We start from the raw sequence: 138,229 nt of genomic DNA on the forward strand, positions 1-138,229 counted from the left end.
TTCAGATTAAGTAAACGATTGCTATTCGACTCGTGTACTCCAGTTTTTATTACCCGGTATTCTCTCTCTACATTCAAGTATGTAACCACGATCGCTTCAGATCCCAGAATTTGACACCCATTAAAACTGCTAAATATTAGCAGTTTTAAAAGTCTTTTCTGCAATCGTTACCCCGAATTTGCACCCAACAAATTGTTGTAAAACAAATAACAAAACTAAACCACCCCTTATTTCGAAATTCAAAATATAAGTTTAATCAAGTAAAATATATAATTGTAAACATTGATCTGTAAAAATAAAAATAACAGCTAGCTTTTTTTAGTACAAGCCCCAAACGACGAAATTCTTTTTGATTGCGATTTTAGGATCATGAATACAGCCTTAACAAAAACGTTCTAAATAACGCAATAATTCGAGAGACCAAGGTATCACGTTTAACGTAGAGGGACAACTCCATGTCGATCTGTGGTTATTTTCTTTTAATCACATTTCAATATACTTTGAATTCAATGCATAAATGATTTTTTCTTGTGTAAATATCACGATTTATATTTTAGAAATGCATGTTATCGTGTTACTGCTCTCTCAGAGGTTAGTCTATGAGATTCTATTGTGTATAGTTATGACCTATTTTTAGAACGACTCTGTTTATTTAAAGGGAAATAGTACTTTAAAAGTAAATTTATTACAAAATTTATAGTTTTATAATTTCGGTAAGGTTTGTATTATTTTATAACATATGTTTCCTGACGCCATGAATGCATGACTAAGACTATGCGTAGCTATGAGATGAATTTATTTTAAATGTATAATCAGTGACATCTGGGTCCCGTAGCACATTATTTGAAAGAACAACTCTGATTGGTTCCGATTCAGTCAAGTGAGCAAAATACGCATGCAACGACGATCTTGATAAGCTATTTCATTTAGCGAATAATCGCTAACCTTTAAATGGTCCTCATGTTTTGAAATGAATTTCTGGGGCCTGTTACACGATGAATATCTCTACGATTGATTGAATTGACTACAATGTACAATTAATAATAAATACCAAGCCTGCGATCAATCGCTAACCTTTGTGTTACGGGACCCTTGTAGACTTACAAACTGTATAAATGGGAATGGTATCGATTATTACCAACTATACATGATGAAAATATATTATCTCTTAAAATGGTGACTGACTGATATCTTTAGAATAAATATCGCCAATACAGTATATGAAACCGCAGATTCAACTTTTGTTCGATTTTTTTGCATGTAATATATACCTATTGTACAGTAATATAGAAGTAGTAGTAGGAGGAGTAGTAGTAGTAGTAGTAGTAGTAGAAGTAGTAGTAGTAGTAGTGGTAGTAGTAGTAGTAGTAGTAGTAGTAGTAGTAGTAGTAGTAGTAGAAGTAGTAGTAATAGTAGTAGTAGTAGTGGTAGTAGTAGTAGTAGTAGTAGTAGTAGTAGTAGTGGTAGTAGTAGTAGTAGTAGTAGTAGTAGTAGTAGTAGTAGTAGTAGTAGTAGTAGTAGAAGTAGTAGTAATAGTAGTAGTAGTAGTAGTAGTAGTAGTAGTAGTAGTAGTAGTAGTAATAGTAGTAGTAGTAGTAGTAGTAGTAGTAGAAGTAGTAGTAGTAGTAGTAGTAGTAGTAGTAGTAGTAGTAGTAGTAGTAGTAGTAGTAGTAGTAATAGTAGTAGTAGTAGTAGTAGTAGTAGTAGTAGTAGTAGTAGTAGTAGTAGTAGTAGTAGTAATAGTAGTAGTAGTAGTAGTAGTAGTAGCATCAGCAGCAGCAGCAGCAGCAGCAGCATAAGCACTAACTGTAAGCCTATAGTATGAAACTATAGAAATAGGATATCTTTTACCATGTTTATGGTGACGGATTTCTATGTACAGTTAATTAAAATGCAATATCGTCAACAAAGAAGACAAAGCCCTATATCATTTTATAACACTATCCATACATTTTAATGTTCGATTGTTCCATTTACTATGTAGTACAATAGATCAAAAAATAAAAAAAATGAAAACAAATGGATTAACTATTATTTGATGAGATAAAAGTAAGCCTAGTAAACGAGGGGAAATTACATAGAGCAGACGACAAAAAGTTTGCTGTCTAAAAGCTGAATAAACAAAGCATCGAAGTAGATTGAGGACACAACGGATTTGTTTTTATTATTATTTGTTTTTAATTGAATCTATGTGTTTCATTAAATTCTGAATGTCATAAATTTGAATCAAGTCTGTTCAAACTTTGATTTCGAACTAGAAAGTATGTAAAAAGATGAGAGGGAGAGGGGGGGGGGTGGGTATAAACAGAGGTGAGAAGGAGATGGAAAGTAAGTATATACACATCTGTATGTAAGTATTTATGAATAATTTTCGTTGTGTATCTGGCATATCTATGGAATCATTAAACACAATAATGCTAAAAATAGATCCAACTACAAGTAGTACGCCTCTGGCAGTGTCTCGCCTACATTATGCCATTCAATATAGCACAGTGGTGACTTTGAAAACGACTATCGAATAATTATTCACAAAAACACATTTCATATGACAATAAAATGCTATGTTCAGTTGTACTTATTTACCCTTACCCTTAATTAACTTGGTTTGTTTACCTTTTAATATATGATGACATTTCAAAATTTAACCTTAGGTTAACATTTTAAATATTGATAATCCCGCTCTGCTATGCAGGCGAGGCACCCCCCTAAACAATATAAAAATGTTTGTCCCTTAGTTGACTAACCACTCATTTATTTTACGAGAGACATAATTGGACCTTTTTTTATCTATACCTAAATAGAGCTAAATCGTTCAGCTGTCCTGGTCAGAATATGACAATAAATTCAACAAGAATTTCGTGCAAACTTATATATCTAAAATAATGATAATAATAATAACAACAACAACAATAATAATAACAATATTATTAATATTAATAGTTATAATAATAATAATAATAATAATAATAAATAATAATAATAATAAATGTTTTACGTCCTAAATCTCCTTAACTTAAACCATGCCTCTAAGCAATTAAGAACTGAAGTAACTATGAATAGGAAAAGAGTTGAGAACTAGTGAATTTTACGGCTTCAATTTTTCAGAATTGAGCGCATGTCAATCTCTGTGGTTTAATAAATCAATTCGATCTAAGTCCAAACCTTTTTTTCTTTTATGATGTATGGTACACAGCAAAAACTGTGGTGTTAATTGGTGTACATAGAGGACCACACCAGTTATTTTACACCGGTGTTAAATTGGTGGTGTTAGTTTTACACCTATAGGTGATATTACAACACCTATGGTTGTTACATTTACACTCTTTGGTGTTATGTTCAATCTCTAGGGTGTTATTTTAAAACCTCAGGGTGTGGTCCTCTATTAACACCAATTGGTGTCAGTTTTAACACCAGAGTTTTTACAGTGTATGATAAAGGTATTTGTACCATTGCCGATTTGTTTAATCCACCCCTCCCTGGTCACAAACTTTTTGAAGAATTTGTATTAGATTTTGACATCCCCTCTTCAGATAGAAGGAAATTTAATTTTTTAATGAAAAATATTCCAGAAGAATGGATGGTGAATTCTGATGTTGATATTGTTGGCGTTCACGACACCATTGTTGTAAACCTATTAAATTACAAAAAAATCCTAAGAATGTGTACAATGTACTTCTTGGCTCTTATACTCCAGCCAAGAGATATGCTTTTTGGAGCAACAATTTATTGCTCCCTGTTAACATCAACTGGCAAAAGGTTCATTTGAATAATTTATTCTGTTCTCTTGATACTAAATTAAGATCCTTTTACTTTAAAATTGTTCACAAAGCCATTTCCTTAAATAAATTTCTTTTCCAGATCAAACGAAAGGACTCTCCTAATTTCTCCATGTGTGGAAAAGAAGAGGAAACACTAATTAATTTGTTCTACGGATGTGAAAAAGTAACATCTCTTTGGCACGCTCTTGAGATTGTAATCACACAGAAAACAGGTTCCCGTATTTCTATAACTAATTATGACAAAATGTTTGGTATATGTAGTGATAAATTTGTTTCATATTTGTTTTTACTATTGAAGTATCATATTTAGTCTTGCAAATTTAGAAACGAGCTCCCAAACTTTGTCATGTATAAATCTTTTGTTAAGAAACAAAAAGAGTTAGAATATTTGGCAGCAAAAAAAAACAATAAGTTACCTAGTCACTTTAAGGAATAGCGTTTTGATATCTAGGTGTTTTATAATTCAGAGCATTGAGTGCCATTTTATATGTGTAACTCTGAAACTCTTTTTTATTTTATGTATACATGTTATTTGCACTCCATGTTTGTACTTTTCTTGCCAATTTTTTTTGGTTAATTTCTGTCCTCTTGATACTTGTGCTGTATTATGGCTGACCTCTGTAACCTAATACAACCATTTTAACTGACACTTTGTTTACTATTCTACCGCCACTGTTAACATGTGCGATGTGCCCGGAATGAAAATCGGTCCAATTCTTCTTGGCTTTTCTCACGCTCAGCTTTTATTTTGACCACGTGCAATTCTCCGGCTGGAATTGGGGGGGGGGGGACGACGATGGTCTTTGAGTGTGGAGTTTCTTACAGTACGTGATGGAAGGGGGGGGGGGGGTGCGAGTGTCAGTGTGAGGATGTTGTCTTAGATTCTAGGCGAGGCGAGCCGAGGGGGAACGTGTGAGAGAGTTAGAGGGCGGCTGGTCGTCTCCTCCCTTACTTCTGCCCTTTCTAGCCCGAGTAGGTTTCTATTTTAATGCTTTGCATCATGGACTTTCTTAATGATTTTTTTAAATAACTTTGCCAAAGTTTGTTTCTGATTGGTTTCCATTCTAGCACTGGCGTAAATCCCGGGGGATGGGGGGATATACCCCCCCCCCACTTGTCGAGGAGGGGGGATGGCCTGTACAAACATCCCCCCACTTTTTACGAAAGAAATGAAAAAAAAATCACAAGAGATAATAATAATAATAATGAACAGCGCTTATTACATTAGTTTCTAAGCGCTTAACATTTATATCATTAACGTAATACATGTATAAGGATTATGAAGAGCATGATAAATTATATTACATTACAATTGCATAATATTACATTAAATTACATTATATTAGATTACATTGCATTATCAGTAATTAAAGAGATAATTGTTTTATTGGTGAAAATTCTTCCTAAAATACCGCTTAACAAATATAACAATATTATTGAATCATAAAATGGAAATAAAGAGCCAGTTCACCATTTCCAAACGAAATACTTATGTCCTTATTATAACATTGAAGAGAAACCCCTGTTTCTTCCAATTCATCAATGTTGGGGTCTTTGGGAAGGGATTAAGATGGAATGTTAAAAATCTTTGAATGTAATCTCTAGTAAAACCATTAAACCATCATGGGGTAAAAAAGATAATAATATTGGAGGGGTATTTGCCATATGGACATACAGTGGCGTAACTACGGGGGGCATGGGGGGCACATCCCCCCCCCCCCCCATCGGCTGACCAAAAAAAAACGGGGAAAGGGAAAAAGGAGAAAAGAGGGAGAAAGGAAGAGAAACGTAGTGGGGAAGAAGAAAATATTATTCATTATAATGTTATATTATATTATAATTATGTTATGTTACATTACATAAGAAACATATTTATCATAACTTTATGAAACATAATTTGCCCAGGGCCTACGTCTTCATTGTTCCTGGTGCTCGCATTGTCTGTTTAACGTGATATATAATCCTGTTGTACTAAAACATCCCGTTTTCAAGTCAATATAAACCAAATATATTTCCTAGCACTTGAGTTATCATTGTTTTATGTAGTGACATATGCTTCTTTTTCACGACTCAAAAAGTGATTGCCCCATGTTAAGGTCTTCGTATATATGAAACATTTCCTGTCCGTGATTACGTTCGCATTAGTGGATTGGTGAGATATGTCTGCTTTCATAAATTCCTAAAATCAGTCCTTAAAATGTCCCTTCTGATCTGAATGTCAAAAATTTTCAGCTCGAGCTTCGCGCTCGCATCATTTGGTTAATGAAATACGTATGGTCTTACTTAATTCTTACAAAAAAACCTTAGAATGCCCCACTTCAGGTCTGAATTATCTAAATTTTCAGCTCGCGCTTCGCGCTCACATTGTTTAGCGAGACAGGTACCTATCATGATTACACAAATTTGATTATAATGTCCCTTTTTAGGTGTGAATATAAAAAATTTCAGCTCGCGCTTCGCGCTCGCATTATTTGATCAGTGTGATACATATCAGTTTAATGACATTATCCTTAAAATGTCTCTATTAGGTCAGTATAACTGGCAACTGAGCGCGCTCACTAGCGCACTCACTCAGTGATTCAAAATTTTTGCTGGTGCCCCCCCCCCCCAGTGCCGTGACCCACGGTACGCCACTGTGGACATATCAATGGCAATTCCTTGCATATCTAAAAACATGATTGCAAAAAAAATGCCAAAATATTTCAGTCATCCCCCCACCCATCAACACGGATTTACGCCAGTGCATTCTAGGGGTTCTTGCTCATGTAAAAATATGATATTGTTTTAATGAAATGATATACATGTACTCCGCTTTCTCCTTGTTGTTTTGTTTTCCCCGATCACTCCAATCTTTTGTATATATTGTGATTTATCTTTGATTTTTTTAATGTAACTTTTATAGTGGAATTTGATGTAAATGATTTGTATGTTGATGATTTATCAATAAAAACATAAATAAAAAAAAGAAAAAGAAAAGAAAAAAAAGAGTTGAGAACTAGATTGCCCTCTTTAAATGGGGGTGCTATAGGGAACTGGAATTTAACAATTAACTGACGCATGAAATGAGGATGTAAGGAACGAGGAGGAGGGGGGGGGTGACTGGTTGGTGAATGAAAAAGAGTGAAAATGATATAAACATTTCAAAAGATCTTCTTTTCCAGGTATTATCGCGTGACAAATTTTCCAAATCATACCCTTCATTGAAATATTGTTTGATTTTAACTAAATATTAAAGCGCCCAGAGTCCATATTTATGATCCAACCATGTCCTTCACAGTCAGTAAAAAAAATAAGTTTTTTTAATACAACGCTGTTTACTATAAGAACCCTTAAGTACTTGCTAAACGTTTTAAGGAAACATGCTTGATTTAGCAATATCGTTTAAGACTTTAATCACCGTCCAAACAACTACTGTATATACAAGTTGATATAGCAAAACAGCGTGGTATATATAAAGGTTTTTAACAGCTTTTTGACTGTGTTGCTTCAGTCAAACAATTCCAAGGCCAGCACAGATCGATAAATCTCGAATATTTGGATAACCAATTGAAAATAGGAATATCTACATTCTGACTAATCAAACTTTGTAATTGATAAAACTGACAGGAGTTTGTAGTGGAAGAACTGCCATCAGGTAGTCACATGGAACCAGCATTACACAGACTATCAGTATAATTATTATACCCTGTTCTATTTATAGGAAGTTTCTACTGCACAATGGTGTGTTTTTACCATTGTTTGTAACCAAAAAGTGATACGAGGCTTTTAGATCATTGTTGTATATAAGCCGAATGAAAACATCTCCCTCTTTCGATGGAATTATGCATACATAACGCTGTCAAGTTCAAAGGTAGGTGGGAATACCAAGTTCTATTAATAGAAAGTTCCTACTTCAATTCACAATAATGTGCTTTTACCATTGTAGCACTACGAGTAATTTGTATCGAAATGCACAGTTGGCTTCGATGTAATGTGATAGTTCTTGTGGTTGGATTTCAATTAGATCTCTTTATTTAGCGATGGCTGAGAAGTGTGGATCAGAGAAAGCATCAAGCTCTTCACCGAACCTGATATGTCCATTATGTCTTGATATATTTGTCGAGGCGACAATCTTAACTTCATGTGGACACACATTTTGTAGGCGATGCCTCAAGAAATACGATCTAACCCACCAGGACCTTGATCACATGGTCTGTCCTCTCTGCAGGGAGATCACCAAGTTGTCCGCCAACCGTGTCGATGATCTCCGCCTCAATGTCTCCATCAACGGATGCGTAGACGATTACCAGGCCAAGTGTGGAGGGATGAATGCTGTCCTTGAGATGTGCCAGAAATGCACCGCTTGCAAGTCTCTGAAAGACGCTGTATCATTCTGCAGAACATGTAATTGTTTAATGTGTGATGAGTGCTTACATTGCCATCAACATCTTACCACGTTGTTTGACGGTCATGAGATCGTATCAATGGATGATGTCGTCGAAGGGAAGGTCAGCATTGGTCATTTATTCGAGAAGTGTTCCATCCACAAACAAGAAAACAAAGATATGTTTTTGTGAGGATTGTAAGGTCCATGTCTGTCAAAAGTGCGCACTCGTTGATCATCAAAATCACAAAATCAAGAACCAGGTTGACTTTGAGCAGGAGTTGCGACGGAAGGTAAATTTATTCATAATCATCACAGCAAAAACTGTTTAAAATCCGTATCGCTGTTTACTATTTGATTTTGAACCTTACAGTAGTTGTTTAGAAGTTTAAACAACCTTGCTTATTTTTTTTTTTGAGAATCAAATATAAATAAATCCATAATTTATTGTTCGAAATAGACATGAAATGAAGTACTCCGAAAATTTGCTTTGCCCAATTGATCGTGGGCCCGGCGGCCGCTGTGCAGCGCCAGATCGACGAGGCTCTATCCCTTTATTTGTTGAACGCTAAACAGGGTAGCAGCAAATCCCATCTTTTTACGTCTTTTGGTCTGACGCGGCCGGGGTTTGAACCCCCGACCTCCCGGTTGTGAGACGGACGCTCTACCAACTGAGCCAACACATCAAATTCAAATATCAAATTTAAACTTTGCTTATTAATATTTTTTAAACACTTGCGTATTCTATTTAAACAACTACTTGTAGGGTTGAACACCATTGTATAGAACAATAAACAGCATTTTATACACACATTTTATACAGGGCTATTTTCTATTGAAAGTTAGATTGAGAATTAAATGTTCAAACTCAAACTTTGCGGTTTTAGAGATTAAATTATTTAAATTAGTACTGTAAGGTTCAACAGCGTTGCATATAAATTTCAAACAGCATTTTTACTGCGTATAAAAGGTAGATTTAGTATGGTTATACACTGATATCAAATATTGAGGGTGATCTTTGATATCGAAAATAATAAAGAGCAATTATAGTTTTTGATAATGATTATGATTGTGAGGACGATGATAATGAAAATAATTGGACTATTACTACTACTACTACTACTACTACTACTACTACTACTACTACTACTACTACTACTACAACTACTACTACTACTACTCCTAGTACTACTACTAGTAGTAGTACTACTACTACTACTACAACTACTACTACTACTTCTACTACTACTACTACTACTTCTACTACTACTACTACTACTACTACTACTACTACTGCTACTGCTACTACTACTACTACTACTACTACTACTACTACTACTACTACTACCAGTACTACTACTACTACTAGTAGTAGTAGTACTACTACTACTACTACTACCACTACTACTACTACTACTACTACTACTACTACTATTACTACTACTACTACTACTACTACTACTACTACTACTACTACTACTACTTCTACTACTACTACTACTACTACTACTACTACTACTACTACTACTACTACTTCTACTACTACTACTACTACTACTACTACTACTACTACTACTACTACTATTATTACTACTACTACTACTACTTCTACTACTACTACTACTACTACTACTACTACTACTTTTACTACTACTACTACTACTACTATTGCTGCTGCTACTACTACTACTACTACTACTACTTCTACTTCTACCACTACTACTACTACTACTACTACTACTTCTACTACTACTACCACCAGGGGCGGATCCAGCCTCTGCCAATAGGGGGGGGGGGCCCGAATTTTTTTTCACCCATATTTTCCCCGATAGGTCGCTCAAAGTTGATTGTTTCTTTGAAGGGGTTGTCCTAGTGGCGTAATGAGCCAAAAAATTGAGGGGGCTTGAAATGGCGTATCTCGTAAAATTGATATAAGAAGTTACGAGCGAGCAAAATTTTTTGGCATTTTCATTACAAAAATTCAAGTTCTTGATAGATTTGAACATAATATTTGGAAAATAATGATGTTTCATGTATTTTGTCCTGAAAATTCAGTTGAACATTCTGAGCAGTGTTTGTAAACTTGAAGAAGATGCGTATGTAACTAGATAAATATTGCGAGCCATTTTTAGCCATATCCATATTTCAATGATTACATTATGCGAGCGCGAGCTGAAATTTGTTGACGTTCCGGCATAAAAAATTAAGGTTCTATGTATTTTTTGTAATCATGAATGGTATAAGTATTATAACCAAACAATCGATGCGAGCGCGAAGAACGAGAGGAAAGAAAAATTAGATTTTAAACTTAAAAACGTGACACTCTCTTCATGTTTTGTAAATCATGAAAAAATGGGTATAACATGATATCTTCCTACATTAATAATGCGAGTGCAAAGGGTGAGCAGAAAATTTTTGATATTCTGATCTGACACTGGATATATAGGCTCATAATGATTGAAATAGAGAACAAGCTGCGTATCTGAATACACATGCTTGCGCGTGTTTCAGATTTCGACCGAGAATCTGGGCATTCTAAATACCCTTTTTCATCATGAAAATCAATAAAGCGAGTGCGAACCTCGAGCTTAAAGTATTTGATATTCCAATCTGAAAAAAGGTCAATTTAAGCTCTGTATTTCAAGCACTTTGTAGGAAAAATATGAGGTGGATATGAATCACAGTTAAAAAAAGCTCTGATATGTTTCATTATTATTACTTTGAGTTTTGACATAGGACAGGGACATTCTAAGAACATTATGTCATCATATTTTTGATAAACTGTCATGGGGATTTTTAGTAATTTGTTATAGAATTAATATTGAGATATACAAATCAAATCACCAATCAAAATGCGAGCGTGCAGCGCTAGCTATTACGTTTTGACAATTTGACCTGAATAGGGATTTTTGAAAACTTTATGGAATGCAGGAAAATAATAGGTACCTGACAAATCAAATTTTGCGAGCGCGCAGCGCGAGCAGAAAATGTTAATATTCAGAAGATAAAACAAATTCTTACAGAGCACTTTAAAAAAAATCAATTTGTAAATGTTACAAAATAATGAAAGTTTGAATATCCGAGCTGAAATATGTTTTGTATATTGACTACAAAATTTGATATTTAAGCTCCATATTGAGCAAGATAAATAAATCACCTAAAAGGCAATGCGAGCGCGAAGCACGAGCGAAAAATTTATACTGTACAGTGGCATGAAATATTTTTTCCCCTCATCTTATTTTATTCACTCGCCTTCCTCCTTTTATGTTCTACCTTCTTTTTTCTTTATTCTTTTCCCTTCTTTTTCCTTTTTTTCTTTCTTTCCCCCTTATTTCTTTTTTTTTGCTCCGCCAATGGGGGGGGGGGGCGGCCCCTCGCCCCCCCTGGATCCGCCTATGACTACCACTACTACTACTACCACCACTAATTACTACTAATAATAAAATTTTTATTAAAAACTATAATAATTATAATCATTATTATGATAATAATGGATGCTGATGACTAAACAATGACAATGATTATAATTTGTAATACCATCATCAATATTATAACTGTTGCATCTAATCCAGTTGTTCTTTATTCTTTATGTGAATTACAGTGATGCTTACTATCGTTATTGTTTCAATGTGACATGCAATTTATGGATATATGTGGTCTCCTTTCAAGCTTATTCAGAATTGTTATTCTGTGTGATTTACCTATCGTTTCGTATATAATTTGTTGTTTTATCCTTTAAGGATCCAAATCTAACTCGATGTGTTTACTTATCACACTTTCAATTCATATAGGTGACAGGCCTTGCCCAACGCTGTGCTGACAAGAAAACAGAGCTAGAGAAGAACATTCAGAACATAGAAATACAACGTCATGAGGTACACACTGCAGTGCAGACACTACTAGATGATGTCAGGCAAGCCTACAACATCAAGGCCAAGGAGCTGGAAGAAAATCTTCGAAATCTCACCGAGCAAATACATGCCTTACAGCATAGCTTTGATGACGACCTCAATGTCTTGAAGTCAAAAGATCGACAGAGGATCAAGAGTATTTGTAGTTCAATTACTTTGGTAGATAATGACAGACTGGGTCACCTTGAGACATACACTCTATCTGCTCATATCTTGCTCTGTGAGGAGCTGGATACCATGCTGAAGGAGGTTACTGATCACACTTCTGCGGAAGCTATTACGAAGAAAGCACAGGAGAAGAGGTTCAAACCAGCAGATGATAGTCAACTTGATCTCGGGAGCATCTCAGGATCAGATCCCAAGATAGAAGTCATTCAGTGTGTTGATCTACGGGGAGGGGTGAAAGGTATGGCAAGGTACTCCCATAGCACTGTCGCTATCGGGTATGGGAGTAGTGCACAAGGTATTGATATCATTGATTCAAATGGTGGAAAGCAGAAGTATAGAAACACACCCTTTAGTGACATGAAATGTTATGATCTGGTCTTGCAACGGGACGGGGTGTTATGCGTGTCGACTGGTACTACGGAAGCCTACATCTACTCTCCTCTTGGCTCCAGGAAAGCAACAATCCACGTGAGAGATAATAGATGTTTTCTCAGAGTTAACAAAAGTCCATCTGATGAAATCATCATTGCTAACTATGAAAAACAAGTCTATATCTATGATCCGACAGGATCCACTCTTAAGCACACTGTTCAAACAAAGCGCTGGACGAGGCAGGCATCTACCACCAGGACGGGTTTGATCGTCACGAGTTCATGTTGGCACAATCCAAGCGTGGTGACGGTCTATGACAGGGATGGGAATGCTGGTGAGTCTCTACAAGCTCCAGAGGATGTCCACCTGTTTGCTGCCGTGGATGAGCAGGACAGGGTGTGTGTAGCGAGTGTTGATGTGAAGAATAGTACCGTCGTGATCAGACTCTATGATCTTGATGGTCTGAACCTGAAGAAAAGAGTTGAGTTCAAAGCACTTGATAAGACATTGGATAGGAGTTGGTGTTACTTGGTTTCCCTCTCCCCAGACATACTCGCCTTTGCTTGTCACAAGAAGTTATATTTCATCAAGGTATCACTGTAATCCACGTTATATCACACCATGTAGTATGGAAACTGACGTGCTTTCACCCTGCTACAAATCTACTTTAACAGGTTTCGATATTCAATACTACATGTATATTACTTACGATATGAAACCTTTTCCTAATGACAAAGTCAGTTAATGTGATACAGATACAATAAAATTTAATTCGTAGAAAAAAAGAGTATGTTTCGCAGCCAGAAGCTGGATAAAATATGAAAATTTTAGTATTTAATACGACAATATTCAAGTGATACAAGTGATAAATAAAATGAAGCAATTAATGAAGTGTAAAAATTATACGTTACTTTGCACCAATTTTACGAGTTTTGAATATACCATTTAGTCTGCAACAAACAGGCCTACCGTGCTTATTATTGTAATTATCATTTACTAACTTAAAGATAAAAATATAACTAAGTGTTTATTGTAAATATAATAAAGCATTTAGCAAATGTAATTTCAAATAAATCAAGATAATTACTATCATACTTACTAATGGAAATATTTACAGCGCATTAGGGGAATAAACGGAAAATAAGCAGAAAGACTGCACTCTACACAGTATTAGACCATTTTGCTTTCACATCATGCGAAAGTTTCGTACCACCATACTCATGCCTATTCACTATTTGTATATTATTCAGTTGAATTAACTTTGGTGATGGAATGATGACTTCTTTTGGACCTTCTAGACTGTAAAAACTGTGGTGTTAAAACTGACATCAATTGGTGATAATATATAAAATAACATCCTAGAGATTGAACATAACACCAAAGAGTGTAAATGTAACAACCATAGGTGTTTTAATAACACATATAGGTGTAAAACTAACACCACCAATTTAACACCGGTGTAAAATAACTGGTGTGGTCCTCTATGTACACCGGTTAACACCACAGTTTTTGCTGTGTACCACCATACTCATGCGTATTCGCTATTTGTATATTATTCAGTTGAATCAACGTTGGTGATGGAATGATAAGATGACTTCTTTTGGACCTTCTAGACTGTAAAAACTGTGGTGTTAAAACTGACATCAATTGGTGATAATAGAGGACCACATCTTGAGGTGTTAAAATAACACCCTAGAGATTGAACATAACACCAAAGAGTGTAAATGTAACAACCATAGGTGTTTTAATAACACCTATAGGTGTAAAACTAACACCACCAATTTAACACCGGTGTAAAATAACTGGTGTGGTCCTCTATGTACACCGGTTAACACCACAGTTTTTGCTGTGTACCACCATACTCATGCGTATTCGCTATTTGTATATTATTCAGTTGAATCAACGTTGGTGATGGAATGATAAGATGACTTCTTTTGGACCTTCTAGACTGTAAAAACTGTGGTGTTAAAACTGACATCAATTGGTGTTAATAGAGGACCACACCCTAAGGTGTTAAAATAACACCCTAGAGATTGAACATAACACCAAAGAGTGTAAATGTAACAACCATAGGTGTTTTAATAACACCTATAGGTGTAAAACTAACACCACCAATTTAACACCGGTGTAAAATAACTGGTGTGGTCCTCTATGTACACTGGTTAACACCACAGTTTTTGCTGTGTACCACCATACTCATGCGTATTCGCTATTTGTATATTATTCAGTTGAATCAACGTTGGTGATGGAATGATAAGATGACTTCTTTTGGACCTTCTAGACTGTAAAAACTGTGGTGTTAAAACTGACATCAATTGGTGTTAATAGAGGACCACACCCTAAGGTGTTAAAATAACACCCTAGAGATTGAACATAACACCAAAGAGTGTAAATGTAACAACCATAGGTGTTGTAATAACACCTATAGGTGTAAAACTAACACCACCAATTTAACACCCATGTAAAATAACTGGTGTGGTCCTCTATGTATACTGGTTAACACCACAGTTTTTGCTGTCTAGACGTTTCTTGCATTTTGTTTTTGATAATTATGTGATCTTCTCCAAGAGGGAAAGATATACCAACCGCTGATAACCAGTTATTAAAAAAAACCAAATATTTTTCTCTTTTTGTTTAAGAGTAGTCTTGAAAAAAGACGGTTTTGATTTTCTTTGTTTTAGAATGTTTACGAGACATGTGAAGAATATTTCTTATTCTTCTTTTGTCATAAATCCCTTTGAAAGGGAATGGAAGCATTGTAATGGTAATTCGTATAAATTAGTGAAAAGGTGGAGATGTGAATATATAATTTATATTCATTTTTCAATATATGCGTGTATAAATATAAACTTGATCTCAATTATTATTTACACAATAGTGCATATAGAAATGTATTTTCTACGGTGTTTAGTATAATTACAAATCTTGAATTATTGATTGATTGATTGATCATTTATTCCATTCTCATAAAAACATATTTACACAATTATTACAAACAATGCATATGTATATACAAATATTAAAATCGAAACAATAATGCATAAAAAATGTTCATCATTTACAAAGATTAATAATGGAAAAGGAGAACCTTTGGAAAAGCCTGATATGGCTTTGCAAATTAAAAGTTCTCACAAAAATAGGTATAATTTACATTAATATCTTAGAACATAGATTATACATCAGAAAGTTAAGAGAAAAAAATACAACAAATTATCGTTATATTAAGGTGTAGAGGCTTTCTAAGAATTATTTAGAGAAAATTCATACAGATAGATTTCACTATCTTTGATTTCAGATTAAGTAAACGATTGCTATACTCAGTTTTTATTGCCCGGTGTTCTCTCTCTAAATTCAAGCATGTAACAACGATCACTTCAGATCCCAGAATTTGACACCCATCAAAACTGCTAAATTTTTGCAGTTTTAAAAGAATATTTATGCAATCCTTATCCCGAATTTGCACCTAACAAATTGGTGTTAAAAACCCAAAACTAATCCACCGCTTATTTCGAAATTAAAAATGGAAGTTTAATCAAGTAAAAATAGATAATTGTATATCTGGAAAATAAAAATAACAACTAGCTTTTTTAGTACAAGCCCCAAACGACGAAATTCTGCGATTGCGATTTTAGGATCATGAAAACAGCCTTAAATAAACGTTCTGAATAGAACCTTTTTACGCAATAATTCTAGAGACCAAGGTATCACCTTTAACGTATTAAGGGGGCCAACTCCAGGTCGATCTGTGGTTATTTTTTTAACAACATTTCATTTTAATGTATAAATGATTTTTTTTCTTGTGTAAATATCACGATTTATATTTTACAAATGCATGCCATTGAATTACTGCCCTCTCAGAGGTTAGTCTATGAGATTCTTTTGTTTATAAAATGTAATAGTTATGACTAATGTTTTAAACGACTCTGTTTATCCCTTGGGAAAGAGTATTTTGATTTGAATTGATTACAACATTTATAGTTTTATAATTTCGGTATAAGGTTTTTTTATCATTTTGTAACATATGTTTCGTGACGCCATGAATGCATCACTATTAGTGACTATGCGTAGCTATTAGATTAATTTATTTTGAATGTATAACTAGTGACATCAGGGTCCCGTAACACAAATTTGAATGAACAATTCTGATTGGTTCCTATTCAGTCTAGTGAAGAAAATACGCATGCAACGACGATCTTGATAGGCTATTTCATTTAGCGATTAATCGCTAACCTTTGTGTTATCTCGCCTAGTTAGTTCAACATGAAAACAAGAGCAAATGGGTGTCATATTTTGAAATGCACTTCTTGTGCCTGTTATACGAACCGTAACAACCGTCTTAGATGAATATCTCTACGATTGATTGAATTGACTACAATGTACAATTAATCATGAATACCAAGCGTACGATCAATCGCAAACCTTTGTGTTACAGGACCATTGTAGACTTATATACTGTATAAATGGGAATGGTATAGGTATCGATTATTATCAACTATATAATATAATGATATAGAAAATATCTTATATCTTGATATGCTGAATGTGGAATCTTGTTTTATACTTAAATCAAGAATCACCATTACAGATGAAGGGGGCCTCAAGCTGCAAATCATATTACATTATACAAAGGCTACAATTTGATATTCGATTGTTTTATTCTCTTAGGCCAATATATATTAGAGTGCATTTAGCAAAGCAAAAGAGAAAACAAATATAAACAAATAATATATCCGATTATTTTATGAGATATATAAATGGTGAAGATAGAAAACGAGAGAAAATTGTTCCGAGAGGACAATCTAGAGTTTGGTATTTAAAAACGACCAATGTATATTTGATTAGAATTGAAGTATATCGAGCACATATAGCTATTATTCCTTTTCAATCGAATCTATGGATTCCTCTTTTCATTAAATTGTAAATATGATAACATTGAATCGAGTCTGTTCAAACTGTGTACCTGTTGAAAACTAACTACTTAGAGCGCTTGCAAAAGAATGAGGGAGGGGGGGGGGGTGTAGTTACTGAGAGAGAGGGACCGAGAAGAGAGGGGAACATGAAGATGATTTATTTCATCACTAATTTCGGTAAACCTCCTCCCTCTTAAACATGTAAAGTTAACACTACCAGATTCTGGTAGAATAGTTTTAATAGATAATCACCGAGACACCAACATATATTCTGAGAGTTTCTAGTAAAAAACAAGAAAAAAAGTTGAGGAAGGGGAGGGGGGGGGGGGAGGGTGTCATCTCGAATACATTTTGTGTTAAATTTGCTAATGACGGCTTCCGGCACATAGGTAAGTGATATAAGTGTCATGGCGACGAATGTGATGGTAATAATTATAATAGATGATGTGATGATGGTGATGATGATGATGATTAAGGTGATGATGATGATGATGGTGATGATAATGGTAATGTTGAGGGTAATGATGATGGTGATTGTGATGGTAATGATGATGATGGTGGTGGTGATGATGGTAATGATGATGATGATAATGATGGTGATGATGATGGTAATGTTTATGGTAAAGATGATGGTGATTGTGATGGTAATGATGATGATGGTGGTGGTGGTGATGATGATGATGGTAATGATTATGATGATAGATGATGGTGATGATAGTGATGATGATGATGATGATGGTGGTGATGAAGATTATTCAAATGATGGTAGTCGTGGTGGTGATAGGGGGGTGGAGGTGAGGATGGCGATGATGACTATGATGATGACAATGGTGGCGGTAGTGGTGGTGGTGGTGATGTGATAGGGTTGGTGGTTGTGATGACGATGATTATTATTATTACTACTATCGTTATGAAGGTAGTGATTGTCGTGGTGGTGTTATTGATGATGATAACGATAATAGTGGTGGTGAAGATGATAGCGATAATGATGATGACAGTAGTTCTGATGATGGTGGTGGTGGTAGTGTTTAGGATGATGACGACGACAACGACGATGAGGATGATGAAGATAGTGGTGGCATGGTGGTGATGAAGATGGTGGTAAAAATGGTGATGATGACGACGACGACGATGATGGTGATGTTGATGATGACGGTGATGATAAGTTATAACTGAATAACCATCGTTAATACGTATGGTGATGATAAACAGAGATAATTGTGAAGGAGGATAATTGAGATATAAATTGCCTTTTGACGCGATGATCATAAGAAAATAAAATAAGATTATAATGTTTTCATTAATCTATATATATTAAAAACAGCAAATTTATCTCAACTGACATGCGCATAAAATAACCTTTATTAAACAAATCATCAAACGTAAATAAATATTTAAGATAAGGAAGAACTATCGGTGGACACTTCGATTTAGAGCTGATTATTAAAGTGGCCCATATACGAACGCCCAGGGAACAAGGGAAAAGAGACGGGGAAAAAAGAGAATGGCAGAGAAAGAGAGAGAGAGGGGGATGAAAGAAGGAGAAAATAGAGAAATAAATGAATAAAGAAACAAAGATGGATAGAAAGAAAAAAGTGAGAAATAAAAAATAAAGGAACAAAGATGAAAAAAAGTGTAGGAAAGAAACAACGAAACAATAATATCGGTTTTTCGAAATAACTCAAAGTAAGACTGGTTTCAAATCTGTGTATGATGGCGCTATTCAAACTTCTTGAACGGCGTCATTACTTCGGGTACACTTAATATTACAAGGTCGTTTATGATTGAGAGTGCGTGATCTACTTGATGATTTAAGTTTTTTTTTCATTATCGAATCGTAATAAGATAGTTGAAAATAAATCATAACTATTCGGATACCGATGTGTCTTATTATAGCAAAAATCTAGTAGAAATTGTATTCATCTCTTGACCTCATTAATTTGGATCTTTGTTATTTATCTAGACCAGCGCTTCTCAACCGATGGGCCGCGAGAAACTCCAGATGGAGGAAAAAAATAATAGGGGAAAAACTATAGTAGGGCCTATATTTCACAAACGTGTCCGAATATATACCCGATCATGGAGGTAGAAAACTACCTCCATGGTCCGATCGGTCTACGTGGGTCAAACAAAACTAAAGCACGCTTAGGTATCATGTATGTTACAAAGCCTACTGTAACACATGCACACTATGATGGTTTAGATCTAACCTTGATGTGAACCTCGTGTGCATGTATTTTGTGAATGTAGTTAATTGTCGCCCATTTACCGGACATTTGCGATGCGGATTAGTTCTCAAACTGTTTGTTTCGAATGTGCTTTAGAGATTTGTGTTCACATTTCACGAATTTTTTTTTTTTCATCAAAATTGACGTTTTCTTAAAATTTTGGTTGGTGGGCCTCGATAAAAAATCTGAGAATCAAAGTGGTCCTCGATATATATATATATATTTTTTTTTTTTTGGGGGGGGGAACGCTGATCTAGACAGTGTTACAGTGGAACTCCAAAGTTAGTGAATCCTACCAAAAATGAACATAATATGTATTTAAAATGTTCAAGTTTTGCCATGTAATAATGAATTCAGGTGATCAAATTCAATAAAGTTTGTTTCTATGGGCTCGCTGTACATTGTAGTGATGTTGTCTATATTCAACACTCAGGATGAAGGAGTGCATTCTGTGGCGGGGTTCACTAACCTTTGAGAAGGAATAGTGGACAAGGAACGGGAGCCACTATTACTAAGGTATTAAGAAATAAAGCTAGAAAAATATACAAAGAAAGTACTACCCCCCCCCCCGAACAGACAAAGAAAAACTTTAAAAGGAAAGAAAGAACAACAATGAGAGGCAACAATAAACATTGAGAAAATATCTTTCCTATAATAAAACAGAATGAAAACAAAAAAGGGGAGTTGGGAGAGAATGTGAGAAGAGTGGATCAGGAGTACATGAGATGAAACTAGAGCGAGAATCAGAGATGAGAGAAAGATACAAACATATTTTTAATATAATTATCCCAACACAAACATTACTGAATGATTTTCTTTTACTCAAACAATTAAAAAAAGAGCATAAAACCACAATGTCACGAAACAATATCGACATACAGATCTTTAAAGATTTTTGTTCTTGTTACCGAATAAAGATCTCTCAAAATATGGAACATTTAGTCAGGTACCACAACAGAATATCTTCTTGATAGAGAAATAGTAGATGCATTACAATATTGAAAATATCAAATCATCCATGCTGAGATTTTTACACATGTAGACAAAAATTGTGAAAAAATTACCTACTTTTTACATAATCAGATATCTAAATGATGAAAACAGATTCTGTCTGTAAAGGAAAATTGGAATATTCAAGTGAGGTAACCTAATGAAATATTTTCTTGATAGAGAAAAAGAGATGCACATCCAATATTGGAAATATCAAATCATCCATTCTGGGATTTATGCATATGAAGGGAAAAACACGGAAAATTGACTCTTTTGTTTTTTGCATAATAATATCTGTAAATGAGTTACACTGAAAAGGCATACTCTCTTTTAATAAAGGAAAATTCGAAAATTCAAGTAAGGTAGCCGAATAAAATATCTTCTTGATAGAGAAATAGAGTTGCATGCATACAATATGAAAGATAAAATCATCCATTGTGGGATTTTGCACATGAAGACAAAATGCCTAATTTGATAACGACGCCCCTTCTATCGATGAATAAATACATAACGCGCAGTTCAGTTCAAAGGTAGCTGATAATACCCAGTTATATTGTTATAGGATGTTCAAAGTGGGTGTGTTTGACTTGTAGTTGAATTTGTATTGAAGTACGACAATATTATGAACCTAGACCATTGCGTTGTATCACGAACTTGACGTTTCAATATACGTTAGAACTGATAGACATTTAGGAATTTAGATCTCGTGTTTGTAAATTAATTCAGCGATGGCTGAGAAGTGTGGATCAGAGAAAGCATCAAGCTCTTCACCGAACCTGATATGTCCATTATGTCTTGATATATTTGTCGAGGCAATAATCCTGACTTCATGTGGACACACATTTTGTAGGCAATGTCTCAAGAAATATGATCTAACCCACCAGGACCTTGATCACATGGTCTGTCCTCTCTGCAGGGAGATCACCAAGTTGTCCGCCAACCGTGTCGATGATCTCCGCCTCAATGTCTCCATCAACGGATGCGTAGACGATTACCACGCCAAGTGTGGAGGGATGAACGCTGTCCTCGAGATGCGACAAAAATGTTCTGGTTGCAAGCTTCAAGGAGATGCTGTCTCATTCTGCAGAACTTGTAATAACTACATATGTGATAAATGTTTGCAATGTCATCAATATCTGTCAGTCTTTGAAGATCATGAGGTTGTCTCCATGGATGATGTCATCGAAGGGAAGGTCAGCATTGGTCATTTATTCGAGAAGTGTTCCATCCACAAACAAGAGAACAAAGATATGTTTTGTGAGGATTGTAAGGTCCACGTCTGTCACAAGTGCGTACTCGTTGATCATCAAAATCACAAGATCAAGAACCAGGTTAACTTTGAGCAGGAGTTGCGACGGAAGGTAAATTTATTCATAATTATCACAGTAAAAACTGTTTAAAAATCCGTATCGCTGTTTACTATTTGAACCTTATAGTAGTTGTTTAGAAGTTTAAACAACCTTGCTTATTTTTTTTTGAGAATCAAATATAAATAAATCCATAATTTATTGTTCGAAATAGACATTAAATGAAGTACTCCGAAAATTTGCTTTGCCCAATTGATCGTGGGCCCGGCGGCCGCTGTGCAGCGCCAGATCGACGAGGCTCTATCCCTTTAATTGTTGAACGCCAAACAGGGTAGCAGCAACTCCCATCTTTTTGCGTCTTTTGGTCTGACGCGGCCGGGGTTTGAACCCCGACCTCCCGGTTGTGAGACGGACGCTCTACCAACTGAGCCAACACATCAAATTCAAACATCAAATTCAAACTGTGCTTATTAATATTTTTTAAACACTTGCGTATTCTATTTAAACAACTACCTGTAGGGTTGAACACCATTGTATAGAACAATAAACAGCATTTTATACACACATTTTATACAGGGCTATTTTCTATTGAAAGTTAGATTGATAATTAAATGTTCAAACTCAAACTTTGCGGTTTAAGATATTAAATTATTTAAATTAGTACTGTAAGGTTTAACAGCGTTGCATATAAATTTCAAACAGCATTTTTACTGCGTATAAAAGGTAGATTTAGTATGGTTATACACTGATATCAAATATTGAGGGTGATCTTTGATATCGAAAAGAATAAAGAGCAATTATAGTTTTTGATAATGATTATGATCGTGAGGACGATAATAATGAAATAATTGGACTATTACTACTACTACTACTACTACTACTACTACTACTACTACTACTACTACTACTACTACTACTAATTATACTACTACTGCTACTACTACTACTACTACTACTACTACTACTACTACTACTACTACTACTACTACTACTACTACTACTAGTACTACTACTACTACTAGTACTACTACTACTACTACTACTACTACTACTACTACTACTACTACTACTACTAATAATAATACTACTACTAGGGGCGGATCCACCCTCTGCCAATAGGGGGGGGGGCCGAATTTTTTGTTTACCCATATTTTCCCCGATCGGTCGCTCAAAGTTGATTGTTTCTTTGAAGGGGTTGTCCCAGTGGCGTGATGAGCCAAAAAAAATGAGGGGGCTCGAAATGGCGTATCGCGTAAAATTGATAAGAAGTTACGAACGAGCAAAAATTTTTGGTATTTTAATTACAAAAATTCAAGTTCTTGATAGATTTGAACATAATATTTGGAAAATAATATTATATTTCACCCTTTTCCCTTTCCTTTTCTCTTTTTTTCGTGATCGTGATCGTGATTTTTTTTTTTTTGTTTTTTTTTTTTTGGGGGGGGGGGCAAAACGCCAATGTCCTAACAGTAATTTCTTAGCTTTATTCTTATGTAGCAATTTCATAAGCCCTATTAAAATAGTGTGAGCGCGAAGTGCGAGTTAACAATTTTGAAATTTCATGTATTTTGTCCTGAAAATTCAGTTGAACATTCTGGGCAATGTTTGTAAACTTGAAGAAGATGCGTATGTAACTAGATAATTACTGCGAGCGCGAAATGCGAGCAGAAATGTTTATAATGCGTTCTGGCCTTGTCGAAGAGGGACCCGTTAAGGACGATTTGCAGTTAGCCATATACATATTTCAATGATTATATAATGCGAGCGCGAGTTGAAATTTTTTGACGTTCCGGCCTAAAAAATTAAGGTTCTTTGCATTTTTTGTAATCATGAATGGTATAAGTATTATAACCAAACAATCGATGCGAGCGCGAAGAACGAGCGGAAAAAAAAAATAGATTTTAAACTTAAAAAAGTGACACTCTCTTCATGTTTTGTAAATCATGAAAAAATGGGTATAACTTGATATCTTCCTACATTAATAATGTGAGCGCAAAGGGTGAGCAGAAAATTGTTGATATTCTGATCTGACACTGGATATAATGTATAGGCTCATAATGATTGAAATAGAGAACAAGCTGCGTATCTGAATAAACATGATTGCGCGTGTTACAGATTTCGACCTAGAATCTCGGCTTTCTAAATACCCTTTTTCATCATGAAAATCAATAAAGCGAGCGCGAACCTCGAGCTTAAAATATTTGATATTCCAATCTGAAAAAAGGTCAATTTAAGCTCTGTATTTCAAGCACTTTGTAGGAAAAATATGAGGTGGATATGAATCACAGTTAAAAAAAGATCTGATATGTTTCATTATTATTACTTTGAGTTTTGACATAGGACAGGGACATTCTAAAAACATTATGTCATCATATTTTTGATAAACTGTCATGAAATGGGGATTTTTAGTAGTTTGTTATATAATTAATATTGAGATATACAAATCAAATCACCAATCAAAATGCGAGCGTGCAGCGTTAGCTATTACGTTTTGACAATTTGACCTGAATAGGGATATTTGAAAACTTTATGGAATGCAGGAAAATAATAGGTACCTGACAAATCAAATTTTGCGAGCGCGCAGCGCGAGCAGAAAATGTTAATATTCAGAAGATAAAACAAACTCTTACAGAGCACTTTTTAAAAATCAGTCTGTAAATGAAACAAAATAATGAAAGTTTGAATATCCGAGCTGAAATATGTTTTGTATATTGACTACAAATCACCTAAAAGGCAATGCGAGCGCGAAGCGCGAGCGAAAATTTTATACTGTACAGTGGCATGAAATATTTTTCCCCTCATCTTATTTTATTCACTCGCCTTCCTCCGCTTATGTTCCCCCTTCTTTTTCTTCTTTCTTTGCCCTTCTTTTTCCTTTTTTTTTTTATCTTTGCAGTTTTTATTCGTCACAAAAATAATCAAAGTATACAAAAAATATAGTTGCACTTCAATCAAACAGAACAATTGTACATACAACATAATCTTAATTTACAAGAAAATTGTACCCTAGCGCTGCCGACAGGACGATCCATTAACCGAAGAAGAAAAGGGGTACGGTAATACCCAACGGTCCAGTGTCATCCAGGCGGCATCACCGGGGTATAGCGCAACCCCCCAAAATATGACATTTTCATGTATTAACATGACCGAAAGTATGACATAAAAAACACCACTACAACATGAACAGAAGATAAAACAAAGTCACAAAAAACGATTTTACAAAATATTAATCTACAGTGGTTACAAATTATGCAATGGAAAAATACTTGTTTATGTTTTTCCATTTTACATTGTGTTTATAGAGTTTGTTTTTCTTTTTTGCAATAATTTCTTCAGTAACTTTATAAGATAAAAGATAATAATTAAATTGTTTTAAACTAGGGAGAGTCTCTTGGTATTTACATCGCAAAATGAATTGTTTACCAAGTAAAATTAGAAAATTAAATGCTAAGGTGGATGGACTAAGTGGTTCTAGTAATCCAAATAAAACAGTATCTCGTGAAAGGAAATAATTAGGATTAAAATCAGTCACTCGCATACGCAACGCATTCCAAAAAGATGCTATTTTAGGGCATGCAAAAAACAAATGATCCAATGTCTCGGGTGTCGCATTGCATAATGAGCATAATGCATTGGTTTTCTTTCCTATTTTTGTGAGCCATTCATTTGTAGGTATTAAGTTATTTAAAATTTTATAGTGTGTGATTCGAAGTCTGGTGTCAATAGTGATTCGTAATGGAAGAGTGAAAAATTTGGAAGTCTGTTGCCTATCGACGTTGTAACGTTGATTAAAGCGAGTAAACAGGTTTCAGAGTTATTAATGTTTAAAAAAGTGCGATAAAATTGCTCTGTCGATATATTCTGAATTTGTCTAAATGCAGATTCACAGAAAAGAGAAGGGAAATCCTCAGATTCTTTTACAAGATGATGGTAGTTTTGTTGTAAAAAGAAAACTTTCCATTTCCCTGGCATTATTTTATAGCAATCTAACAATTCAAAATACTCCGTAAACTTTAACCCCCTTTCCTTCGCTTCCCTCCAGCGTAGTGGGCGTCCAAATTCATCTAACATATCAGTAATTTTGGTGAATCCCTTTTCTTTTATGTTTGGTCTATAGATATATTTTTCTTTAAATGTGATATATTGATTGTTCCATATAAACTCATTGGTAATATCTATTTTCCTTTCCAATAAACTCCATGTTTGTAAAATGTCCATCAACCAATTTGACACTTCAATATTCAAATATTTCATATCAAAATTACAAAAAAAAATGTATTCTCCACCGACAGGTGACAACAATTCTAAACATATATCTTTCCAGCCCTTCGAAGTTGAAGAGAAAAGTCTCGAAACCCATTTCATTTTCTGAGCTTGAATAATCGATTTGATGCAAGTCATCTTTAACCCCCCGTCATCGTATTCTTTAACCAACACTTTACGTTTTACTCTATCAGGACCACCCCAAATGAATTCATACAGTAATGTGTTCACCTTATGAATAAATGAATAAGGTATAGATAATATGCTGGCTGCATATAACAGCTGAGAGGTAGCAAAAGTTTTTACAATTTGGATTTTCCCGTATAATGATAAATTCCTGGCTTTCCATAAATTTAGTTGAGATTTAATGTTGGATAAAATTCTTTGTAATTGCGCCATTCTATCATCGAAAGAGTAAGAGATGTCGATTCCAAGAATTGTCAAAACGTTAAAAAACTTTATATCTATTGGTATAGATGGGTTTTGCAAACTGAATTGTCCTATAAACATTGCTTTCGTCTTATTGTAATTCAGTGAGAGTGATGAACATAATTGAAAATCATTTAGAGCTTCCGTGAGGTGATGATACGATTCAAAGTTTGACAAATAAAATGTCATCGGCGTACATAGACAACTTAATTTCATGAGTATTTTTTTATCTTATGCCTTGAATGTTTTCATTTTTTCTTATGCTTATGGCTAGCGTTTCTATAGCTAATATAAAAAGATATGGAGATAAAGGATCCCCCTATCGTATTCCTTTTCCTACCGTAAAATATCCAGTTGAAACGTTATTGTTCATCACACAGCTTTCAGTATTTTTGTAAAGAACATTGACAAAATTGCAAAAATTATTTCCAAAGTTAAAACATTTCAAAACTTCTATCAAAAATTGGTGGTTCAATGAGTCAAATGCTTTTTTAAAATCGAGGCTTAATAACATACCGCCCAAACGCTTAAGCCTAGTATAGAACATTGTCTCAAGTACTGTTCTCACGGCTTCATCTATGTATCTATTTTTAACAAAAGCTACTTGATCAGGATGAATGATAGATGGTAAAATATTTTTCAGTCTCTGTGCCAAGGCTTTGGAGCCGATCTTGATATCAACATTTAGTAAAAAGGTAATTTTTTTTCCCTTAAAAATGTAATGGTGGTTGTCATTATTGCACATTTTGAATGGTCATCTGCAATGAAAGCGTAAAAAAAAAAAAATTTACAAAGTACTGTATAAAATGATTAAAATACAAAACATTATTACAATAGCAGAAATTCTGAATTGTAGTAACAATGTTTACACAATAGGTGGCCTGTAACAAATTCCAAATATGTATTACAATTAAATATTAAGAAGTATAAATAGAATGTGCACTTACAAAAGAAAAAGAAATTGAGAGGGGAAAACAAACGAATGATCGAGAAAGAGAGTCGGGAGAAAAACAATAGGAGAGGGTGAGAGAGAGAGAGAGAGAGAGAGAGAGAGAGAGAGAGAGAGAGAGAGGGAGAGAGAGTGGTACTCAGGAGAGATAAAACAAGATGGAGTGTATGAGAAAGTGTGAGAGAGCGGGTGAATCAAATAAATAGAAAAAAGGTAGTCAGAGCTGTACAAGGTATAGGAAGATAAAGCGAGGGAAGCAGACAATTGCGAATAGAAAACATAATTCTCACAACAACATAACTCTCACAAGAGAGTTATGGGCCTATAGTTTTCAATAAACATTTTGTCCTTCCCCTTTTTTGCTATAAGTGTAATTATGCCTTGCCTCTGTGACGTAGACATCATTCATCGTTCAAAACTGTAATTAAGAATATCTACGACCAACTGTCCAAGTTTGCTCCAAAAATGACAATAAAATTCGACAGTTATTCCGTCGTTACCGGGTGATTTGTTCTTAGCCATGGCAAATAGAGAAGAAGTACATTCCGAAAGAGTTAATTCTTTCTCGCATAAGTCACGCTGGTTTGGCGATAACTTGGGTATACAATTTGACTCCAAAAACTTACAGTTACCAAACGATTTGGGGTCTTCTTTTTTATATAAGTTTGCATAAAAATTCTTAATGTGAGTATTCACTTTCAAAGTATCGGTTAAAATTTCACCCCCTACTTTTAGTCTATTTATTGTTGATCTTGCCTTGTTGGCCTTTTCCAAGTTTAAAAAGAATTTGCTGTTTTTTTCTCCATATTCTACCCAGATTGCGCGGGACCGGACTATTATACCATCTTTTTTTTTTGCTCCGCCAATAGGAGGGGGGGGGGGGAGCCGGGCCCCTCGGGCCCCCTGGATCCGCCTTTGACTACCACTACTACTATTACCACCACTACCACCACTAATAACTAATAATAATAATATTTTTAATAAAAACTATAATAATGATAATCATTATTATGATAATAATGGATGCTGTTGATTACACAATGATAATGATTATAATTTGTAATACCATCATCAATATTATAACTGTTGCATCTAATCCAGTTGTTTTTTATTCTTTATGTGAATTACAGTGATGCTTACTATCGTTATTGTTTCAATGTGAAATGCAATTTATGGATACATGTGGTCTCCTTTCAAGCTTATTCAGAATATTGTCTGTTATTCTGTGTGATTTACTTTCGTTTCGTATATAATTTGTTGTTTTATCCTTTAAGGATCCAAATCTAACTCGCTGTGTTTACTTATCACACTTTCAATTCATATAGGTGACAGGCCTTGCCCAACGCTGTGCTGACAAGAAAACAGAGCTAGAGAAGAACATTCAGAACATAGAAATACAACGTCATGAGGTACACACTGCAGTGCAAACACTACTAGATGATGTCAGACAAGCCTACAGCATCAAGGCCAAGGAGCTGGAAGAAAATCTTCGAAGTCTTACCGACCAAATAAATGCCTTAGAACGTAGTTTTGATGACGACCTCGACGTCTTGAAGTCAAAAGATCGACAGAGGATCAAGAGTATTTGTAGCTCAATTACTTTGGTAGATAATGACAGACTGGGTCATCTTGAGACAGACACTCTATCTGCTCATATCTTGCTCTGTAAGGAGCTGGATGCCATGCTGAAGGAGGTTACTGATCACACTTCTGCGGAAGTTATTAAGAAGAAAGCACAGGAGAAGAGGTTCAAACCAGCAGACGATACTCGTCTTGACCTCGGGAGTATCTCAGGATCAGATCCCAAGATGGAAGTCATTCAGTGTGTTGATCTACGGGGAGCGATGCTCGGTATGGCAATGCACTCCAATAGCACTGTCGCTATCGGGTATGGGTATAATGCACGAGGTATTGATATCATTGATTCAAATGGTGGTAAGCAGCAGTATAGTAACACACCCTTAAGTGACATGAAATGTTATGATCTGGTGTTCCAACGGGACGGGTCGTTATGCGTGTCGACTGGTTCTACAGAAGCCCACATCTACTCTCCCCTTGGCTCCAGGAAAGCAACAATCCACGTGAGAGGCAATGGGTTTTATTTTCTCAAAGTTAACAAAAGTCCATCAGATGAAATCATCATTACTAACTATGGAAAACAAGTCTATATCTATGACCCGACAGGATCCACTCTTAAACACACTGTTCGAACAAAGCACATTACGTGGCAGGCATCTACCACCAGGACGGGTTTGATCGTCACGAGTTCAGGTTGGCACAATCCAAGGATGGTGACGGTCTATGACAGGGATGGGAATGCTGGTGAGTCTCTACAAGCTCCAGAGGATGTCCACCCGTATGCTGCCGTTGATGAGCAGGACAGGGTGTATGTAGCGAGTGTTGATAGGAAGAATAGTAGCGTCGTGATCAGGCTCTATGATCTTGATGGTCTGAACCTGAAGGAAAGAGTTGAATTCAAAGCACTTAATATGACATTGGGTAGTTCTTGGTGTTACTTGGTTTCCCTCTCCCCAGACATGCTCGCCTTTGCTTGTTGGAAGAAGTTATATTTCATCAAGGTATCACTTTAATCCAGATTGTCTCATACCATATGGCATCACAGCCCAATATTGTGTGACATGTAAGTAACTAATCACCTGTTTTACCTCCATGCTTCAATATTCTATTGTTTATTCTAATTTTATGATATCTTATTCCAATGGTAGGATCCATCATGTGACATTCTTAGGAATACACAGACTAGTCACGCTTGCTATAGAACTATCAGTAAAATTCCTTTAAAAATGGGTTCTCCTGGCTGAAAATAGTAAAATCAGAATATATATTATGATATACTCCATAGTATAAAATGGCAAAACGCTGAAAATTTCATCAAAATCTGATAAAACAAACTAATCAATATGTAAGTTTATCGATGTTCTGTGAAAACAGCTCTATGCATGCAATGACCAGTGATAGGTGGGCTGATGTTGTGTGGTCCCAACATTCACATTTCTTATTTCATTAAAGGACATCACAATGTATGTGTGTAAAATATGTTTCAACAATGATGATATTACAAATCAAAGCAGTAACCAATCTTATAACAGTGTCGCCAAAGTATTAAACGCAATGCTGATAAAATTTTCAGTTTTCAGTTTTTTGTTTGTCACTCTCAGCCTGAGTACCCCTTCATTACTGTATTGATCTATATTATGTAAATAATTTTGGGTGTATATATATATAAAACATGTTGGTGAGGATTATTTTACTGGACTGCGGAGAAAGTGTGATTGGTTGGTTGTTAGTAATCAACCAACCAGTGAACAGACGGCTTAAGGTCCTCTTCGAGGGACCTGATAATAATATCGTATAAAAGGGCACTAGCGCTCTGACTTGTCATCTAACCCACTCCACCGGAGTGAGAGACCAACATAGGCCAACGATTCATGTCTGCGTGTTTATAAGCAACCATATCCTTGAGGCATAGCCATGTATCTGATTCAAATTTGTTTTGTTCATATTCTCGTAGTTACAGTATATGGACATCAACATATTTCCTTAAAGCGTTGGATATATTTGTTATCATGTTTATTTCATCATGTAATGACTTCATAATTTAATCGGTTGTTAGGCGCAACGAACTTTTCTATTGAATTTTATCATTATAATGCATATGATGATGACCCCTGAAGAATACAATGTGAACGTGTAATCACTTTGTAAATAAGCTCCAATATAACATACACTGTAAAACGCTGTTTCAAATCTTAAGCACGTTATTTAAGCCCATCACTGTAACAACTATTGTTTAAACTTTTTAAAGAAATTGTTTAAAAAGTTTAAACAATTACAAAAAAAGTTTAAACAACTTGTTGTTAGAGTGACAGACTTAAACAATGTGTTTTTTTTACTGCTAAGTGACTGTGTAAAATTTGTACATTTTGATTATGTTCACTCTCTGTTGTTTCATGTTGTGGTTGGGTTGTTAGGTGGTTTTACTTGACTCGAACATCAGAGAGTAGTTAGATATTTTTTACAGGTAGCATGGAGGGTACTTTATTACTCAGCATGAGTGCGCCCTCTAACTGAATATACATTATAGGTTATCAGTTGAACAAATCACATAAACGGGATACTGTTACATGTGTCACATGGGCTGTTATTCTGATAGCGATGGTCAGGCAAAATGAATTTTAATGATTTAATCGATACATAGTATACATATATATATATTCCATATTCTAATTGTTATCGTAGAATGTACATATCCATTACCATATTTAAAAAAAATGTTATTTATCAGTTAATGACTATTCAAGAGATGAGTCATAAATGTTTGGCTCAGCGAATTTTTCTATTTGTTTTGGAATTTGATCATAAGCCTATATGAGATATGATAAGCTGTATATATGTGCCGTAATTGTTGGCATAGCGAACTTTTCTATTAGTTTCTGAATTTGATCATAAGCCTATATGAGATATGATAAGCTGTATATATATGATCAATTGTTGGCATAACGAACTTTTCTATTAGTTTCTGAATTTGATCATAAGCATATATGAGATATGATAAGCTGTATATATATGAGCAATTGTTGGCATAGCGAACTTTTCTATTAGTTTCTGAATTTGATCATAAGTCTATATGAGATATGATAAGCTATAAATCTATGTAGAGTATATTCTGTTGTCTCCTATGAGGAAGATCAAAATAAAAAATCACTTTGCTTAACATAAAATTTGTACATTTTTATTTCATGTTCACACTATGTCACATTATGTGTTTTTTTTTCTTCAATATGATCATGATGATATCAAAATATCAGTCACGCTGTATTATTCACTTTAAATTGAAACTTTATTTACCAAAATCTTCATTAAAAAAACATACAAATCAAGAAATATGGATATTTCAAATAAAATACATTTTAACATAAAAAAGAATATTTGAGAAAAGTCGATGGATCACAGAAAGTGACATAGAACTTAAAATTAATGATCATGAAATTTACACAAAACAACACAATAAAAATAAATGCAGACTGGAAATACAGAACAAACAAACATAATATGAATATTATAATTGATTCTATATCAGTATACCATTAGTATTATAATGTCTGCATTAAGTGGATTTTAAAATAAATGTCTTTTAAGGCTTTGTACAGTTTTGCACTGTTTGATATTTTGAGGAGCTTATTCCAAATAATGGGACCCCTACATGTATATAAAAATATATTGTTTGAGAAAGAATAATGACCATATATTGCACGAGTATCAGCTAAATTTCTAGTATTATGTTTATCTATGTTGGTTTGAAAAAAATATCAAAATTATTAGGCAAAAGGTTGTTACAATAGGAATGCATAAAAACAGATAATTGAACATTATGTAGTAAGGAAATTGGGAGAATATTTAATCTTGAGATAAATGATTTAAAACTTAATATATGCTCAATTCTATGATGCCCTCCTCTCCTGTAATGTCTGAAGATTTGCTTTATTTGTGTATATATATGCCAAAAAGTCACATTTCAGAAAAGGTGTCAAATTTATATTTCTAAGTATAAATAAGCTTTTTTTTTGTCTCGGCTGCACAGCAGAGCGAGACTATAGGCGCCGCTTTTCCGACGGCGACGGCGGCGTCGTCAACATTGAAATCTTAACCAAGGTCAAGTTTTGTAAATGCCATCATTACTTAGAAAGTATATGGACCTAGTTCATGAATTTTGGACACTATATAGGGGTAATCAAGTGTTACCGAATATCCTGCCCGAGTTTCAAGTCACATGATTAAGGTCAAAGGTCATATAGGGTCAATAAACTAAACCATGTTGGGTGAATCAATATCGAAATCTTAACCAAGGTTAAGTTTTTGAAATGTTGTCATAACTTCAAAAGTATATGGACCTAGTTCTTAGACGCAAGGGTAATAGTGTATCACTGAATATCCTTCCTGAGTTTCATGTCACATGTTTAAGGTCAAAGGTCACTTAGGGTCAACAAAGTTTGGCCATGTTGGGGTTATTTGAGGAATTGTCATCATAACTTTATAAGTTTATGAATCCAGTTCATGAAACTTTAACATAAGAGCAACCATGTATCCCTGAATATCATGTGCAAGTTTCGGGTCACATGACCAAGGTCAAAGGTCACTGAACTGAATAGGGTCAATGAACTTTGACCATATTGGGGGTATTGGAGGAATTGTCATCATAACTGAAATTTTATGGATCTAGTTCATGAAACTTAGCCATAAGAACAATCAAGTATCCTTATACATCCTGTGCTAATTTCAGGTCACATGACCAAGGTCAAAGGTCATTTAGCGTCAACAAACTTTGGTAATGTTGGGGTTATTTGTGGAATTGTCATCATAACTTTAAAAGTCTATGGATTTAGTTCTTGAAACTTGGACATAAGAGCACCAATGTATCCCTGAATACCCTGTGTGTGTTTCAGGAACATGGCCAAGGTCAAAGGTCATTTAAAGGTCAATGAACTCTGGCCGTGTTGGGAGTATGTGTTGAATTGGCATCATAACTTAGGAAGTTTATGGTACTTGCTCATGAAACATCGACATAAGGGTAATCAAGTATGAATGATAGTTTTGCACAATCCTTAGGTCACATGACCATGGTCAAAGGTCATTTTGGGTCAATGGACATAATATTTTATTATCTTATTAGTCTTTTCTTCTGTGAAAAATTATTCATTAGCTTTTAAATTGAGGAACTTGGCACAATGAGAGCAGCAGTCTAAATTGAGAATCCCCAAATGAAATGATACGCTCATTGCATTTCTTAGTAACAATTGTTTTGAATTTTGTTTCCATTTATCAATATGATTGTCACATACTTGTTATTCGCTTAGCTACCAATGTCATTGCTTTGTATTACTTTGGGAAGGGATTCGAGTATCAATCTGAAAACGGATCGAGAAAAGGAACAAATATTCATTTTGCAAGAGGAAATTATCAAACATGCTTTGATAAAAGATCCCTTTTAAGTGAAATTCATGGCAATCATGCATGGTCGCATGCACCATTAAAAGTTGAATATTCCTCATCTGCAGATAACGTATATTTTGGGGGTATGTTTAAAACTTTGCAAAAGTAGGTTACATTTTAATAGAACTTTCATTTTGGTTCCATACTGTATTTCATGCATGAAATTAAAGGATCACTCTTGTACGTATCTCTCCTAAATGAGCTTTTCTTCTGTGTAAATATTTTTGGAGGGGAAATGCATGCAGTCGAGTTATTCTTTCCATTGGCAATTTAGTCATTTAAATGTTATTATGTATATATGTCACATAAGTATGTGTCATGTACATATATTTCATTTTATAATGATTTTATTTATTAATGGGTAAAGGGGGCTTAAAGTAAATTATTCACACGCTTTGTTTATCACACGTTCATGGGTCATGCTTACTTTGCTTTTAAATGTATACCCAAATACGTTTTATTCATTTATTCATGTATATTGTCACATTATTGCTCTCATTACTGTGATTAGACCTCTATAGGAAGAACAGCATCATTATGAATGACTCTGAATAATATTCACATTTGTAATTCTTCATGTACACTCTATATTATCTTGGTGTTATTCTGATAATAAACCCAACCCAACCAAACCAAACAATAATGTAGAAATAATTATCAATCCAATATTACCACTACAATAGCTACAGCTGCATAATTGATATCATAAAGTCAAGTGATTTTATCATTAGTTTAGGAGAAGAGAGACAATGAGAGAGCTTGCTAACAAAACGACTGATCAGTATTCGTGTAAATCGCATACTCACGAAGTTTGAATTGATTCTATTGATATCAAGATTTCATTAAATTCTGAATGTAATCAAATTCAATTTAGTTTGTTCCACCTTTGTTCCATCTTTTCCATACGATCTCGTAGGTTTACGAAATAAAGAGAGAGAGAGAGAGAGTCCGAGAGGCAATCAGAGAAAAGGGGGAGAGAGAGGTATATAAAGAGGGGGGGGGGGGAGAGGGAGGGGGGGATGATCATTTTAAGCATTGTCTGACGTGTAGGAAAAGTTATTACACGTAACTATACGATTGTCAAAAATAAATCAACCGAAATAGAATTCCAAATATTTGGAGGGCATGTCCTATTGTGCCCCACCCTTATTATTTATTTATCCATTTATTTATTTATTCATTCATTCATTCATTTATTTATTCATTTATTTATTTATTTCATTTTATCTCATTCTATTTTCACATTTAAAAAAAAAAAAATATTTATTTATTTATTTATTTATTTATTCATTTTTATTATTTTTTATTATTATTATTTTTTTTTTGGGGGGGTGGGGGACTTGTCCCCTCCCCCTAGTTTGACCACCGTGCTAATTGAGGCGCAGCTCTATATGTAAATGGGTGTTTTGAGGCCCCACCCGAACCTTAAAATAAGACAATGAATAACGACAATATATATGCATGTACACACATATTGAGTAATGCAGTATCCCATTTATGTCTTCAAGTTCTCTAAGAATATGCAAATTTTAGAACACAGTCTAAATTCAGAATACATTCATGCACTATCACAATGCTGGTAAAGTAAGCAAATGAATTTCCCCACGTTCAGTATAATTCCTTGATCTCCCAACCCCGTTTCCGATAAATTACAATACCTCTGTAAAAAAAATGTTTTTTTTAATAGGAAAAACAAGACAAATATAAAAGGTATTACCTCCTTCCTCTTCAAAACTTTTTTTCCGGTTTAACCTATTTTTGCGAACACGAATATACTTCAAAACGGCAACATCAATTAAAGGGATTCTACCTACTGGTATTGAAATAAAATTACTTTTATCGCGTCGCCACTAGCGCACCTAGGGGGGGGGGGGGCAGGGGGGGCACTCTGCCCCCCCTGACGAGTCACAACCCATGCAAAAACGTATCTTTGCCCCCCCTGACGGGCTTGAAAAACCTTTTTTGCCCCCCCCCCCTGACGAGCTTGAAGACCTTTTTTTTTTTTTTTTTTGCTTGTCAAATTTTTTCTGGAACGAAATCCTTTATTTGTGATCGAAGACCTTTTTTTTTCTTTTTTTTTTTTGCTTGTCAAATTTTTGGGCGGACGGTTTTGCCCCCCCTGTGGAAAAACCTAGGTACGCCACTGCGCGTCGCTACCTCGCTATAAGCTGGCTTGCCAAAATTAAATTATTGTTATCAACCTACTAGTATTACCCAATTTAAACTCGGCATTAAACATAATATGGGGGATGTTATTTAGTAAACAACCATTAAGCATCATCAGCTGGCTAAAAGAGCTAGCTCACAACCTTTATATAATAAATTGACAAAAAACATCAACCATGAAGGGCGGCCAGAAGGGATGTCGACCTCTTCGAAGTAGGGGTGATAACAAAGGCCTCACTCGTTCTCTTGACACATAAGGGAAACGTCCCGCCAAGCTGGGTCTGGAGGGCGGCCTGGAGAGATGTCGACCTCTTCGAACTAGGGATGATAACAAAAAGCCTCTTCAGTCCACTCCTCTTGGCACATGGGGGAGACGTCTCTCCGAGCTGGGCTTAGTCGGAGATGCTTCATACAGTGACAGGATATCCCGGGGGGCCACTTCCATTCACGAGTGGATACCATGCGCGACCATGGGGTCTCGAAAAGCACCCTAAACACGAAATTTCCATATTCTGAAAATGCACCCCTTAACAAGTATTGGCGTGTGAAACCCTACCCTTTACAAGTATTGGAAACAGAACGATGTTCTTGGCAAATATTCCCTGAAATGAACTCCTAAACAAGTACAGCAATGTTTTATTGTTATGGGTCCTTCGGTCGTCGGCTTTACCTTATTTGGTTTAGTACGACCCCACCTTCTACACCTCGCGCAAATCAGACTCTAAACACGAAGTGTATATAGGGGCAAAATGGACATCCTTTATAAAACATTTTAATTTTGTTTTATCATTCCCGCAAATTCGACCCTAAACACGTAATTTTCCTAGCGAAATAGACACCCTTATTTCATTATATTTGTGTTTTTGACACCCTTATCACGTTACGTACGTAACGTGCCCTATCGTGAAAAGGACATCCGTTTTACATGTTTTTTGGTCGCGCATGGTATCCACTCGTCAATGTAAGTGCCCCCCCCCCCCCCCCGGGCAGGATATCCACCCAGAGCTCATTGGGAAGGACCCTTTTAGGAAGTGTGGATGGGATCCGCAGGAGCAGCAGGAGCAGAAATAAGGGTCGGGTCAGTAGCAGATGAAAGGAAAGATGACCCTTCCACTAAGGGGGGGGGGGGCAGACCAGTTATCACATTTACGTAAGTTGACTCCATCGGAGCCCTTGATCACACCGAGTCGGACTGAGTGATGTCTTTGTATCCACGATGCAAAACACCAGATGTCTGTGTATACGTCTACATGGGTCGGTGACAAGTTTGGATGTTTGGGTATCTACACCATTACAAATTCGAACGTGCTGTGAAGGGATGGCGAGTTCAGCGGTGGACACTGTAATGCTATTATGATGCCTGTCATCATAAGTTAAACAGCGTCAGCTGGTGGTGGCACTTTTGAGAACGCATGTCGGAAAATGTAGACACCGACACGGAGATTGATTGTAAATAAACGTGATCCTGACTGCACTTATCTGGTATGATTCTATTATTACCGTCCTGAAGATATTATATGGTGTCAGAAGTGAAAAGACTGTTTTATTGAGAGTGTGGAGATCTCTAGAGTTATTGATTATTAGTGACATTTCCAAGGGGAACGACTCCACGTCTGTCAACTGACCGGAAATACCCGCTGTGGAACGTTGCATTCGCTACAGTACAGGACTGTGACCGAGAATAGCATGGAGCAATTAAAACCGCCGTCTCCGTTGGATTTGGAGGCGAGGAATCTCCCTCAAGCTTGGAGGTTGTGGAGGGAAGAATTTGAATTGTTCACAGAGCTTTCAGTCACAGGAGATGATGGGAAAAAAGTGAAACTGTTTCTCTATTTGGTGGGATCTAAAGGTAGAGAGCTATACAAGACCTTGAAGTTGGAGAATACAAACCCATCAACTGGTGCGACGACTGAACCGGTAGTGACATTGCAGGCAGTGCTAGACGCATTCGAAAAGCACTGCAATCCCCCGAAAAATGAAACTGTTGATAGGTATAGATTTTTCACCCGCCAGCAGGCAGCAGGAGAGACATTGGAGCAGTATATCACTGATTTGAAGGTACTGGCGAGCAGCTGCAATTTCCGTGATCTGCATGATTCATTGCTGAGGGATAGGATCATCGGAGGCATCAAAGATGATGCAGTACGGGCGAGACTTCTACGAGAATCCGATTTGACACTGGACAAAGCTATCCAGATCTGTAGGGCTGCCGAACTTTCAAAAGAACGCATGACAGTGTTCGACAAGGCCCAAGATGTGCATGCTGTGAGAAAAGCTAAGATGAATGGAGCTCAACAGAAACAGATAAAGTGCAAGTTCTGTGGGAGATCACATGTCTTTGATAAAAATAAATGCCCGGCATTCGGCAAGAAATGTAACAAATGCCAGAAAGACAACCACTTTGCCAGCGTCTGCACTTCTGCAAAGCCAGCTGGAAAGGTTAGACGTGACAAGAAATCGGTCAATGCAGTTGATGAAGAAGCGGAGGATGTAGAGGAATTCTTCGTAGATGTCATCAGGGCAGCAGACGATACCGATGACTGGTTTGTTGACCTGAAAGTGAACTCCAGAAAGGTGAGATTCAAGTTAGACACAGGGTCCCAGTGTAACATCATACCAGAACTGGTGAGAAAAGAGTTGCAGTCCCCATTACGGAAGTCAAATTCAAGACTGATAGTATACTCAGAGCACAAGATGAAGCCTCTAGGCAAGACTCAACTTATCTGCGAACACAAGTCAAAGTTCTTTGACCTAGAGTGCCAGGTGGTGGAGCTGAGGTCACAACCAATATTGGGCCTACCTTCCTGTAAGCTGCTGGGTTTAGTTAAAAGAACATATGCTGTACGAGAGGAGACTACTGAAGTCAATGACAAGTATCCTCACCTCTTCCAGGGACTAGGGTGCATGCCAGGAAAGCATCAGATTCATGCTCCTAGAATACTTCCCGTAGCTCTGAGGGAGAGGGTCAGAGAGGAACTTAAAAGAATGGAAGACCTGAATGTCATTGAAAGGGTGACACAGCCGACAGCTTGGGTTAATAGCATGGTCACAGTTGCTAAGAAGAACAGCGACAGAGTGAGGATATGTCTTGACCCCAAGGAACTAAACCAAGCTATAGAGAGGGAACACTATCCAATGAGAACCATTGAAGAAGTTGTAGCATGTATCCCCAATGCCAAGATATTCAGTACTCTAGACGCGAACTGTGGGTACTGGCAGCTACAACTGGATGAGGCAAGCTCAGATCTGTGTACCTTCAACACACCATTTGGAAGGTATAAGTACATCAGAATGCCCTTTGGCACTAATTCAGCACCTGAGATTTTCCAAAGGACAATGTCACAAATGTTGGAAGGTTTAGAAGGCGTTGATGTAGTGATGGACGACATCCTAATCTGGGGAACCACAAGGAAAGAACATGATGAACGCCTAGATGCAGTGTTCAGAAGGCTGCAAGAGAACAATGTCAGACTGAATGAAAGCAAGTGTAAGATTGCAGTAGACGAAGTGAAGTATATTGGACACTTGCTGACTGCTAATGGACTGAAACCTGATATGATGAAAGTAGAAGCAGTCAAGAACATGACGCAGCCTGCCAATAAGAAAGAACTTCAGAGATATCTAGGCATGATCAACTATCTTGGCAAGTTTCTGCCAAACTTGTCTGAAGTTACTGCACCCCTGAGGAAACTCTTGGTGAAGGAGAACGACTGGCAGTGGCATCAAGAGCACACTACAGCATTTGAGAAGCTGCAGCAAATGGCAACTGAAGCTCCAATACTGCAGTTCTATGATGTGAATCAACCAGTGACTGTAAGTGTGGATGCATCACAGAATGGTGTAGGTGCGGTCCTTCTACAGAACGAAAAGCCAGTCGCATATGCCTCAAAAGCCTTCACGGACTGTGAAAAAAGGTATGCCCAAATCGAGAAGGAACTGGCAGCAGTAGTCTACGGGGCAGAAAAGTTCCATCAGTATGTTTTCATGAGGAAGTTTGAGATAGAGTCTGATCACAAACCCTTGGAGACCATCATGAAAAAGCCTCTAGCGGACACCCCACCGCGTCTTCAAAGAATGCTTTTGAAGCTACAAAAGTATGATTGCAAGCTAACCTACAAAAGAGGGAAAGAGATGTACATCGCAGATGCATTGAGCAGAGACTTTATCCCGAAGAGTGAAGTCGATGAGGAAAGCCAGGACATAGCAGTCTGCATGGTGGATAATCTACCAATGTCAGCAGCTAGACGAGATGAGTTGGAGAAACAAACACAAGCTGATCCTGAGCTCAGGAAGCTGATGGAGAGTGTTAAGGAAGGCTGGCCTGAGATGAAACAGGATGCAGACAAAGAAATTAGACAGTACTGGCAGTACAGGGATGATATCACTACAGAAGGTGGCCTACTCTTCAAACTACAGAAGGTGATCATTCCTAGCTCAATGAGAAAACTGATGCTGGAGAAACTCCACCAGAGCCACCAAGGAGTGGAAAAGACCAAGAGATTGGCCAGAGATGTGCTGTTCTGGCCAGGCATGAACGCTGATATAGCAGAGCTGGTTGAAAGATGTGACATCTGCAGCAGACATAGAGCCAGCAACCAAAAGGAGCCTATGCATGGTCATGACTTACCTGGGAGACCATGGCAAAAAATTGGAAGTGATCTGTTTGAGTTTGATGGGTCTACTTACCTGATCTTGGTAGACTATTACTCAAACTACTTTGAAATCAACAAGCTGACAAGTACCTCCAGCAAAGCAGTCATAGCTATATGTAAACAGCAGTTTGCACGGCATGGTGTCCCAGACGAAGTGATTTCAGACAATGGACCCCAATATGCCAGTGCAGAATTCCACCAATTCTGTGTCGAATATGGAGTGACACACAAGACATCCTCTCCCAGATATCCACAGAGTAATGGGAAATCAGAAAAAGCTGTGCAGATAGCTAAAAATATCTTGAAGAAGTCAGCAGATGATGGTAAAGATGTTCATCTGGCTCTTCTGGCATACAGAAACACGCCAGGAGACGGCCTTCCCTCACCTGCACAGATGCTGATGGGCAGAAGGACTAAGACAACTATTCCTACATCAGGGAGACTTTTGCAGCCCAGCACTGTAAGCCGAGAGGACATCATGGACAGAAAGAAAGAGCTGCAAAGACGTCAAAAGCAGTTCTATGACAAGGGCACGAAAGACCTCTCTGTGCTCGAACCTGGTGATATGGTGACATACCAAGACGGCAAAGTATGGCGACCAGCTGTTGTCATAAAAAAAGATGAATCACCCCGCTCATACATCATTGAAGGAGAAGGAGGAGTGCATTATCGACGAAATAGACGCCATCTCCAGAAGAGACCTGGATGCCAACTAGGTCATTACTATGATGACCTGGAGGAAGTGGACACCTCTGACAACTCTAACATAGCAACATCTCAGAGATCATCTAGCCAAGATAATACTCAACGTGGACATCGCTACCCGCAAAGAAAGCGAAGACGCCCTGTTAGGTTAGATCTATAGCTGTACGCGTTTATAGGGGCAGAATAACCCCCTTCGTACAGTAGAGTGTTGGGTAGTCCACCCCTTCGCTCACAGGATAGTTTAGTTGACATGTTTTGTGTTAATTTAATGAGGTTTATTGAATGTTCTTCAAGATAACTTCCTCTAGAAAAACTGTGCTAACACTGAGGCAGAATAATCATCAAGTGCAGTTAATACAGTAACAGATAGTCCACCCTGTTACTTGTATTCTTTATTTGTTTTATATTTGTGGTTAATGTACTTTGATGAAATTTAGCAACGCTATCAGGAACCAACACCGGTCAAAGAAAACTTCGAGACAATTACCCCAAATCGCAAAACAACACTGTACTAAAAGGAAACTCTCAAACACTCAACATGCAATAATATTTTAAATTGAACTGGAACTTTTATCATTAAGAAAATTACATGGACTCTAAAATGCATGCTGAATTATTTGGTTTAAATTAAAGATGTTTTGATTAATGTTATTCTTCTTGCATGAAAAGGGGGGTGTAATGATATTATGATGCCTGTCATCATAAGTTAAACAGCGCCAGCTGGTGGTGGCACTTTTGAGAACGCATGTCGGAAAATGTAGACACCGACACGGAGATTGATTGTAAATAAATGTGATCCTGACTGCACTTATCTGGTATGATTCTATTATTACCGTCCTGAAGATATTACAGACACGAGCAAGGAATCATGGCGGTACAACATCTCCAGAGGGCTAAGGATTCAGAGTGGAGTTACTGCTGTCCATGAGATGAGGAGTGCTTTTCAAGTATATTTTTCGATCTAGAGGAAAAATTATTCCAGAAACTGTTCTTAATCGTGTTAATGTTGGGGGCCACAGTGTTGTTCGTAGTGAGCATGCTCGATTTCTAGGAGTAAGTTATCGATAAACGTTTGACTTAGAAACCCCATATAGTCAGTGTGTACAATGGTTTCTCGAGGTGTAGGTGCTATATGTAGATTAAGATTGTTTAGATTGTAAGATTAAGTGTTTTGTCTGAGGCTTTTCTAGGAACTTTCCATAAATACCAGCTTTGTGCTTCCCTATCTGACTTACTGTAATGTATATGGGACAATTATACTTTTGAGACTTACATTGACAAACTAAAAGTTTTACAAAATAAAATTCTTACGCTTATCACCAATTCAATTTTCAGCCATCCTAGTAAACCCTTATTCCTTCAGTTAAAGTTGCTTCCTCTTCTTTTGATGAGTTAGTCAGGTTCAAAGGTAGCTGGGAATACCCGGTACTATTTACAGGAAGTTCGAATTGGGTGTGTGTGTTTTTTTACTCTTGTAGTTGATTTGAATTTGTATTGAACTACACATTAGCAATAACATGAAGTGATCATTGTGTTGTAATGCAAACCTGGCGTTTCAACACGTTAGTACTAACTTGACTTGTATGTTATTCGTTGGAAGTTAGATCTCGTGTTTGTAAATTTATAGCGATGGCTGAGAAGTGTGGATCAGAGAAAGCATCAAGCTCTTCACCGAACTTGACATGTCCATTATGTCTTGATATATTTGTCGAGGCGACAATCTTACTTTCATGTGAACACACATTTTGTAGGCAATGCCTCAAGAAATACGATCTAACCCACCAGGACCTTGATCACATGGTCTGTCCTCTCTGCATGGAGATCACCAAGTTGTACGCCAACCGTGTCGATGATCTCCGCCTCAATGTCTCCATCAACGGATGCGTAGACGATTACCACGCCAAGTGTGGAGGGATGAATGCTGTCCTTGAGATGTGCCAGAAATGGAAATGCACCGCTTGCAAGTCTCTGAAAGACGCTGTATCATTCTGCAGAACATGTAATTGTTATATGTGTGATGAGTGTCTGCATTGTCATCAACATCTTACACTGTTGTTTGGAGATCATAAGATCGTCTCCATGGATGATGTCATTAAAGGGAAGGTCAGCATTGGTCATTTATTCGAGAAGTGCTCCATCCACAAAACAGAGAAAAAGGATATGGTTTGTGAGGATTGTAAGGTCCACGTCTGTCACAGGTGCGTACTTGTTGGTCATAAAGCTCATGAAATCAAGGACCAGGTTGACTTTGAACAGGAGTTGCGACATAAGGTAATTATATTCATAATTATCACAGTATCGCTGTTTACTATTTGAACCTTACAGGAGTTGTTTAAAAGTTTAAACAACCAGACATAATTTTTATTGAGAATCAAATATCAAAAATCAAACTTTGCTGTTTAAGAGTCTAAACACTTTAAAGTCTATTTAAACAAGGTATGTAAGGTTAAACAGCTTGTATAAAAAATAATTATTTTGAAAGCGTACACTCTTAAAAGTTTAGGATCAATTTTTAACCATCACTTGGCAACATGCTATCCACACTACTATTGCTTAAATCTGTCGAAAGTGGGTAATACAAGCTAATAATTGGGTAAAAATAAAGTGTTCTTAATAGGATAATAATTGCCCAGAATATATACATGTACATATTTTTTACCAACATACATTACCCAAAACAGTGTACAGTATGTTGCCCAATATTTTGAGCAGGGGCCGCAAAAACGGGGGGTGGGCTGGGGGCTACAGCCTTCCACTTTTTTCCCCAAACCGTGTACAAAAACGTAAAAATGACCACATGATTGTGATTTTTTGCATGGTCAGCCCCCACTTTGAAAACCGTTCCGCGGCCCCGAGGGCGATCATAGATGTCGATGATGAAAACACCAATGATCACACCAGTTTTTATAATGATTATGATGGTGATGACGATAATAATAATCACAATATTTTATACATAAGATATTAAGAACATTAACAGTAAAAATAAAAATGTAATATTAATAATTATAAAATAATCATAATAATGATAATGATGATGCATAAGAATAATAATAATAATGATATAAAAAATGAGAATACAGAAATATTGATTTATAATATATCAATAATAATAGACCGTGTTGAATACAGATTGGCAATGATACATAATTGTAATGCCATGATCTGTATTTAAAATGTTGTTACATTTAATTTGTTTCTTTATTCTTTATGTTGAACTCCACTGATAATTATTATCGTTATTGTTTCAATGTGACATACAATTTTGTAATTAAAATTATGTTGTCTCTCTTCAAGCTTATTCGGAATATCGTATGTCATTCTATATGATTTATTTTTGTTTTATAATATTAGTATTTGTTATTTTCACCTCTATGGGATATTTCCAGATCTTACTCGTTGTTTTTACTTATCACTTTCAATTCGTAGGTGTCAGACCTTGCTCAGAGATGTGCTGACGAGAAAGCAGAGCTGGAGAAGAACATTCAGAACATAGAAATACAACGTCATGAGGTACACACTGCAGTGCAGACCCTACTAGATGATGCCAGGCAAGCCTACAGTATCAAGGCCAAGGAACTGGAAGAAAATCTTCGAAATCTCACCGAGCAAATACATGCCTTAGAACGTAGTTTTGATGACGACCTCAACGTCTTGAAGTCAAAATATCGACAGAGGATCAAGAGTATTTGTAGTTCAATTACTTTGGTAGATAATGACAGACTGGGTCATCTTGAGACAGACACTCTATCTGCTCATATCTTGCTCTGTGAGGAGCTGGATACCATGCTGAAGGAGGTTACTGATCGCACTTCTGCGGAAGCTATTAAGAAGAAAGCACAGGAGATGAGGTTCAAACCAGCAGACGATACTCGTCTTGACCTCGGGAGAATATCAGAATTTACTGATCATCCATCTAAGGCAGCCATAAAGAAGAAAGCACAAGAGAAGAGGTTCAAACCAGCAGACGATACTCGTCTTGATCTCGTGAGTATCGCAGGATTAGATCCCAAGATGGAAGTCATTCAGTGTGTTGATCTACGGGGAGTGATGCTCGGTATGACAAGGCACTCCAATAGCACTGTCGCTATCGTGTATGGGTGGTATGCACGAGGTATTGATATCATTGATTCAAATGGTGGTATGCAGCAGTATAGAAACACACCCTTAAGTGACATGAAATGTTATGATCTGGTCTTGCAACGGGACGGGACGCTATGCATGTCTACTGGTAAAACAGAAGCCCACATCTACTCTCCCCTCGGCTCCAGGAAAGCAACAATCCGCGTGAGAAACAATATATATCTTCTCAGAGTTAACAGTAGTCCATCAGATGAAATCATCATTACTAACGATGGAAGACAAGTCTATATCTATGATCCGACAGGATCCACTCTTAAGCACACTGTTCAAACAAAGCACTATACGAGGCAGGCATCTACCACCAGGACGGGTTTGATCGTCACGAGTTCATGTTGGGGCGATCCACGCGTGGTGACGGTCTATAACAGGGATGGGAATGCTGGTGAGTCTCTACAAGCTCCACGGGGTGTCTACATGTATGCTGCCGTGGATGAGCAGGACAGGGTGTATATAGCGAGTGTTGATTGGAAGAATGGGAAGGTGGTGATCAGGCTCTATGATCTTGATGGTTTGAACCTGAGGGAAAGAGTTGAGTTCAAAGCACTTAATATGACATTGGGTTGGAGTTGGTGTTACTTGGTTTCCCTCTCCCCAGACATGCTCGCCTTTGCTTGTCACAAGAAGTTATATTTCATCAAAGTATCACTGTAATCCACGTTATATCACACCATGTAGTATGGAAACTGACGTGCTTTCACCCTGCTACAAATCTACTTTAACAGGTTTCGATATTCAATACTACATGTATATTACTTACGATGTGATACCTTTTTTCCAATGATCGACAAAATCAGTTAATGTGATATAGATACAATACAATTTAAGTCGTATAAAATGTGTTTATTTGAAAAGAGAACATGTGTCTTAGCAAGAAGCTGGATAAAACATGTAAATTGTCATATTCCATTCGACAATATTCGAGGGATACAAGTGATAAATAAGATGAATAAATTAATGAAGTGTAAAAATCATACGCTACTTTGCACCAATTTTCCGATTATTGTGTACACTGTTTAGTCTGGAAAAAAACAATGGCTTATCATGCTATCATTGTAATTATCAAGTGATAGAAGGCCTATCATGCTATCATTGTAATTATCAAGTGATAGAAGGCCTATCATGCTATCATTGTAATTATCAAGTGATAGAAGGCCTATCATACTATCATTGTAATTATCAAGTGATAGAAGGCCTATCATGCTATCATTGTAATTATCAAGTGATAGAAGGCCTATCATGTTATCATTGTAATTATCAAGTGATAGAAGGCCTATCATGCTATCATTGTAATTATCAAGTGATAGAAGGCCTATCATGCTATCATTGTAATTATCAAGTGATAGAAGGCCTATCATGTTATCATTGTAATTATCAAGTGATAGAAGGCCTATCATGCTATCATTGTAATTATCAAGTGATAGAAGGCCTATCATGCTATCATTGTAATTATCAAGTGATAGAAGGCCTATCATGCTATCATTGTAATTATCAAGTGATAGAAGGCCTATCATGCTATCATTGTAATTATCAAGTGATAGAAGGCCTATCATACTATCATTGTAATTATCAAGTGATAGAAGGCCTATCATGCTATCATTGTAATTATCAAGTGATAGAAGGCCTATCATGTTATCATTGTAATTATCAAGTGATAGAAGGCCTATCATACTATCATTGTAATTATCAAGTGATAGAAGGCCTATCATGCTATCATTGTAATTATCAAGTGATAGAAGGCCTATCATGTTATCATTGTAATTATCAAGTGATAGAAGGCCTATCATGCTATCATTGTAATTATCAAGTGATAGAAGGCCTATCATGCTATCATTGTAATTATCAAGTGATAGAAGGCCTATCATGCTATCATTGTAATTATCAAGTGATAGAAGGCCTATCATGCTATCATTGTAATTATCAAGTGATAGAAGGCCTATCATGCTATCATTGTAATTATCAAGTGATAGAAGGCCTATCATGCTATCATTGTAATTATCAAGTGATAGAAGGCCTATCATGCTATCATTGTAATTATCAAGTGATAGAAGGCCTATCATACTATCATTGTAATTATCAAGTGATAGAAGGCCTATCATGCTATCATTGTAATTATCAAGTGATAGAAGGCCTATCATGCTATCATTGTAATTATCAAGTGATAGAAGGCCTATCATGTTATCATTGTAATTATCAAGTGATAGAAGGCCTATCATGCTATCATTGTAATTATCAAGTGATAGAAGGCCTATCATGTTATCATTGTAATTATCAAGTGATAGAAGGCCTATCATGCTATCATTGTAATTATCAAGTGATAGAAGGCCTATCATACTATCATTGTAATTATCAAGTGATAGAAGGCCTATCATGCTATCATTGTAATTATCAAGTGATAGAAGGCCTATCATGTTATCATTGTAATTATCAAGTGATAGAAGGCCTATCATGCTATTATTGTAATTATCAAGTGATAGAAGAATTAATAACGTAAAAACCAAAATCTATGTAAATATTTCAAGTTATTGAAAATATAACTAAATAATCAGCAAATGTAGTTAAAAATAAATCAAGAGAATTATTATAAAACATACTAATGAAAATATTTACAGTACATATAAGGGGTAAGGGGTACATGTGTCGCAACCAGAAGCTGGCTAAAACATGTAAATTTTGATATTAATTTCGACAATATTCGATGATAAAAGTGATAGATAAAATGAATCAATTAATGAAGTATAACATTCGTACGTTAATTTGCACCAATTTTCCGAGTATTGAATATACAATTTCGTCTGCAACAAACACAGGCATACTGTGCTTATATACTGTGCTTATTATTGTAATTATCAAGTGATAGCAAAATTAGTAACTTAAAAACCGAAATATAACTAAGCATTTATTGAAAATATAACAAAGTAATCAGCAAACATTATTCAAAATATATTAAGAGAATTACTATGATACATACTAATGAATATATTTACAGTGCATAAGGGGTATAAACGTAACATAAGCAGAAAGACTACCCTCTACAGTATTATACCATTTTGCTTTCACATCATGCGAAGTATTCGTACCATCATTCTCATGCCTATTCGCTATTTGTTATTCAGTTAAATTATCGTCGATGATTGAATGATAGTGGTGGACCGTCTATAAGGCTTTTCTTGCATTTTATTTTTGATAATTATGTGATCTTCTCCAAGAGGGAAAGATATCCCAACCGCTGATAACCAATTAACCATTTATTTGAAAAATGAAATATTTGCTGGTAAAGACTTTTTTGCAGGTACCGTTTCAGAATAGTGTTCAAAATATACTATTTTGCATTTCTTTGTTTTAAGAATGTATACAAGACATTTGAAGAATAACATTGTTTTCAGTCTTCTTTGAAATTGTCATAATTCCCTCTGAATATGAATGAAAGCAATATAATGGTATTTTGTATATTAGTGAACAGAGATATGAATAGACGCACATTCATTTTGTGAATAGATACATTTAGATATAAATGTCTTAATTAATCTTAATTATTATATGCAAGATATCGAAGATCATAATACTGCATATACAAAATATATTTAGGTATAAAATACCAGGCTTACAATATCTCTATAGTATATGGTACAGAGAAGTTTCAGATGTTGCAGTCACATTTCCACTACGGCCGCCGTACGGCGAGTCGAAAACAGCCGTTTTATCTAATTTTATATTCAAATCACAGCTGGTACAAACAATGTTAAAACGGCTGTTTTTGACCCGCCGTACGGCGGCCGTGGGGGGGGGGGGGGGGGGAATGGGACCGCAGCATTAGAAAAAAAATCATACACACAGAATTCCTAATTTAACTGGAATTTTGCATCAAATGTTCCATTGTTATTCGACTCGTATACTCCAGTGGTTGGCATAATGTTCTATGCACTCTTGTATCATACAATCATCACCATGAGGATCGCCACAAAACCAAGACTTTGACACCCATTTACAAGTTTTTTAAAGATCATTTCTACAATCTGTATCCCCATTTTGCATATTACGAAAACAAACCGGTGTAAAAAAAAACTAAACCGCTTTTTTTTTCGTTATTCCGAATGGACTTTAGATCAAGTATGAATTAAAATATATTGACCAGGCTAAAATAAAAATAAATAAATAAAACAAAACTAGTTTTATTTTTAGTACGAGCCCAAAATGCCGAATTCTTTTCGATTGCGAGTTTAGGATCATTACAACAGCCTTTCTTTAAAAACGTGCTTAAAAATACCTATTACGATGATTCCAGAGACCTTTAACGTAGATGGACAACTCCAGGTCGATCTATGGTTATTTTATTTTAATAACATTTCATTGTACTTTGAATTTGATGTAAATTTTGTTTTCTCATGTAAATATCACGATTTATATTTTAGAAATTCATGTTATCGAGTAACTGCTCTCTCAGAGGTTAGTCAATGAGATTATCTTGTGTATAGTTATCTAGTATACCTTGTTTAGAACGATTTTGTGTATCATGGGTGTCGATTTGTGCTGTGAATCTATTGTTCAAGGGGGGGGGGGGTGGTATATTGTTTCATCCCCCACTTGAATAGTATGACGTCATGGATCGACACCAATGCTGTTTATCCAAAGGGAATGAGTACTTTAAAAGTAAATTAATGAAAATGTTATAGTGTGGAGGAGCCGTGGTGTAGTGGTTCTGACTCTCGCCTTGTAAATAGAGGATTGTGTGTGCGAATTCCACCGCGGTCTGGCGTCCTTTGACAAGGCGTTAATACACACTTTGCCACACTCGACCCAGTTGCTAAATGGGTACCCGGTAGGATGTGAAAGTCATTGTAGCTTGTCCAGTACTATGTGCGCCTCACTGGCGAGTGACTGGAATAATCCCCAGGGAGTGGAGGATGTGCACACAGTTTGTGCGGGAATGAATGAACGAATCCGATGAAAGGGTAATAATATATCTGTAAGCGCTTAGACACGTCGTTCCGATGTGTTAAGCGCTATATAAAAGCGGATTATTATTATTCACAACTCTTAAAATTTCATAACTTTGATATTGTTTGTCCGATATGTTCAAAATTTCACCTATCAACTTGTCTGATTTTCCTTTCACCTCTTAAAGCAAGTTTTTATTTGGGTTGGATTCCCCTTTAAATCATCGTGGATGATTGAATGATAAAATGCTTTCTTTTTAACCGTCTTGAAGACAATTTCCTGCATATTTTTTTTTCGACAATTATGTGATCTCCTCCAAGGGGAAGATGCTAACCGCTTATTACCATTTTATTCGAAAAATAAAATATTTGCTGGTAAAAATGGTCTTTTTGTATAGGTATTGTTTGACAATAACTAGGTATTGTTTGACAATAACTTGTTTGACAAGTATACTGTTCTGATTTTCTTTGTTTTAAGAATGTTTATAAGACATCTTAAGAACCAGTTTATTTTTCTTCCTTGAATTCATCATAAGTCCCTCTGAAAAGGAATTGAAGCAATGTAATAGTACTTAATGAACAGGTGGAGATATGAATATATAATCTACATTAATTTGCCAATATATGCGTGTAAATATAAACTTGATCTCATTTATTGTATACACGATATTGCATATAGAAATGAATTGTAAACGGTGCAAAGTATAATTACAAATCTTACATTATGTTTATATCATGATGAGAGGCTTTTTAAGAATTATTGAGAGAAAATTCATACAGATAGATTTATTATGCAAACCTTATAGTATTAAAGTAAAGATAAATCTCTGATAGATTTCCACCATTCTGTAAAACAAAGATTTTTTTGTTACTTAAATTCAATATCGTAAATACAATCGATACAGCCGCAAATCTTTTATATGAAATAAAACATTTTCCCTGATTGTTTCAAAGCATTCACATATTCAGGCCCATTTTTATACAGTATAAGGCAGGCTGGTATAAGGAAAAGCTAGTATAGTAGTAGAATAGTAGTTATGTAGTAGTAGAAGCAATTGCAACGTTGATTTGTACCATCTTTATAGCATAAAAATATAGAAAATATGTTATCAATCGGCTGACTGATTTATATCTGCAAAATTAATATTTGTAAGAACTTAAATCCGTTTAACATTATCAATACATTTTAATGTTCGATCATTTCATTCGCTAACGTAGACTTCCATGTGTAGTAGAGTAGATCATCAAAACAAAAGAGAACAAATGAAAACAAATGGATTTACGATTGCTTTATGAGAGATAAAAGCAGCTTCTTTATAAAAGTGAACACAGCAAACGAGGGGAAGTCTACCGGGGGCCCGTATCACAAAGCTTACCAATGATCATAGAACATTTTTCTACGATTGAATGCATTGACTTTGATATACAATCAATCTTGAAAATCAAGCGTGCGATTAATTGCTAACCTTTGTGTTACGAGACCTAGGAGTTGCTCTCTAAAATCTACCAATTAAGAACATTAACACCAAAATAGATCAAGCACATAATTATGGAGTTTTTTTTTTTTTTTTAATTGAACCTTTGTGTTTCTCAGTTTTAATTAAACTCTGAATATCATAAATTTGAATCGAGTCTGTTCAAACTTTGAATGCGAACTAGAAAGGGTGAGAGAGAGGGAGATAGTGAGAGAAAGAGAGAGAGGGGGGGGGGGGGGAGTCCGAGAGGCAATCAGAGAGGGAGGGGGAGGTATATACAGAGAGAGAAGAGAGAGAGGGAGGGGGGGGGGGGAATTTGTCTGACGTGTAGGGAAAGTTATTACACGTATACGATTGTCAAAAATAAATCAACCGAAATAGAATTCCAAATTATTTGGAGGGCATGTCCTATTGTGCCCCCAACCTTATTATTTATTTATCCATTTATTTATTTATTAATTAATTTATTTATTTATTTATTTTATTTTGTCTTATTTTATTTCACATTTATTTTTTTAATTTATTTTTTTATCATTATATATATTTTTTTGGGGGGGTGGGGCAGGGGACTTGTCCCCTCCCCTAGTTTGACCACCGTGCTAATTGAGGCGCGGCTCAATTTAAATGGGTGTTTTGAGGCCCCATCCGAACCTTAAAAAAGACAATAATGAATGAACACAGTCTAAATTCAGAATACATTCATGCACTATCACAATGCTGGTAAAGTAAGCAAATGAATTTCCCCACGTTCAGTATAATTCCTTGATCTCCCACCCCCGTTTCCGATAAATTACAATACCTCTGTAAAAAAAATGTTTTATTTTTATAGGAAAAACAAGACACATATAAAAGGCACTACCTCCTTCCTCTTCAAAACGGTTTTTCCGGTTTTAACCTATTTTTGCGAACACGAATATACTTCAAAACGGCAACATCAATTAAAGGGATTCTACCTACTGGTATAAAAAGAAAATTACTTTTATTGTGTCGCTACCTCGCTATAAGCTGGTTTTCCAAAATGAAATTATTGTTATCAACCTAGTATTACCCAATTTAAACTCGGCATTAAAAACATATAAAAAGGGGGATGTTATTAAGTAAACAACCATTAAGCATCCTCAGCTGGCAAAAAGAGCTAGCTCATAGATCACAACCTTTATAGAATAAATTGACCAAAAAAATCATCAACCATGAAGGGCGGCAAGGAAGGATGTCGACCTCTTCGAAGTAGGGGTGATAACAAAGGCCTCACTAGTTCTCTTGACACATATGGGAAACGTCCCGCCAAGCTGGGTCTGGAGGGCGGCCTGGAGAGATGTCGACCTCTTCGAACTAGAGATGATAACAAGAAGCCTCTTCAGTCCTCTTGGCACATGGGGGAGACGTCCCTCCGAGCTGGGCCAAGTCGGAGATGCATTCAGACAGTGACAGGATATCCACCAAGAGCTCATTTGGAAGGACCCTTTCAAGAAGTGAGGATAGGATCCGCAGGAGCAGCACGATCAGAAATAAGGGTCGGGTCAGTAGCAGATGAAAGGAAAGGTGACCCTTCCACTAAGGGGGAGGGGGGGGGCAGACCAGTTATCACATTTACGTAAGTTGACTGCATCGGAGCCATTGATCAGACTGATCGGACTGAGTGATGTCTTGGTATCCACGATGAAAAACACCAGATGTCTGGGTATACGTCTGGGTCGGTGACAAGTTTGGATGTGGGATATCTACACTATGACAAATTCGAACGTGCTGTGAAGGGATGGAGAGTACAACGGTGGACACGAACAAGGAATGCGGTACAACATCTCCAGAGGATTCAGAGTGGAGTTACTGCTCTCCATGAGATGAGGAGTGCTTCCCAAGTATTAATATTTCGATCCAGAGGCAAAATTATTCCAGAAACTGTTTTTAATGTTGGGGGCCACAGTGTTGCTCGTAGTAAGCATGTTCGAATTCTAGGAGTAATTATCGATGAACATTTGACTTAGAAACCACATAGAGTCAGTGTGTACAAATGTTTCTCGAGGTGAAGGTGAAGGTGAAGGTGAAGATTAAGATGTGTTCTATCTGAGGCTTTTCTAGGAACTTTACATATACCTGCTTTGTGCTTCCCTATCTGACTTACTGTAATGTTGTATGGGATAATTATACTTTTGAGACTTACATTTAAGAACTAAAAGTTTTACAAAATAAAATTCTTACGCTTATCACCAATTCAATGTTCAGCCATCCTATAGTAAACCCTTATTCCTTCAGTTAAAGTTGCTTCCTCTTCTTTTGATGAGTTAGTCAGGTTCAAAGGTTAGCTGGGAATACCCGGTACTATTTACAGGAAGTTCGAATTGGGTGTGTGTTTTTTTTTACTCTTGTAGTTGATTTGAATTTGTATTGAACTACACATTAGCAGTAACATATAGTGATTATTGTGTTGTAATGCAAACCTGACGTTTCAATACGTTAGTACTAACTTGACATGTATGTTATTTGTCGGAATTTAAATCTCATGTTCGTAAATTGATTTAGCGATGGCTGAGAAGTGTGAATCAGACAAAGTTTCAAGCTCTTCACCGAACCTAATATGTCCATTATGTCTTAATATATATGTCGAGGCGACAATCTTAACTTCATGTGGACACACATTTTGTAGGCGATGCCTCAAGAAATACGATCTAACCCACCAGGACCTTGATCACATGGTCTGTCCTCTCTGCAGGGAGATCACCAAGTTGTCCACCAACCGTGTCGATGATCTCCGCCTCAATATCCCCATCAACGGATGCGTAGACGATTACCACGCCAAGTGTGGAGGGATGAACGCTGTCCTCGAGATGCGACCAAAATGTTCTGGTTGCAAGCTTCAAGGAGATGCTGTCTCATTCTGCAGAACCTGTAATAACTACATATGTGATAAATGTTTGCAATGTCATCAATATCTGTCAGTCTTAAGATCATGAGATTGTCTCCATGGATGATGTCATCGAAGGGAAGGTCAGCATTGGTCATTTATTCGAGAAGTGTTCCATCCACAAACCAGAGAACAAGGATATGTTTTGTGAGGATTGTAAGGTCCACGTATGTCACAAGTGCGTATACTCGTTGATCATCAAAATCACAAAATCAAGAACCAGGTTAACTTTGAGCAGGAGTTGTGACGGAAGGTAATTGTATTCATAATTATCACAGTAAAAACTGTTTAAAAATCCATATCGCTGTTCACTATTTGAACCTTATAGTAGTTGTTTAGAAGTTTAAACAACTATGCTTATTTTTTTTGAGAATCAAATATCAAATTCAAACTGTGCTTCTTAATATTTTTTTAAACACTTGCGTATTCGTTTTAAACAACTACCTGTAGGGTTGAACACCATTGTATAGAAAAATAAACAGCATTTTATACACACATTTTATACAGGGCTATTTTCTATTGAAAGTTAGATTGAGAATTAAATGTTCAAACTCAAACTTTGCGGTTTAAGAGTTTAACTTATTTAAATTAGTACTGTAAGGTTTAACAGCGTTGCATATAAATTTCAAACAGCATTTTTAATGCGTATAAAAGGTAGATTTAGTATGGTTATACACTGATATCAACCATTGAGGGTGATCTTTGATATCGAAAAGAATAAAGAGCAATTATAGTTTTTTGATAATGATTATGATTGTGAGGACGATAATAATGAAAATAATTGGACTATTACTACTACTACTACTACTACTTCTACTACTACTACTACTACTACAGTACTACTACTACTTCTACTACTACTACTACTACTACTACAGTACTACTACTACTACTACTACTACTACTACTACTACTACTACTACTACTACTACTACTACTTCTACTACTACTACTACCATAGGCGGCGGAAGCGGGGGGGGGGGGGGACGTTTCCCCCCCTAAATTTTAGGTGGGGGGGGATTGTCAATTTTTTTTTCTGCGTCCCCCCTAAAATTTTTGGTTGATAACTTTTTTTATCTTTTTTTTTTTGCTTGTCAAAAAAAATTTGTGGCCCCCCCTAAAATTTTTGGCTTCCGCCGCCAATGACTACTACTACTACTACCACCAGGGGCGGATCCAGCCTCTGCCAATAGGGGGGGGGGGCCCGAATTTTTTTTCACCCATATTTTGCCCGATCGGTCGCTCAAAGTTGATTGTTTCTTTGAAGGGGTTGTCCCAGTGGCGTAATGAGCCAAAAGTTCTGAGGGGGCTCGAAATGACGTATCGCGTAAAATTAATAAGAAGTTACGAGCGAGCGAGCAAAAATTTTGGCATTTTTATTACAAAAATTCAAGTTGTTGATAGATTTTAACATAATATTTGGAAAATAATATTATATTTCACCCTTTTCCCTTTCCTTTTCTCTTTTTTTCGTGATCGTGATCGTGATTTTTTTTTTTTTTTTTTTTTTTTGGGGGGGGGCAAAACGCCCATGTCCTAACAGTAATTTCTTAGCTTTATTCTTATGTAATAATTTCATAAGCCCTATTGAAATAGTGTGAGCGCGAAGTGCGAGTTAACAATTTTGAAATTTTATGTATTTTGTCCTGAAAATTCAGTTGAACATTCTGGGCAATGTTTGTAAACTTGAAGAAGATGCGTATGTAACTAGATAATTACTGCGAGCACGAAACGCGAGCAGAAATTTTTATAATGCGTTCTGGCCTTGTCGAAGAGGGACCTGTTAAGGACGATTTGCAGTTAGCCATATACATAGTTCAATGATTAAATAATGCGAGCGCGAGTTGAAATTTATTGACGTTCCGGCCTAAAAAATTAAGGTTCTTTGCATTTTTTGTAATCATGAATGGTATAAGTATTATAACCAAACAATCGATGCGAGCGCGAAGAACGAGCGGAAAGAAAAATTAGATTTTAAACTTAAAAAAGTGACACTCTCTTCATGTTTTGTAAATCATGAAAAAATGGGTATAACTTGATATCTTCCTACATTAATAATGTGAGCGCAAAGGGTGAGCAGAACATTTTTGATATTCTGATCTGACACTGGATATATAGGCTCATAATGATTGAAATAGAGAACAAGCTGCGTATCTGAATAAACATGATTGCGCGTGTTACAGATTTCGACCTAGAATCTGGGCTTTCTAAATACCCTTTTTCATCATGAAAATCAATAAAGCGAGCGCGAACCTCGAGCTTAAAATATTTGATATTCCAATCTGAAAAAGGGTCAATTTAAGCTCTGTATTTCAAGCACTTTGTAGGAAAAATATGAGGTGGATATGAATCACAGTTAAAAAAAGATCTGATATGTTTCATTATTATTACTTTGAGTTTTGACATAGGACAGGGACATTCTATGAACATTATGTCATCATATTTTTGATAAACTGTCATGAAATGGGGATTTTTAGTAGTTTGTTATAGAATTAATATTGAGATATACAAATCAAATCACCAATCAACATGCGAGCGTGCAGCGCTAGCTATTACGTTTTGGCAATTTTACCTGAATAGGGATATTTGACAACTTTATAAAACGCAGGAAAATAATAGGTACCTGACAAATCAAATTTTGCGAGCGCGCAGCGCGAGCAGAAAATGTTAATATTCAGAAGATAAACAAAATCTTACAGAGCACTTTTTAAAAATCAATCTGTAAATGAAACAAAATAATGAAAGTTTGAATATCCGAGCTGAAATATGTTTTGTATATTGACTACAAAATGTGATATTTAAGCTCCATATTGAGCAAGATATATAAATCACCTAAACGGCAATGCGAGCACGAAGCGCGAGCGAAAATTGTATACTGTACAGTGGCATGAAATATTTTCCCCCTCATCTTATTTTATTCACTCGCCTTCCTCCTCTTTGATGTTCCCCCTTCTTTTTTCTTCATTCTTTTCCCTTCTTTTTCCTTTTTTTTCTTTCTTTCCCCCTTTTTTCTTTTTTTGCTTCGCCAATAGGGGGGGGGGGGGCGGGCCCCTCGGGCCCCCCTGGATCCGCCTATGACTACCACTACTACTACTATACCACCACTAATAACTAATAATAATAATATTTTTAATAAAAACTATAATAATTATAATCATTATTATGATAATAATGGATGCTGTTGATTACACAATGATAATGATTATAATTTGTAATACCATCATCAATATTATAACTGTTGCATCTAATCCAGTTGTTCTTTATTCTTTATGTGAATTACAGTGATGCTTACTATCGTTATTGTTTCAATGTGACATGCAATTTATGGATATATGTGGTCTCTTTTCAAGCTTATTCAGAATATTGTCTGTTATTCTGTGTGATTTACTTTCGTTTCGTATATAATTTGTTGTTTTATCCTTTAAGGATCCAAATCTAACTCGCTGTGTTTACTTATCACACTTTCAATTCATATAGGTGACAGGCCTTGCCCAACGCTGTGCTGACAAGAAAACAGAGCTAGAGAAGAACATTCAGAACATAGAAATACAACGTCATGAGGTACACACTGCAGTGCAGACACTACTAGATGATGTCAGGCAAGCCTACAGCATCAAGGCCAAGGAGCTGGAAGAAAATCTTCGAAATCTCACCGACCAAATAAATGCCTTAGAACGTAGTTTTGATGACGACCTCGACGTCTTGAAGTCAAAAGATCGACAGAGGATCAAGAGTATTTGTAGTTCAATAACATTGGTTGATAATGACAGACTGGGTCATCTTGAGACAGACACTCTATCTGCTCATATCTTGCTCTGTGAGGAGCTGGATACCATGCTGAAGGAGGTTACTGATCGCACTTCTGCGGAAGCTATTAAGAAGAAAGCACAGGAGAAGAGGTTCAAACCAGCGGACTGTACTCGTCTTGACCTCGGGAGTATCTCAGGATCAGATCCCAAGATGGAAGTCATTCAGTGTGTTGATCTACGGGGAGGGATGCATGGTATGGCGCGGTACTCCAATAGCACTGTCGCTATCGTGTATGGGTGGAATCAAAGACCTTATAATATATTACTAGACCGAAAGCTGCGTGCGCGTTCAGCACTAAACAAATGAGATTAGGCTCCGCCTACCGCGATCATTTGAAGAAAAAAATAAGCCCTCATTGACATTCATGAGCATGAAGATATTCATAATCCGGCCTTTTCATTGGCTAAGAGCGTCATTAATACGCGATTTCCCCGATTCTTTGTTATCGATACTAGTGGTATCGTGTTACAGAAATAATTATTCATTTGACCTCATTACGTCATCTAATTTATTCATTCTGAAACTTTTCTTTCCACACACAAAATGGATCTACGAACACTCCGGTGAGTACGTATAAATTGATATAACCACATGAATTCAGTGGACTATTTACACATTTCACACTGTATTTTGTGATCTTAGGTTATTTCTTTAACAAATTAGAGAGTTTGCCATCATTCTTCTGTTAAAGGAAAGCAGAATTTGGTCTTTGAAATTGAAGTTAGATTGTCATCGTCGCCCAGTGCAGCCTGTATGTTGCTTGCAGTGTATTTTGTACGGGCTCCTAGCCGGCTGGGAATCGAGAGATAATCGGGCTGGTTTGGTTTACCTCCAACAAGGACCAACCCACGATTGATTAAAACAAGAAGAATGAGGCTTCTTTTTGTACACTGTAACGTTAGATCTAGAGGGAGATCTGCATCTGTCTTCAGTAGATCGAGATGATCAGTCGGGAATAAACTGTGAAGCGGAGTGTGGGAAGCGGAGTGTGGATGAAGATACGCCTGTCATTGTGTCAGTCCTCACTTTGTTTCAGATATCAAATTTATTTTGCATAACTTCAGGCTTCTGCATTTAGCCCCCACCATTTTAACTCTTATTGTTATTCATAAATATATAGACTCGGTCTTAGAAATAACATGCTGCTCTGCATGTTTGTCTTATTATCAATATATCTATGACCTAAATCTTCTTAATCCTAGGCCCTACTTACTTTATACTTAGATCTAGGCTACTTTACTTTTATTTATTCATCGATGCTATCAAGAGCTAGGCCTACTTAATTAAAATCTAGTCTAACTTATACTCTCCCAACCCTCGATACTTACCCCCAGGGCTTATGATCTAGGTCTGTAATTTAGGCCTAGATCTAGGTCTGGGCCTAAACGACTCCATTTACATGTACGAGTATGACTGTCAGTGGACCAAGGAGTCGGACTAGATCTAGTAGTGAGTACTAGTACTCTAGATCTACTCTCGGTCAATAATGGCAATGAAGTCTTGGCCAGGAATAAAAGTCAAAGTCAGACATCAAAAATTTCTAAACCGATATAGGGTTTATAACCGAAGCTTTACTTTCTAGGTCTAGATAGATCGAGAGTCCATCGTTAGTCTAGATCTAGACCTAATTTAGATTTTAGATACATGAATGCTGTCGCACAGCATTGAGTCTCGTTGGACTAGATCTATACTTTCTTACAAATAGATCTAGACCTAGTGCATGAGATTATGAAATTATGTTAAAATCTAATGAAATAAGATTCGGAAATAAAAAGATCCAGATTTTTTTTTTTTTGGGGGGGGGGCAGACATGTGAAAAAATTTGGAGAAACCTAAAATTCAGAAAGCGAGGGCCAGAAGCGACCAATATTACCTAGGGCCGTTTTGTGCATTTTCTAAAGTAAAATTGAAGGATGTCATGCAATTCTCTTTTTGGTGAAGGTTTTCACATTTCAGCTCTTACCCAAACCCCTCCCCCTATACATTTGATACGGCCATGAAAAAGATCACTTCTTATTATTGTTCTCTCTCTTCTTTCACAAACAGGTTGAGTTTGAAGAACAAGTAAAAACAGTAGAGGTCTACCTATATGGTTCAAGATGATGATCATAAGTGCATGCATCATTTTGCAGATTCTCATCCAGGTATAAAACTTAAACTAACCCATACAAAATTACAGATACATTACATGCATTGAATGTTAACCATGTTTACATTAAATAAAAATAATCTGAGCCACAAAGAGGTAGGATCTGTTATGAATATACACTTCTTAAATATACAGGCTCTCGAGTCTAAAATAGAACCAATGCCAAAAGTTATGTACCTTGGGCAAATTTATAAAATAAGGTCATGTCCTTGATCTACTAGTAATTAAATGGCCTTTTTATTTCCTATTTGTTTATAAACAAAGCAATATTTATTTTTCATATTTTACAAAATTCATTTTATGCATTCTAGATTTACGATTTTTTTAAAATCTTGTTATTTTACATTTTGTCCAATAGGATGATGCAGTTTTACAATTTCCATGGAGGTGATTGATGATGATAAATAATTGGTGAAGTAGGCCTAATAGAACAGCGACTAGACCACAAAGAGAAATACAACCTACAGTAGTTATATGAGTGAGTTAATTAGTGAATATTTTTAATAATGGAGGTTGTTCACATTTTTTGGCAACAAATAGACCTGCCTTTGAAAAACCCATTTCAATTTTGTTTTTAAATTATAGTTAGTGTTGTTTTTAATCACAGATCAAAATATTCTGTGCAACAAACATATCAACTTTAATTCTGACTATTTATATAATTTACATATGTTGATTCATATATTCATATTATGAGAAATCTCTGGCATATTTTCATAGAGTACATGTATTGATAATGGAGAGTGGTATGTAAACTGCATAGAACAGGTTTAAGTGATATGCTTTATAGAAGTACAAGTTTATAATTAGTAGAAGTAAGATTTCCTGTTATGTGTTGAAGAAACATATATATGTATAGTCTCACTTTTCTTAAAACATTTAAGTTTCATAAATCACGACAATTTTAATTTAAATTCATTGATTTTCTTTCTCTATTTTTTCAATCTGCAGGACTGGTGTAACAGATGTTTTCATTCAAGAAATCCAACAATTCAACATTGAAGAGTCTGACTTAGGAACCACTTGATGAAGATGGAAAAGGTTTTTTTTTTCCAAGTCCAATTTTTCAACAACAAAAAATTATTATCACAACCCCAAATTCATGACGTATGAAATTTCTTGTTGATTTTCATTAAAACTGGTTGCAAAAGGAGAAGCTATAAACATACAAATAGGATCGGCGGAGTGAAGTTGAAAGTGGGGGGGGCATAGGGGAAATGCTGTATTACATGAAATTTTTAAGAAGTTGCGAGCGAGCAAAATTTTGACATTTTTAAAAAGAAAATCTAAAATATTCATAATTTTTTTTTTTTTTTTTTTTGGGGGGGGGGGGCAAGAGTCCTTCAAGCCCCCCTCCATCTGTACGAAACTGCTTATATACCCCACTCATGAATGATTAAACTTAATGCACAAAGGATTTCCTTCATAAGTATATTATCGAAATGAGAATATTGTTTTCTTGTTTCAAAGGGCAATCGTCATGGTGACCATAAAACGGGTCCTTCTCAGGTGAAAGGGGCACAGAACAAGTTCTTTAGGAGCACTTTTCTTGGGTAAAAGGGGGCAGAGATTCGAGAAAGGGCACTTACAAGAAGGCAAGGGGGGCACTCTTTAACACATGAAACGGGCCCTCAGATGAAAGGGCACAGAACACGTTCCGGGGGGGGGGGGCATTTTTGGGTAAAAAAATTGCATAGAAGGAAGAGCACTTGCTAACACCTAAAACAGGTTGTCGTCAGGTGAAAGGGACACAGTACACGTTCGTGAGGGGGCATTTTTCTTGCATAAAAAGGCACTTTTCAGTGCTTCAAGAAGTAGGGGGAACTGTGCCCCCCCCCCCCTCCCCAGGATCGCTGCCCCAGCATACAAAAAAATTATTTTGGTTCAAAGTATTAACATACGCTTAAGAAAAAGGTAAAGCTTAATCCTCTGATAATGTGATATTTTTTTATGGCTAATTAATAAAATTCACCACTAACCAGAGAATTCCTTTATGTCTTTCATTTTTGTTCATATAGTATTTGTACAGAGCTAAAATGAAAGGGATTTGGAATTGGCAAAATTGAAAATGAGATGAAGATCGAGAGAGGGAAAGAGTGATAACAAGTGGGTTGAAAAGAGATGAGAAACAAATGGAGGGGCACATATGAAGAGATAATCTAGAAGGGGTGGTAAGAGAGCTAGAATGTGGGAAGTAGGAACAAAAGGGGTGGAGGAGAAATAAGACGAGATTTATGCAAACCAGGAGACAGATAACAAGTGGGAAAAGAAGAAGGAAATATATGAAGAGTTTAGTTGCAAAAGGGGTTAGGACCATTCCGAGAAAAACCAAGTTTTTATTCTCACTTATTGCAATATTCTTATGAGAAACTAAATTGTCATGATGTACTACTCTGTCATGTGAACAGTGAACATAAAATTGGGTATAAAAGAAATCTACCTGTCTTCAATTTTTTCTATATACTTAAAAAAAATATCATTGTGTACCTAACCCCTTTTGCAAGTAAATTGAAGTGAATCCAATCTCTTTTGATTAAAAAAGTGATTTTTTCTTGCCACTTCCATTCACGTTTTCATTTGAATGTGAAATTTCCTTTAGTATCATCAGAATGACTGAAAATTTAGAGGTTTAGAGACAAAAAAAAATAAAATATGTGAAAAATGGACCTAACCCCTTTTACAAATGAGTTCTGTATAGGGGTTTAGTTGCAAAAGGGGTTAGGTCCACTCCCAGAAATTTTTTTTTTTTTAATTCTCCCATATTGCAATATTCTTATGCGAAACTGAATTTTCATGATACCCAACACTCTAAAAAATATTGGGTAAAAGTGCTCCATGAGGGTAATTATGTGTCCAACCAACATTGGGCATTTCTTTTGGGCATTTTTATTTATCCAGTGTGATGAAAACTTTGCCCATTCTAAAGTAATTGCTGCTTATTTTTTAACCTTACTGGACAATATGCTTTCCGCATTGGGTAAAATACTGCCCAAAATTGGTTGGATACATAATTATCCTCGTGGTGGTAAAAATTTTACCCAATATTTTTTACAGTGTACCATGAGAACATAAAATTGGGTATAAAAGAAATCTACTTGTCTTCATATTTTTGTAGATATTATTTTCCAAAAAAGTCTGTGTGGACCTAACCCCTTTTGCAACTAAACTGAAATGGACCTAACCCCTTTTGAAAAAAAGGTGATTTTTCTTTGCCATATTAGTTTACTTTTTAATAGGAATTTCAACTTTTCTACGGTATCATCTTATATAGCTACTAAAAATCTATACACTAAGACATACAAATCAAGTTTGATGAAAAAGGGACCTAACCCCTTTTGAAAATGTGCTCTACATATGTAGGAGAAAGACGGCACAAAAGAATTTTGAGTGGGAAAATTATTAAATGGAGAAAAAAAACAGAGTAAGAAATGCTGGAGAATATAGGGGACAGGAATCGTATTAAACATGATAAATTGGGGTCCGTTTCATCATGAGTTACAAGTATGGTAACTACGATGGTATAACCAACCAATCATAATCAAGGTTACTACGGTAATCACAATAATAGCAATATTTTTTAAATAGCTGTAATTCATTATGAAACGGACGCCAGATGAAGAAAGAACGCACGGGGATCCATGAAGATTTTTTTTTTGCTTCTCGAAATTTGTTTCTAACAAGAAATGTACTCTTTAAGTGGTGACAGTTATTTTTTTCAGTAACCATAGTCTCAACCAGTGAAAATTACCATCAAATTGTAATAACCATGTTTTGCCCCCACCCCCGCCCCCCCCCAAAAAAAAACGTTTAAGGTCAGTACAACAGCCCCCTTTGATCTTTCCGCGGCCTCTGCCGGCTATAATTTAGAGTCGAGATTCTTTACATTTGTTAAAAACTAAGATTGTTGTATATCTTAACATGTGACAATTTATAGGGATGGCAAAAGCACTAGAGACCTCTTTACCTAATCACGACTTGATCTATTATTTTCATCTTCCCTTTTGGAATTGGCAAAGGCCTATAAGACGCAATACAAACAATGCTTTGTTTTTAAGTGATATCGATTGTGATATCGATACTTTATAGAGCGCAACGTATCGTCTCAGATTTGCGCTTGCTTGATTCGCTGAATCCTTCGCGTCACGAGCGCGTAACAAAATGAATACATTAATGAATTTGCCAAGTTGACCTTTGTCATTGCGCTGATGTGCGTATTGTCTAATACACGTACAAAACCACAGTTGACGAGGGAGCATCGTACGAAATTAATATTAATGAGGGCTTATTTTAGCTTCTAATGGATTAAACAAAATGGCGGTAGCTTCGGGGGCTTGGGTGGAATGCACGAGGTATTGATATCATTGATTCAAATGGTGGTAAGCAGCAGTATAGTAACACACCCTTAAGTGACATGAAATGTAGTGATCTGGTGTTGCAACGGGACGGGACATTATGCGTGTCGACTGGTTTCACAGAAGCCCACATCTACTCTCCCCTTGGCTCCAAGAAAGCAACAATCCACGTGAGAAACAATGTGTATTTTCTCAGAGTTAACAGGAGTCCAACAGATGAAATCATCATTACTAACTCTGGAAAACAAGTCTATATCTATGACCCGACAGGATCCACTCTTAAACACACTGTTCAAACAAAGCACGATACGGAGCAGGCATCTATCACCAGGACGGGTTTGATCGTCACGAGTTCATGTTTGGACGATCCAAGCGTTGTGACGGTCTATGACAGGGATGGGAATGCTGGTGAGTCTCTACAAGCTCCACGGGGTGTCTACCTGTATGCTGCCGTGGATGAGCAGGACAGGGTGTATGTAGCGAGTGTTGATGAGGATAATAGTAGCGTCGTGATCAGACTCTATGATCTTGATGGTCTGAACCTGAAGGAAAGAGTTGAGTTCAAAGCAATTAATATGACATTGGATAGGGGTTGGTGTTACTTGGTTTCCCTCTCCCCATACATGCTCGCCTTTGCTTGCTGGCAGAAGTTATATTTCATCAAGTTATCACTGTAATCCACGTTATATCACACCATATAGCATCACAGCCCAATGAATATTGTGTAACATGTATTCACCCAGCTATCCTGTTTTACCTCCATGGTTCAATATTCTATTGTTTATCATAATTTCATGATATCTTATTCCAATGGTAGGATCCATCATGTGACATTCTTAAGTATATACAGACTAGTCACGCTTGCTATAGAACTATCAGTAAAGTTCCTTTAAAAATGGGTTCTCCTGGCTGAAAATAGTAAAATCAGAATATATATTATAATATACTCCATAGTATAAAATGGCAAAACGCTGAAAATTTCATCAAAATCATATAAAACAACTAATCAATATGTTAGTTTATCGATGTTCTGTGAAAACAGCTCTATGCATGCAATGACCAGTGATAGGTGGGCTGATGATGTGTGGTCCCAACTTTCCCTTTTCTTATTTCATTAACGGACATCACAATGTATGTGTGTAAAATATGTTTCAACAATGATGATATTACCGTCAAAGCAGTAACCAATCTTATAACAGTGTCACCAAAGTAACGCAATGCTGATAAAATTTTCAGTTTTTTGTTTGTCACTCTCAGCCTGAGTACCCCTTCATTACTGTATTGATCTATATTATGTAAATAATTTTGGGTGTATATATATATAAAACATGTTGGTGAGGATTATTTTACTGGACTGCGGAGAAAGTGTGATTGGTTGGTTGTTAGTAATCAACCAGTGAACCGACGGCTTAAGGTCCTCTCCGAGGGACCTGATAATAATGTCGTATAAAAGGGCACTAGCGCTCTGACTTGTCATCTAACCCACTCCACCGGAGTGAGAGACCAACATAGGCCAACGATTCATGTCTGTGTGTTTATAAGCAACCATATCCTTGAGGCATAGCCATGTATCTGATTCAAATTTGTTTTGTTCATATTCTCGTAGTTATCGTGTACAGTAATGTACAGTATATGGACATCAACATATTTCCTTAAAGCGTTGGATATATTTGTTATCATGTTCATTTCATCATGTAATGACTTCATAATTTAATCGGTTGTTAGGCGCAACGAACTTTTCTATTGAATTTGATCATTATAATGCATATGATGATGACCCCTGAAGAATACAATGTGAACGTGTAATCACTTTGTAAATAAGCTCCAATATAACATACACTGTAAAACGCAGTTTAAAATCTTAAGCACGTTATTTAAGCCCATCACTGTAACAACTATTGTTTAAACTTTTTAAAGAAATTGTTTAAAAAGTTTAAACAATTACAAAAAAAGTTTAAACAACTTGTTGTTAGAGTGACAGACTTAAACAATGTGTTTTTTTTTTTTACTGCTTAGTGACTGTGTAAAATTTGTACATTTTGATTATGTTCACTTTCTGCTGTTTCATGTTGTGGTTGGGTTTTTAAGTGGTTTTACTTGACTCGAACATCAGAGGTAGTTAGAGATTTCTTACAGGTAGGAAGGGTATTTTATTACTCAGCATGAGTGCGCCCTCTAACTGAATATACATTATAGGTTATCAGTTGAACAAATCGCATAAACGGGATTCTGTTTCATGTGTCACATGGGCTGTTATTCTGATAGCGATGGTCAGGCAAAATGAAATTTAATGATTTAATTGATACATTGTATACATATATATATTTCATATTCTAATAGTTATCGTGGAATGTAAATATCCATTACCATATTTTTTAAAATGTTATTTATCAGTTAATGACTATTCAAGCGATGAGTCATAAATGTTCGGCTCAGCGAATTTTTCTATTAGTTTTGGAATTTGATCATAAGCCTATATGAGATATGATAAGCTGTATATATGTGCCGTAATTGTTGGCATAGCGAAATTTTCTATTAGTTTCTGAATTTGATCATAAGCCTATATGAGATATGATAAGCTGTATATATATGATCAATTGTTGGCATAACGAACTTTTCTATTAGTTTCTGAATTTGATCATAAGCCTATATGAGATATGATAAGCTATAAATCTATGTTGAGTATATTCTGTTGTCTCCTATGAGGAAGATCAAAATAAAAAATCACTTTGCTTAACATAAAATTTGTACATTTTCATTTTCATGTTCACACTATGTCACATTATGTGTTTTTTTTCTTCAATATGATCAAGATGATATCAAAATATGAGTCACGCTTTATTATTCACTTTAAATTGAAATTGAAAGTTTATTTACATAAATCTTCACTAAAAAAACATACAAATCAAGAAATATGGATATTTCAAATAAAATACATTTTAACATAAGTAAGAATATTTGAGAATAGTCGATGGATCACAGAAAGTGACAAATAACTAAATTAATGATCCTGAAATTAACACAAAACAACACATTAAAAACAAATGCAGTCTGGAAATACAGATCAAACAAACATAACATGAATATAATAATTGAATCTATATCAGTATACCATTAGTATTATAATTTCTGCATTAAGTGGATTTTCAAATGTCTTTTAAGGCTTTGTACAGTTTTGCACTGCTTGATATTTTGAGGGAGCTTATTCCAAATAATAATGGGACCCCTACATACAAATATATTGTTTGAGAAAGAATAATGACCATATATAATAATAATAATAATAATAATAATAATAATAATAATGATATAGGTATATTTACCCAGGGAAGCCACGTCAGTTCTGAAAACTGTTCTCCCAGCGGGCCCTGCTATTATTATTACCCCGGTTTTTTTTTCAATATGATCATGATGATATCAATTCTATGATGCCCTCCTCTCCCGTAATGTCTGAAGATTTGCTTAATTTGTGTATTTATATGCCAAAAAGTTACATTTTAGAAAAGGTGTCAAAGTTACATTTCTAAGTATAAATAAGTTTTTTTTAGAAATATAATGGTTGGCATTCTAAAGTTCTCACTATCAGGTGACACCAGTTATTTGATTTTTTTTGCCCATGCCTGAGCAAACACTGATGATTTTTATCCATGGTATAAACAATGGTTTGTGTGAAAGGCATTTGCTAACATTGATTTGACATGAAAAAAAAAAACTGAGCTGCGAGGTCCCACTTATCACCTGTGTCTGTGATATGTTACAAAATATGAACCCCCCCCCAAAAAAAAAAAAAAAATAGCGTCCGAAAATCATTATTTTGTGCTTCAAACAATTGAAATATAAAGTGAACGGAAACACCATATAATTTCATCACATACACGTATGTGTTCTATTATTATCGGCATGATAGAAATTACACAAAATCTTCATTTCAAATTTATCAAAAGCATTTCTTTTGATTTTTTGTTCACACAAAAAACAGAAACTTGCATGTGTTAGTAATCGTACTCAAATGTCAAAATAATTTTGACACTATAGCGACATACTTTGATGAGCACTTTCACCCAATGAAGGTACTTTGAAAACTCATCTTGTCGAGTATATTTCATTTGACACTATAGTGACACATCAAGTGAGTAAATTTGAATAACTCAATCTAATGAGTAACTTAACCCAGTGTAATGAGTATGTTTAAAGTATATTTACTGACTTTTTGAGTATGTGAGCATATTACACACTTGATTAGTTTTAGCGATAATCTGACGATTAACTGCGCTGAGAAAATGAGTAGTATATGACTCTTGTATGTGAGTTTTGGGGTGTTGAGATCATGCATCCAAGTAATTTTACTCGGATCTCGCGTTAATTGCTTGCGCGCACACGTGATACCGGCCAAATGTGCAGAGCATGAAGACTTTTCTGGTAAGTTCTACATGTCTTTTTATTTATTTTCCCCCTTTTCTTCTATAATTACTTTTCTTGACAATAATAGCTTAGACCTACATGTATGGGGCAAACATAAATGCTATTTATGGTGACAACAGGGTGCATTGATCTACATTCTCATCCATCCGAGGCTCACGCCTCTCGGTTTGGGTAACCACACACCAGCCTGTTGTTGCGCCGCTACCCCGGGGCCAGAAGGGAGTGAAGGCCAGTGTGCCGCTACGATTGCTGGAGTCATTTATGAGGAGGGCAAATAAGTGACATCGTCCATGATTTATGTAATCATGGACGATGTCACTTATTTGCCCTCCTCGTTATTCGTTCGTTTTATTATCCTATGTCTATTATGTATTAGAATGCATTTAGCAAACCCAATATAGAAACAAATGGATATCCGATTATTTTATGAGATATATAAATGGTGAAGATAGAAAACGAGGGAAAATTATTCCGAGAGGACAATCTAGAGTTTGCTATCTAAAAACGACCGATGTATATTTGATTAGAATTGAAGTATATCGAGCATGTCGAGCATATACTATTATTCTCTTTGAATTGAATCTATGGATTTCTTTTTTATTAAATCTTAGATATAATCAAATTGAATCAAGTCTTTTCAAACTTTAAACTTGTTGAATACTAACTACATAGAGTGCTTGCCACACCAGAGAAGTATTGAAACTACACCTGTCCAGTTTGGAATCAAACCGATGCTGTTTAATACTAATCGGTGTTGTATAAACACCTATCTGGTGTTAGACCAAAACGAAACTGGTTTTGTTTAACACTTCTCTGGTGTGGACACATATAGATTCCGGGCTGGTGTTAGATCAACGCCAGAGTTTTTGCAGTGTAGGTTTGGGAGGGGCAGGGCGCTTGGCAGGGTGTAACAGTCCCCCGTCATTACAGTTACACCATATTAAATAGCACATTTTATTAACAAGAGGTGGCAAACTTTGTTTCCCTGCGGTGGTGTTCTTGGAGATTACACTGCAAATACTGTGGTGTTGATTTAACACCAGCCCGGAATATATACATGTCCACACCAGAGAAGTGGTAAACAACATCAGTTTGGTTTTGGTCTAACACCAGATAGGTGTTTATACAACACCAATATATACAGCATCCAAACTGGTGTTGTTTCAATACTTCTCTGGTGCGGACATATATATATATATTCCGGGCTGGTGTTAAATCAACACCGGAGTTTTTGCATTGTACTCGACAGGAATCATATTTCAGGACAGAAATATATGACACAACAACATCAAAGAGTCATTTTACACATTGCACTGGTTTATTTGCACGTGAGCCGCAGAACGCATCTAATATTAATCTCAGTACAATGCCATCATACATCGTTTCTATTGCCACAATTACCAAGAGAGACGAACGGGCAAATTTCAAAAAATGCATCAAAATTTACATTAAATTGATTCCAATTTTTTACAATCAAAGTAAATTTACAAGATTATTTGGAAGAATATTCACACACTTATGTCAGCTATTTTATCCAGATATATAAACATCCGAACGTATTTCCTACTATTGACTATAATGGCTCATAGAATACGCGTATGTTTAGACAGTATATTGAATGTGTAGGTAAATTATTGATTCGCTTTCAAAGGCCAAGTTCACCTTAGAAAAAAAAACATGTTGATTTAAATCAATAGAGAAAAATCAAACAAACATAACGATGAAAATTCATCAAAATCGGATGTAAAATTTAAAAGTCTCACTTATTTTTCACCAAAAAGTTAGATGCACAACCCAGTGACATGCAAGTTAGAGAGTCGATGTTGTCCCTTGCTCACCATTTCTTTTGCTTTTCATTGTTTGAATTTTAAAATGTATAAGTTTGTTACAGATTTGACAATAAGGACTAACTTGACTGAGCCATAACATGCTAAAACATTGGTAATTTCACATGTTCATGGAGGGATAAAATTTTGTTTCACACGACAATGAGGATATTTCATAAAATAAAATACAGAAAGAATTGTGAGTGGGTGACGTCATCAGTCCCCTCCTTGCATACCGGCCGGGATGTGCATAACTGTTTTGTGAATCGTGAGTGAAAATTTTAAAAATTTCACCACTTCCTCATTTTACATCCGATTTTAAAGACATTTTCAGTGTTATATTTGTTTGATTTCTAGTCAACTTTTTTGGAAGGGGGGCGGGGTGGACTTATCATTTTCTATTACATATCGATGGGATTTTGTGTTCATTATATTTACATTATATCAATGTAACTTCAACAAACTCGAATCAACATACCTATTGGGAAATAGTAAATCGATAACTTTACCGTAGAACAGGGCCCCGCTGTACAAAGAGTTACGATTGGTCCAATCAATCGCAAATATGGAAAGCCAGCAAAGTCAACATATGAAATGCATGTTTTTTTTCCAAAAAAATCTAGATATGAATCCATATCCATAAATTCATTGATTTCTTGACAATTTGGAGTGTTTTCTTTTGATTACAAAGGACATTTTGCAAATTTCCTGTAGAAAAAATTATGACACTGATGGATTTCCATAGAGTTACGATTGATCGGATCAATCGTAACTCTTTGTACAACGGGGCCCAGGTCAGTGTACGGTTTCACAAGAATAACATTATGCTATTACTAAATTGCATCAAAATACTTGATTGAAATATTAAACATAGAGAAGGTAAATTGGATATATCTCAGTCTATAATGTTTGCTATCATTAACTCAAATTGAATGATTTTACCAATTTGCTAACAAGTTTTATAATTATAACAACATCTGATTTATGAAGCGTTTTTTTGCCTGAGGATACAAAGCGCTGCTATTATCACTCCGGCATCAGCTGCGCTGCCAATTTAGGAGCTCAAGCATTCGAGGAATTCCTTCATACCGGGTACCCATTCACCTCATCTGGGTTGCGTGCAGCACAGTTTGGGCAAATTTCTTGCTGAAGGCTAACACCCCATGACTGGGAATAGAACCCATGTCACTCAGATTGACAGACGAGAGTCATAACCACTAGACCACAGCACCCCACAATGATGATGCTCTGTACGTTTATTGGTAGGGGAATCCAACCCAAATAAAAATATATTTAATCGGAAGAACACAAAACCAGACAAGTACATGGGTGAAAGCTTTGACAAAATCGGATTGGCTGCATTGGTGATGTCATGGTGATGTAAGGCAAGGACTACTTTCCCATTTACTCAAATGCATACAATAATTTTTGTTAAATTGTCGTTTTTTCAAAAAGTTTTATTTCAAGCTATATTTTCCATTCATGGGGATATTATAAAGCATTATACTTCATTTGTTATATTTGGATTACTGCCACGTGTGAATAGGTACTTGAGAGAAAACCACAAATCCGTTATAATTAAGTACATGGCCTATGAGAATTTTATCCTTCCCACTTGTCATGATTTACTTACCCAGTTGCCAATTTGAAATTTAAATAGTTGAGGGATTCCAATTTCAAAACAGTCAAAACTTTCTTATTGCTTGTCCGATTTCTTTCAAACTTTCACCATTCTGTTTGACTTATTTTTCTATTTTCCCACGCAACATTATTTTTTGTGACCAAGGTTTGGATCATCCTTTAACGAATGAGAGTATATCTGTTTATTCATCTTTTACTCAACCCTTGTAAATGTTATTTTTTTAGTTTCAGAGTGCCCTACCAAAACTTGCAAACAACGGGTAATTATTTTAACACATACTCCTTTTTTGGTTTGTTTTTACTTTTAAACAAGTGGCACGCATCTGACAGTCCTCACCTGCATTGTGCGATTCAATAAAGCAGCAGTGCTGACTTTAAAAACAACTATTGAATAATTATTCACAAAAACAACATTCATATGATAATAAATATACTCATATGAGACCCTAAATGACATCTGGGGCCCGTTGCATAAAACCTTTTACCTGAGAAAACTCAGTTTGTTTTTACCGGAGTTTTTGCCCTGTGTTAAAGTCAATGGCAGAAATCAGACTAACCTTAGTTTTCAGTTTTTACCAGAGTTTTCTTAGGTAAAAAGTTTTATGCAACAGGCCCCTGACCTTGATCACATTATCATCTATGACTCGTGTATTACTATCAGTGATATTTGATTCCCATTATGTCCATGTTTCATGAACCAGATCCATAGGATTTTTAAGTTATGATGGCAATTAAAAAATATCCCCAACATGGCCAAAGTTCACTGACCGTAAATGACCTTTGAACTTGGTCATGTGACCTGAACTCACGCAGGATGTTCAGTGATACTGGATCACGCTTATGTCAAAGTTTCATGGACCGTACATATACGTATACTTTCAAAGTTATGATGGCAATTCAACAAATACCCCAAACATGGTCAAACTTCCTTGACCCGAAATAACTTTTGACCTAGGTCATGTGACGTGAAACTCACACAGGATGTTAAATAATACTTGATTGCTCTTATGTCCAAGTTGCATGAACTTGAGTCACAGAATTTTAAAGTTATGACGACATTTCAAGAACTTGACGTTCGTTAAGATTTCAATGTTGACGCCGCCATCGCCGTCGTCGGGAAATGCGGCGCCTGTAAGTCTCGCTCTGCTATACAGCAACAAGAAAATAATAAAACAAAAATTAAGATAATACAGAGCACTGATCACTAGATTATTTACACTGAAAGTATTCGGTTTCTGCAAATAACGCTTAAAGTAGATCTACCTGTTTAAATGAATGAAAGCGGTGTGGTGACTTTCCAAAAGTAGGCCCCCTTTTCAGTTGTCAAACATCCTTAATGAAAAAAGGCTATATATGTGATAAAAAACATGAGAGAAACATTTTGTTGTTTGCTTGATAAAATAAATAAATTGCAAAGCATTACAGTGAAAGACAAACGGGATAAATGTACTTGATATTATTTCTATCCCTCAAATATACTGATACCGGTTATCCATTCGTCTAAAATTGCTAATCAATGGATAACCGGTTTTACAAATGAACTATGAACGCAACTTAGAATGCGATATGATGACAATCAGCCGACCCCACTTAGGGACCTCTCGGCCAGCCTGTCCAGCGGGAAATGTTGCTGCTGCTGTCGGCTGCTGAGGGAGAATTGGGGCCAGCTGAAAGGCCGGATAGGAAGCAACCGTGTTCGCGTTCGTCTTTGAACCGGTGGATTGGTGAGGTTATCCGTCGTGTCGGTTCGCTTTCTTGCTCCGTATACTGTTCAAATCAAATTGCAATGAAAAAAAAAACATTTTGAAGTATAAAAAAGTATATTTTCACGAAGACGCATGAAAAAGATGATAAGAAAAACGATATGGATAAGTTAAATTAGTTTAACAGGAAAAGAATAATAATAACAAAAAAAAAACAGAAAGTGAGAGAGGGGGGCGTAGGTTATAATAATATAATTATAATAATATTTCTAAAGCACCAATTTCATATGAAGTATGCACTTTGATGATTTGTTGAGGAGAAAACATATACCGAGGAAAATGATGTTCGGAATTACAATGAAGAAATACCGGATAGTCACTTAAACATTGAGAACAAATTCGAAACACTTAACAAATATCATTATTCGATAGCCATTCTTCGGTACAATGGTAGTGAGTGTGTAACCTTTTCTGACGTCAATTTTTTTTGGAGAGCGTCAGATTTGGTGTTGCCATTTAATGGAAAACCATTGTTAAAGTGAGGCATCCCTTTGGACCAATGTTCTTTGAAGGTGACCCCACCCTCTCTATATTTCTAGAATCTATTACAGTTTGATATATTCCATTGTGCCTGCTGTTGTGTTCAGCAATGTGCTATCGATGTGAGTTTTAAGTTGACCAACATATAGAAAGTCCCAGCATTATGCGGGATTGTTTTTCCGGGAACGAGGGCGGTACACCTAAACTATTTTCGAAGAAATGTGAAAATGAGAGAACAAAGTGACCGAGCTTGTCATGGGGGTGCTTTTGAATTTCCTAACATGAAATTGAGGGATTTCGTGCATACTTTTTGTGCATTTCGTGGAAATTCTCCATATAAAATGTATTTTTTAACATTTACGGCGGGGGGGGGGGGGGGGGGGTACCAGTATTACTCCGTATACATGGCAAGGGAGGAAATAAAGAAATAAATCACACTGATGGAAACCTACCCTTTTCTCCAAGTCCATGACCGAAGTTCATGGTAAGATGAACGCATACGACCACGAGAAACACACGTATGATGAGACCTAGGATCCCACAGACTATGATACATGTGGGTAGTAGTTTATCTTCCTTCGTCGGCCACTGCTCCCATCTCATCGACAACTGTACGCAAGACAGAGAGAGAGGGTGGAATTAGCAAGATGTTAATATGATGAAATAACACTTAAAAGATCATTTAATTTCATTCATGTAGGCTCACTGGCGTACCTAGGATTTTCCAGGATATTCGTCAGGGGGGCAAAAAGGTATTTCAAGCTCGTCAGGGGGGCAGGGATACATGCATGAGTGGTGGCTTTGCATCGGTGGTGGCTCGTCAGGGGGGGGGGGCAGACTGCCCCTCTGTCCCCCCCCCCCGTAGGTACGCTAGTGTGTAGGCTACACAATTATACAATTAGATTTAGATAGCCTTGTTTTTCAGCAGTCCCCTCCATAACACCCAACCTGTTTCATCATCTCCCTTATTATGAACCTATTGTTTGTTTAATTTGAATGCTTGACATCGTTTTGAAATGCATACTTTGTTGCTTGAATTATATTGATTTCTTGGAGATGGAAATAAATGAAATGAAAATTAAATGAACGAAATGTTATAATCACACAATGTAGTCAGGCAGCATATGTCATGATTTACCGGCTACTTCGACAAATTGGCTAAGTCTGATTTTTCACTTTTATGTGATTGATGACATCACAAGGAACAACTTTCAACTTGGTGACAAATTTCTAATGGTCATCTTGACCATGTTAGGGGTCAATAGGGGTCGATTTTTTAATTGCCCCAATTATGTCGAGTAACACATCAAATTATGTGTCTTGTTATACTTAACAAAAATGTGTACACAACCATATACTCTTGATCTACCATTAAAAAGTTATGACCGGAAATGTCAAAGGTCAACGAACTTCGTTATATGGGAAATTACACTGTATATACGAAGCTCATTTTTCCGTGTTTTTATGCATGTGTGTACTTCTTTATTTTCGATTTTGATAAGTCCATCGTCAAAAGTCCTTATCCAGAAGATATAAAGGGTCAAGACAAGGTAAGGGGAAAGGTCAAAAGGTCAACAAACTTTCATTAAAGCCAAAATACACGTCTAAAAGCGGTTAGAAGTTTAGACGTCTTATTTTTCGTGGGTTCTTTATTTTGAAAAGTCTATATCTAAGAAGACATTATATATAAAGGGGTCAAATGTGCTTATTTAGGAACAAGATAGATAAACAGAGATAGACGTCGAATACATTCAGTGTGGTATCATTGTATTGCAGGAATACCTTGAAACGACTTGACAAACCCTTATGCCCTTAATAAAATCTTATCATCTTCACGGTGTGATAATTAAGTGCAACCAGGGAGGTTTTTTTTATTTAGGAATTCAATTCAAGTTCAATTCATTTTTCAATTTACTAGTCTTTGATATATAAAGAAGTATTTCCTTCATTTGCTTTGTACAGAATATTCTAATTAACAGAAATTATTGTAATGTTGGGGTATAAGTATAATATTATGTTAACATACTAAACACATCGATTGATCAGTGCTCCCAGCTTCTAAAGTTGCTTAACATTGCATTTGGATTATCTTGCGAATAAGATGCTCGATCTCTGGAGCCAAGAAGGACTACACATTTCTGGTGAATGAACTGTTCTGAGCTTACCATTGGGGCCCTTTTGCATTTTGTAAAATGAAATTTAAGGATTTCGTGCATACTTTTGGTCAGTTTTATTTATTTTTCAGTAAAAATGCAAGTCTTCACAATTTCTGGTGGCAGCTGCCCCCCTCCCCCTTCCCGCTGCGGTATGGCCGTGGTTTACTTCAATGAGATATGTGATTATTCTTTCTAGTAACATCCAGGTAGTTCAGCAAGTAGGAAAAAAACAAAAACGACAAAAAAACAAAAACAAAATCTGCATCTAGCATCTATGCACATCACTATCGCGAGAACTGGTATTAAGGGAGAATGAAACGTTTGGAACAAGATAGCTTGTATGAAAACAGAAAAATCAAAGAAACAGATCAACGAAAGTTTGAGAAAGATGTGTTACGTCACCAGTGGCGTACCTAGGATTTTCCACAGGGGGGCAAAACCGTCCCCCCCCCAAAAAAAAAAAAAGGTCTTCAATCACAAATAAAGGATTTCTTACCAAAAATTGACATGCCAAAAAAAAAAAAAAAAAAAAAGTCTTCAAGCTCGTCAGGGGGGGGGGAGCAATAAAGGTCTTCAAGCACGTCAGGGGTGGGGCAAAAATGTATTTCACGCTCGTCAGGGGGGGCAGGGATACATCCTTTGCATGGGTTGTGGCTCGTCAAGGGGGGGGGAACTGCCCCCTGTCCCCCCCCCCCCCGTAGGTACGCTAGTAGACGTCACTTGTGAACAACTCTCCCCATTACTTTAGCTTATATTTCATTTAAAATGCCTCTTTTATCACATCTATCAGCAGATCATGTGTTCTTTCTAGAGGAGGGCATGTAATACAGATTTTTAAAAAATACATCATGGATTATGAGTTTGTATCACCACAAGAAAAAGCAGAAAGAGATATTTTGAGGGTATTTTATAGTTCATCAACGGGAAAGTTGTTCACATGTGACATCACACATCCTTGTCGCACTGCCAATGAGAGGTTGCACTTATAACATCATGAAGATGATACGACTTTTAAGGGCATTAGGGTTTGTCAAGTCGTTTCGAGGCATTCCTGCAATACAATGATACCACACTGAATGTATTCGACGTCTATCTCTGTTTATCTATTTTGTTCAGAATAAGCGCATTTGACCCCTTTATATATAATGTCTTCTTATAGATATAGACTTTTCAAAATAAAGAACCCACGAAAAATAAGACTTCTAAACTTCTATAACCGCTTTTAGACGTGTAGTTTGGCTTCCAATGAAAGTTTGTTGACCTTTTGACCTTTCCCTGACCTTGTCTTGACCCTTTATATATTCTGGATAAGGACTTCTGACGATGGACTTATCAAAATCAAAAAAAAAAATGTACACACATGCATAAAAACACGGAAAATGAGCTTTCTTCACACCTTCAGTGTAATTTGCCATTTAAAGAAAGTTCGTTGACCTTTGACATTTCCGGCCATAACTTTTTAACGGAAGGTCAAGAGTGTATGATTGTGTTCACTTTTTTGTTCAGTATAACAAGACAAACAATTTGATATGTCACTCGACAGAATCGGGGCAATTTAAAAAATTGACCCATATTTTGTCACCAAGTTGAAAGTTGTTCCTTGTGATGTCACCAATCACATAAAAGTGAAAAATCAGACTTAGCCAATTTTTCGAAGTAAATTACATATGCTGCCTGACTAATGGTGTCGATACACTCTAAAAAAAGATTACCCAATATTGGGTAAAATGGGAACATGCATGTTGGTTGGGTAAAAAGATACCAAATATTTTATAACATGCATTTTGTCAATATGGGACAAAAAATACCTACAACATACATGTTTCATTTTTACCCAATATTGGGCAAATTTTTATTCAGTGTTTTAGATTGTATAAAAAACAACATAAGACGTAAAATCAAATCACGAACATTCTGGTCAAAGACCTTTATCAAAGTGGTGTTTTTATGTTGGTATCATTGTTAGCCGTCCATTTCAGCATCAGGTTGTTTTTTTAAGATGGACGGGCTTGTTGAAGAGAATGCCGTTTTGAATGTCTTTTTATTTATTTCTCATTTTCAATCAATTGCCCAATTTGAAACAAAAAGAGAGTTTTTCCCGATACGAAAGGGCGACCATGTCCCCTCGCTGTCATGCTACACGCTGCAGCTACACAGTCCCACCAATGAAATTGATTTCAGACCGATCAAGGCTATTACGTTATTACCAATGCAATGTCATTAAGTCGGTCGGTTTGGAGTCGGTTATGTTGGTGTGACCGGAAAATTGTGCTGCAGTCACACTACGGAAACCGACTCCAGACCGATCAAAGCTATTACGTTATTACCAATGGCATGTTACCCTCGGTTTGGAGTCGGTTTCGTTTGTGGGTATTGTGGCACGATATAGTTTTTGAAGCCATGCACACCGGCGCTTGAAACTGACTCAACACCGAGAATAGCCATGTTACGGATGAATGTCATATGATCGGTCGGTTGCAATCGGTTTCGTTGTTGCATGGTCATGATGGTGGAGGTGCCGTAGCCGAGTGGTTTAAGCTTATCGAATGACTATTCGTGGAAAGTCCGGGATTCGAACCCCGGCCGCGGCACCTATGCCCGTGAGCAAGGCATTTAATTGACAATACTCTTTTATCCTGCTTTCAAATAAATGGAAATGCTTTACGGATTAAACTCGGTGTGCACTTGTTAAAAAAAAATGACTGAGCATATACCAGTGACCTGGAGGCCGACTCTGATCATAGGTGGCATAATGAGACAAACCTCTTGAGGGGGGCAGACATGGAGGATGGGGAAAGTTTTCTAAAAAGCTGCGATCTTGCCAAAAAAAAAATAACATTCTGATGCAAAAATCAAATTCTTTGATAGATTATTTTTTTACACAATGTACCATTTTCTTAATTTTTCTTTCTTTAGGCCGACTCATTTTTTGTTGGTTGTGAAACTTTTTGGGGGGTCCATTGCCCCCCAAGCCATCCCCAATCCCCATCTGTACGCCAGTGACGTGAGCTCAAGCCCGTTAACCTGGCGACGAGTACTGAGCGTCTACTCTTTATCGAATTCATTAATACCGTGTTTACACGTGCATCGGCTTTTGGTTCAGGACCAAAAGCCGATGCAGAATCGGCTTTTGGTTTATCTCGCACCGCGTTTACACGCTGTCACAGCTCGCGGCGCAGAATCGGTTCGCGTGGCAAGAACCTGAAATGATACGCGCACCAACAACGTCATAATCAATACAACGCTGGATCCGTGCGCTTACAAGTACGTCATAATGGTAAATAATGGTAAATTATGGTAAATAATGGTCATAATGGTAAATGAATTGCGCTCATTGCCGATGCAGAATCAGCTTTCTGTTTACACTAAAAAAAGCCGATTCTGCATCGGCTCGCGGTTCTGAACCTTCTACTTTGGTAGTGCAAAGTTGCCGATTCTGCACCGAGAGCCGATGCAAGTTAATCTACGCAACAAAAAAGCCGTTTCTGCATCGGCTCGCAGCGGTTCAGAACCGCGAGTTGATATAAACACGGTCTATTTTATTCTAAATTCCTTACGTCAATGAACTTGTATGTGATGAATGCGGGCAAGATCCATCCAGTCGCTAAGAAGAGAACCACCAGAATTCTGTTTTCATATCGTAACTGAAAATAAAAAAGAAGAGTCACAGCAGTTCAAACATGAAGAGGATTTGACTCGTTTTGATAAATCGATAGACACTGATATTCTTTGAATGCTTCACATACTTCTGTCGACAAACTAAAATACAAGTGAATCATTAAACATAAAACGTTTCAAGACAACCTCAAAATGTAATGTAAATTCAATCATTAAAATAGGCCTATTTCGGTATGACTTAAAGAAACTGTTAAACGTATCAATACTAGCAAACTAGTGCGTAATGTGCAAAAGAATTGAGACGGCGGATTTGGCGTATCGGGTACAATTCATGAAAAGTTGCGAGTGAGCGATGCTCGCTAGCTAAAATTCCAACATTAATTTTTTTTACACAAATCTAATTTTGTGATAGATATTGACATAAAATTATATGATATTTCATCCTTTTCTTTCTTTTGCCATTTTGTTTGCAGGGGGGGGGGGGGGAGGATGGCACACACCAAAGGCCCCCATCTGTACATTACTGTCAGCCCAGGACTACCTGAGAAGATAGGGAGATTCTAGGGGTGACGTTACTGACGTCCGGTTATTTTCATAGGGGGGCAACACATATTTAAGATTTTTCGATTTTTACCACAAAAAAAATATAAAGAGAAGTAGTATATATTTTGTAGTTTTACGAGCACGCCCTCGTATAAATAATACATGACTTCAAGAACTTACAGAGAACGAGATACATTCAAATACAATCAAAGAGTTAATTAAGATGGAATTTACTGGTTGGCATAGACGTTTCAAACTGACTATAAAGGTGAATAATCAAAGCTGAATAACTTTGAACCTGATCATATACAAATAATGCATGCAGCCGAGTGCGTTAGTGGAAATGCAGAGCACGCGAGGTTTCTTTAGATAGGAGTCGCACTGTGCACGAGCCGCTTGCGGCGAGTGCCCAGTGTGCTCCATCTGAAGAAACCGAGCTTTCTCTGCATTTACTTTTACGCACGACAGAGCAAGTGCATTATTTGTTTTATAAAATAGCAACACAGAAACAATTTTTTAAAAAGTTACAGTACAGTTTTGTTGGACTTCTACCGCACTGGTTTGCTCGAGCGTGCAATGTCAATTTTCGTTGCACACCTTTTGCACTACCTTGCAGTGCACAAAAAAAGTTGGATGTCATGTGACGCGTATTGACCAATCGCGATGCTTGAAATAATACAGCTATTTTATAAAGGTTTATATATACTCACTGCAAGGAAACCAAGTATGTTCCACATGAAACCTAAGGGGAGACCAAGGCTGAGAACAATCTTTTCAAAGCCATTGATGTTGATACCGTCATCGAGGACCAGTATAACCATGCTGGTCTGTTAAAATATTTGAAAAAAAAAAGTTCACTGTAAATAGCTGTATTTATAAAGCGCCTTTTGCCCGAGGATACAAAGCGTTGCTATTATTACCCCGGCTTAAGCTCGAATAAGCTCGAGCTACCATCACAGGCGCTCAGTGCATGCAATCCTGCCTGGTATCCATTAATCCTCAGTGCATGCAATCCTGCCTGGTATCCATTAATCCTCAGTGCATGCAATCCTGCCTGGTATCCATTAATCCTGCCTGGTATCCATTAATCCTCAGTGCATGCAATCCTGCCTGGTATCCATTCACCTCACCTGGGTCGAGTGCAGTTAGATTTCTTGCTTAAGGAAAACACGCCATGGTTAGGATTCGAACCCACGACCCTCTGTTTGAAAGGCGAGAGTCAGAACCGCTAGACCACGACGCACCCGCGTATAACTGTTATACGTTTATCTCGTTTAATTACTTTTGATAGTTCCTGTTGTAAAAAATAATAATAATCATACGACATTTAAAACATAATGCTTGACAAATTAGATATTTATCACAAAATTAATTTATAATGGATAATAGAAAATTCATAAATAGAATCAACTGAATCCAAAATGATAATACTGTGTAATAAGAGCACTTCTTTAGCGTAAAACTAAAATATTAGTTTTGTTGTAAGACTCAATTATTAACCCAAACCATTTTAATTTGATTGTTCTTTTATTGAATTAATGAAGTCTTCCTTTAATGTGTAACATCATTACAAATCTAGTTGATTTTCAGTGACAGCTGGAATAAGCCTGTTTATCATATAACACATACATATTAAGGTATCACAACGTTCAAAACAAAGGAAACAAAAAAAGGGAAAAAGACAGCGAAAAAGGCAAAGCATTTCATATACAGGTACATGTATGTAATGATGACACTGAAAATGTGAAAACGATTAGAGAGAGCGAGAGAGAGAAAGAGGGAGAGTGGGAGGTTAATTTCTAATTGATCTAATGCCAATTCGTCGCAATGACCAACTCGTCTTATATCATTTGGTCTACCATCAGTTCGTCCACTATCCACATGGTCTCCTTGCCATTTGATCCACTCATCATGTCGTCTATTACCAGTTGGTCCAATATCCATTAGTCCACATACCATTTGGTCTAATAAGACTAAAAATTACAATAGGGCGAAATGAATGAAATTAGACCAACCGGTTATGAGACGAAATGATCATAGACGAACTGGTGATTGGACGAAGTGATTATTGGACCAATGGCTGTTAGACGAAAAGTTGATGGACGGAATGGCATTAGACTAATTGAAGTGAAGGTACGCAATGTGATGAATGGACGAGTTGGGAGTAGACGAATGGGTAGTTTACCGAGGGAGAGAGAAGGTGGAGGGGGGGGGGGTGGCAGAAAAAAATTAAGAGGGGATGGGAAAAAGGAGGGGGGGTGGGTATCGATGTAGTCCCGTTTCTGTATCAGCAACCGTTCCTACCTCCAGCTGCAAATCAACTTTCAATAAGAGAGGGAGAAAAAGGAGAGAGAGAGAGGGGGGCGGCAAGGCAGAGAAAATGTGACGTAAAGAGGGTACTTGAAGAGGGAGAGGGAAAGCTTGTAATTGATGGCGGCCTCATAAAAAGGGTTCGTGACTATGATTGGTAATTACTGAACAAGTGGGTGCAATGCAGGTGCAGGTGCGGGTGCAAGTAGGGTAGGGGGATCAAGTTCCCATTTCTGTCCGATCGATTGTTCTTCTCTCCAACTGAAGAAAAAAGAAAGGTCTTCAATCACAAATAAAGGATTTCGTAACAGAAAAAAAATTGACAAGCAAAAAAAAAAAAAAAAAAAAAAAAAAAGCTCGTCAGGGGGGCAGGGATACGTCCTTTACATGGGTTGTGGCTCGTTAGGGGGGGGGCAAACTGCCCCCTGCCCCCCCCCCCCTAGGTACGCTAGTGCTTGATTACTCTTACGTCCAAGTTTCATGAATTGGTTTCATAAACTTGAAAAGTTATGATGGCAATTCAACAAATACCCCAACATGGCCAAAGTTCATTGACCCTAAATGACCTTTGACCTTGGTCATGTCACCTGAAACTCGGGCAGGATATTTAGTTATACTTGCTTTCCCTCATGTTAAAGTTTCATTAACTTGGTTTATATACTTTTTAAGTTGTGATGACATTTCAAAACTTAACCCTAGGTTAAGATTTTGATATTGATAATCTCGCTCTGCTATGCAGGCGAGGCAAAAAATAGAAAATAAATATGAAAAAATGAAAATAAAAATGTTTGTGTCTTAGTTGGCTAACCACTTGTATCGTTAATTTTATGAGAGACATAATTGTACTTTGTTTATATATATACCTAAATAGTACTTAATCATTCAGCTGTCCTGGCGAGAACATGACAATAAATGCAACCGAATTATGTGCAAACACATGGTTGGCGAATGAATAAGGGTGATATTGATTTCCCTTGGGATCTGCTGCCGTGGCAAGAAAAGGGGGCCGAAAGTAAATACCCGTATTTCCATTATACCTTACTACCATACGGCCTAAATCTACAAGTAACTCTCTTTAATAAAGATAGGTAAAGCACTACCAAGCTCCTACATATCACGTTATGTGCTTTAGATATACTGATTTGATTATAGCCTTCTTTGAATCTGTCATTTTTAATAGGTAAATGGTTCTTTAAATCTACCCTTTTTTCTCATTGAAACTATTAAATAACATTTCAACCAAAACAATTATTTCAAAATATTTTCTTCCCATGTATTATCGCGTGACCAATTTTCTAGATCACATCCTATATTGAACTATTGTTTGATTTCAACTACAAATTAAAGCGCCCACACTCTTCAAAGCAAATCAGTCAAATTGACTAGACCAGTAGTCAGCTGGGTGCAACTGATATGGCAATCATTGATAGTCACATTTTTGACATATATTCTAGTCAGAAATGACTCTGTTCTAGTAAAATACGACTAGAAAATAGTCAAATATGGCTAAAATAATAGTTGCACCCAGCTGACCCTATTAATTAGTCATTTTGGGCTGATTTGTTTTAGAGTGCAGTATTCAACTCTATGATCAAGTCATTCACAGTAACCAGTTTTTTTTATACAACACTGTTTACTATATGAACTTACAGTAGTTGTCAAACGGTTAAAATAAACATGATTTATTTATCAATGTTGTTTAAGACTTTAAACAACTGTAAAGTTAATATCGCAAACAGCGTGGTATGTATAAAGGTTTTAAACAGCTTTTTTGGCTGAGTTGCTTCAGTCAAACAATGCCAAGGCCAACACGGATCGATAAATCTCCAATATTTAGATAACCAGTTGAAAATAGGAATATCTACATTCTGGCTAATCAACCTTTGTAATAGATAAAACTGACAAGAGTTTGTAGTGGAAGAACAATTCTGATGACATAGTCATCAGGTAGTCACATGGAGCCAGCACCACACAGGCTATTAATTATACCCAGTTCTATTTATATGAAGTTTCTACTGCACAATAGCGTGCTTTTACCATTGTTTGTAATAAAAAAGTAATACGAGGCTTTTGGATCATTGTGTACTAAATATATTTTTTGTTTTCAATAATATTTTATTTTCTTCCTCTTTCAAATCAATAAGTTGACAATGACAATTCATATAAATAAAGATTCTTTGCATGTATACAATCAATAAACAATCAAACAAATAAATATATCAATATCAATGAGATTACAAATATTTTTAAAATGATTACAAATGAAATTGAATATATACAATCCGGGATGAAAAAAAAACTCCCTCTTTCGATAGAATTATGCATACTTAACGCAGTCAAGTTCAAAGGTTGGTGGGAATACCCAGTTATATTAATAGAAAGTTCCTACTTCAATTCACAATGGTGTGCTTTTACAATTGCAGCACTACGAGTGATTTGTATCGAAATGCACTGTTGGCTTCGTTGTAATGTGATAGTTCTTGTGGTTAGAATTTAATTAGATCTCTTTATTTAGCGATGGCTGAGAAGTGTGGATCAGAGAAAGTTTCAAGCTCTTCACCGAACCTGATATGTCCACTATGCCTTGATATATTTGTTGAGGCGACAATCTTAACTTCATGTGGACACACATTTTGTAGGCAATGCCTCAAGAAATACGATCTAACCCACCAGGACCTTGATCACATGGTCTGTCCTCTCTGCAGGGAGATCACCAAGTTGTCCGCCAACCGTGTCGATGATCTCCGCCTCAATGTCTCCATCAACGGATGCGTAGACGATTACCACGCCAAGTGTGGAGGGATGAATGCTGTCCTTGAGATGTGCCAGAAATGCACCGCTTGCAAGTCTCTGAAAGACGCTGTATCATTCTGCAGAACATGTCATTGTTATATGTGTGATAAGTGTCTGCTTTCTCATCAACAGCTTACCATGTTCTTTGACGGTCATGAGATTGTCTCCATGGATGATGTCATCGATGGGAAGGTCAGCATTGGTCATTTATTCGAGAAGTGTTCCATCCACAAGCAAGAGAACAAAGATATGTTTTGTGAGGACTGTAAGGTCCATGTCTGTCAAAAGTGCGTACTTGTTGGTCATAAAGCTCATGAAATCAAGAACCAGGTTGACTTTGAGCAGGAGTTACGACGGAAGGTAAATTTATTCATAATTGTCACAGTAGAAATGCTGTTTAAAATACATATAACGCTGTTTACTATTAAACCTTTATAAGAAGTTTAAGAAATTTCTTTGAAAATCCAATAGTAAAAATCAAACTGTGCTTTTGGGAGTTTGAAAACTTGTTTAAATTAAAAAAACAGATTGCTGTTAGACGGTCTCGTATGAAAATTAAACAGCATTTCAAACGTAAATTTTATATAACGATCTTTTCTATTTGAACCTTACATTGACAATTATAAGCTAAAATAAAACTTTGCTGTCTAAGAGTTTAAAGACTTGTTAAAACTGTTAAAATTACTGCGGTAAGGTTAAATAGCGTTGCATATACATTTTAAACAGCATTTAAATTTACTACGTACGATAGGTAGGTTTAGCATGGTTAGACACTGATACAGATATTGAAGTTGATCACTGATGTAAAAAAAGAACAAACAGCAATGATCATTACAGTTTTTGATGATTATGAGTCTATACCTCATAAAAAATGTTGATTTCAATCAAGAGAGAAAAATCAAACAAGCATAATGCTGAAAATTTCATCAAAATCGGATGTAAAATAAGAAAGGTACAACATTTTAAACTTATGCACTATTTAATTACATGCAAATGAGATGTCCCTCACTCACTGTTTATTTTGTTTTTTTATTGAATTATACAATATTTAAACATTCACAGATTTAACAATAAGACCAACTTGACTGAACCACAAAATGTTAAGCAGTGGTCATTCCACATGTTCAGTTAGAAATAAAACTATGTTTAACAGGCAAATGAGGAGAAAAATTAAAATATTTAATATTGTTTATAATAAAAAAAAAAAACGAAAGAAATAGTGAGTGGGTGATGTCACCAGTCCTCTCATTTGCATACCGACCAGGATCGGCATATAACTGTTTTGTGAAATTAAGCGAAATTTAAAAATGTCATAATTTCCTATTTTACATCCGATTTTGATGAAATGTTTAGTGTTATGCTTGTTATATTTTTTTATTAATATTAACATATTGTTGGGTAAGGGTGATCGATGATGTCGAAAAGAGGAAACAATGCTCAATGATCATTCCATTTTTTTGGTAATGATTATAATAGCAGTGACGATAATAATAATAACTGGACTGTACTACTACTACTACTACTACTACTACTACTACTACTACTACTACTACTACTACTACTACTACTACTACTACTACTACTACCACTACTACTACTACTACTACTACTACTGCTGCTACTACTATACTACTACTACTACTACTTCTACTACTAATACTAATACTAATACTACTACTACTACTACTACTACTACTACTACTACTACTACTACTACTACTACTACTACTATTATTATACTACTACTTCTACTACTATACTACCACTACTACTACTACTACTACTACTACTACTACTACTACTACTACTACTACTACTACTACTACTATACAACTACTACAATACTACTACTACTACCACCACCTACTACTACTACTACTACTACTACTGCTACTACTACTGCTGCTACGACTACTACTATACTACTACTTCTACTACTACTACTACTACTAATACTAATACTACTGCTACTACTACTACTACTACTACTACTACTACTACTACTACTACTACTACTACTATTATACTACTACTTCTACTACTATACTACCACCACTACTACTACTACTACTACTATACTACTATACTACTATACTACTACTACTATACTACTACTACTACCACCTATATGATTTTACACACTAAAAACTAAAGTTTTATTTTTGGGGGAGGGGGGGGGGGGTTGAGGAATGTTATTGGAAATACTGTAGTTATGTTTCCAAATTTATATTTTAAGATTTCAAACCTGTATCAGCCTAATTGATTTTATCAATCATTCCTATTTTTGCTTTGATGACGTCATTTCTAGGGGGGAGCTTAATTCTACTCCCCCATCCCAGCTCTGTGAAATCATAGCAAAAGTGAAATAATAAATAAATCATTTTATAAACAATATTTTCTTGAATGAAATCTATTTCCACATTATTATCGACTTATTATAAGAATAATTAAGTAATTAATTAAACATGACTCAGCGATACACAGCAACATAGCTCAAGTAGCCTTCGCTGCGGACCTTTTTGACCTTGTATCTTCAGTCATTTCAAGGTAAAAAAAGACAGAACGAAAAATGCAGAGCCCACATAAATCATACAGCATGTGCATGAGATAAACTCTGAAGTGCTGGATAACATAAATATGACGGCATGTGCTAAGAAATTCCAATAAAATGAGTACCAAGAAATCATTTCATTTGAACTTACCTCATTTAACAGTAAATATAGGGAAATTCAGAACACCACCTGCCACGTCTGTATACGCTGCACGAAAATCGAACAAGTACGATTCCCACTATACTATACTATACGCAGCTATACGGCATTTTCGTATAGTGCCCTCTCATGTGACCCGGTATTAGGAAATCCTATTGTTCGATTCAAGCTATTCGCGTGCCCTCGAAAACGTGCACCGTATACCCGAATAGTATACTTCTATGTGAACCCAGCCCTACTACTACTACTACTACTACTACTACTATTATACTACTACTTCTACTACTATACTACCACTACTACTACCACAACTACTACTACTACTATACTACTACTACTACCACCACCTACTACTACTACTACTACTACTACTACTGCTACTACTACTACTACTGCTACTACTACTGCTGCTACGACTACTACTATACTACTACTTCTACTACTACTACTACTACTACTACTACTACTACTGCTACTACTACTGCTGCTACGACTACTACTATACTACTACTTCTACTACTACTACTACTACTACTACTACTACTAATACTACTGCTACTACTACTACTACTACTACTACTGCTACTATTATACTACTACTTCTACTACTATACTACCACTACCACCACTACTACTACTACTACTACTCCTACTACTACTACTACTACTATACTACTACTACTACTACTACTACTACTACTACTACTACTACTACTACTACTAATAATAATAATACTACTACTACTACTACTAATACTGCTACTACTACTACTACTACTACTACTTCCACTACTACCACTACTACTACTACTACTACTGGATGCTGATGAATACACAATAATAATGATGTTTTTGATTTGTAATACTATCATCAATATCTTAAATATTGTTGCATCTAATTCATTGGTTCTTTATTCTTAATATAAATTACAGTGATAATAATTATCGTTATTGTTTCAATTTGACATGAAATTTTGTATTTATGTTTGTGGTCTATTTTCAAGCTTATATAGCATATCGTATGTCATTCTTATTTAACGATATTTGTTATTTTCACCTTTATGGAATGTTTCCAGATCTAACTCACTGTTTTATCACTTTCAATTCGTAGGTTACAGACCTTGCTCAGCGATGTGCTGAGAAGAAAGCAGAGCTGGAAAAGAACATTCAAAACATAGAAATACAACGTCATGAGGTACACACTACAGTGCAGACACTACTAGATGATGTCAAGCAAGCCTACAGCATCAAGGCCAAACAACTTGAAGAAAATCTTCGAAATCTGATCGAGCAAATAAATGCCTTAGAACGTAGTTTTGATGACGACCTTGACGTCTTGAAGTCAAAAGATCGACAGAGGATCAAGAGTATTTGTAGTTCAATTACTTTGGTAGATAATGACAGACTGGGTCATCTTGAGACAGACACTCTATCTGCTCATATCTTGCTCTGTGAGGAGCTGGATACCATGCTGAAGGAGGTTACTGATCACACTTCTGTGGAAGCTATTAAGAAGAAAGCACAGGAGAAGAGGTTCAAACCAGCAGACAATGCCCGTCTTGACCTCGGGAGTATCTCAGAATATACTGATCATCCATCTACGGCAGCCATAAAGAAGAAAGCACAGGAGAAGATATTCAAACCAGCAGATGATAGTCAACTTGATCTCGGGAGCATCTCAGGATCAGATCCAACGATGGAAGTCATTCAGTGTGTTGATCTACGGGGAGGGGTGCAAGGTATGGCAAGGCACTCCCATAGCACTGTCGCTATCGGGTATGGGGATTTTGGACAAGGTATTGATATCATTGATTCAAATGGTGGAAAGCAGCGGTATAGAAACCCACCATTAAGTGATATGAAATGTTATGATCTGGTCTTGCAACGGGACGGGTCGTTATGCGTGTCCACTGGTTCTTATACGGAAGCCTACATCTACTCTCCCCTTGGCACTATGAAAGCAACAATTCACGTGAGAGGCAATGGGTATTTTCTCAGAGTTAACAGGAGTCCAACAGATGAGATCATCATTACTAACTATGGAAAACAAGTCTATATCTATGACCCGACGGGATCCACTCTTAAACACACTGTTCAAACAAAGCACGATACGTGCCAGGCATCTATCACCAGGACGGGTTTGATCGTCACGAGTTCATGTTGGGAGGATCCAAGCGTGTTGACGGTCTATGACAGGGATGGGAATGCTGGTGAGTCTCTACAAGCTCCAGAGGATGTCTACCTGTATGCTGCCGTGGATGAGCAGGACAGGGTGTATGTAGCGAGTGTTGATGTGAAGAATAGTACCGTCGTGATCAGACTCTATGATCTTGATGGTCTGAACCTGAAGGAAAGAGTTGAGTTCAATGCACTTAACATGACATTGAATTGTTGGTGTTACTTGGTTTCCCTCTCCCCAGACATGCTCGCCTTTGCTTGTGACGAGAAGTTATATTTCATCAAGGTATCACTGTAATCCAGATTGTCTCATACCATATAGCATCACAGCCCAATATTGTGTAACATGTATTCACCCAGCTACCCTGTTTTACCTCCATGCTTCAATATTCTATTGTTTATCATAATTTCATGATATCTTATTCCAATGGTAGGATCCATCATGTGACATTCGTAGGAATACACAGACTAGTCACGCATGCTATAGAACTATCAGTAAAATTCCTTTAAAAATGGGTTCTCCTGGCTGAAAATAGTAAAATCAGAATATATATTATGATATGCTCCATAGTATAAAATGGCAAAACGCTGAAAATTTCATCAAAATCTGATAAAACAACTAATCAATATGTTAGTTTATCGATGTTCTGTGAAAACAGCTCTATATTCATGCACTGACCAGTGATAGGTGGGCTGATGATGTGTGGTCCCAACTTTCCCTATTCTTATTTCATTAAAGGACATCACAATGTATGTGTGTAAAATATGTTTCAACAATGATGATATTACCGTCAAAGCAGTAACCAATCTTATAACAGTGTCACCAAAGTATTAAACGCAATGCTGATAAAATTGTCAGTTTTCAGTTTTTTGTTTGTCACTCTCTCAGCCTGAGTACCCCTTCATTATTGTATTGATCTATATTATGTAAATAATTTTGGGTGTATATATACAAAACATGTTGGTGAGGATTTTTATACTGGACTGCAGAGAAAGTGCGATTGGTTGGTTGTTAGTAATCAACCAGTGAACCGACGGCTTAAGGTCCTCTCCGAGGGACCTGATAATAATATCGTATAAAAGGGCACCAGCGCTCTGACTTGTCATCTAACCCACTCCACCGGATTGAGAGACCAACATAGGCCAACGATTTCATGTATGTGTGTTTATAAGCAACCATATCCTTGAGGCATAGCCATGTATCTGATTCAAATTTGTTTTGTTCATATTCTCGTAGTTATCGTGTACAGTAATGTACAGTATATGGACATCAACATATTTCCTTAGAGCGTCGGATATATTTGTTCTCTATATGTTTATTTCATCCTGTAATGACTTCATAATTTAATCGGCTGTTAGGCGCAACGAACTTTTCTATTGAATTTGATCATTATAATGCATATGATGATGACCCCTTGTTATCTCCTACTACTAATGAAGAATGCAATGTGAACGTGTAATCACTTTGTAAATAAGCTCCAATATAACATACATGGTAAAACGCTGTTTAAAATCTTAAGCATGTTATTTAAGCCCATCACTGTAACAACTATTGTTTAAACTTTTTAAAGAAATTGTTTAAAAAGTTTAAACAATTACAAAAAAAGTTTAAACAACTTGTTGTTAGAGTGACATACTTAAACAATGTTTTTTTTTGTTACTGCTTAGTGACTGTGTAAAATTTGTACATTTCGATTATGTTCACTCTCTGTTGTTTCATGTTGTGGTTGGGTTGTTAAGTGGTTTGACTTGACTCGAACATCATAGAGTAGTTAGAGATTTCTTACAGGTAGGAAGGGTATTTTATTACTCATAATGAGAGCGCCCTCTAACTGAATATACATTATAGGTTATCAGTTGAATAAATCACATAAACGGGATACTGTTACATGTGTCACATGGGCTGGTATTCTGATAGCGATGGTCAGGCAAAATGAATTTTAATGATTTAATCGATACATTGTATACATATATATATTTCATATTCTAATAGTTATCGTCGAATGTACATATCCATTACCATATTTTTTAAATGTTATTTATCAGTTAATGACTATTCAAGCGATGAGTCATAAATGTTCGGCTCAGCGAATTTTTCTATTAGTTTTGGAATTTGATCATAAGCCTATATGAGATATGATAAGCTGTATATATGTGCCGTAATTGTTGGCATAGCGAAATTTTCTATTAGTTTCTGAATTTGATCATAAGCCTATATGAGATATGATAAGCTGTATATATATGATCAATTGTTGGCATAACGAACTTTTCTATTAGTTTCTGAATTTGATCATAAGCCTATATGAGATATGATAAGCTATAAATCTATGTAGAGTATATTCTGTTGTCTCCTATGAGGAAGATCAAAATAAAAAATCACTTTGCTTAACATAAAATTTGTACATTTTCATTTTCATGTTCACACTATGTCACATTATGTGTTTTTTTTTCTTCAATATGATCATGATGATATCAAAATATGAGTCACGCTTTATTATTTACTTTAAATTGAAATTGAAACTTTATTTACATAAATCTTCACAAAAAAAACATACAAATCAAGAAATATGGATATTTCAAATAAAATACATTTTAACATAAGTAAGAATATTTGAGAATAGTCGATGGATCACAGAAAGTGACAAAGAACTTTTAAATTAATGATCATGAAATTAACACAAAACAACACAATAAAAATAAATGCAGACTGGAAATACAGATCAAACAAACATAACATGAATATAATAATTGAATCTATATCAGTATACCATTAGTATTATAATTTCTGCATTAAGTGTCTTTTAAGGCTTTGTACAGTTTTGCACTGTTTGATATTTTGAGGGAGCTTATTCCAAATAATAATGGGACCCCTACATAAAAATATATTGTTTGAGAAAGAATAATGACCATATATAATAATAATAATAATAATAATAATAATGATATAGGTATATTTACCCAGGGAAGCCACGTCAGTTCTGAAAACTGTTCTCCTAGCGGGCCCTGCTCAGGGACCTGGGAACGATTTTTTCAGTGGGGGTGCTGAAATCTCTCCTCAGAGGTGGGGGGGGGGGGGGACAGACACTATTGAGTTTAACATAATTACACACACACACACACATATATATATATATATATATAAATATACATATATATGACAGTCACTTCTTGGCTTTCTTCTTATAAAAGAACATAAATATATAATTAGATAATTCGAGCGCGAAGCGCGAGCTATTTTTTGTGGAAATGTCATGTATTTTGTCCTGAAAATTGAACATTTTGAGCAATGTTTGTGGTCCAAGATGCGTATGTAACAAATAATTGTGAGCGCGAGCAGATATTTTTTTATATACGCTCAGGCCTGATCGAAAGGGACGTGTTATAAGGACTGTTTTGCAGTTACCCATGAAGACGATACATATATCAACAATCAAATAATGCGAGCGCGAAGTGCGAGCTGAAAAATTTGACATTCCGACCTAAATACTGGACATTCTAAGCACGTTTTTTAATTATGAACAGGATAGGTATATTTAGAATTGATGCGAGCGCGAAGCGCGAGCGGAAACAAAATTGAGATTTCAGACGAAAAAAACGAGAGATTCTAAGTACTTTTCTAATCATGATGAGTATAGGTATAAAACTATACAATTGATGCAAGCGCGAAGCGCGAGCGGAAATAAAAATGAGATTTCAAACCTAAAAACGAGACATCTTATGCACTTTTCTAATCATGAACAGGATAGGTATATAACTATACAATTGATGCGAGCGGAAACAAAATTGAGATTTCAGACCTGAAAACGGGACATTCCATTCATGTTTAATCAAGAAAATGATTGGTAATTGGATATATTCTTAAATTAATAATGTGAGCGCGAAGCGCGGGCAGAAAATTTTTGATATTCTGATCTGAAACTCCACACTGAATATAAAATGGTTTGAACAGATAAAGAAAACTCAGACGAACATAAGAATAAAGATTTGATCAAAATCAGACAAGGAATCACAGTTATTGCATTTTAAAGATTAGCATTATTCCCCACTTGTTTTTTTGTATTTTATTATATAAACTTAGGTTTATTCAATATTTTCCTTTCAAGAACCAAAAACAGTTGAATTAACAACTGATTTAGTCCATTAGATATTCTTTGCTGCAACTTATTTCATTATAAGGGAGACATATCATTCATTCTGGTATGAAAAAAATGAAACAATTTTGATTCCACAAGGAACAGCTAGGATAGTGGGGATGTGACAGCATCAGCCCACCTATTAAATATTCATGACGACATGCATATCATCATTTTCATAAAATATTGCTAAACTTTAGAATTAAATAACTTAACTAATCGTTATCAGATTTTGATAAAATTTATTTATTTTGATAAAATGTATTTGATATAAATATTTTCAGCCCGGAGTACCCCCCCCCCCAAATCAAGCTGGTGAAGCTGCGTATCTGAATAAAACATGCGTGCGCGTGTTTAGAGTTAGACCTTTATAGTATCTGGGCATTCTAAATACATTTTTTATGATAAAAATCAATAATGCGAGCGCGAAGCGCGAGCAGAAAACATTTGATATTCCGATCTGAAAGAGGGTGAATTTAAACACTATTTCAAGTAATGTGTCAGAAAATTCTGAAGTGGGGGGGGGGGGGTTCTACAAAACGTCGTTCATTTTCATTACATTTCTGTCATTTATCAGCTACCACTAGATTTCCAGGAGGTGCGCTGCCTATATATATGGAAAATAACACACGCAGCACCCCCAAATTTTGGGGTTGCTTCACCCCGAACACCCCCGCTTCCCAGCCCGTAGGGCCATGGGGCAGGGCGAAAAAGACTGTGAGAATTTGATTTCTATTACTTGTAATTATTGTATACAATACACGGGCGGTCGGGCGCGCGCTCACTTGATTCGACATAAAACCTGGAAGTTTCAACCACCCCAGTGTGTATCACGTATTGCGCGCGACTACGTTTGTATTGGAGTGGCTGCCCCGCTGGAGCTTGATTGAGTCGCGTTATATAGGAGGGATGTTATTGGAATATGTGAAAGACTATATAAATGATTTGCGATTGTCTGATGTGATAATTATGTACATTATAACATATTTAAAAAAATAAAGGGGGAACCTAATTTCGTGGGGGTGCTGCCTATGGAAAATAATACACGCAGCACCCCCATGATAATTTCTGGGGGTGCTTCAGCACCCCCAGCACCCCCGCTTCTCAGGTCCCTGGCCCTGCTATTATTATTACCCCGGTTTTTTTTCTCAATATGATCATGATGATATCAATTCTATGATGCCCTCCTCTCCCGTAATGTCTGAAGATTTGCTTAATTTGTGTATTTATATGCCAAAAAGTTACATTTTAGAAAAGGTGTCAAAGTTACATTTCTAAGTATAAATAAGTTTTTTTTAGAAAAATAATGGTTGGCATTATAAACGTTCTCCCTATCAGGCGACACCAGTTATTTGATTTTTTATTTGCTCATGCCTGACCAAACACTGATGATTTTTATCCATGGTATAAACAATGGTTTGTGTGAAAGGCATTTGCTAACATTGTATTGACTAAAAAAAAAAAAAAATCTGAGCTGCGAGGTCCCACTTATCACCTGTGTCTGTGATATGTTACAAAAATGAAGCCCCCCCCCCCCCAAAAAAAAAAAAAAAAAAAAAAAAAAAAAGCGTCCGAAAGTCATTATTCTGTGCTTCAAACAAGTGAAATATAAAGTGAAAGGAAACACCATCTTAATTTCATCACTTACACTTATGTGTTCTATTATTATCGGCATGATAGAAATTACACAAAATCTTCATTTCAAATTTATCAAAAGCATTTCTTTTGATTTTTTGTTGGTTTCAGAGTTTTTAAGTTGATAGAAATGCATCCATGTACATATTTCATCTCTCCTTTTTTTTTTTTTTTTTAATTCAAGTCTATAACGTTAACTTATGCCTTTAGAATTAAGGAACTTGGCACAAAGAGAGCAGCAGTCTAAATTGAGAATCCTCAAATGAAATGATACGCTCATTGCATTTCTTAGTAACAATTGTTTTGAATTATGTTACCATTTATCAATATGATTGTAACATACTTGTTTTTCGCTTAGCTACCAATGTCATTGGTTTTTATTACTTTGGGAAGGGATTCGAGTATCAATCTAAAAACGGATCGAGAAAAGGAACAAATATTCATTTTACAAGAGGAAATTATCAAACATGCTTTGATAAAAGATCCCTTTTAAGTGAAATTCATGGCAATCATGCATGGTCGCATGCACCATTAAAAGTTGAATATTCCTCATCTGCAGATAACGTATATTTTGGGGGTATGTTTAAATCTTTGCAAAAGTAGGTGACATTTTAATAGAACTTTCATTTTGGTTCCATACTGTATTTCCTGCATGAAATTAAAGGATCACTCTTGTACGTATCTCTCCTAAATGAGCTTTTCTTCTGTGTAAATATTTTTGGAGGGGAAATGCATGCAGTCGAGTTATTCTTTCCATTGGCAATTTAGTCTTTTAACGTTATTATGTATATATGTCACATAAGTATGTGTCATGTACATATATTTCATTTTTTGAATGATTTTATTTATTAATGGGTAAAGAGGGGCTTACGGTAAGTTATTCACATGCTTTCTTTATCATGCGTTCAATGTGTTATGCTTATTTTGCTTTTAAATGTATACCCAAAAACGTTTTATTCATTTATTCATGTATATTGTCACATTATTGCTCTCATTACTGTGATTATACCTCTATAGGAAGAACAGCATCATTATGAATGACTCTGAATAATATTCACATTTGTAATTCTTCATGTACACTCTATATTATCTTGGTGTTATTCTGATAATAAACCCAACCCAACCAAACCAAACAATAATGTAGAAATACTCATCAATCCGATATGACCACTACAATAGCTACAGCTGCATAATTGATATCATAAAGTCAAGTGATTTTATCATTTGTTTAGGAGAAGAGAGACAGTGAGAGAGCTTGCTAACAAAACGATTGATCAGTATTCATGTAAATCGCATACTTACGAAGTTTCAATTTATCATGTTGAATTGATTCTATTGATATCAAGATTTCATTAAATTCTGAATGTAATCAAATTCAATTGAGTTTGTTTCATCTTTAAATACGAACTCGTAGGTTTACGAAATGAAGAGAGAGAGAGAGAGAGAGAGAGAGAGAGAGAGGGGTATATAAAGAGAGAGAGGGGGGGAGAGAGGAGGGAGAAAGTAAGTATACTGTATGAAAGTATGTATGAATGATCTGGCATGTCTATGGAAGCATATAAACAGTAATACTTAAAAAAAGATACAAATATAGTACGCCTCTGGCAGTGTCTCGCCTACATTAGTACGCCGTTCAATATAGCACCATGCATGCTGACTTTGAAAACGACTATAGAATAATTATTCATAAAAACACCATTCATATGACAATAAAATGCTATGTTTATTGACCCAAAATGAAATCTGATTTTAATCATATCACCTAAGACTTGTGCAGGATGATTAGTGGTACTTGATAACCATTAATATGTCCACATTTAATGAAATATACCAATAAACTTTCATAGTTATGATGGCAAATCAACAAACGCCCCCAATATGACCAGAGTTCATTGACCCTAAATGACCGTTGGCCTTGGTCATGTGACTTGAACCTCATGGAGGATGTTTACTGATACTTGGTAACTCTTATGGTCAAGTTTCAAGAATTAGATCCATAAACGTTTAAATGATGGCATTTCAACAAATACCCAAACATGGCCAATGTTCATTGACTCTTTATGATCTTTGACCCTGGAAATGTAACCTCAAACTCGGGCAGGATATTCAGTTATACTTGCTTTCCCTTTTGTTTAAGCTTCATTAAGTTGGTTTATATACATGTACTTTTTAAGCCATGATGACATTTCAAAACTGTATCTTAAGTTAAGATTTTGATATTGATAATTTCGCTCTGCTATGCAGGCGAGGCAAAAAAAATATATAAAAAAGTTTGTCTCTTAGTTGACTAACCACTTGTATCATTCATTTTATGAGAGACATAATTGGAGCTGTTTTTTATCTATAGCTAAATAGTACTAAATCATTCAGATGTCCTGGCCAGAATATGAAAATAATTTCAACAAAATTCATCTGTTGATGATTCAACCTTCTTCCCCTATGCTATCCCCATTGTTATGCACAATTAAGGCCTGGGACTGAATAAACCATTGTTAGGCTCCAGTGCACTCTCCCTGGCTTAACAGGTGGAACATTTTTTGATTGGGTGTGTTGCCTTACCAAGCACTTAAGGCTTCACTATCTGCTCAGAAGTCAAACAGGGAGGACCTATGGGTCAATTATTGGTTCAGAAATGCTGTTGGAAAATTGAAGGTTTTAGGCTTGAATTTAGGGCAGATAGCGCTGCATTTTCCATTTCAAAGCATCAAGAACATTACTGCTGATAATTGAGGCCTTCCTGATGATTTCCTGCCTGTAGTCACAGATGTCAAACTATGGGTTCCACTCGTGTTTCCACTGGTCGTTCCACTCGTTGTTCCATTTCTGGTTCTGCGTCTGCTCCAACTGCCGTTCCAGAAGCCGTTCCGGTCCCATTCCCGGCTCCGGCTTCACCATGATTATGACTGTCAAATCCCGCTATGGACAATAATCAGAGAGGGAAGACAGATCCATCATTGAATGATGTAACTAGTTATACGATTCGTCAGTATCAATGAACATTGAACTGGAGTGATTATTTCACCTCAAAGTGGGTTACTTTGTATGTTATTCCAAAGACTTGAATTTTATATTTTATTTGTATGCTGAAACAGAGCCATTGAATTATCGTTCTACAAGAACCTGAATACAGTTTTAATACATTCTTTAAACTGTATTTTTATTGTTCATGTAATTATTTCATTTTATGTCCTCTTGAGTTACTTGGGTGTGACAATTGGTTGCGAGAATTGATTGTATGTCCTCTTGGGTTGACTTGGGTGTGACAATATCTAATAATAGTAATAACCGGTGTGTTGGCTCAGTTGGTAGAGCGTCCGTCTCACAACCGGGAGGTCGGGAGTTCAAACCCCGACCGTGTCAGACCAAAAGACGTTTAAAGATGGGAGTTGCTGCTACCCTGTTTGGCGTTCAACAATATAAGAGATGGAGTCTCGTCGATCTGGCGCTGCACAGCGGCTGCCGGGTCCACTATTTATTGGGCAAATCAAATTTTCGGAGTATTTTATTTCATGTCCATTTCGAACAATGATATATGGATTTTCATAATAATAATAATGATAATAAATACTACTACTACTACTAATAATAATGCTAATAATAATAATAATGATGACAATATAATATTAATAATAATAATAATAATATTAATACTAATAATACATGATTTACGTCCTAAATATCCCCAACGGGGGCGGGGGGGGGGCAAAATCTGAAAACACGCCTCTAAGCAATTAAGAACTGAAATTACGAAAAGGAAAGGATTTAAGAACTATAGATTGCCGTCTTCAAATGGGGGTGCTAGGGAACTGGAATTTAACATTTAACTGACGCCTGAAATGAGGGGATTAGGAACAGGGAGGGGGGGGGGCTGGTTGGTGAATGAAGAAGGGTGATAATGATATCCCTTGGGATCTACTAACAAGGTAAGAAAAGGAGGCCGTAAGTGCCGCAAATACCCCGTACTTCCAATATACGTGGCCACCCCAGGGCCTTAATCTACAAGTAACTCTCTTTACGAAGCTCCTACATATCACGTTATGTGCTTTAAAGACTGATTAGATTCATAGCCTTCTTTGAATCTGTCATTTTCAATTGCTAAATCTTTCTTTAAATCTACCCTTTTCTCATTGAAACTATAAAAAAACCTTTTAACCAAAAGAGTCCTTTAAAAGATTGTCTTTTCTAGGTATTATCACGTTTCCAATTTTCCAGATCACTCCCTACATATTGAAATATTGTTTGATTTCAACTACAAATTAAAGCGCCAACACACACTCTTAAAACAAATCAGTCAAATTGGCTAGACCAGTATTCCGCTGGGTGCCACTGGTATGGCAGTCACTGATCGCATGGACCTACTAGTATTAGATCCGTGCTGATACAGGCGCGTAGCCAGGGGGGGGGGGCAGTGGGGGCGGTCGCCCCCAAAAAAAGTCCCCAAAAAGAAAAAAAAAGAAGGAGAAAAGGAAAAGGAAGAAAGGTAGCTTTGTGCTTTTTTCTTTTTATTCTTTTTTTTTTCTCAAAAGAGAAACCTTTTCCATCCTGCTCTAAATTTATATATGAATTTTGCTTCCGCGCTGCAAATGACAATATTGAAGTTCTCAATTGTTTCCCCTACCCTTTCTCATACCCTGTTTTTTCACCTCAGCTACACTCTAAAAACAATGAGTAAAATTTTACCCAAATTGGGTAAAAAGGGAACATGCATGTTTGCTGGGTATTTTTTTTACCCGAAATTGGGCTATTTCAAAGCAACATTCCGTAAAATTTACAACATATTGGGTATCTTTCTACCCAACCAACATGCATGTTCCCATTTTACCCAATATTGGGTATACCTTTTTTAGAGTGTATATGTGTTTCTTGCCAGTTAAAGTTCAAATGTATACATTCGTATAATAATAAGTTATCTTTTTTTAATTGATCGCGCAACTTCTGGTCGGGTCGGCTGCGGGCAGGTAAAATCTTTATATCAATTTCTGCCGTCATCTCCATAAAGTCAACTTTTCCCTCTTTTCAGCTCATTACTAAACAACCATAGTTTTGGGGCAAATGGGTTCCTATTTTTAAAATAGGAAGGTATAAAATTCGTGTCGTATTAAATTAAAAAAGTACAAAATTGTTTATCAAATAACTTCATGTTATTCCCCTGCACATTCATCTCCTGTCCTGTTTTGCACCCTCAGTTTGAAACTTTGAATGACACTTATGTTCTTTGTAATTCAAAATGAAGCACTTCAGGATAAGTCAAATAATATAGGCATCCTTTTTTAAAATATAATTTCAATAAGTCACAGAAGTTTCAACCTTTTGCACACCATTTAATTGTAATGAAGTTCAATAATCCTAGAAAATCAATTGAATGAGAGCCGATGGGGTATAAGAGATATCTGAATTTGATGAAACGTCCACCCTTTGAAATTTCAGAGTTTCATTGCTCTGCGCGGGGAGGAATATCTTCCTCCCGGCATCTACACTTCTTCTCCTCTGTTTTGCGAGTTAAAGATATGCACTGTCGCTAAATTCTTTGTAATCAAATCTGATCTTTCCAAGGGAAGTATTCAATATATCTTTGAGAATGCCCTTTTCTCGGGACCCTTTTCATGGCAAAAAAATGATAAAACGTTTTACCTTCCGCGCTTCGCGCGGGGTTATTGTCATTTTAATTTCCTCCATTCTTTTTGTGCGTTCACAATCACTTTTGAAAACAAGGTTTAAAATCACAATATAGTCAACAGAATTGGAGCTGATATGGGTATCAGAGACAAGAGAGACGGCTCCTTCTCATTTCAATTTATGAAACACCAAAAGTTTTGCGCCTCTGGTGGGAGGGGGAAACTCCCCCTCCCTGCACCCAGCCCCTAGGGAGCGCGCTTCGTGCGCTCTGTAAGTGTTGGCACGCTTCGCGTGCATTTACCGCCCCCTCCAAAATGAAATCTTGTTTACGCGGTTGTGCTGAAAGTCACATTTCTGACATATATTCTAGTAAAAAATGACTATATTATCGTAAAATGCGACTTGACAATAGTCAAATATGACTACAATAACAGTTGAAACCCATCTGACCCTATTAACTAGTCATTTTTTACTGATTTGTTTTTAGAGTGCAGTATCTAACACTACGATCCAATCAAAAGTTTGGGTTTTTTTTAATACAACGCTGTTTACTTTATGAATCTCACAGTAGGTGTTAAACGGTTTAAAGATACATGCTTGATTTTAGTATTGTTGTTTAAGACTTTAAACAACGTTTAAACAACTACTGTAAAGCCCCTGGTGGTAGTAGTAGTAGAAGTAGTAGTAGTAGTAGTAGTAGTGGTAGAAGTAGAAGTAGTAGTAGTAGTAGTAGTAGTAGTAGCAGCAGCAATAGTAGTAGTAGTAGTAGTAGTAGTAGTAGTAGTAGTAGTAGTAGTAGTAGTAAAAGTAGTAGTAGTAGTAGTAGTAGTAGTAGAAGTAGTAGTAGTAGTAGTAATAATAGTAGTAGTAGTAGTAGTAGTAGTAGTAGTAGTAGAAGTAGTAGTAGTAGTAGTAGTAGTAGTAGTAGTAGTAGTAGTAGTAGTAGTAGTAGTAGTAGTAGAAGTAGTAGTAGTAGTAGTAGTAGTAGTAGTAGTAGTAGTAGTAGTAGTAGTAGTAATAGTAGTAGTAGTAGTAGTAGTAGTAGTAGTAGTAGTAGTAGTAGTAGTAGTAGTAGTAGTAGTAGTACTACTACTAGTAGTAGTAGTAGTACTGGTAGTAGTAGTAGTAGTAGTAGTAGTAGTAGTAGTAGTAGTAGTAGTAGTAGTAGTAGCAGTAGCAGTAGTAGTAGTAGTAGTAGTAGTAGTAGAAGTTGATATAGCAAACAGCGTGGTATGTATAAAGGTTTTAAACAGCTTTTTGGCTGTGTTGCTTCAGTCAAACAATGTCAAGGCCAGCATGGATCGATAAATCTCGAATATTTAGATAACCAATTGAAAATAGGAATATCTACATTCTGGCTAATCAACCTTTGTAATAGATAAAACTGACAAGAGTTTGTAGTGGAAGAACAATTCTGATGACATAGTCATCAGGTAATCACATGGAGCCAGCACCACACATGCTATTAATATATAATTATTATACCCACTTCTATTTATAGGAAGTTTCTATTGCACAATAGTGTGCTTTTACCATTGTTTGTAATACAAAAAAGTGATACGATGCTTTTTAGATCATTATTATTATTTTTTTTTTCTTCCTCTTTCAAATCAATGAGTTTACAATCACAATTCATATAAATAAAGATTCTTTGCATGTATACAATAAATAAACAATCAAACAAATAAATATATCAATATCAATGAGATTACAAATATTTTAAAAATGATTACAAATGGAGTTAAACTGCCAAATTTCTCTTCTATTACAATGTGAAAACAGAGGGGGAAGACCCATATCAATCGGAAAAAAAACCATACTTTGTAAGAGATGGCTTTTTTTCCCTGAATAGAATAGAAATAATCTCTTTTGAACGTATTAATTGTACAAGAATAAAAAAGGATAAAATATTATTTTAAAGGTTAATTAGAGGAAGGTTATTATCCTAAAACGTCCCTACACACTCACCTTACCCCCATACCCCCTCCCCCCTCATCTCTCTCCCCAGACACTCACACAAGCTCACTTCAACTCAACACCACCCACAGCCCCAACCCCCCCCCCCCCCCACTCTTCCCCGTCACAAAACTCACACATCCATCTACACACGTAAACCCACACATGATGCATCCTGCTCTGGTACAACTATCTGTATTTGAACAAATAAACAAAACAAAACAGAAACAACATGAAGCAACCAATACATCCATAGTATTAAGAAAGGTGTGCATTAATTTGTTCCCATTTCCTTGAGTGCAACCCCAGCTTCCCCTTTTTAAACGCTATTTGATATTCCGTATCCATAGGCGGATCCAGCTTTTGGCGAAAGGGGGGGCGCACTGCCGAGCGGCGCACATATTTTTACACTTCACCGGCGCCATAAAAGAAAATGTTGAAAAGGGGTAAAGTCTGACCCTGTCAAATACTCAAAATATAGGATAATGTCTTCGGGGGGGGGGGGGGGGGGGGCAAGACTTGAACATATTTTTGAAAAATAAAAAATAAAAACGATAGAGTAAACGGACCGAGCTATAAAAGTATTTGGTGCACATCTCACATTTGCACATTTTTCATAATTTTCATGAAATGTTAAGGAAAAAATGTGTTTTCACAACAGCTGATCAGGAATTTGCCCCCCCCCCCTTCCCCCTTGCTGTGTACGACCATTCCCTGAAGTTCACTTAAACATATCTCATTATAACAGAAAATATACATCAATTTAAACATATAATATTCTTAAAACATATAGAGAGAGAGATTTAGAAACTTATTAAAGAAAGAAACAAGCATAAAGTAACACAAATTTATGTTATGTGCGATTTCAAAATCTCGTGTACTTACACTTTTATTGCGATGAGGCCATTATTTTTGTATATTAATTGAGATACAAATGATTTTTTTCTTAACTACATATATACACACACAGGGGCGTCCATCCTTTTTTCAGATTGGGGGGGGGGGCAAAATCATGAATCAACTTTCCAAAGGCGCTCGATCACACAAAGCAAACTAACTCACACACACACACATGACTCATGAGATAGAGACACATATCTCACCGACAAATTAATGCGAGCGCCAAGCGCGAGCTGAAATTTTTATAGGATACTGACCTGAAAAACAGGACTCCTCATGAGTTACTATAATAGTAACTCATGAGGAGGATACATATCTCACTAAACAGATAATGCGAGTGCCGAGGGCGAGCTGAAATGTCTTTATATTCTGACCAGAAAGCTTGATATTCTAAGCATTTTTGGTACCAATGATTAAGATGGGTATTTAAAAAAAAACAATAGATGCCAGCGCGAAACGCGAGCTTAAAATTTTGATATTTCGATCTGAAAAAAAATGAGTTTAATTGACGTTTTTAATAAAGAACAAGATTATATCCAACAAAAGATTATTGCAAATCGAAGCGGGAGTTCTTTTGAGGTTCAGAACTGAAAACGGGACATTCTATTCACCTATCTAATCATGAAAAGTATGGGGTTTTGCTACGGAAATGATGCGAGCGCGAAGCGCGAGCTGAATATTTTTATATTCCAATCTGAAAAGCGGACAATTTGAGCACGATTTTAAATAAAGAACGAGTTGTGTAGCTCATTCTCGTTTGCTGATTTCTGCGTAACATTACCATCTTATTGTATTTTTGCACATGCGGAATTATTGGGTGCCGGGTGCCGCTGATCATTCTTGACCGGCGCCGATCTAGATTTGGTTAGCAATAGGCCCTTCTTCGTTATTCTACCGGCGCCTATTTATTGGAATCAGGGGACGCTGATCATTCTTGACCGGAAACGATTTAAATTTAGATGACGCCGGTTAAGACAAAGGCAGCACCGATTTGTCTTGACAGGCGCCGATTTAAACAAGTAGCGCTGATTATTTTTACCGACGTCACGTAAGATTCAGACAGCGGCAATTCATAATCGACTGGCGCCGATTTAGAACCAGGAGGCGCCGATTTATAACCAGATGGCGCCGATTATTCTTGTCTGGCGCCGAATTAGATTTAGGTGGAGCTGATTATTCTTGATCGGCGCCGGTTAAGACTCAGGCAGCGCTGATCTCGGCCGATCTATAACCAGATGGCGCTGATTATTCTTGACCAGCCCCGATTTAGATATAGGTGGCGCTGATTATCCTTGATCAGCGCCGGTTAAGAACTCAGGCAGCACCAATTTTTCTTTACCGGCGCCGATTTATAACCAGATGGCGCCGATTATTCTTGTCCGGCGCCGATTTAAATTTAGGTGGAGCTGATTATTCTTGATCGGCGCCGGTTAAGACTCAGGCAGCGCCGATTTACAACCAGATGGCGCTGATTATTCTTGACCAGCCCCGATTTAGATAATAGGTGGCGCTGATTATCCTTGATCGGCGCCGGTTAAGACCTCAGGCAGCGCCGATTTTTCTTTACCGGCGCCGATTCATAACCAGATGGCGCCGATTATTCTTGTCCGGCGCCGATTTAGATTTAGGTGGCGCTAATTATCCTTGATCGGCGCCGGTTAAGACTCTGGCAGTGCCGATTTTTCTTGACTGGCGCCGATTTGTAACCAAATAGCACTGATTATTCATGTCCGGCGCCGATTTAGATTAAGGTGACGCTGATTATTCTTGATTGGCGCCAATGAGATGCAGGCAGCGCACTGCTACCGTCGAAGTTGTTTGGAAAAAGGTAGTTAAAAGAAAAGATAAGGAAGATGATATGATTGTGCTTTGCTGGGGGATAGTCTTTCCTTTATTGTTGCTCATATCAGTGTATAATTTTTTTAAGCAGCGCCTTTTCTTTTCTTTCCTTTATTTTTATTTTTTCAAGCGGCGCCTTTTCTTTCTTTTACTTTTCTTTTATTTTTTATTTTGAGCGGCGCCTTCGGCGCCGCTCAGATATTAGGGGGGGCGCGCGCCCCCTGCGCCACCCCCCTGGATCCGCCGATGGTATCTCTATACTCTTTAACCAAATGTGTCACTTTCTGTACGGTTGGATATACTCCACGTATACAGTTTATTAAAGTTACTCTTGTAGTATTTCCAGATATCCCCATGAAAATTGTTTTCAAACTGTCACTGCCAGGTTCATTCAGTTGAAATATTTTACTCATCTCTTCCCATAATCGCTTAACTTCGGTACAATAAAAAAAAAATGTTGGTAAGACTCAATTTCTTTTTTTACAAAAGGAACACAAATTATCTGTCTCAAAACCAAATTTAAAAATTTCCCTTTTCGTGTACACAGATCATTGTTGTATGTAAGCCGAATGAAAACAGCTCCCTCTTTCGACGGAATTATGCATACATAACGCTGTCAAGTTCAAAGGTCGGTGGGAATACCCAGTTCTATTAATAGAACGTTCCTACTTCAATTCACAATAGTGTGCTTTTACCATTGTAGCACTACGAGTAATTTGTATCTAACTGCACAGTTGGCTTCGTTGTAATATAATAGTTCTTGTGGTTGGAATTTAATTAGATCTCTTTATTTAGCGATGGCTGAGAAGTGTGGATCAGAGAAAGCATCAAGCTCTTTACCGAACCTGATATGTCCATTATGTCTTGATATATTTGTCGAGGCGACAATCTTAACTTCATGTGGACACACATTTTGTAGGCGATGTCTCAAGAAGTACGATCTAACCCACCAGGACCTTGATCACATGGTCTGTCCTCTCTGCAGGGAGATCACCAAGTTGTCCGCCAACCGTGTCGATGATCTCCGCCTCAATGTCTCCATCAACGGATGCGTAGACGATTATTACGCCAAGTGTGGAGGGATGAATGCTGTCCTTGAGATGTGCCAGAAATGCACCGCTTGCAAGTCTCTGAAAGACGCTGTATCATTCTGCAGAACATGTCATTGTTATATGTGTGATGAGTGCTTACATTGCCATCAACATCTTACCACGTTGTTTGACGGTCATGAGATCGTATCAATGGATGATGTCATCGAAGGGAAGGTCAGCATTGGTCATTTATTCGAGAAGTGTTCCATCCACAAACAAGAAAACAAAGATATGTTTTGTGAGGATTGTAAGGTCCATGTCTGTCAAAAGTGCGCACTCGTTGATCATCAAAATCACAAAATCAAGAACCAGGTTGACTTTGAGCAGGAGTTGCGACGGAAGGTAAATTTATTCATAATCATCACAGCAAAAACTGTTTAAAAATCCGTATCGCTGTTTACTATTTGATTTTGAACCTTACAGTAGTTGTTTAGAAGTTTAAACAACCTTGCTTATTTTTTTTTTTGAGAATCAAATATAAATAAATCCATAATTTATAGTTCGAAATAGACATGAAATGAAGTACTCCGAAAATTTACTTTGCCCAATTGATCGTGGGCCCGGCGGCCGCTGTGCAGCGCCAGATCGACGAGGCTCTATCCCTTTAATTGTTGAACGCTAAACAGGGTAGCAGCAAATCCCATCTTTTTACGTCTTTTGGTCTGACGCGGCCGGGGTTTGAACCCCCGACCTCCCGGTTGTGAGACGGACGCTCTACCAACTGAGCCAACACATCAAATTCAAATATCAAATTTAAACTTTGCTTATTAATATTTTTTAAACACTTGCGTATTCTATTTAAACAACTACTTGTAGGGTTGAACACCATTGTATAGAACAATAAACAGCATTTTATACACACATTTTATACAGGGCTATTTTCTATTGAAAGTTAGATTGAGAATTAAATGTTCAAACTCAAACTTTGCGGTTTTAGAGATTAAATTATTTAAATTAGTACTGTAAGGTTCAACAGCGTTGCATATAAATTTCAAACAGCATTTTTACTGCGTATAAAAGGTAGATTTAGTATGGTTATACACTGATATCAAATATTGAGGGTGATCTTTGATATCGAAAATAATAAAGAGCAATTATAGTTTTTGATAATGATTATGATTGTGAGGACGATGATAATGAAAATAATTGGACTATTACTACTACTACTACTACTACTACTACTACTACTACTACTACTACTACTACTACTACAACTACTACTACTATTGCTGCTGCTACTACTACTACTACTACTACTACTTCTACTTCTACCACTACTACTACTACTACTACTACTTCTACTACTACTACCACCAGGGGCGGATCCAGCCTCTGCCAATAGGGGGGGGGGGGCCCGAATTTTTTTTCACCCATATTTTCCCCGATAGGTCGCTCAAAGTTGATTGTTTCTTTGAAGGGGTTGTCCTAGTGGCGTAATGAGCCAAAAAAATTGAGGGGGCTTGAAATGGCGTATCTCGTAAAATTGATATAAGAAGTTACGAGCGAGCAAAATTTTTTGGCATTTTCATTACAAAAATTCAAGTTCTTGATAGATTTGAACATAATATTTGGAAAATAATGATGTTTCACCCTTTTCCCTTTCCTTTTCTCTTTTTTTCGTGATCGTGATCGTGATTGTGATTTTTTTTTTTTTTTTTTTTTTTTTTTTTGGGGGGGGGGGGCAAAATGCCCATGTCCCATAACAGTAATTTCTTAGCTTTATTCTTATGTAATAATTTCATAAGCCCTATTAAAATAATGTGAGCGCGAAGTGCGAGTTAACAATTTTGAAATTTCATGTATTTTGTCCTGAAAATTCAGTTGAACATTCTGAGCAGTGTTTGTAAACTTGAAGAAGATGCGTATGTAACTAGATAAATATTGCGAGCCATTTTTAGCCATATCCATATTTCAATGATTACATTATGCGAGCGCGAGCTGAAATTTGTTGACGTTCCGGCATAAAAAATTAAGGTTCTATGTATTTTTTGTAATCATGAATGGTATAAGTATTATAACCAAACAATCGATGCGAGCGCGAAGAACGAGAGGAAAGAAAAATTAGATTTTAAACTTAAAAACGTGACACTCTCTTCATGTTTTGTAAATCATGAAAAAATGGGTATAACATGATATCTTCCTACATTAATAATGCGAGTGCAAAGGGTGAGCAGAAAATTTTTGATATTCTGATCTGACACTGGATATATAGGCTCATAATGATTGAAATAGAGAACAAGCTGCGTATCTGAATAAACATGCTTGCGCGTGTTTCAGATTTCGACCGAGAATCTGGGCATTCTAAATACCCTTTTTCATCATGAAAATCAATAAAGCGAGTGCGAACCTCGAGCTTAAAGTATTTGATATTCCAATCTGAAAAAGGTCAATTTAAGCTCTGTATTTCAAGCACTTTGTAGGAAAAATATGAGGTGGATATGAATCACAGTTAAAAAAAGCTCTGATATGTTTCATTATTGTTACTTTGAGTTTTGACATAGGACAGGGACATTCTAAGAACATTATGTCATCATATTTTTGATAAACTGTCATGGGGATTTTTAGTAGTTTGTTATAAAATTAATATTGAGATATACAAATCAAATCACCAATCAACATGCGAGCGTGCAGCGCTAGCTATTACGTTTTGACAATTTGACCTGAATAGGGATATTTGAAAACTTTATGGAATGCAGGAAAATAATAGGTACCTGACAAATCAAATTTTGCGAGCGCGCAGCGCGAGCAGAAAATGTTAATATTCAGAAGATAAAACAAATTCTTACAGAGCACTTTAAAAAAAATCAATTTGTAAATGTTACAAAATAATGAAAGTTTGAATATCCGAGCTGAAATATGTTTTGTATATTGACTACAAAATTTGATATTTAAGCTCCATATTGAGCAAGATATATAAATCACCTAAAAGGCAATGCGAGCGCGAAGCACGAGCGAAAAATTTATACTGTACAGTGGCATGAAATATTTTTTCCCCTCATCTTATTTTATTCACTCGCCTTCCTCCTTTTATGTTCTCCCTTCTTTTTTCTTTATTCTTTTCCCTTCTTTTTCCTTTTTTTCTTTCTTTCCCCCTTATTTCTTTTTTTTTTGCTCCGCCAATAGGGGGGGGGGGGCGGGCCCCCCGGCCCCCCCTAGATCCGTCTATACCACCACTAATTACTACTACTTATAATAATATTTTTATCAAAAACTATAATAATGATAATCATTATTATGATAATAATGGATGCTGTTGATTACACAATGATAATGATTATAATTTGTAATACCATCATCAATATTATATAACTGTTGCATCTAATCCAGTTGTTCTTTATTCTTTATGTGAATTACAGTGATGCTTACTATCGTTATTGTTTCAATGTGACATGCAATTTATGGTTATATGTGGTCTCCTTTCAAGCTTATTCAGAACATTGTCTGTTATTCTGTGTGATTTACTTTCGTTTCGTATATAATTTGTTGTTTTATCCTTTAAGGATCCAAATCTAACTCGCTGTGTTTACTTATCACACTTTCAATTCATATAGGTGACAGGCCTTGCCCAACGCTGTGCTGACAAGAAAACAGAGCTAGAGAAGAACATTCAGAACATAGAAATACAACGTCATGAGGTACACACTGCAGTGCAGACACTATTAGATGATGTCAGGCAAGCCTACAGCATCAAGGCCAAGGAGCTGGAAGAAAATCTTCGAAATCTCACCGACCAAATAAATGCCTTAGAACGTAGTTTTGATGACGACCTCGACGTCTTGAAGTCAAAAGATCGACAGAGGATCAAGAGTATTTGTAGCTCAATTACTTTGGTAGATAATGACAGACTGGGTCATCTTGAGACAGACACTCTATCTGCTCATATCTTGCTCTGTGAGGAGCTGGATGCCATGCTGAAGGAGGTTTCCCGTCACACTTCTGCGGAAGCTATTAAGAAGAAAGCACAGGAGAAGAGGTTCAAACCAGCAGACGATACTCGTCTTGACCTCGGGAGCATCTTAGGATCAGATCCCAAGATGGAAGTCATTCAGTGTGTTGATCTACGGGGAGTGATGCTCGGTATGGCACGGCACTCCCATAGCACTGTCGCTATCGGGTATGGGTGGAATGCACAAGGTATTGATATCATTGATTCAAATGGTGGTAAGCAGCAGTATAGTAACACACCCTTCAGTGACATGGAATGTTATGATCTGGTGTTGCAACGGGACGGGTCGTTATGCGTGTCCCCATGTGATGCATCAGAAGCCTACATCTACTCTCCCCTTGGCTCCAGGAAAGCAACAATCCACGTGAGAGACAATGGATATTATCTCGGAGTTAACAGTAGTCCATCAGATGAAATCATCATTACTAACTATGGAAAACAAGTCCATTTCTATGACCCGTCAGGATCCACTCTTAAACACACCACTGTTCAAACAAAGCACAAGACTCGGCAGGCATCTACTACCAGGACGGGTTTGATCGTCACGAGTTCATGTTTGGACGATCCAAGCGTTGTGACGGTCTATGACAGGGATGGGAATGCTGGTGAGTCTCTACAAGCTCTACGGGGTGTCTACCTGTATGCTGCCGTGGATGAGCAGGACAGGGTGTATGTAGCGAGTGTTGATGAGGATAATAGTAGCGTCGTGATCAGACTCTATGATCTTGATGGTCTGAACCTGAAGGAAAGAGTTGAGTTCAAAGCAATTAATATGACATTGGATAGGGGTTGGTGTTACTTGGTTTCCCTCTCCCCATACATGCTCGCCTTTGCTTGCTGGCAGAAGTTATATTTCATCAAGTTATCACTGTAATCCACGTTATATCACACCATATAGCATCACAGCCCAATGGATATTGTGTAACATGTATTCACCCAGCTATCCTGTTTTACCTCCATGGTTCAATATTCTATTGTTTATCATAATTTCATGATATCTTATTCCAATGGTAGGATCCATCATGTGACATTCTTGGGAATACACAGACTATTCACGCTTGCTATAGAACTATCAGTAAAGTTCCTTTAAAAATGGGTTCTCCTGGCTGAAAATAGTAAAATCAGAATATATATTATAATATACTCCATAGTATAAAATGGCAAAACGCTGAAAATTTCATCAAAATCATATAAAACAACTAATCAATATGTTAGTTTATCGATGTTCTGTGAAAACAGCTCTATGCATGCAATGACCAGTGACAGGTGGGCTGATGATGTGTGGTCCCAACTTTCCCTTTTCTTATTTCATTAACGGACATCACAATGTATGTGTGTAAAATATGTTTCAACAATGATGATATTACCGTCAAAGCAGTAACCAATCTTATAACAGTGTCACCAAAGTAACGCAATGCTGATAAAATTTTCAGTTTTTTGTTTGTCACTCTCAGCCTGAGTACCCCTTCATTACTGTATTGATCTATATTATGTAAATAATTTTGGGTGTATATATATATAAAACATGTTGGTGAGGATTATTTTACTGGACTGCGGAGAAAGTGTGATTGGTTGGTTGTTAGTAATCAACCAGTGAACCGACGGCTTAAGGTCCTCTCCGAGGGACCTGATAATAATGTCGTATAAAAGGGCACTAGCGCTCTGACTTGTCATCTAACCCACTCCACCGGAGTGAGAGACCAACATAGGCCAACGATTCATGTCTGTGTGTTTATAAGCAACCATATCCTTGAGGCATAGCCATGTATCTGATTCAAATTTGTTTTGTTCATATTCTCGTAGTTATCGTGTACAGTAATGTACAGTATATATGGACATCAACATATTTCCTTAAAGCGTTGGATATATTTGTTATCATGTTCATTTCATCATGTAATGACTTCATAATTTAATCGGTTGTTAGGCGCAACGAACTTTTCTATTGAATTTGATCATTATAATGCATATGATGATGACCCCTGAAGAATACAATGTGAACGTGTAATCACTTTGTAAATAAGCTCCAATATAACATACACTGTAAAACGCTGTTTAAAATCTTAATCTTAAGCACGTTATTTAAGCCCATCACTGTAACAACTATTGTTTAAACTTTTTAAAGAAATTGTTTAAAAAGTTTAAACAATTACAAAAAAAGTTTAAACAACTTGTTGTTAGAGTGACAGACTTAAACAATGTGTTTTTTTTTTACTGCTTAGTGACTGTGTAAAATTTGTACATTTTGATTATGTTCACTTTCTGCTGTTTCATGTTGTGGTTGGGTTTTTAAGTGGTTTTACTTGACTCGAACATCAGAGGGTAGTTAGAGATTTCTTACAGGTAGGAAGGGTATTTTATTACTCAGCATGAGTGCGCCCTCTAACTGAATATACATTATATGTTATCAGTTGAACAAATCACATAAACGGGATTCTGTTTCATGTGTCACATGGGCTGTTATTCTGATAGCGATGGTCAGGCAAAATGAAATTTAATGATTTAATTGATACATTGTATACATATATATATTTCATATTCTAATAGTTATCGTGGAATGTAAATATCCATTACCATATTTTTAAAATGTTATTTATCAGTTAATGACTATTCAAGCGATGAGTCATAAATGTTCGGCTCAGCGAATTTTTCTATTAGTTTTGGAATTTGATCATAAGCCTATATGAGATATGATAAGCTGTATATATATGATCAATTGTTGGCATAACGAACTTTTCTATTAGTTTCTGAATTTGATCATAAGCCTATATGAGATATGATAAGCTATAAATCTATGTTGAGTATATTCTGTTGTCTCCTATGAGGAAGATCAAAATAAAAAATCACTTTGCTTAACATAAAATTTGTACATTTTCATTTTCATGTTCACACTATGTCACATTATGTGTTTTTTTTCTTCAATATGATCAAGATGATATCAAAATATGAGTCACGCTTTATTATTTACTTTAAATTGAAATTGAAAGTTTATTTACATAAATCTTCACAAAAAAAACATACAAATCAAGAAATATGGATATTTCAAATAAAATACATTTTAACATAAGTAAGAATATTTGAGAATAGTCGATGGATCACAGAAAGTGACAAATAACTAAATTAATGATCCTGAAATTAACACAAAACAACACATTAAAAACAAATGCAGTCTGGAAATACAGATCAAACAAACATAACATGAATATAATAATTGAATCTATATCAGTATACCATTAGTATTATAATTTCTGCATTAAGTGGATTTTCAAATGTCTTTTAAGGCTTTGTACAGTTTTGCACTGCTTGATATTTTGAGGGAGCTTATTCCAAATAATAATGGGACCCCTACATACAAATATATTGTTTGAGAAAGAATAATGACCATATATAATAATAATAATAATAATAATAATAATGATATAGGTATATTTACCCAGGGAAGCCACGTCAGTTCTGAAAACTGTTCTCCCAGCGGGCCCTGCTATTATTATTACCCCGGTTTTTTTTCTCAATATGATCATGATGATATCAATTCTATGATGCCCTCCTCTCCCGTAATGTCTGAAGATTTGCTTAATTTGTGTATTTATATGCCAAAAAGTTACATTTTAGAAAAGGTGTCAAAGTTACATTTCTAAGAATAAATAAGTTTTTTTTAGAAATATAATGGTTGGCATTATAGTCGTTCTCACTATCAGGTGACACCAGTTATTTGATTTTTTATTTGCTCATGCCTGAGCAAACACTGATGATATTTATCCATGGTATAAACAATGGTTTGTGTGAAAGGCATTTGCTAATAATAATAATAATAATAGTTGGATTTATAAAGCGCTTTTTGCCAGAGGATACAAAGCGCTGCTATTATTACCCCGGCTTTAGCTCGAGCTACCATCACCGGCGCTCAGTGCATGCAAGGAATTACTCCTGCCGGGTACCCATTCACCTCACCTGGGTCGAGTGCAGCACAGTGTGGATAAATTTCTTGCTGAAGGAAAATACGCCATGGCTACGATTCGAACACACGACCCTCTGTTTCAAAGGCGAGATGCTAACATTGATTTGACTTCAAAAAAAATCTGAGCTGCGAGGTCCCACTTATCACCTGTGTCTGTGATATGTTACAAAAAATGAAGCCCCCCCCCAAAAAAAAAAAAAAAAAAAAAAAAAAAAATAGCGTCCGAAAATCATTATTTTGTGCTTCAAACAAGTGAAATATAAAGTGAAAGGAAACACCATATAATTTCATCACATACCCTTATGTGTTCTATTATTATCGGCATGATAGAAATTACACAAAATCTTCATTTCAAATTTATCAAAAGCATTTTTTTGATTTTTTGTTGGTTTCAGAGTTTTTAAGTTGATAGAAAGGCATCCATGTACATATTTCATCTCTCCTTTGGTTTTTTTTTATTCAAGTCTATAACGTTAACTTATGCCTTTAAAATTAAGGAATTGGGCACAATGAGAGCAGCAGTCTAAATTGAGAATCCCCGAATGAAATGATACGCTCATTGCATTTCTTAGTAACAATTGTTTTGAATTATGTTACCATTTATCAATATGATTGTAACATACTTGTTTTTCGCTTAGCTACCAATGTCATTGGTTTTTATTACTTTGGGAAGGGATTCGAGTATCAATCTGAAAACGGATCGAGAAAATGAACAAATATTCATTTTGCAAGAGGAAATTATCAAACATGCTTTGATAAAAGATCCCTTTTAAGTGAAATTCATGACAATCATGCATGGTCGCATGCACCATTAAAAGTTGAATATTCCTCATCTGCAGATAACGTATATTGTGGGGGTATGTTTAAAACTTGGCAAAAGTAGGTGACATTTTAATAGAACTTTCATTTTGGTTCCATACTGTATTTCCTGCATGAAATTAAAGGATCACTCTTGTACGTATCTGTCATAAATGAGCTTTTCTTCTGTTGAAATATTTTTGGAGGGGAAATGCATGCAGTCGAGTTATTCTTTGCATTGGCAATTTAGTCTTTTAACGTTATTATGTATATATGTCACATAAGTATGAATCATGTACATATATTTCATTTTTTAGAATGCTTTTATTTATTAATGGGTAAAGAGGGGCTTGAAGTAAATTATTCACATGCTTTCTTTATCACGCGTTCATGTGTTATGCTTATTTTGCTTTAAATGTATACACAAATACGTTTTTGTTCATTTATTCATGTATATTGTCATATTATTTCTCTCATTACTGTGATTAGACCTCTATAGGAAGAACAGCATCATTATGAATGGCTCTGAATAGAGTGATCCATCTGTATCATTTACATGTTAAAACATTCACATTTGTAATTCTTCCTGTACACTCTATATTACAATGTATCTTGGTGCTATTCTGATAATAAACCCAACCCAACCAAACCAAACAATAATTTAGAAATACTGATCAATCCGATATTACCACTACAATAGCTACAGCTGCATAATTGATATCATAAAGTCAAGTGATTTTATCATTAGTTTAGGAGAGGAGAGACAGTAAGAGAGCTTGCTAACAAAACGATTGATCAGTATTCATGTAAATCGCATACTTACGAAGTTTCAATTTATCATTTTGAATTGATTCTATTGATATCAAGATTTCATTAAATTCTGAATGTAATCAGATTCAATTTAGTTTGTTCCACCTTTGTTCCATCTTTTCCATACGATCTCGTAGGTTTACGAAATGAAGAGAGAGAGAGAGAGAGAGTCCGAGAGGCAATCAGAGAGAGGGGGAGAGAGAGGTATATAAAGAGAGGGGAAGAGAGGGAGGGGGAGGGAAAAATGATCATTTTAAGCATTGTCTGACGTGTAGGAAAAGTTATTACACGTAACTATCCGATTGTCAAAAATAAATCAACCGAAATAGAATTCCAAATATTTGGAGGGCATGTCCTATTGTGCCCCCACCCTTATTTATTTATCCATTTATTTATTTATTCATTCATTTAATTATTTATTTCTTTTTATCGTATTTTATTTTCACATTTTATTTTTTAATTATTTGTTTATTTACTATTATATATATATATATTTTTTTTTTTTTTTGGGGGGGGATGGGTGGGGTGGGGGACTTGTCCCCTCCCCCTATTTTGACCACCGTGCTAATTAAGGCGCAGCTCTATATGTAAATGGGTGTTTTGAGGCCCCACCCGAACCTTAAAAAAGACAATAATGAATATCGACAATGTACAGTGCGTATCAAAAAAATGGGACAGATTTGAAAAGTCTATAAAATTTTTGTTTCAAATCATGATGTCTATATTTTGGTGTTAATAGGTGCTCTAGGGTCTTATCTTTCAAATGCCATTAACAAAATTTAGTTTCGTTCATACTTGAGCGAACACGGAATGTTTTTGTCTAGGATTAAAAAGGAGGCTTGCGCCAAAATGGCATATAATGATAAAAATGACGATCGGATTTCCTTCTAATCAGCAGACTTCCTCTTAACATTTTCATTATCTTTGCCATAATTTTCGAATTATGCGGTCAAAATTCATTTTGAAATCTAATTATTTGCTTGAATTGTTCTGTTGTTTCTTTTTAATATGTTCTCTGTTAGCTTTGAATATTCCTTCTTCAAGCAAAAACTATTTTTTTCAACCGAAGTATGGGAGAGCGTGTATTTTTTTTCAAATCTTTTCACTGTTCTTCCGGATTCCCCCCTGCTGCCTTTATTTCGCTTCTTTTCCCGACTCCTTTCATTCGCTCTAGTGTGCAGATTTTTTTTTTTTTTTTTTTTCTCTCGTTTTTGTCCTTTGTTTTGTTGTTATTGTTGTCTTTTTTTTTCAATTTGTCTGTTCTTGTAATATTTCGTCTGTCTTGTTTTGGTATAACTTTTTGTCATGTCTTGATCTTGTACCGTTCTGTCACGTCCTGTTTTCGTAACGTTTTGTCTTGTGTGTCCTTTTCAATTTTTCTTCATATCTTGTAATATATAATTTTTACAAGAAATATATGATGTCTTGTATATTATATATATATTGATTGAACTTCAACAAGAACGATATGATTTGTATATTATATATATATATATATATAGTTTTTTTTTTGCATTAATATGTCTTATTTATTGAAGGAAACCTTCAATAACAAGCTTTGCTTTCCAGAAGGTTCCTATTTCATTTCAAAATGTTATATTATATTTTGCTTTACTTTGTAACTTTGTTGAAATTTTGGAATGAATAAATTCGTTATCAATCAATCAATCAATCAATCAATTGTGTGCTACAAAGTTTATGGTGCCTTTTGAACAGTGCCAACAGATGAGCGGGGGCTCGGGGATGATACCCCTCCCCCCTCAATTAAAAAAAAAATCATGACCAAGAAAAAAGTGGAAAGGAAATAAAGGAGAGATAGAAAGTAAAATATTATATTATTTTCTGAATATTATGTCAAAATCTACCACCAAATTTGATATTGTAATAAAAAAGTGGGAATATTTGCGTGCTCGCTTTGCTCGCTTATAACTTTTTAATACATTTTACCCGATCTACCATATCTAGCTCCTTCAAAACTGACTCAATACTCCAATGCCATTGAAAGACATTAATTCCTTCCTGTTTGTCCTGTCGAGCATATAATTAAACTTGGTCAAGGAAGCAATAACCCCTTGAAAAATGGATTTCATGTCTTTTAAAGGTACCATAACATAATTTGTTTCACTTAATAAAAGGATTTGAATAATTACAGGTTTTCCCAATTAATAATGCAAATCTCCTTGCTTGGGTTGACAAAAGTATTCTTTTCTTACTCATGAAGGAAAATTAAAAGGTAAAAGAAGTTTAAATGAAAAAAAAAATGATTCAAGTAAATAAATAAATATGTAAATAAAATTTGACAGCATAATTCTAAAATTATGGCACAGATAATGAAAAGGTTAAGAGAAAGTCTGCTGATTAGCAAGAAGTCTGATCATCATATTTGTCATTATATGCCATTTTGGCGCAAGCCTCCTTTTTAATCCCAGACAAAAACATTCCGTGTTCGCCCAAGCATGAACAAAAGTAATTTTCTTAATGGCATTTGAAAGATAAGACCCTAGAGCACATATTAACACCAAAATATAGACATCATAATTTGAAACAAAAATTTTATAGACTTTTCAAATCTGTCCCGTTTTTTTTTATACGCACTGTATATGCATGTACACATATTGAGTAATGCAGTATCCCATTTATGTCTTCAAGTTCTCTAAGAATATGCAAATTTTAGAACACAGTCTAAATTCAGAATACATTCATGCACTATCACAATGCTGGTAAAGTAAGCAAATGAATTTCCCCACGTTCAGTATAATTCCTTGATCTCCCAACCCCGTTTCCGATAAATTACAATACCTCTGTAAAAAAAATGTTTATTTTTATAGGAAGAACAAGACACATATAAAAGGCACTACCTCCTTCCTCTTAAAAATGTTTTTTTTTCCGGTTTTAACCTATTTTTGCAAGCACGAATATACTTCAAAACGGCAACATTAATTAAAGGGATTCTACCTACTGGTATTGAAAGAAAATTCCTTTTTTGCGTCGCTACCTCGCTATAAGCTGGCTTTCCAAAATGAAATTATTGTTATCAACCTAGTATTACCCAATTTAAACTCGGCATTAAAAACATATAAAAAGGGGGATGTTATTAAGTAAACAACCATTAAGCATCCTCAGCTGGCAAAAGAGCTAGCTCATAGATCACAACCTTTATAGAATAAATTGACCAAAAAAATAATCAACCATGAAGGGCGGCCAGAAGGGATGTCGACCTCTTCGAAGTAGTGGTGATAAAAAGGGCCTCACTAGTTCTCTTGACACATAAGGGAAACGTCCCGCCCAGCTGGGTCTGGAGGGCGGCCTGGAGAGATGTCGACCTCTTCGAACTAGAGATGATAACAAGAAGCCTCTTCAGTCCTCTTGGCACATGGGGGAGACGTCCCTCCGAGCTGGGACTAGTCGGAGATGCATCATACAGTGACAAGATATCCACCAAGAGCTCATTGGGAAGGACCCTTTTAAGAAGTGTGAATGGGACTCGCAGGAGCAGCAGGAGCAGAAATAAGGGTCGGGTCAGTAGCAGATGAAATGAATAATGACCCTTCCACTAAGAGGGGGGGGGGGGCAGACCAGTTATCACATTTACGTAAGTTGACTGCATCGGAGCCATTGATCACACCGAGTCGGACTGAGTGATGTCTTGGTATCCACGATGCAAACACCAGATGTCTGGCTATACGTCTGGGTCGGTTACAAGTTTGGATGTGGGGGTATCTACACCATTAAAAAATTAGAACGTGCTGTGAAGGGATGGGGAGTACAGCGGTGGACACGAGCAAGGAATGGCGGTACAACATCTCCAGAGGGCTAAGGATTCAAAGTGGAGTTACTGCTGTCCATGAGATGAGGAGTGCTTCCCAAGTATTAATTTGTCGATCTAGAGGCAAAATTATTCCAGAAACTGAATGTTGGGGGCCGCAGCATGTTCGATTTCTAGGAGTAATTATCGATGATCATTTGACTTAGAAACCCCATAAAGTCAGTGTGTACAAAGGTTTATCGAGGTGTAGGTGCTATATGTAGATTAAGATGTGTTTTGTCTGAGGCTTTTCTAGGAACTTTACATAAATATCAGCTTTGTGCTTCCCTATCTGACTTACTATAATATTGTATGGGACAATTATACTTTTGAGACTTACATTGACCAACTAAAAGTTTTACAAAATAAAATTCTTACGCTTATCACCAATTCAATTTTCAGCCATCCTAGTAAACCCTTATTCCTTCAGTTAAACTTGCTTCCTCTTCTTTTGATGAGTTAGTCAGGTTCAAAAGTTAGCTGGGAATACCCGGTACTATTTACAGGAAGTTCGAATTGGGTGTGTGTTTTTTTACTCTTGTAGTTGATTTGAATTTGTATTGAACTACACATAGCAATAACATGAAGTGATCATTGTGTTGTAATGCGAACCTAGCGTTTCAATACGTTAGTACTAACTTGACTTGTATGTTATTTGTCGGAATTTAAATCTCATGTTCGTAAATTGATTTAGCGATGGCTGAGAAGTGTGAATCAGACAAAGCATCAAGCTCTTCACCGAACCTGATATGTCCATTATGTCTTGATATATTTGTCGAGGCGACAATCCTGACTTCATGTGGACACACATTTTGTAGGCGATGCCTCAAGAAATACGATCTAACCCACCAGGACCTTGATCACATGGTCTGTCCTCTCTGCAGGGAGATCACCAAGTTGTCCGCCAACCGTGTCGATGATCTCCGCCTCAGTGTCTCCATCAACGGATGCGTAGACGATTACCACGCCAAGTGTGGAGGGATGAATGCTGTCCTTGAGATGTGCCAGAAATGCACCGCTTGCAAGTCTCTGAAAGACGCCGTGTCCTTCTGCTTAACATGTAATTGTTATATGTGTGATAAGTGTCTGCATTCTCATCAACAGCTTACCATGTTCTTCGACGGTCATGAGATTGTCTCCATGGATGATGTCATCGAAGGGAAGGTCAGCATTGGTCATTTATTCGAGAAGTGCTCCATCCACAAACAAGAGAACAAGGATATGTTTTGTGAGGATTGTAAGGTCCACGTCTGTCACAAGTGCGTACTCGATGATCATCAAAATCACAAAATCAAGAACCAGGTTAAAGGGGAAGTTCACCCTGAAGAAAACTTTGTTGTAAAAATAGCAGAAAAAATAGTAAAAAATATTGGTGAAGGTTTGATGAAAATCCGTTAAAGAGTAAGAAAGTTATTAGAGTTCAAAGTTTTGGATTTGTGACGTCATAAACGAGCAGCTGCCCCATGTGTTATGTAATATAAAATGCATGAATTTCAAATTTTGTATGGTTCCTGATGACTTAATTTTTTTTCTATTAATGATCGGGTGTGACATGATTTGTCTATTGATATACAAAAGGTACAGTGAAAACCATTTTCAATTTTCTGAGAAAATGACATTTCATTGATTTTTTACCATTCGCTATGTAGGAATGCTGCTCGCACATGACGTCACAAATCAAATAATTGAAATTCTAATAACTTTTTAATTATTTGATGAATCTTTCTCAAACCTTCGGCAATATTTTTTATTATTTTTTCTGCTATTTTTACAATAAACTTTTTGTCAGGGTGAACTTCCCCTTTAACTTTGAGCAGGAGTTGCGACGGAAGGTAAATTTATTCATAATCATCACATAAAAAACTGTTTAAAAATAAATCCATATGACTGTTTACTATTTGAATCTTACAGTAGTTGTTTAGAAGTTTAAACAACCTTGCTTATTTTTTTTTAGAATCAAATATCAAATTCAAACTGTGCTTATTAATATTTTTTAAACACTTGCATATTCTATTTAAACAACTACCTGCAGGGTTGAACACCACTGCATAGAAAAATAAACAGCATTTTATACACACATTTTATACAGGGCTATTTTCTATTGAAAGTTAGATTGAGAATTAAATGTTCAACTCAAACTTTGCGGTTTAAGAGATTAAATTATTTAAAATAGTACTGTAAGGTTTAACAGCGTTGCATATAAATTTCAAACAGCATTTTTACTGCGTATAAAAGGTAGATTTAGTATGGTTATACACTGATATCAAATGTTGAGGGTGATCTTTGATATCGAAAATAATAAAGAGCAATTATAGTTTTTGATAATGATTATGATTGTGAGGACGATACTAATGAAAATAATTGGACTATTACTACTACTACTACTACTACTAGTACTACTACTACTACTACTACTACTACTACTACTACTACTACTACTACTACTACTACTACTACTACTAGTACTACTGCTACTACTACTACTACTACTACTACTACTACTACTACTACTACTACTACTACTACTACTAGTACTACTGCTACTACTACTACTACTACTACTACTACTACTACTACTACTACTACTACTACTACTACTACTACCACCAGGGGCGGATCCAGCCTCTGCCAATGGGGGGGGGGGGGCCCGAATTTTTTTTAACCCATATTTTCCCCGATCGGTCGCTCAAGGTTGATTGTTTCTTTGAAGGGGTTGTCCCAGTGGCGTAATGAGCCAAAAATTTTGAGGGGGCTCGAAATGGCGTATCGCGTAAAATTGATAAGAAGTAATAATATATTTCGCCCTTTTCCCTTTCCTTTTCTCTTTTTATCGTTATCGTGATTTTTTTTTTTTTTTTTTTGGGGGGGGCAAAACGCCCATGTCCTATAACAGTAATTTCTTAGCTTTATTCTTATGTAATAATTTCATAAGCCCTATTAAAATAGTGTGAGCGCGAAGTGCGAGTTAACAATTGTGAAATTTCATGTATTTTGTCCTGAAAATTCAGTTGAACATTCTGGGCAGTGTTTGTAATCTTGAAGAAGATGCGTATGTAACTAGATAATTACTGCGAGCGCGAAACGCGAGCAGATATTTTTTATAACGCGTTCTGGCCTTCTCGAAGAGGGACCTGTTAAGGACGATTTGCAGTTAGCCATATACATATTTCAATGATTATATAATGCGAGCGCGAAGCGCGAGCTGAAATTTTTTTGACGTTCCGGCCTAAAATATTAAGGTTCAATTTCAAATTTCAAATTTCAAATTTATTTATTTCACTTCCATCAATTGTACATACATGAATTGTATACCATATATAAACATAAATATTTGTATACGTTGCAAAAAAAGAAAATAATGATACATATGTTGTGAAAAAAAAAAAAAACACTTAGACAATTTGGGCAACACATTGTAGGTTTTAAATAAGTATACTATTTTTCAATAGAAATTAAATTAAGATGGAAATGGAGGGACCCACTAAAAAGCAATGCTTGTACAATGTGGGCCCCTCAAAAAAATGGATAACACAACAAATAACAAAATAACAAAATAGCAAAGTATAAATACAGATAATCAAATGAGAAAAAAATCAATAACTGAGAGGGAAATACTCACAAAATAAATACAAAGTTATCAAAAATATACAGTTAGATAAAGGACAAAACAACCCGTCCTAAAAATATCCACCCTTCCCCACCCCACCCCCCCCCCCCCCCAGAAAAAGAGAAGGAAAAAAAAAAAAAAAAAAAAGGGGAGAATGCCCTGAGAAGATGGATGGGTGTTGTTGTATGTAGATAGAACACATGCCGTCGTGGACTCAAGCAAACTGGATTCAATGCAAGGTTCTATGCATGTTTTGTAATTATGAATGGTATAAGTATTATAACCAAACAATCGATGCGAGCGCGAAGAACGAGAGGAAAGAAAAATTAGATTTCAAACTTAAAAACGTGACACTCTCTTCATGTTTTGTAAATCATGAAAAAATGGGTATAACTTGATATCTTCCTACATTAATAATGCGAGCGCAAAGGGTGAGCAGAAAATTTTTGATATTCTGATCTGAAACTGGATATATAGCCTCATAATGATTGAAATAGAGAACAAGCTGCGTATCTGAATAAACATGCTTGCGCGTGTTTCAGATTTCGACCTAGAATCTGGGCATTCTAAATACCATTTTTCATCATGAAAATCAATAAAGCGAGCGCGAACCTCGAGCTTAAAATATTTGATATTCCAATCTGAAAAAAGGTCAATTTAAGCTCTGTATTTCAAGCACTTTGTATGAAAAATATGAGGTGGATATGAATCACAGTTAAAAAAAGATCTGATATGTTTCATTATTATTACTTTGAGTTTTGACATAGGACAGGGACATTCTAAGAACATTATGTCATCATATTTTTGATAAACTGTCATGAAATTATTGAGATATACAAATCAAATCACCAATCAAAATGCGAGCGTGCAGCGCTAGCTATTACGTTTTGACAATTTGACCTGAATAGGGATATTTGAAAACTTTATGGAATGCAGGAAAATAATAGGTACCTGACAAATCAAATTTTGCGAGCGCACAGCGCGAGCAGAAAATGTTAATATTCTTACAGAGCACTGTTTGAAAATCAATCTGTAAATGAAACAAAATAATGAAAGTTTGAATATCCAAGCTGAAATATGTTTTGTATATTAACTACAAAATTTGATATTTAAGTTCCATGTTGAGCAAGATATATAAATCACCTAAAAGGCAATGCGAGCGCGAAGCGCGAGCAAAAATTTTATACTGTACAGTGGCATGAAATATTTTTTCCCCTCATCTTATTTTATTCACTCGCCTTCCTCTTCTTATGTTCCCCTTCTTTTTTCTTCTTTCTTTTCCCTTCTTTTTCCTTTTTTTCTTTCTTTCCCCCTTTTTTCTTTTTTTTCTCCGCCAATAGGGGGGGGGGGGGCGGGCCCCTCGGGCCCCCTGGATCCGCCTATGACTACCACTACAACTATTACCACCACTACCACCACTAATAACTTATAATAATAATATTTTTAATAAAAAACTATAATAATGATAATCATTATTATGATAATAATGGATGCTGTTGATTACACGATGATAATGATTATAATTTGTAATACCATCATCAATATTATAACTGTTGCATCTAATCCAGTTGTTTTTTATTCTTTATGTGAATTACAGTGATGCTTACTATCGTTATTGTTTCAATGTGACATGCAATTTATGGATATATGTGGTCTCTTTTCAAGCTTATTCAGAATGTTGTCTGTTATTCTGTGTGATTTACTTTCGTTTCGTATATAATTTGTTGTTTTATCCTTTAAGGATCCAAATCTAACTCGCTGTGTTTACTTATCACACTTTCAATTCATATAGGTGACAGGCCTTGCCCAACGCTGTGCTGACAAGAAAGCAGAGCTAGAGAAGAACATTCAGAACATAGAAATACAACGTCATGATGTACACACTGCAGTGCAGACACTACTAGATGATGTCAAGCAAGCCTACAGCATCAAGGCCAAGGAGCTGGAAGAAAATCTTCGAAATCTCACCGACCAAATAAATGCCTTAAAGCATAGTTTTGATGACGACCTCGACGTCTTGAAGTCAAAAGATCGACAGAGGATCAAGAGTATTTGTAGTTCAATTACTTTGGTAGATAATGACAGACTGGGTAATCTTGAGACAGACACTCTATCTGCTCATATCTTGCTCTGTGAGGAGCTGGATACCATGCTGAAGGAGGTTACTGATCACACTTCTGCGGAAGCTATTAAGAAGAAAGCACAGGAGAAGAGGTTCAAACCAGCAGATGATACTCGTCTTGACCTCGGGAGCATATCAGGATCAGATCCCAAGATAGAAGTCATTCAGTGTGTTGATCTACGGGGAACGATGCTCGGTATGGCACGGTACTCCCATAGCACTGTCGCTATCGGGTATGGGGATTATGGACAAGGTATTGATATCATTGATTCAAATGGTGGAAAGCAGCGGTATAGAAACACACCCTTAAGTGACATGAAATGTTGTGATCTGGTCTTCCAACAGGACGGGTCGTTATGCGTGTCCACTGGTTCTTATACGGAAGCCTACATCTACTCTCCCCTTGGCACTAGGAAAGCAACAATTCACGTGAGAGGCAATAGAAATATTCTCAAAGTTAACAGAGGTCCAACAGATGAAATCATCATTACTAACTATGGAAAACAAGTCTATATCTATGACCCGTCAGGATCCACTCTTAAACACACTGTTCAAACAAAGCACGATACGTGGCAGGCATCTACCACCAGGACGGGTTTGATCGTCACGAGTTCATGTTTGGACGATCCAAGCGTTGTGACGGTCTATGACAGGGATGGGAATGCTGGTGAGTCTCTACAAGCTCCAGAGGATGTCCACCTGTATGCTGCCGTGGATGAGCAGGACAGGGTGTATGTAGCGAGTGTTGATAAGAAGAATAGTAGCATAGTGATCAGACTCTATGATCTTGATGGTCTGAACCTGAGGGAAAGAGTTGAGTTCAATGCACTAGATATGACATTGGATAGTTATTGGTGTTACTTGGTTTCCCTCTCCCCAGACATGCTCGCCTTTGCTTGTGATGATAAGTTATATTTCATCAAAGTATCATTGTAATCCACTTTATATCACACTATGTAGTATGGAAACTGGCATGCTTTCACCATGCTACAAATCTACTTTAACAGGTTTCGATATTCAATACTACATGTATATTACTTACGATGTAATACCTTTTTCTGATGACAAAATCAGTTAATGTGATACAGATACAATACCATTTAATTCGTAAAAAAAAAAAATATGTTTCGCAGCCAGAAGCTGGATAAAATATGAAAATTTTAGAATTTAATACGACAATATTCAAGTGATACAAGTGATAAATAAAATGAATCGTGTAAAAATTATACGTTACTTTGCACCAATTTTACGAGTTTTGAATATACCATTTAGTCTGCAACAAACAGGCCTACCGTGCTTATTATTGTAATTATCATTTACTAACTTAAAGATAAAAACATAACTAAGTGTTTATTGAAAATATAATAAAGCAATTAGCAAATGTAATTTCAAAGAAATCAAGATAATTACTATCATACTTACTAATGAAAATATTTACAGCGCATTAGGGGAATAAACGGAAAATAAGCAGAAAGACTGCACTCTACACAGTATTAGACCATTTTGCTTTCACATCATGCGAAAGTTTCGTACCACCATACTCATGCCTATTCACTATTTGTATATTATTCAGTTGAATTAACTTTGGTGATGGAATGATGACTTCTTTTGGACCTTCTAGACTGTAAAAACTGTGGTGTTAAAACTGACATCAATTGGTGATAATATATAAAATAACACCCTAGAGATTGAACATAACACCAAAGAGTGTAAATGTAACAACCATAGGTGTTTTAATAACACCTATAGGTGTAAAACTAACACCACCAATTTAACACCGGTGTAAAATAACTGGTGTGGTCCTCTATGTACACCGGTTAACACCACAGTTTTTGCTGTGTACCACCATACTCATGCGTATTCGCTATTTGTATATTATTCAGTTGAATTAACGTTGGTGATGGAATGATAAGATGACTTCTTTTGGACCTTGTAGACTGTAAAAACTGTGGTGTTAAAACTGACATCAATTGGTGATAATATATAAAATAACACCCTAGAGATTGAACATAACACCAAAGAGTGTAAATGTAACAACCATAGGTGTTTTAATAACACCTATAGGTGTAAAACTAACACCACCAATTTAACACCGGTGTAAAATAACTGGTGTGGTCCTCTATGTACACCGGTTAACACCACAGTTTTTGCTGTGTACCACCATACTCATGCGTATTCGCTATTTGTATATTATTCAGTTGAATTAACGTTGGTGATGGAATGATAAGATGACTTCTTTTGGACCTTGTAGACTGTAAAAACTGTGGTGTTAAAACTGACATCAATTGGTGTTAATAGAGGACCACACCCTAAGGTGTTAAAATAACACCCTAGTGATTGAACATAACACCACAGAGTGTAAATGTAACAACCATAGGTGTTGTAATAGCACATATAGGTGTAAAACTAACACCACCAATTTAACACCGGTGTAAAATAACTGGTGTGGTCCTCTATGTATACTGGTTAACACCACAGATTTTGCTGTCTAGACGTTTCTTGCATTTTGTTTTTGATAATTATGTGATCTTCTCCAAGAGGGAAAGATATACCAACCGCTGATAACCAGTTATTAAAAAAACCCAAATATTTGCTGGTAAAAAAATCTCTTTTTGTTTAAGAGTAGTCTTGAAAATATACGGTTTTGATTTTCTTTGTTTTAGAATGTTTACGAGACATGTGTAAAATATTTCTTATTCTTCTTTTGTCATAAATCCCTTTGAAAGGGAATGGAAGCATTGTAATGGTAATTCGTATAAATTAGTGAAAAGGTGGAGATGTGAATATATAATTTATATTCATTTTTCAATATATGCGTGTATAAATATAAACTTGATCTCAATTATTATTTACACAATAGTGCATATAGAAATGTATTTTCTACGGTGTTTAGTATAATTACAAATCTTGAATTATCGTTATATTAAGGTGTAGAGGCTTTCTAAGAATTATTTAGAGAAAATTCATACAGATAGATTTCACTATCTTTGATTTCAGATTAAGTAAACGATTGCTATACTCAGTTTTTATTGCCCGGTGTTCTCTCTCTAAATTCAAGCATGTAACAACGATCACTTCAGATCCCAGAATTTGACACCCATTAAAACTGCTAAATTTTTGCAGTTTTAAAAGAATATTTTTGCAATCCTTATCCCGAATTTGCACCTAACAATATGATGTTAAAAACCCAAAACTAATCCACCGCTTATTTCGAAATTAAAAATGGAAGTTTAATCAAGTAAAAATAGATAATTGTATATCTGGAAAATAAAAATAACAACTAGCTTTTTTAGTACAAGCCCGAAACGACGAAATTCTGCGATTGCGATTTTAGGATCATGAAAACAGCCTTAAATAAACGTTCTGAATAGAACCTTTTTACGCAATAATTCTAGAGACCAAGGTATCACCTTTAACGTATTAAGGGGGCCAACTCCAGGTCGATCTGTGGTTATTTTTTTTAATAACATTTCATTGTACTTAGAATTTAATGTATAAATGATTTTTTTTCTTGTGTAAATATCACGATTTATATTTTAGAAATGCATGCCATTGAATTACTGCCCTCTCAGAGGTTAGTCTATGAGATTCTTTTGTTTATAAAATGTTATAGTTATTACTTATGTTTTAAATGACTCTGTTTATCCTTGGGGAAAGAGTATTTTGATTTGAATTGATTACAACATTTATAGTTTTATAATGTCGGTATAAGGTTTTTTATCATTTTATAATACATGTTTCCTGATGCCATGAATGCATCAATATTAGTGACTATGCGTAGCTATTAGATGAATTTATTTTGAATGTATAACCAATGACATCAGGGTCCCGTAACACATATTTGAAAGAACAATTCTGATTGGTTCCTATTCAGTCTAGTGAGCAAAATACGCATGCAACGACGATCTTGATAGGCTATTTCATTTAGCGATTAATCGCTAACCTTTGTGTTATCTCGCCTAGTTAGTTCAACATGAAACCAAAAAAAAGAGCAAAGGGGCTTCATGTTTTGAAATGCACGTATGAGACCTGTTACACGAACCTTAACAAGCATCTTAGATGAATATCTCTACGATTGATTGAATTTACTATAATGTACAATTAATCATGAATACACAGCCTGCGACCATCGCTAACCTTTGTGTTACGGGACCCTGGTAGACTTATATACTGTATATATGTGGGAATGGCATAGGTATCGATTATTACCAACTATACAGTATGAAAATATAGAAAAGTATCTTATATCTTAATATGCTGACTGTAGAATAAATATCTTGTTTTATACTTAAATCAACTGAGAATCAGCATTACAGAAGAAAGGGGCCTAAAGCTGCAAATCATTTCATTACCTTATCCAAAGGCTACATTTTGATATTCGATTGTCTTAGGCCTATATGTATTAGAATGCATTTAGCAAAGCAAAATAGAAAACAAATGGAAACATAACGAATATCCGATTATTTTATGAGTTATATATATAGTGAAGATAGGAAACGAGAGAAAATTGTTCCGAGAGGACAATCTAGAGTTTGCTAACTAAAAACGACCAATGTAAATTTGATTAGAATCGAAGTATATAGAGCACATAACTATTATTCCTTTTGAATTGAATCTATGGATTTCTCTTTTCATTAAAGCTTAAATATACTAAAATTTAATCGAGTCTGTTCAAACTTTGAGCCTGTTGAATACAAGAGCGCGTGCAAAAAGATGAGAGGCGGGGGGGGGGTAGTTGGTGAGAGAGAGAGGGAGAGAGACAGCGAAAGAGAAAGAAAGACAAAAGAAGAGAGACAGGAGAGAGAAAAACAGAGGGGGAGAGAGAGTGGAGTGAGTAGATTGGGAGGGAGAGAGACCAACAAATTGTGAATGTAACACAAAAGAGAGGAAAAATGAAAACTAGTCATCCGTTTAACACCATACATGCCATACATTGCCCATGTAATTCACTTCTATTCCGGACTATGTTTTCAATGAATTCCTATAGGCCTATTTACATGTATAAATCATACAGGGGCGATGCCAGTGTATATTCATCAGTGGGAGTGGTGCAAGGTAAACTAAAGGCAACCTGATTTCCCCTATCAGCGAATAACAGGTAATATATACGATTCATACCTCTCATTTTATACTATTTTTCTTTCTACCTCTTTTTGGTTCTGATATTCTCCCCTCACTACTTGCAAGCTAATTGGGGCGGTCGCCACTGCCCCCTGATGCACCACCCCTACATTTTTATTTATAAAAGTAAATGATTTCAATTAAATTCAAATAAACATTCATTTTCTTCAATTTCAAAAGTTTTCTACATTGTCAACGGTACCGAATATTTTAGAGGCTACAAAATGTATTTACATAATTTATGCTCATGGGCTATTAAACCTTTTGTAATTTATTAAATGCTGTTTAAGCTCTAGATCAGGGGTTCTCAAACTTTTTCTTTGAAGGGCCAGATGAGACTCCAAGTAAACCTGAAAGGGCCAAGGTGAAGAGGATACAAAAAAAATGTGCGTGAAGCGCAAAGACCCATGCGGTCGGGGTCCTAGATGCTTTTTTGTGCAATCTGGCCCTTATTTTGGGAGCATTTAATCCAAACAAATTTATAATAGTTTCATATGGAACGCAGGCAAAAAAAAATCGAAATACAGCGAGAGTCAATATTAATGATAACAAAATTGTATTACTTTGTTAAGAAAATAAATCTAAATTGTACCTATAAATACCTGGTATTGGGGAGACAGATAATGTCTTGAAGTATCAAAGTAGAATGAATAATAGAGCATGTCTTTTGTAGACTCTAACAAGGATGTCAGTCTCCTAGTCACTTTCAACATGGGAAAAGTGACACTGTCTGTCAGCAACAAGTTGCTTGAACCTTGGCACAAAAGGTATAATTACCAGATGAAGGCACTGGTGCAAATGTTCACTGGTCAAAAGACAAGTTGCTTCGGTATGACTAGTTAGTTCTTTAAAAATGTTCACTGTGGAAAATGCACTTTCGCACCTGTATGCAGATCTAAACATGGTGAGAACAGCGCTGGTCATCTAATAAGAAAGTAGATCGAACAGACAGAAAAGACTCCACTAAACTTTGTTTAAAAGTGAAATTTATTTGACTGCCATTACTTTTATTACGGTTAGGTCTACATGGATACACAATGTAATTATATTGAGCTATGTTTCTTATCATGACTAAAGTGATAAAAAAAAAAACAGCAGAGTCTCGCGAGCCGTAGTTTGAGAACCGCTGCTCTAGATCATACGGGATCAAATTATAAAAATATGCAAATGCCCTTTAAGTTTAAAGTTTTAATAATTGCGCTCGGTCAGAGCTGTCTCTCATTTCGTATATACCTGGTATGGGAGAAATTGCCATACAGCCACCCCATGCATTGATATACTGAATAATGTATCATAGGTTCTAAAAATGCAACGTTTTACGATTAAAACTAGCATTTTTCATTCTCGGTAGCTGCATGAGACCGAACGTAAAAACCCTCAAATGCAAGTCACGGATTTGGGCAGTGAACGAGAGGGCTCGTTGCAGACTACTTTGCGCATGCCCAGAGCTCCGAAATTCCTTAATCTCGTACGTTGACAAGATATATCGCAGAAATCGAAAGCTGTCCATTCCCTTTAATGACATCTACACTCGAAAAACAATATTGGGTAAAAGAGAACCATGGGGGTAATTATGTGTCCAACCAACATTGGGCATTTCTTTGGGGGATTTTTATTTATCCAGTGTTATGAAAATTTTGCCAATTCTAGTGTAATTGCTACTTATATTTTTAACCTTACTGGACAATATGCTTCCTGCATTGGGTAAAATACTGCCCAAAATTGATTTGACACATAATTACCCTCGTGGTGGTAAAAAAATTACAAAATATTTTTTTTTACAATATATGTGACCCTCCGCCCCCAAATAAGCTTATCAGGATCCCGTTGTCTTTTATTCTGATAAACAACTTCAAAATTTTCAGTAGGCCAATATGTAGAAAAAGAAATACTCTGTCGGATAAGCTGATTTTCTATTTTTTTTCTTCCTGAATACCAAAGTCTTATTTTGGCTATTTACTGAGAACTTTTTCTGATGACGTGTTGGTTTTGGGGTGGCTGCTCACATATACACTGCAAAAATTCCGGTGTTGATTTAACGCCAGCCCGGAATCCACACCAGAGAAGTATTGAAACTACACCTGTCCAGTTTGGAATCAAACCGATGCTGTTTAATACTAATCGGTGTTGTATAAACACCTATCTGGTGTTAGACCAAAACGAAACTGGTTTTGTTTAACACTTCTCTGGTGTGGACACATATAGATTCCGGGCTGGTGTTAGATGAACACCAGAGTTTTTGCAGTGTAGTTTTGGGAGGGGCAGGGCGCTTGGCAGGGTGTAACAGTCCCCCGTCATTACAGTTACACCATATTAAATAGCACATTTTATTAACAAGAGGTGGCAAACTTTGTTTCCCTGCGGTGGTGTTCTTGGAGATTACACTGCAAATACTGTGGTGTTGATTTAACACCAGCCCGGAATATATACATGTCCACACCAGAGAAGTGGTAAACAACACCTTTTTGGTTTTGGTCTAACACCAGATAGGTGTTTATACAACACCAATATATACAGCATCCAAACTGGTGTTGTTTCAATACTTCTCTGGTGCGGACATATATATATATTCCGGGCTGGTGTTAGATCAACACCGGAGTTTTTGCATTGTACTCGACAGGAATCATATTTCAGGACAGAAATATATGACACAACAACATCAAAGAGTCATTTTACACATTGCACTGGTTTATTTGCACGTGAGCCGCAGAATGCATCTAATATTAATCTCAGTACAATGCCATCATACATCGTTTATATTGCCACAATTACCAAGAGAGACGAACGGGCAAATTTCAAATAATGCATCAAAATTTACATGAAGTTGATTCCAATTTTTTACAATCAAAGTAAATTTACAAGATTATTTGGAAGAATATTCACACACTTCTCTCAGCTATTTTATTCAGATATACATGTATAAACATTCGAACGTATTTGCTATCATTAACTATATAGTGACTCATACATGTAGAATACGCGTATGTAGATTAGTAATTCGCTTTTAAAGGCCAAGTTCACCTTAGAAAAAAAACACGTTGATTTAAATCAATAGAGAAGAATCAAACAAACATAATGCTGAAAATTCATCAAAATCGGATGTAAAATTTAAAGTCTCACTCATTTTTCACGAAAAAGGTCATATGCACAACACAGTGGCATGCAAGTTAGAGAGTCGATGTTGTCCCTTGCTCACCATTTCTTTTGCTTTTCATTGTTTGAATTTTAAAATGTATACGTTTGTTACAGATTTGACAATAAGGACTAACTTGACCGAGCCATAAAATGCTAAAACATTGGTAATTTCACATGTTCATGGAGGGATAAAATTTTGTTTCACAGGTTAATGAGGATATTTCACCAAATAAAATATAGAAAGAATTGTGAGTGGGTGACGTCATCAGTCCCCTCCTTGCATACCGACCGGGATGTGCATAACTGTTTTGTGAATCGTGAGTGAAAATTTTAAAAATTTCACCACTTCCTAATTTTACATCCGATTTTGATGACATTTTCAGTGTTATACTTGTTTGAATTCTCGTCAACTTTTTGGAGGGGGGGGGGGTGGGTAGGACTTATCATTTTCTATTACATATCGATGAGATTTTGTGTTCATTAGGCCTTTATTTACATTATACCAATATAACTTCAACAAACTCGAATCAACATACCTATAGACCCATAAGTTGGGAAATAGTAAATCGATAACTTTATCGTTGAACAGGGCCCCGTTGTACAAAGAGTTACGATTGATCCAATCAATCGCAAATATGGAAAACCAGCAAAGTCAACATATGAAATGCATGTTTTTTCCAAAAAAAAATTCTAGATATGAATCCATATCCATAAATTCATTGATTTCTTGACAATTTGGAATGTTCTCCTTTGATTACAAAGGACATTTTGCAAATTTCTTGTAGAAAAAACTTATGACACTGATGGATTTTCATAGAGTTACGATTGATCGGATCAATCGTAACTCTTTGTACAACGGGGCCCAGGTCAGCATACGGTTCCACAAGAATAACATTATGCTATTACTAAATTGCATCAAAATACTTGATTGAAGTATTAAACATAGAGAAGGTAAATTGGAGATATCTCAGTCTATAATGTTTGCTATCATCAACTCAAATTGAATGACTTTACCAATTTGCTAACAAGTTTTATTATTATAACAACATCTGATTTATGAAGCGTTTTTTTTTTTTGCCTGAGGATACAAAGCGCTGCTATTATCACTCCGGCTTCAGCTGCGCTGCCAATTTAGGAGCTCAAGCATTCGAGGAATTTATTCATACCTCATCTGGGTTGCGTGCAGCACAATTTGGGCAAATTTCTTGCTGAAGGCTAACACGCCATGGCTGGGAATAGAACCCATGTCACTCAGATTGACAGACGAGAAACATAACAACTAGAACACAGCACCCCACATTGATGATGCTCTGTATGTTTATTGGTAGGGGAATCCAACCCAAATAAAACA

General features: G+C 36.1%; 7 protein-coding genes, 1 long non-coding RNA gene and 2 pseudogenes across 8 annotated transcripts; 9 read left to right on the plus strand and 1 right to left on the minus strand.

Moving 5' to 3' along the window:
• The first annotated feature begins 7,798 nt into the window (after window positions 1-7,798).
• LOC129281882 (E3 ubiquitin-protein ligase TRIM71-like) lies at window positions 7,799-13,196 on the plus strand (annotated as a pseudogene).
• Window positions 13,197-21,374: 8,178 nt separating this feature from the next.
• On the plus strand, window positions 21,375-30,260 carry LOC129275701 (E3 ubiquitin-protein ligase TRIM71-like). The gene is made up of 2 exons (XM_064109515.1): window positions 21,375-22,082; window positions 28,995-30,260. The coding sequence occupies exons 1-2, from the start codon at window positions 21,450-21,452 to the stop codon at window positions 30,258-30,260; spliced, it is 1,899 nt and encodes a 632-aa protein (XP_063965585.1). The 5' UTR covers window positions 21,375-21,449.
• An 8,272-nt stretch (window positions 30,261-38,532) lies between these two features.
• On the plus strand, window positions 38,533-42,363 carry LOC129275702 (uncharacterized protein K02A2.6-like). The gene has a single exon (XM_054912197.2). The coding sequence runs from the start codon at window positions 38,533-38,535 to the stop codon at window positions 42,361-42,363; it is 3,831 nt and encodes a 1,276-aa protein (XP_054768172.2).
• Window positions 42,364-43,832: 1,469 nt separating this feature from the next.
• On the plus strand, window positions 43,833-47,060 carry LOC129276132 (E3 ubiquitin-protein ligase TRIM71-like). The gene is made up of 2 exons (XM_064109847.1): window positions 43,833-44,474; window positions 45,633-47,060. Exons 1-2 carry the CDS (start codon window positions 43,833-43,835, stop codon window positions 46,995-46,997), a joined length of 2,007 nt encoding a protein of 668 aa, XP_063965917.1. The 3' UTR covers window positions 46,998-47,060.
• An 8,217-nt stretch (window positions 47,061-55,277) lies between these two features.
• Window positions 55,278-66,795, plus strand: LOC129276493 (E3 ubiquitin-protein ligase TRIM45-like; annotated as a pseudogene).
• On the plus strand, window positions 61,514-62,787 carry LOC135156651 (uncharacterized). The gene is made up of 3 exons (XR_010295709.1): window positions 61,514-61,611; window positions 61,975-62,094; window positions 62,568-62,787. It is a non-coding gene; the product is annotated as an uncharacterized LOC135156651 (long non-coding RNA).
• Window positions 66,796-74,478: 7,683 nt separating the features above from the next.
• LOC135156739 (uncharacterized) lies at window positions 74,479-83,238 on the minus strand. The gene is made up of 4 exons (XM_064109848.1): window positions 83,128-83,238; window positions 81,814-81,900; window positions 76,553-76,709; window positions 74,479-75,624 (listed from the first exon to the last, which is right to left on the minus strand). The coding sequence occupies exons 1-4, from the start codon at window positions 83,236-83,238 to the stop codon at window positions 75,434-75,436; spliced, it is 546 nt and encodes a 181-aa protein (XP_063965918.1). The 3' UTR covers window positions 74,479-75,433.
• A 4,004-nt stretch (window positions 83,239-87,242) lies between these two features.
• LOC129275703 (E3 ubiquitin-protein ligase TRIM71-like) lies at window positions 87,243-94,795 on the plus strand. The gene is made up of 2 exons (XM_064109404.1): window positions 87,243-87,880; window positions 91,343-94,795. Exons 1-2 carry the CDS (start codon window positions 87,245-87,247, stop codon window positions 92,705-92,707), a joined length of 2,001 nt encoding a protein of 666 aa, XP_063965474.1. The 5' UTR covers window positions 87,243-87,244; the 3' UTR covers window positions 92,708-94,795.
• A 14,394-nt stretch (window positions 94,796-109,189) lies between these two features.
• Window positions 109,190-116,374, plus strand: LOC129276123 (tripartite motif-containing protein 55-like). The gene is made up of 2 exons (XM_054912557.2): window positions 109,190-109,921; window positions 113,131-116,374. Exons 1-2 carry the CDS (start codon window positions 109,286-109,288, stop codon window positions 114,397-114,399), a joined length of 1,905 nt encoding a protein of 634 aa, XP_054768532.2. The 5' UTR covers window positions 109,190-109,285; the 3' UTR covers window positions 114,400-116,374.
• Window positions 116,375-123,589: 7,215 nt separating this feature from the next.
• LOC129275704 (E3 ubiquitin-protein ligase TRIM71-like) lies at window positions 123,590-129,558 on the plus strand. Its single transcript, XM_064109582.1, has 3 exons — window positions 123,590-124,207; window positions 124,708-124,725; window positions 128,293-129,558. The coding sequence occupies exons 1-3, from the start codon at window positions 123,590-123,592 to the stop codon at window positions 129,556-129,558; spliced, it is 1,902 nt and encodes a 633-aa protein (XP_063965652.1).
• The last annotated feature ends 8,671 nt before the right edge of the window (window positions 129,559-138,229 follow it).

The sequence above is a fragment of the Lytechinus pictus genome, chromosome 14, assembly GCF_037042905.1.
Source record: "Lytechinus pictus isolate F3 Inbred chromosome 14, Lp3.0, whole genome shotgun sequence".
Taxonomy (NCBI): Eukaryota; Metazoa; Echinodermata; class Echinoidea; order Temnopleuroida; family Toxopneustidae; genus Lytechinus; species Lytechinus pictus.

Bases quoted from the DNA above. Each gene is read 5' to 3' on its own strand.
- LOC129275701 (XM_064109515.1), top strand. From the start codon at position 21,450: ATGGCTGAGAAGTGTGGATCAGAGAAAGCATCAAGCTCTTCACCGAAC. The intron at 22,083-28,994 runs GTAAATTTATTC...CAATTCATATAG, and splicing joins AGCAGGAGTTGCGACGGAAG to GTGACAGGCCTTGCCCAACG.
- LOC129275702 (XM_054912197.2), top strand. From the start codon at position 38,533: ATGGAGCAATTAAAACCGCCGTCTCCGTTGGATTTGGAGGCGAGGAAT.
- LOC129276132 (XM_064109847.1), top strand. From the start codon at position 43,833: ATGGCTGAGAAGTGTGGATCAGAGAAAGCATCAAGCTCTTCACCGAAC. The intron at 44,475-45,632 runs GTAATTATATTC...TTCAATTCGTAG, and splicing joins AACAGGAGTTGCGACATAAG to GTGTCAGACCTTGCTCAGAG.
- LOC135156739 (XM_064109848.1), bottom strand. From the start codon at position 83,238: ATGGTTATACTGGTCCTCGATGACGGTATCAACATCAATGGCTTTGAA. The intron at 81,901-83,127 runs GTGAGTATATAT...TTTTATTTTCAG, and splicing joins ACATACTTGGTTTCCTTGCA to TTACGATATGAAAACAGAAT. The intron at 75,625-76,552 runs GTAGGTTTCCAT...TGATTTGAACAG, and splicing joins TCATGGACTTGGAGAAAAGG to TATACGGAGCAAGAAAGCGA.
- LOC129275703 (XM_064109404.1), top strand. From the start codon at position 87,245: ATGGCTGAGAAGTGTGGATCAGAGAAAGTTTCAAGCTCTTCACCGAAC. The intron at 87,881-91,342 runs GTAAATTTATTC...TTCAATTCGTAG, and splicing joins AGCAGGAGTTACGACGGAAG to GTTACAGACCTTGCTCAGCG.
- LOC129276123 (XM_054912557.2), top strand. From the start codon at position 109,286: ATGGCTGAGAAGTGTGGATCAGAGAAAGCATCAAGCTCTTTACCGAAC. The intron at 109,922-113,130 runs GTAAATTTATTC...CAATTCATATAG, and splicing joins AGCAGGAGTTGCGACGGAAG to GTGACAGGCCTTGCCCAACG.
- LOC129275704 (XM_064109582.1), top strand. From the start codon at position 123,590: ATGGCTGAGAAGTGTGAATCAGACAAAGCATCAAGCTCTTCACCGAAC.